Source organism: Camarhynchus parvulus, chromosome Z (genome assembly GCF_901933205.1).
Source record: "Camarhynchus parvulus chromosome Z, STF_HiC, whole genome shotgun sequence".
In the NCBI taxonomy this organism is placed as follows: Eukaryota; Metazoa; Chordata; class Aves; order Passeriformes; family Thraupidae; genus Camarhynchus; species Camarhynchus parvulus.
In genome coordinates, this window is record NC_044601.1 from 35,814,037 (window position 1) to 35,958,215 (window position 144,179).

The 144,179-nt window shown below is 38.8% G+C and overlaps 6 protein-coding genes and 1 long non-coding RNA gene across 9 annotated transcripts in view; 5 read left to right on the forward strand and 2 right to left on the reverse strand.

Moving 5' to 3' along the window:
• The first annotated feature begins 3,686 nt into the window (after positions 1–3,686).
• On the forward strand, positions 3,687–8,404 carry PRXL2C (peroxiredoxin like 2C). The gene is made up of 6 exons (XM_030968737.1): positions 3,687–4,092; positions 4,553–4,621; positions 6,186–6,239; positions 6,616–6,721; positions 6,958–7,089; positions 7,695–8,404. Exons 1-6 carry the CDS (start codon positions 3,910–3,912, stop codon positions 7,820–7,822), a joined length of 672 nt encoding a protein of 223 aa, XP_030824597.1. The 5' UTR covers positions 3,687–3,909; the 3' UTR covers positions 7,823–8,404.
• Positions 8,405–10,876: 2,472 nt separating this feature from the next.
• CDC14B (cell division cycle 14B) lies at positions 10,877–55,339 on the forward strand. Its single transcript, XM_030969227.1, is given in 15 exon segments — positions 10,877–11,062; positions 11,065–11,184; positions 19,012–19,105; positions 19,987–20,062; positions 21,982–22,074; positions 32,610–32,686; positions 34,230–34,296; positions 35,697–35,759; positions 36,637–36,724; positions 37,049–37,279; positions 39,062–39,200; positions 39,341–39,494; positions 40,263–40,363; positions 48,617–48,733; positions 51,999–55,339. Coding segments are annotated over 15 exon segments (1,494 nt in total). The 5' UTR covers positions 10,877–11,025; the 3' UTR covers positions 52,036–55,339.
• Positions 55,340–55,995: 656 nt separating this feature from the next.
• Positions 55,996–85,849, reverse strand: HABP4 (hyaluronan binding protein 4). Of its 3 annotated transcripts, XM_030969230.1 has the most exons (9): positions 85,802–85,849; positions 85,349–85,617; positions 74,894–75,041; positions 73,956–74,117; positions 73,694–73,765; positions 71,850–71,933; positions 64,925–65,093; positions 63,197–63,373; positions 55,996–62,162 (listed from the first exon to the last, which is right to left on the reverse strand). In XM_030969230.1, exons 2-9 carry the CDS (start codon positions 85,599–85,601, stop codon positions 62,106–62,108), a joined length of 1,122 nt encoding a protein of 373 aa, XP_030825090.1. In that variant the 5' UTR covers positions 85,602–85,617; positions 85,802–85,849; the 3' UTR covers positions 55,996–62,105. The 3 variants fall into 3 exon arrangements, with proteins under 3 accessions (XP_030825090.1, XP_030825089.1, XP_030825088.1); XM_030969229.1 differs by lacking the exon at positions 85,802–85,849 and having other exon boundaries at positions 63,203–63,373; positions 85,349–85,788; XM_030969228.1 differs by lacking the exon at positions 85,802–85,849 and having other exon boundaries at positions 85,349–85,786.
• Positions 85,850–94,456: 8,607 nt separating this feature from the next.
• Positions 94,457–102,152, forward strand: ZNF367 (zinc finger protein 367). Its single transcript, XM_030968560.1, has 5 exons — positions 94,457–95,300; positions 96,246–96,396; positions 98,341–98,460; positions 98,829–98,967; positions 99,540–102,152. The coding sequence occupies exons 1-5, from the start codon at positions 94,941–94,943 to the stop codon at positions 99,778–99,780; spliced, it is 1,011 nt and encodes a 336-aa protein (XP_030824420.1). The 5' UTR covers positions 94,457–94,940; the 3' UTR covers positions 99,781–102,152.
• LOC115915265 lies at positions 97,053–103,343 on the reverse strand. Its single transcript, XR_004061495.1, has 3 exons — positions 102,890–103,343; positions 101,139–101,217; positions 97,053–99,800 (listed from the first exon to the last, which is right to left on the reverse strand). It is a non-coding gene; the product is annotated as an uncharacterized LOC115915265 (long non-coding RNA).
• Positions 102,683–127,782, forward strand: SLC35D2 (solute carrier family 35 member D2). The gene is made up of 12 exons (XM_030968561.1): positions 102,683–102,925; positions 105,641–105,674; positions 107,287–107,373; positions 110,200–110,267; positions 112,970–113,041; positions 114,991–115,059; positions 116,117–116,219; positions 118,156–118,248; positions 120,613–120,680; positions 121,415–121,493; positions 123,235–123,317; positions 123,919–127,782. The coding sequence occupies exons 1-12, from the start codon at positions 102,783–102,785 to the stop codon at positions 124,019–124,021; spliced, it is 1,002 nt and encodes a 333-aa protein (XP_030824421.1). The 5' UTR covers positions 102,683–102,782; the 3' UTR covers positions 124,022–127,782.
• Positions 127,783–127,926: 144 nt separating this feature from the next.
• The window catches only part of HSD17B3 (hydroxysteroid 17-beta dehydrogenase 3), a 20,235-nt gene continuing 3,982 nt past the window's right edge, over positions 127,927–144,179 (forward strand). The window contains 7 exon segments of the mRNA XM_030969443.1: positions 127,927–128,112; positions 128,114–128,178; positions 130,251–130,295; positions 136,269–136,340; positions 141,864–141,977; positions 142,450–142,516; positions 143,272–143,310. Coding sequence (XP_030825303.1) covers positions 128,027–128,112; positions 128,114–128,178; positions 130,251–130,295; positions 136,269–136,340; positions 141,864–141,977; positions 142,450–142,516; positions 143,272–143,310 — 488 coding nt within the window. The 5' untranslated portion in view covers positions 127,927–128,026.

The window sequence follows — 144,179 nt, forward strand, 5'->3', positions numbered from 1 at the left end:
CTGTGCTTGACACATAGATGGTCATCTCTGTTTCTCATTTGCAGCACAGAGAGTAGGTAGCTGCAAAGCAGAAATAGATCCAATTCAGAGAGTTCTTATGAAATGCATTAAAAGTTCTCTTTGTGCCTTGAGGCTATATTAAATAAAATGTGCATGTTTCACTTAATACTGTTATTTTGTTGTGTAGTAAAGTTTCTACTACTGCTTTCTCTGTAGGGTTTGCTTTACAAAATTAAATATATCAGATTTAACAGGAAAAATATTTTCTCTCCATATGTCATTATAATCCCTGAACTATTTGAGTAGATTTTAAATTACATTTCTATTATCTGTGGTCTGAAACAACAGTTAGTCAGTATGAAATACACACTGATACTCTGATACTGCAGCCAGACTTATGAAGCCCTTTAATCTGGTAAATAATCTTGAACTTTTAAATAGAGCTAAAAAGCAAAACTTAGGCAAGCTTTGAAATGGTAATAACTCCCCCTTCAGGGAAAAAAAACAAACAGCCAATCTCCCCTCAATAAACAAAAATAGAGAAGCACAAACCAAACCAAACAAAAAACCATACACACAAAACCAACAAACAAACAAAAAAAACCCCACAGAACACAAAACAGGAAGTAAAACTAATGAGAAATAACATCAGGATGAGTACACACAGCAGGTAGTGAAACTGGAGATTACCTCACCTCTTGCAAAATTACTTCAAAGTGCAAATTATGGTCCTTGCTGGACAGTAATGGAATAAAAGTTTTTAAAATGCCTCTCAGTTGCCCCATCTCTGGGTCAGGAAAAGGGTATTGTCCTTGCTGGTTGGAAGAACCACTCCATGATGCTATTCAATCATACCTCCAGGATATTGTGAGACTAAGTGAATGAAAGGCAGACATAAAGGAAAAAGCCTCTTATCATAGAATCATAAAATAGTTTGAGTTCGAAGGGACTTTAAAAGATCATCCAATTCTGCCCACTGCCATGGGTAGGGAACCTTCATCTGCACAGGACTGCTCCAAGTTCTATTCAGCCTGGCTTTGAATACTATCAGGGACAGGGATTCCACAACTTCTCTGGAGTACTTCTCTCACCATCCTTATAGAGAAGAATCTGTCTTATCTACAGGACAGTACACACTTTTACTCCTTTTTAATTACAACAACAGTTTAAAAACAACTCATTCTTAGCTAGCGTTTAGCATTATGTTTTTCCCTGGAATTGTAAACACTAATTTATTTTTGCTGATAAGTAATAACCTTGTTATCTCTAGCTAAACAATATTAGATTAACAAGAACAAATATCCTTGTGTTAAATAAACAGTACATTGTGCAGTAAATTGATAATAACATGTTGCTTTACAAATAAACACCAAATACTTTAGGCAGTGCATTTATGGTATTGATACAGGCCACAACTCTCCTGTCAAATATTTTGTGTAGCTGCAGTATACAAAGGAATTAAGGTTGCATAATTACAACTGGTATTTTGTTTCACTAGTCAATACAGAACAAATAAATTAACCACCACCTTTGTGTAATTACTATCTTCCCTCTTGAAATGGTATTTGAATTTCTTATCCACAGTACAAAGTAACCCAACACTTGATTAATTAAATATTAGCTAAGTTTCTCTCTACAACTGTAAATTGCACTTCAATGAAGAGAGTGACTTGCAACCTGAATCAAAATTAATAATGTAAATGCACTGATTGATTCTCCTCAGGACAATGAAAAATACATCACTCTGACAAATGTGGTTTTTAAAGTTATCCACATTTCTGTATTTGTGAGCTATAAAGAAAAGAGGAGAAGGGAAAGAAAAGGAAAATTCCCTATTCATAGCACACATAGAAGAATTATATAGTTTAAATAGATTTAGGTAGCTAGTACTGTCCAGCAGATACGGATTCTTTCTTCCCATCTAAGAAAAACTTGTATCTGCATTTCTGTTAAGCATGTATTAATGAAACGCTTTAAGCTTCAGCTTTCAAAATATGACTGCTAATTTTGAGTGTTTCTTCTTTTACAGAACATGTTAGAGTACAACTGTCTTCACTGCTGCTCTTTCTCTATAAAAGTGGGGGTGACAGCAATTTGTATTTGTATTCCCACAACACTTAAGATTGTCTACCAAAAGTTAGAAACATGCTGCTTGAGGGGTTTTAGAGAATGCTTTGGCAAATACCTTCAGCAGAAAGTTGCTGTTCGTCACTTATATACTGCTGAAACCAGTTGTTAAGGATTTGCTTCTTCAGCTAGTTTAAGGAGGCCAAATTACATAAAGCAAAGTCTGCAGGCAGCCTTCACTGGCCTAGTAGGAATGATTACCACCTCTCCCAGACAGGCAGAGTGTCTCTCTTGGGCTCCTCAGGAGATTTCATTTCAAATCAAGAAAGAACACGCTCTCTTGGATGCACAAGGTCAGCTATGCGCAGACTGACCTGGGGCAGTGTCTTCTGAGCTTGTGACACCACAATGCCCAATTCTTTTCATCAGCAGATCCCCTACAGGGATATGACTGCTTCTTCTGATTTCCAGCTGCAGTGGCAAAGGCCCTGGTTTAAGCTCTCCTGATGATCGAGTCCTGAGCTGTGCCCGAGTCCTGCCCAATGCTTCCCGGTTTTACTGCAGGCATAACACAACAAGATTACCCATCCACTTCAGCTTCAAGATGAAGACCAAAGCTTGTAAAAAGCTGTCAGTTGTCTGCCTTGTTATATTCTCCAGCAGTCAAGGGTAGGCAGCACATTCCCATCAGTACTGCTGAGGGAGCTGCAGAGCTGCTGCACACAGCACACAGTTTGGTTTATGAACTGCCAGGGGAAGAAGTGTGCTGCATGCTTCTAACATACTGATAACTGAACAAGGAAGCCTGATAAAAACAACTGACCATATTCTTCCAGAATCATAGAATCACTTATGTTGGAAAAGACCTTTAAAACCATTGGGTCCAACTGCATTGAGGAGAATTATAAGTTTCACAGTTTTCTGAAGTTCTTTGCTAATCTTAACTAATTTGAATTCATCATCTTTTATATCAAAGCTCTCGTGAGGACATATTGAAATGCAAGACTTAACCTGTTCTGTGTGCTCAGTCCTGGTAACATAAAAGCAGTGGCTTAACCCAAAGAACAGCAGATGTAAGTTTGGATCACACTAACATATAGACCCCAGGACTGCCTGCCAAGAGAAACTTTGGAATTAATATAATCAGAGAGCAGAATAAATTCTGGACATTCCCTCCAGCCCTATTCTCTCTGATATTTCTTTTTCTTCTGCCCACTAAGAAAAGTACCCTCATTCTCATAAGCTTTCAGCTGACACAACAATCTAAAATACTACAATACTCTTCAATGACCTAGTGTTTTTCTTTTCATAAGAACTGCTCACTCTTTTCTGCGTGCACTTGAGCATCTGCTATTCAGCTGATGCTGACACTGTGAAGCTCTGCTTTTGCATGAACAGGGACACCGGGTTTGGTGCTGTTTCTGTCTGACACAAAAACCGAGCAGCTCGACAGCTCCTCGACAAGTTTTCCATCTCGCTTACGGCCCTCTGCAGGGCTGCGGCCTCCAGCAAAAAGAACGCCGACCTCGAGGGCCGCGCGGCCATGCCACTGCTCCTGCTTGCACACCGTTCCTGGGAAGCTCCGGGTGACTCTCCTGTGTTTCCCGGGCACAAACTGCGCCCCGTCTCTGGCTGACGGCCGCGCAGCGGGTTCGGCCGCAGGTTGCTCTCTCTCTCCATCCGAACCCCCCGGCTCCTCCTGGGCCACGGCGCGGCTGCCCGAGGTCGCTCCCCCGGCCGGGAGGGAACCGTTCCGCTCTATCCCGGGCCCGTCGCTTCCTCGCCGTCGCACTACGCTCCGCGCCCTTCCGCTCCAGCTCCGCCTTTCCCTTCCGCGCTCCCATGGCCGGGCCGGCGGCGCCCCCGGTCACACAGCAGGTCGAGCGGGCGCGGGGCTGCGAGCGGCGGCCGGAGCAGGAGCGACTGCGGGAGGCCGCCCGCTGCCCGGTGCTGGACGCGGACGGCAGGAGCGTCCCCTTCCAGGCCCTGTACGCGGAGCAGAAAGCGATCGTGCTGTTCGTGCGGGTGAGGAGGGGCCGTCGTGGGGCCCAGCCCGGGTCCCGGCGGGGCTGTGGGAGGGCGGCGGTGCGGGAGCTTAGGGCGGGCTGGGAAGGAACACAAAGGAGAGCCGTGTTGCTCCTGAGACCCCTGTTCTTTGGTAAAGTGAAACACTATTTACCAGAAAGGAAATAGTTCTTCAACCGTGTGTTTAGGGAAACAAGTATCGTGTTCCTTGATTTCCCGGCTGTCGACCCAGCTATCACATTGCTAAAAAAGCTACAGATAAAAATATTTGCAAGGCTGCAGGCCCAGCGTCCTTGTTCAGGCTTGGGTTAAACCAGTATCCGAATCCAAATTTTGTGGCTGGAATCTTTCCCATTCCTTGTTCCTCATCACCTCCAAAGTGGTTGTGTGTCCAAAGTCTGCTGCTTCCTGTCTATGCAGTTGTATCTGTTTCTGACTCATTCAATTGGGTATGTTGCAGAACTTTTTGTGTTACACCTGTAAAGAGTACGTAGAAGATCTGGCAAAAGTCCCCAAGGCATTTTTACAAGTAAGTACTCTGCTCTTAATGTGTTTGTGGCCACAGTCAAGCAGATCTGTTATGTCCAGCTACACACTTTCATAAAGCTTCAAGGAATAAAAAAAAAGGCCCAGAAGAAGCACTTTCATTGTTTGCTACAATAGCAATAATGAATCTGCTTAGGAGACACAGGAAAGGATTTATGGCACTGCACGCTCTGTTGGAACAGCATTATTTCTCCCTGCCCTGTTAGCTAGGTGCTCTTTTTACTGTTGTGCTCAGAACAGTTAGACAACATCTGACAGGCATTTCTTTCAGTATTAGTAGTGCCCTGGACAGCTGTCTTCTGACTGCTAACTACTGCCCTTTCCATTATGCTGGTAGGGCTGGCTGAAGTGCACAGAACAAGATCAGAAAATTGATCTGGATTAAAAATAGGATCTTTTTCTATGGTGATTTGTAAAGTGCATAAGTAGTGTGTCCTGCTCTCCAGGGCAGCTGCACAAACAGGATGACAGTGACAGAAAAGAGAAGTAGAGTGGGCAGGGGTTGCTATCGACACGTGTTTTTTGGGTGGTAGGAGATGCCAGAGAAGACAGTGATCTCCTGCTAAATGTGGAAGGTCAATCTGTCTCTTCTAGACTGCTGATTGAAATTCTGCCATACTTCTAGACTGCTGATTGAAGTTCTGCCATACTTTATTCTCAACAGCAGCATAGCCAATGACAGAGACTCAGGTCATTGCTGATGGCAACTCCATCTGAGTCCATCTGAGATGGATTAGGAATTATGAGGACAAAAAGGGGCAAATTCTTTGTCAGGTTCCCTTCTCAGGACAGATATTTCTAAACTGTTTGATCAGTGTTACTCAAAAGGACATTTTCTTAATTTGGCTCCTCAAATAAATGTATCTAGAGAATCAAAAATGTCGATTAAGAATGTGTTTTTCTTAATGCAAGTATTCTGGTTTTAGGAGGGCTTCTTTTCATAACAAGCAAAATTATTTTATATGGGAAATTATTCTATATGGGAAAGGCAAATATATAATAAAACAACCTTATATTTAGGAACTGGTTTTAGTGATATCTAAATCAACTTCAGTTTTGGGCTCTGTTTTACAGACTCAGGCCTAAGGCTGCATCTGCAAAAAAACAGGAGTGCATATAAATGGAAGTTATATCTATCAATGGGTCCATATATGTAAATCCCAAATGTTTGGGCACCATCATTTGTGTGCTTCTTCTTTACACGTAGGTGCAATTGAGTGGAAATTTTGAGTTTCCAAAATCATATCATGATGCAATTAATTGAAAAGACAATCCTATCAATGCTATAGGAAACTTAAAGATTACACAACTGTAATTTAAATGTTATATTTAAAAATAATTTTTCACTTAAAAAATTAATGTTGCTGCTAACTGTGGGTGATATACAAAAGTACAGTCTCCAAACATGGAAGTTATGTCAATGTCAAATAATTTTAAGTCAGTGCACTGCGATCACTAACTCAGCACACCAGATTCTGGCAATGTTTTGAAGTCATGTAGGACACCCACTTCCTCTTTACAGCTTTAATACCTATCTTCTGTTCTAGGAATCGAATGTGAGGCTTATAGTCATTGGACAGTCATCATATCATCACATCAAGGTAAATAATTGGTCATTAAATACAATGTCTTATTATGTCTTTTGCAACAGTAAAAAAGGATAGTGTTCATGAGCAAATTCTTATAGTAATAGATGACTAAAGCAAATAATTAAAACTTGCAGTTTAAAAGCCACCAGGGGTTGCTAAGGAAACATCCTTTCTTGATTTCACTGGAAGCTTTGTTTTAATAGAAGCTTTGAGGCTAAAAATTTTGTACTTTAACATTACTAACAAATACACAGTTTTCAAATAAGAGGGGGGAACATGAAGCTGGCAGGGTGTCAGTATTTTTGCTGTTGTCAGTAAACCCTAGCTAGTTACTGCCTTAACCTTACAAATATTACTTTATTTTTCTGTGTCTGCCTATATTTTGCAGTCCTTTTGCAGTTTAACTGGATATACACATGAAATGTATGTAGATCCACAAAGAGAAATTTATAAAATACTTGGGATGAAAAGAGGTGAAGGTAATAAAGCATCAGGTAAGAATGATTTTCTCACTGTATTTAGACTTTCACAAACAAAACAGAAATGCTCTGATAAAATAGTATGATGGCAATGTAAAATGAGTTGCCCACCAGACTGTGTCTCGTAGGCTATATTTTGTGAAAACACTGGTAATCAGGAATCTCTAACGTATTCATAGCAGCTGTTAACTGTTGTTGCTCTTATATACTTTCATATTTCCAGATAAAAAGTGTTGTGTGGTTTTGTTTAGTTTGGAGCCCTCATGTGAAATCAAACACTCTTCTGGGAAGTATTAGGAGTATATGGAGAGCAATGACTGGCCCAGCTTTTGATTTTCAAGGAGACCCTGCTCAGCAGGGAGGAGCTTTGATTTTAGGCCCAGGTGAGCTGCTGTGTTTGTGTGACAGTCACCACTATCTCCTTTAGCTGTTTGCTGCCATTTTGCCTTCTGTCCCTGTGGGTCCCAAGGAGACAGTATGGTGTTGAACTGTGTAATTTCTGTCGCATGAAGAAATCTGCAGAATGTCATTGCATAGTCCCATCTCCCACAGAGGTGGCATAAACCTGATCACAGTACTGCAGAAATTGGTTGGATCGCTGATGGAACAACTGCCTCAGAGTCTGGAGGGTTTTCTTGACATTGTGGTATTTACCTACATTCTGCTTTCACATGTGATTTGAGGCATTTAATGTGGTTTTATTAGAGGGGTAGAGCATGAAGGGGGAATTGCAACATGACAGTCATCACATTATTAGGAAAAATCTTGCTACAGCAGATTTAAAGTAAAGTGTGTCAATGTTCCTTGCTTCTTTAATATAATTAAAAAACATTGTGTCATTGTTTAAAATACTGAATATGTGCAGTCTACAGAACTAGTAAATATTTGTACAGTAACTGGTAGGTGGTCAGAATGCTGCTTCAATACTCTTACATCTTTGAATAAATAAATATGTTATTCAATAATTTACATGTTATTCTCATTCCAGGCAACGAAGTTCATTTTTTGCACCTTGATAAAAACAGGCTGGATCATGTTCCCATTAATACAATCTTGCAGCTGGCAGGAGTTAAAACAGTGAATTTCTCAAACCGACCCCAGATTATTGACATATGACACTGAAGCAATGTATACTTTTTTTGTAAATTTGTGCTCTACAAGAACAGCTGTCCGGTGAATTACAACAAGCATTGGTTCTGTTGCTTCTTTGTGGGACATCTGCAACCTTATGTAGAAAATCAGAGCATAGAATAAACTACCTGACACTAGAGATGGATACAAAAGTGCTATTTCCATTGAGTACAAGATAATAAAAACTAAAACACAACTGAGACTGATCGCAAAAAATCCTGGAGCTTATTATTGTCTCATCAGACAAACTTGCTAGTGTTTTTTTAAAGATCGTTGTTCAAGGTGCACTAAGGTAAAAAATCAGATTTTGCTCAGGAAGAACTTGGGATTCTTGCCTTCAGCAGATCAACACTGGCTTTCAATCCTAGACTTTTCAGCACTGTTTTAAAGCTTCCAGCGCTGTGTGACAATTTTGTATTGAAATACACCTTGAAAAGCCACAGTTTTGAACACCTGGACTTCATTTGCATCTCGCAGTGGCAGAAGTTACGAAACACATTTCACAAATTCAAATAAATATTTTCAATACATCATGCTGTATTGTCTGCAATTCTTTGTGTGATACAAAAACATGGGTCTGTAAGACCAGAGAGGGGTGGGTCTTAAATTTGTATCTGATGAGACTATCAGTTTTGGAGTAAGCCAAATTAGTTATGTTCCTATGAAGATTTGCAGCAGGATGTTCTTCCTTTGTAGGTACATATTTTCTCTCAGAGCAAGAGGTCTCAGAATAAATTGTTCTTAGTTATTTCTGTCTTAGACAACTGAAGTAATCATAACAGCATTCTTTCTGGTTTGCAGTTCTGGCATATTTCATATTATTCATTTATCTACAGATGTTTATGTTCAACATCTATTGGTTTCATTAAAGTAGACGGGCTCTCTTTCATCTAGGATACACTTTTTAGCAATTTGAAAAAAAAAGTCCAAGATTTATGGAGGAGTATATCCTTCTCTGCAGTGTTTGATCTTTGACCCTCACTGTAAAATGTTACCATACATACATGTCTCAACTGAAAATTTTCACCCCTTTTAAGCTTTAATGCAATTGTGAAATGGCATTTTATGAAGACGTTTGTTCCTGCATTCATTAAGGTCACTGGCAGGCCCAGAGCAAGGTCTGGACAGCTTTATACCATTAAGAGCATGTGAAATTAAGTGCACTGTTCCTTGGTAAAAAATAAAAGGCTTGTGTAAGAAACATAACAATACTGAACCATGTAATTCTATTAAAGATATTATGCCTCAGCAACTTATCCATTACACCCCTATTTTGATATTACATTTTTAGAAGAAGGATTTTATGAATGGAAAACCACAGTTGTCAGTTCCCTGCTTTGACTGAACAGCACTCGGCACAGGGCTAAAGGTAGTTACATGCAGACTCTGAACACCTATGATTTCAGGGCTGGCCAGAGGCTTCCTCAAACTCAGCGTAACAGACTGGGACAGGCAGCTCAGGCTCACAGGGGAGTGAAGTCTGCTTTTCATGAACCCCTGTTCCTACAGTCTCAAATAAGGAGCTGCCTCCTTCCTCCAGCAGTCCCCCAGCTCAACAATATTTTTCAGCATGCCAAGAACTCTGGAATGCATCTGCCTCTCTGCCTAATGTTACTTAAACAGCCAAAAGCAGGCTGGAAAACTGGTCATATGTTTGTAAAACAAAGACAATAAACAAATAAAAATTTATTTTCAAAGACAATGAATGATGAATAGTCAGTTGATTTGTAGTGCTTCCACTCTGCTTCATTAACCTGATAATCACAGTTAAGGGCACTGATTCTTGTTCCACTTTTTTTTTGCAGTTGTTCTTGGTGCTTTTGATTTTAAAGGAAATGTTCTAGCTGCCTTCCTGCTTTTTTTGCTTTTAGTAGAATTAAAAGAATATACAATGGTAATAGTTCTGTTGGTCCTAATAAGCACATTTTAAAAAATTAATTACAGCTAAAAGAATTATGAGCTATTAAAAGATATCGGAGTTAATTAAACTGTAGTTTTACAGCTCTTTAGGTAGAAGTAATCTACCCTTACTATTTCAATACTGACAGGAACCATACCACAACCTCTGTGTTATCCCAGCAAAATCACTTCTTCAGAAAGACTCATAAACTACAGATGAACAAAAGGAGAGAGGAAGAGAGAGGAGGATTCAGCAGAAGAGCTGAGGCATCCTAATCAGGGCATTGGCCCTGCCTTTTGCATCTGGCCACAGCTTGAGTTTGCTTGACCACTGCAAGACAATGACTCCCACATTCATAATGAATTGGAACAACGATGGCCACAGTCACCCTTGGGAGAATTTGTTTCCAAAGCGTCAGAAGAATTTTAGGTGACTGGTGTTATTTAGAAAGGCTATTTTTTAAAAAGTCATGCAGTGAATAGTGGCAACTAGAATGTTTCCAGCAGGTTTTCCTCCATAAATACGCACACTCAGCAGAAGGTAGAATACTCCCTCCAGGGCTTTCATCATGGCCATTAGACCGAGGTGGGAAGGGAGCGGTTCTCAGAAGCTGTTTTACCTACCGGCTTGGTTCAGTGCTACGGCCATTTAAAATAACTGTGTATTTAAAAGTATCGCTGTATCTAAGAGGCAGATTCAAACACAGTTGCTTAAACTTTCCGGATCAGCCCATTTTACGTTCAGACCAGATGCCTGCATGCACTGGACTGTTTTGAGCTGGCTTTACAAAGAACCAAGTCCCCGGGCTCCTCTCTTGGTACGTGTCAGGAGGGGCACCTGGAGGGCTGCGAGGCCCCGGAGAAGGCAGGGCAGGGGCGGAGCGCCCGGAGCGGAGTCCCCGGCCGGGCCGGGCCGGGCCGCGCTCCCCACCGGGGGCAGCCGGCGCCACGTCAGCAGCGCGGGCCGGCCGCGCGCCCAGACAGGCGGCGCCGCGGCAGTGGGGGCGGGGGGGCGCGTGCCCCGGCCCACCTGTTACCGCGGCCGCCATGACGTCACCCCCACCGCCGCTCCGCGCCGGTGACGCCACACCGCGCGCCCCAATCAGGGGCGGCCGTTGGGGTGCGGCGGGCGCTCCGCCGGGCTGCGGGGCGAAGGTGCGGCGGGAGGGGGCGGTGTCCGCCGGGACGCGTCAGCCGCCGCCGCCCTCGCCGCCGCGGGGTCCCTCCCTCCCTCCGGCCGCAGAGTCCCCGCGGCATGAGGGGATCGTAGCGCCGCGGCCGCCTCCGCCATGAAGCGGAAGAGCTGGGCCGAGGCGCGGCGCCGCGCAGCCCGCCGCCGCCCGCGCTGAAGAGGACGCGGGGCGCGGCGTCGCGGGCGGCGGGGGGCGAGGCGGAGCGGCGGCGGCAGCCGCCCCCCGCCGGTCTGGAGACCTGCCTGAGGATCGCGGGTGAGGGGGGTGTGCCGGGGGCGCGGGGGGCGGGGGTGTCCCGGTGTCCCTGCGCGGTGTCCCGTCCCGCCGGCGGTGGGCGCCGCGCCGGCTCCGGGTGTGCAGGAAAACTTGCCGTCGCTGCGATTCCCGGCGGGAGCCCGGGGCGCTCGGCAGCCGCTGCTGTCCGGGCGGTCGGCTGGTCAGTCCCCGAGCCCGGAGCTCTGGCGTGTCACTCAGCCAAGTGTTGTTGGGAACTGCGCCGCTCGTCCAGCGGGATAACTCGTCCTGCCGTGTCCCGGTAGCCCGAGCCGTACCCAGCCCCGCTTGCCTCTCGCTGGCATTTTCTGCCTGCCAGAGAGAGTGAACGGAAAACAACGTTAAACGCGTTTCTATCCGTTCAACACGTTGTGGGGTAGAAAAAAGTAGCATATTTCTCCATGTATTGGGGGAATGTGTATATACGCGCGCCCGCACAAATATATCTATATCTAATCTATCTGCATCTATATATAGATACATGTTAGATGGATACAGATACTTGTTTCTCCTGGTGCCGTAATATCGGGCTTGCTGGCTAATGAGTAAAATAGTGGGCAAACGTCGCACCTTCCCTTGACATGCGAGTGCCAACAGCTTGTGCAGGCAGGATTGCTCAGTGTCGTTCGTCCCTCCTTTCCGTGACTCCAGGCTCCGAGCCGCGCTTTGTTTTGGCACATGAGTCTGCCTCTTTCAAGAAGCCTGTTGGATCACAGCCAGAAAATTCTGTGTTTAGGTTTGAGTTCCCCATCTGAAAGATGGGCTTGAGTTTAGTTTGCCTAAAGGCAAAAACAAAAACAAAAATTACTTTTTAAGTCATGTGTCATAATCTCAGAATTTTAGTGTATTTACAACTTCTCATAAAAAGCAAGAACTATACCTCCCGGCACATCTCTGTGAAGGGCGTGGGAAATATCTGTGGACAGAGGAAGCAAAAATATAAAGAGCAAACATACAGAAAAGGCACCAATGTACCTTTTATTTCTTTGGCAAAGCATGATTCCTTATATTAACTAGTGTGTCTTCTACGTAACAGTATGCATAGAAAGCCGTAAGATTTTGTTTTGAAAATCTGTCATAGCAGCGTAGAAAGAATGTAAACTGCCAAAGCTTACCAGATTCTTCTTTTTAAAAAGCTTTAATACTGTCAGTGAGTAAAATCCTAAATATTCCAGCCAAAAATTCAGCATTTTAGGCCTAATCTATGCTGAGAAACATAATGGTGTATTTATCTACAGAACTCTAAAGCTCCAACAACTCCATATGTGTTTTGTTTCTATAGCAGCAACTGTTCATATAGGACATGATGATATTATGATTTTAAGGTCAGCTGTGTTAACCCCTCTTGTAACAGATAATGACTTTTTACTATCAAAGTGATTTTACTGCCAATATTACCATGCAGCCCTGTCCAGCTCACATCTCCAGCAAACAGATCTGTCTAACCATTCTCATGAAGCAGTTGCTTTGACCTGGTAACATGTGTCTGGCGTCAACAAGCCCATTAAATTACTGTTTTTTCTCCTTCAAGAAAGTGTTCACCCATTTAAATTCAGTAGAGCACCTAGGCTTTGACCTGTGTTTTTTCAGTGGGATTTCACCACGTGCAGCAGTACCTAGTATAGTAAATTTGATTAAAGTGCACTTTAATTAACTTTACTTTGATGAAAGTAAATTTGATTATTATATTTAAGAATACTTCATTTTGTCTTGATCTTGCTGTGCACAGTGGCTGCTGTTTATTGTCCAATTTTTAGTTCTGATTCAAATTATAGTCTAATGTTTAGTTTGCTGCTATGTCATACTTGTTTATTTAAAGAGAAAGCTTAAAAAATAAGCTAACAGGCCTACCTTTTTGTTCAGCTGTTTTAAAGTTCTGTCTAGGTTTGAAATGTCAATTTTGCCCTCTCATAATGCAGTTTTGAGAAGTTAATTAATAGCTGTGTACTGGAGACAAAGCATAAGGTCTTATTCTTAAAAATGGACATACTGGTAAATATTTGAACCATTTTAAAGGCTGAGAGGTCTGTGTTAGCTTATCTGCTTAGAGAAACAGTGCCAAATGTATTAAAAACACCTCAGGCTACCCTTATTTTCATCTTTGCAAAAGACAGAAGCAGAACATAAACCGAAATTGCTGTAAAGATTTATGGATCTTTTGTTGTGTGATGTTACATTCACAGACAGCAAAGTTTCAAATCCATTCTAGGAATTTTATGCCCACAATACTTATGGTAATCATTGCATTTCCTTATTTTGTAATTAATTGTATGCATCAGCCATATGTCAGAATAACTATTAATTAGAACTGTCTAAATATTCTTGGTTACTAGTAAGACTAGTTCAGGAAAGCTGTCCTTTTAAAAAGTTGTTCATTTTAGTCTGTTAAGCTGCATGGTAAGCTTTATCATTTTCTCTTTGTCAACTAGTGCATGAGGCTTGCTGGTATGAATCCAATTTGCTGGAACTAAATGCATTTAGTCTGTTTATTAGAAGCATATTCCCATATCCTTCTGATCTCTGAGAGAAGTAATTTATATGATCTAAATAAAATGTAGCAATGCTCTGTGAGAGGCTTGGAAGCTGTTCATTTCCTTTCCTCAGCTCCTTTTCTTTTTCATGCTCTTATTTTATAAAGAACATTTTAAAGAAGAGGTGAAATTATAATGCATAAACTTCAGGCAAAAGGTGTGGGTTTCTCTCTCACCTTTTTGTGTAGTAAATTCTAAAATGAAATAACTACAATAACTAAATATGGAATTAAATTTTAAGTGATATAGTGTCATGGATAATTTTTTGATGTTTGTTCTTCCTGTTGAATGTATACCCAGTTTGTTTACAGAATTGAACATCTTAAAGGATGCTCTAAGCTACAGTGTACATACCTATTTTGTTTTTCTTCATTGAGAATAATTTTGCTTATATTGTCATTAGGAGTTGATAATTAAATATTCATTTTAATGTATTCATTGATATGTGGGTTGTTTTATTTGGTTTTGTATTGCAGTTTGTTATTTTTTTCAAACCATTAAGTTGTCTTTTCCCAGGAGTGCTGGTTTGTCATTATAAACTTTGTGTACCCAATAGAAAACTATTTTTCTAGAATGCTAAGGACACTTCTAATAAGTATCATTAGGCTTCCAATATTTTGACTCTCAACATTTTCAATTAGTTTTTATTATGCAGCTGTCTCAGTACAAAAACTGTGTTTACGTTTTTATCAATATGACCTCACTCACTTGTGAGTTTTCTCCAAAGCTAAGATTTTAAATACATGTTTAAGGCTTTTAGTGTCTAATCCAGCACTGAAAGTGCATGAACATATGCAGTCTTATGTGTCAGTCAAGAGCAGAGTGGAAGCACTCTATGTAAGTGAAATAATAGTATTGATCAGTCATGACATGACACTGAAAACAAGGCTTTCATAGTTTTTTGATTAAAAAAAGTCCTTCTATCTTTTTAGTATACTTTTATTTTCCTTTTCAGAATCCAGGCTGTTGTTCCAATTGGCAAGTCTATCATTAGCTGAATTTGAAATACCATAGTGATGATGCCTGAATGAAATTTTTCAAGGATAGGAAGACTAAAAATCTTCAAGAAATATGTTGAAGTTCTTTAAGTCAAACACAACAAAATTCTATATACCAACTCTGAATTGAGAAATACACTCCTCTTTGGTTACATTCCTGGTGATTCAAAACAGACTAACACTGGGTTTTGTTGTACTGTCAGTCACTGAGTTTCTCGTCTAGGGCATCTATTTTACAATAGAACTGTAGAATTTCTGTTTGTATTAAATAATGTTTGCTGATCATATGCAAACTAGTCCTGCCACTAATGCCTATTTAATGTTTAGTTGTCACTTAAAGTCATACAATCACTTAGGTTGGAAGAAGTCTCTAAGATGATCAAGTCCAACTGTAATTCTTGAATTAATGAAGTTTCTTTCTTGAAGGCCTGTGCAGAACAAACTGAGAAGCATCAGGCTTGTTGAGAGTAAAGGAAGGAGATTATTTTTCTCATCTCTAAATTCACATTAATGTGATTTTGAAGTGGTAGCTCTCAATTTTCTACACATCTATTTCCACAGAACACTGTGGCTCTGATAAACAAGCAGAGTGCTTTTCATTCTGTAACACTCTGCAATCAGCTTGGACAGTCATGTTTGTGCTAGCTTTAGTCTCACTAGCTGAGTTACTAGCAGTAACTCAGCTGTGGTAACCTATGCCTCAGTGAGGGATATGTAGGCTCATTTTGGTTACATTGGATGCTTACTCAAATTAAATGGCTGCAGTAACATCCATGCTTGTGTATTTTAACTGTTCTGTTATATAAGGCTGACAAAATTAAGTGTATTTGAAGTATATCTAAAATGCTGCAGCCATATCTCTTAATTGCAGAGCAGATGCAGTCTGTAAGGCAGTGAGCCCTACTCTGTCGTTCTTCTGAGAGATGATTAGAAAGGTCTGCTCTAGTTTGATAGTTTTAGGATGATTTTTTTATCAGAAATTTGCAGGAATTAGGAAGTGCTCAAGTGCACTATATGTAAATTAAATACTAAAGAGCTAAAATTAGCAAAGGAAATACAAAGATAATGAGAGGGAAGCCTTGCTCCTGGCAGTCCAAACCTTTGTGAAATCCTAGTGAAATCAAATCATCAGTGCTTGAGTGTATTTTATATATAAACTTTCAATCCTGCAATCAGATTCTTAATGAAGGAATTCTCCTTTCTCTTAATTTCTGTTAAAAAAACCACAACACACTAATCCTTGGTTAAATAGAACTTGGAATATGTTTGGAAAAAGAGCAGGTGAAAACAGACGTGGTGAGTAATACAGCATTTGTCAGATGCTGGACTGGTGGTAAATACACTTACAGGAAATTTCTTCATTCCAAAATCTCCCCATAGGAAACATGCTAAAAAGATGGAGCCTGCTGTTTACCTAATAGGGAGTAATTGTTAGCAGTGCTCAGGAATGGACAGCTTGTCAGGATATTGGCATTTGACACACACTGCTCTTATTGTGAGGTACTTCTGTAAACTCATTAAACTCAAGTTTCTTTCAGGTGTTTTAAGAATAGCAACAATGAACACAGTTCAGAGATATCAGAGCAGAAGCATTGCCAATAGCAATCCTGAAGGCCACATACACACTGCTTGCTCAAGATAGGAATTCTTATTTTTGCTGGACATTTTTGCAAGCTGCAGAAGCATTTCAGTAACAGTACGAGCACTGAGGATGCATGCAATTCTTTTATTCCAAATCTGGTTTTGGAGCAAAATGCTAAATTATTTTAGGTCTTTGACCTGTGCAAGTTATATATATTTTCATTTTTGTCCTCCTTTTGTATTTGAAGATTTTGGATTTCTCTTTGCTAAGGGCTTTTATATTTTCAAAAGTGATGTAAAGTTTCTTTGAAGAAGCTGGAGTGCAAAAAGGTAAAAAGGTAGTGTTTGAGTACCCAAGGAACTCAGTTTGAGTACTATGGCCATTCTTCCCAGACTTTGATGTGGTTATTGTTTGTGTACAATGAAAAGGGAGAGCTCATTCTAGTCAATAATTAGACTGGCACTTAAGGACAGATGCCATGGAGGGAAAAATTTTGGCTGTGTATTCCTGCTCTTAACCCCCAGCAGGTTGGTTCAGTGGGCTAACTCAGTAGATATTTCCTTCTAAGGAACCTGGTGGCAGCTAGCCATTAAATCAGTTTAGAAGTGGTGTAAAATTATAGTTTGGGATTGCAGTGACATGTCTTTAATCTAGCAATGCCAGTTTAAATACAATCCCTAGATATCATGTCCTCTCAGTTCTCCTTTCTGCTTCCTCCCTTGCCCTCGGTTCTTCTGCATACATTAGCTCTCATTCTCAGAGCAGAGGGAGGGAAGTCACCAAAGCAGCCTTTTACCTTGTTTTCCACTTTTCTTTTGTTTTCCTTTCCTTTTTTTTTCTTGCATTTTTTTTCCTTTTTTTTTTTTTTTTTTCACTTTTTTTTCCTTTTTTTTCCCTGTTATTTTCTTTTTTTTTCTTCTTTTTTTTTAGTATTGCCCAGGGATACCTGTTACAGTTTCTAATTCATTCAAATCCACCTTGACAGAGCTCAATGATTAACATCGTGATGGTGAACTACCCCCAAAAGTCCACCTGAGAACTGCCTCTCTATGAAGCAGTTTTTGCCATAGCATATTTTGCACTCAGCTGAAGTATCAGTGCACTTGCTTCTACACACATAATTCACTTTTTGGGCCAGTTTAGTCACTTCTTAAAAATGCACACATTTATCCTTTGTCTTGTTTTCAGGGAATTATTTGGTAAGTGCTGGGAAGTACAGAAGCAGCACGTTTAGTACTAAGTATTTACTTAGCATTAAATATGCTCTGCTTACTGAATGGGGCTATTAGAAATTAAATAAGAAAGTTGGGTGCCTTGCTTCTGCTAGAAAGTAAAGAGGTAGGTGCCTGAGTTGTTAAGAGGTACTATACATCCCCCTGTTGCTCCTGACCTGTACATGTTTAAGCCAAACCACTCACATCGGGCTGCTGTTCTACTGAAAAAAGCATTAAGAAATTGTACTCTTTTTGGTGGACTTTTCTGCCTTCATCTTTGAGATACTAGTGTATGTAGGTGAGCACTGAGCATGTGACTGTTGAAGTATAGACATGGTAAGTCCTTTCAGGGTATACCTGGATATGTATTTTCAAGACACAGGTGATGATTTCTAAGTGGTGGTCATGGATGGTGTTTTTTTTGAAGCTTGAAGTGATTTTTTTCCCCCCTCTGCTGTATAAAAACTGACAGTTTTTCCTCACCACAGATCATGTTTTGAAATAATACACATGATCTGTTTTGATACTTACATAATATCTGTTCTAGGGAATTAATTTGAAAAAAAAAAAAGCTTTCCTTTTAGGTCTGAATTTTAATTCAAATACTTTATGATGATATTTTCTCAGCAGGAGGAAGACAAGTATTGCGGTGGTGCTGCAAGCCTCAATTTTTATTGACCAATTACCCCAAGCACAGCAATTTATAGCAGGAGCACAGTCAGTGTTTAAAGTTCACTGGGGCTTCAGCTTCCCTGGCCATAAAAGTAATTTATATCTATGTGAATACCACTGGTATTTTTTTCCCCTCAGCTTAACAAAGGAAGCCAGAGCAAGTACAAGATATCTCCTGCCTGCAGACACACAGGCTTTGAAGGGGCAGCTGGGATGGGGATGAGAACTCAGTTGGAGGTGTCCAGGTGGGACTTAGTTGGTGCTCCCATGGTCAGCATGGGCTGCCTGGTTGGATACCTCCCGAGTCTGTTACCTGCAGGCTTTAATTTGTATGGCACTGCTGTCAAAATCATGGCTTTACAGAAAGGCGTGCCTGTGTTTGATGTGAGTGTGCTTCATCGTTTAGTTTAATGTGGGGAATCAGAGGTGCAGAGGGATTTGTGCTTTAGTTTGGGGGGTGGTGTGTGTGCATTGGTATTTGGAGTGGAACCAAACCTGATAAAGGAGGTGTCTGCTGTGTGTGTGGGTGCAAGTCAGGCTCCTGCTATTTTGCAAAATCATCAAACAAGGAACACTTTAGGAAAGAACACTAAAGAGCTGTGGATTATGGGAATGCTGCTGAGCAAAAAGCCTCAGTCTTTGTGTGCCTTGTTTGTTTAACACTGGAGAAATAATAATGCCTAATTTAATACTTAAAAGGAGATTTTCTTCATTCTAAACCATTTAATGTTGTCCCATTGACAAGTAATACTTCAGAGTTTCAGCAGAAAATCATTATGTTTATAAAAGCTTCCAATTTTCTTGCATTTCAGATCGCCTATATTTTGCAATTCTGTACCAAAAACCAAAGAGTGGAGCTGCAAATACCCATTATTTCTGCATAGATGATGAACTTGTGTATGAGAAGTAAGTACCAAGTTAGTTTTTTTTCCTTTTTTGACAGAAATAAATTAGCCAGAACAACAGCAGTGAGGAGTTAGTCTCATTGGAGAATTAATTCCATGAGTTTGGTCTTCTAAGACTTCATACCATGATGATTTATAGGCTTTTGAAGGGTTTCTTGCTTTCCCATCAGGATTTCTTAAAAACATCTTCAAAGCAGAAGATGTTTCATTGTACCCATTCATGTTCGAAGACACAGAAACATGATACAGCCTTATAAATTTAGAAGTGCACATTATACTGCCAGACTAAAAGGGGTGTCTTTTGTTCCTCATGTATTAAGTGGAATGTCTGTACTTCCTAGAATCAGAGAAGAAAATGGCAAAGTCAATTCAAGCCTTTATGAGCTGACAATGGATATATTATTTCCCCTGTAGTGAACAGAGTTCGTCTTTTACGTGATGTGGAATGTTGCTAATTCTTCAAATAGTTTTGATCAAGGGCATGCTTGCTGGTTTTTAATACACTAATAAATCTTTATTCTCTGTGTTTGCTTTTCTCTAGCACAAGTTGCCTTCTTTTAAAGTAAAGTTTATGAGGTCCTCTTTAAATAGAGTTTAAAAACTTTTGTCACAGAGCGATACAGTAGTGAGAAATAATTCTTAAAGTCTGGAGTGTTGGTTTCAAATGATGCTGTGTGTAAAATAAAAAAAAATGTAGTCCATGTTTAAGACGACAAAACATTTCCTCCAGCAAAACAGTATGTATTTATGTAAGAGAGCATGCTTGTTTTTAGAATGATGTATGTATATCACATGTATGTTATTACTCCTTGCTTTGTGCATCTTGTTTAAAAAAAGGCATTTACAGGGGTCATGTACAATTTTTCTCCTTTCTTCTAACAGTTTCTATGCAGACTTTGGACCACTCAATCTGGCAATGGTCTACAGATACTGCTGCAAGCTAAATAGGAAATTAAAGGTAATACTTGGGTTTTTGATTCAAAAGCCAATTATTACTGGCTTTTTAAAAAGCAAAAACATTTGGCCAACATTTCTTTTGTTGCTATTGTTCAGGTGCTTTCCTGTTTTCCTAATTCAGCTGAATTCTGAATATGAATGCTATATTTTAGTGAGGTGAATTTAGGGAGGAGGAGGATAAGGGTGGAAAACTCACTTATTCACTCACTCACTTACAGAAGATACACAATTGTGGCAGTAACTATCATGAAGCTTCCAGAAGATCAGGTGCTGAATTAATACAGCCTCTTATGTAGGAAAAGCTTTTTTTCCTCGAATTCTGTCGTATTGGCAATCTGCCAGTATTGAGTGAGCTTGAAGGTGTAGTGCTATGTTTTTATTTGAAATTATTTTTGTTTGACTTGGTCTTCTCTTGTGATGCTGACATTCTTCAATAATGAACAACGTTTGATATTTAGTAGCATTGATAGCATTGGCCTGAAGGAGGCTGCTCTGCTTGTACTGCAGATTATTTTCTCTTACAGGAGTTGAGTAATTTTTGGGATTGGGCTCTTTATAAAGCATAATGTGTTTAAAATTGATTTCTTAAATTAATTAACACAACTTACTACAAGTTAGTGGACCTTTTGTAGATGTTGGAGTATAAAACCTGTTTGGCAGATAAAAAAGTTTATTTTTGTTAATGTCAATCATGGTTTGCCTCTTCAAAACTACTTAGATCTTTAAACTGCCACTGAACTGTGAAAAGTAGGAAATATACAGCACATAATAGAATAAGAGGGTATTTTTTTCATTCCTTGATGTCTGTTACAGATAATAGTTTGCAGAATTCAGACTTGCTTTATAATTCTTCAGGTTGTAGAAGCAATTGACACCCATGGGTGTGATGTTGCTGCTTGATTCTTACTGGGGCACTAGCAGAATTGTCTCTGGCTAAGCCTGAGATAAACCTGTTAAGTGGTCCAGGCTGGGAAGTGGTAAACTCCCATGTGGGTAACTATGTTCATTAGAGATGAGATTCTCTGATTTTTGTATACTGGACGCTCTGAAGCAACAAAATAATTGTTTCTATGTTATAGTCCCTTTCCATGTCTTGTGTCTGACATGTTAGGCTTTCTGAGAACATATTTCTGCTACTGATCTGAGGTTTTGTCTTGAATAAATTGAATCTGGTATCTTGAAGAGGTAACATTGCTATTTAAATGCATAAAACGACATTTTATGATAGCTTAGCAGTTGATCAAAGTGTGCAGTTTCAAGCACATCAGAATTTTTTTCAAGGGCCAGTTAGGGGATAACATCCACCACACATGTGTGTCCTTTCTATTGAAAATACCATTGCACCCACATTCTAAGACATGGAGAAACTGTATGCCAAGCCAAGAAGACACATAAAAAAAGTATTTATGATAAAGTTTAGAAATAATTTCAAAATATTTTAATCTAAGCATGGTTCTGATCCTTAGAAACAAATACTAGTGGATTTTTCTACATCTGAGTTTGAAAAATGAACAAAAAGGTCTAAACTCTGATTTTAAAATTTTTGCAGCTTTAATATACTTCTGTTGCTTTTGAGAATGCCTCTTTCTGTTCTCATAAATGGCTATCTGTTACATAAGGCTTGAAGTAAAAAACACTAACCAAAAACACAAATGCATTTAAGAAGAAAAAGAAAGTATTTCAGTAATTTCTATCAAAAACTATTTCGGCTGGATACTGGGAAAAATACTGGAAAAACTTAGGTAGGGATGCAATACAGTTTTCCAAAGCTTCTGGGGGACTACTCCTCAGTATTTTTGGTACTCTGACTACAGCTGGATGAAAGGAGGTAAACAAACTCTTGCATTTCTCTGATTTTATAAAAGAAGGTATAAAAGGTCAAAAATACAAAATCATAATCTTGTTCATTTCTTGATGCAGTCATTTTCATTGATAAGGAAGAAAATAATTCATTATACTGGCTTTGATCAGAAAAAGCAAGCAAACGCTGCATTCCTCATAGGCTCCTACGCAGTAAGTATTTAAATTTTTACATCAGCTGCTGATTGTGTTCATTTTTTATACTCAATTTTTAGAACAGCAAGATAAAAACAATTCTTTTCTCTTGAATAATAATCCTACTAATGTAATTATAGTAATGAAGCGCATAATAAGAGAGTTTCTAAGGTCCAGAATATATGTTAGTGAAGTTGTATGATTTCAGTTTTTTTCCTTCCTACTGCCATTTTTGTTCTTAAGAAATAAGAGCACTGCTGAAAAAAACCCCAGTTTTAATAGTTTCATTTAGAAAGAGTCATTGCTTCTTGAAGCTTTGCCTTTCCCCAACCACACAACCGCTTTTCCTTTTTTATAATAGAAACATAGTATCTTGCATGAAGTATAATGTATCATTTGCCCTGTACATGTTTAAATGAACCTCTCCTTCCCCAGCTGCTTCCTCTCTAGTACAAAGTAATCTCTTCCATTAATCTGGGAGAAGCAGTGAGAACGTGTGATGGGTTTAGCGCCTGTCTAAAACCTGGGAAGATACAATGTGGCTGAGAAGGTACTAAGCCAAGTCTGTGGCCACGGAGTAAAGGACTGGCTTTATATCATAACTGCATGTATTTGGTACACGGAAATGTAGTCAAGAAATAAAATGTTGAATTCTTCAGGCTGTAAGCTGTGATGCACCGTATTCGGGTTCTGTTTTGACTTTTAACACATCTTGGTTGTAACCATTTCTCGTTTACTGAGTAATAAAATGAAGAAAGAAGCTATGTGCTTTTTGATGTTGGAGATTTGAGAGATTGGTTCATGTAGCCTTAGGTTATTCCTTTTTATTGGCTGCAAAGGCTACACAGTACTTTCTGTGATGCAGGCAGTCTCCTTGCTGCCTCTGTGCATCATGCAGGGTGTCCATTCTCTGTTCCCTGGGGTTTCTCTGTCGTCTATATTCTATAGCACTTTTTACAAATTGAGAACTAAATTTCAAAACATGTCACTCTTGGTATTTGAATTGGGAACGTTTTTGTAGTCCTGTGAAATCTTAAACTGCATGGAGACTGGAAATATGAGTAATTAAGCTTGTTTGCTGTTAAGGAATTATGTTGACAAAACAGCTGCAGCTTTTAGGAAAACTACTTCTTCCTAATTACTTGATCATAATTGAGGTCCAGAGAGTGAGAGGGGCCTGGCTTCAGTTATCAGCCATTACTCGGAAAAAAGTGGGTTTTGTTTTTTCCAACTCTTCTAAATATGTGTAGTAGTAGCATTGTGTGGTACAGCAGCTGACATTCTGAGCAGAATTTTGGTACAGAAGGTTAACTAATGGCAAAACAATCTAATAGGAAAAAACTGTGGTTCACTATGCAAAAGTATACAGAAAACCTGAAATAAATCTTAGTTTTGATCACCTGGTAGCCCTACCATGTCACAATAATAACACGCTAGTGAAAGTAAGTGCTTCAACAGTCTTGAATAAAAGATTAATATGTATGGTTTATGACAATCCAAAGCACAGTAATTAGAAATGGAAGTTGTTGTACAGATGAATAGCTTTAGAGAGATGCAGTGACGGAAGTGGGAGTTGAGAGTAAAGAAAGGATGCTTGCTCACAGAGAGATGATGACTGCCTAGTCAAGGCATGTGGTAGGGCTAGTTGCAGACGCATGGCATATGGCAAAAAAATATGGCAAAACCACCATTGTTCAGAGTCTGAAGAGGTGCTTAAGTTACTGTATTGTACACATTGTGTATTTTGGCAGTTTCCCTGCTAGGCCTATGGGAAAGTGAAGCACAGTACGAGTATCAGTCACCTCCTTGTATGTAGGCATGCCTATCTTGCAAATTTGCAAGTCTAAGATAGTGAACTAGCTCTAGCTGGATGCTGATTTTCTTTCCAGAGCAATACATTTTGGCTTTGATACTGCTTTTTCTTTACAGTAGGGTAGAATTTCTTCCCAGTTTCATGTAGGAGGGATTCCACTGAAGAAAGATCACAGAAGAAAAACTATGCCCCTGAGGCTTTTTTTTTCCCCTTTGATGATGTTTCATGAAGAGGCAAGCTTAATTACAGAGCTCATTGCTCAAGTGTTCACACATATATGTCCCATATTTTTGCTTTCTGTAGAGAGAATTGGATTGTTGTCTGTGGAGCAAGCAATGATATGGGATCTGTTCAGAATGCCTGATAAACATGTCTATGTCTATATTTTATGACTGAAAGGAAATATTGATGACTTCTTTATTTAAAATATATGTAGGCTTAAGTGTCTACCTTCTTTAGTTTCCGAATGCTTTGCTTTTTGTTGAGGATCCATCCAGATGCATCCAGGTCAAATCTTTTAAGGAGTTTTTCTATAATTTTAGTTAATCAGACTGTGTCATGTTGGTAATACTCTTTGTCACTTGAGCTGATTGTCATAATTTATTTTCTGATCTTACAGTGTAAGTTGTAGGTTGATACTGTATTTTGTTTTCTGTGGATTGAATGTGTTTTCTTACTTGATTCTACTTATTTAACTTCATGGTAGATTCCCTCCCATTTCAACAGGGTTGAGGAGCTCTGTGGGTAAGCAATGCCTTACTTTGGGGGAGTTCTGGTTCATTCAAGGAAGAGCAAGGAAGTAGAAAGGGAATGTGGTCTTTGCAGATTTGTGCAGACAAGCACAAAAATAGTGCTTGTCTACTTTGGTTGAAAGTTGTTTGATAAGCACAGTTTTGGGGTGCTCTGTAGGTGCAGGTGCCACAAGTTACTTGCTAGGAATAACAAGGAATAACAGCAAGGTTTTCAAGAATAGCAAGGCACAGTGAGTCTGTGTAATTTCTGGTTTTGTTATCTTTTGGGTTTATTTGAAATACAGTTACAGTTAAGCTATAATACTGTAATGAACTGTATATGACTAGCACTCCTCTGGGACTTCTATGTCCTCATAAGTGTTCGACTTCTGAACATGTCTTTTCAAAGGCTTGTTGACCTCAAACTTGTATTCTTAAACAGAATATTATAACTTCTGCTTAAAGGAATTGCAATATATTAGCATGATTTATCATTTGTCATCTTTTGTTCAAATGTATATGTGTGTGTATATATCATGTGTGGATATGCTCCTACTATTAAGGCAATTATGGAAGTCTTCATTAACAGTGGTGTGGTAAGGGCAGCTGTTAGTGTTCTTGTTTTCAAGCAAAGTCTGTTCTCAGTCTTTTCTTCACAGTTGATGTGTTTTAATGTTTCCCCCATTCGCGTTCACCTAACTTGTCTTTCTTTCCTCTTCAGTGGAGATAGTTTATGAATTCTTCAGACTACATACTTCTTTCTCCCCCCTCCTGCATCTCCTGCTTCCTTCCAGGTGTACTTTGATGTGACAGCACAGCCTAACTCAAGCTCTTCAGTATAACATGGATATAAATTCTTCACTCTTAAGGCCACTATAACATGGCCTTAAGAGTGAAGAATTAAGTTTACAAATACATTATTGTACATGTAGTTTTAGAATAAAATACTAATTTTTTAGAGTAAATCTTAACAATTTAGATCTTAATCCCTTTATTGTTCATCTTTCATCGATTTTAATTCTGTATTTCGTTTCTAAATTTTTGCAGACATCATGGGAATAATATTCTTCTATGCAGGTTAGCAAAAATTTGGCACATTCAGCCACACAAAGGGTAGCCAGAATTGAGTGTGTTGGGGTTGAATGTTTACACTTCATTTGGGTGGAGGGGGAAAAGGGAAAGAAGGGGGGGTGGGGGGGGAGCTTTGTTCTTCACCTTTTAAAGAAAAATCTTTTCCTTGAAAGCTATCTGCACTGTTCAGGCCTTACCACACTACCAAAGCAGCAGTGGTCTTCTGAGTTGATATCTACAGTGGCTTCTCTTGATTTTCACCAGGACTTGGCTGTGGGTGAGGAAAGTCTGCTTCTTCCATCATTGCTCCTTCTATATTACGAAAGAAAATGTACCCTCTGTGCCCTGTCCACCCAATTCCCAAGCTCCCCCCTCTCCCCTTGGCTACATTAACTTAGTAACAGTGTTTTTTTCCTCAGGCCTGGCACTAATTATGTACTTGGAGGGTGACCCTTCCAGGGTACCGCCCCATGAACTGCTGTAATTCAGGTCACCTTCTCCAGGACTCATCTCTGTACTTTGTCTATTTTCTCATCTTCTTTCTTCAGGGTAAGCAGCGTTTCCTTCATCTGTTCTAATCCATAGTATTGGTTTTTTGCCTTTTCAATTTGTTAGTATCCTTCCTAGTTGTGGGCCTAATGCTGGGTAGAAGCTGGAGGTTGGAGAACCAATTGGCACCCACTGCTGTGATGTTGAACTGTTCTGTTCTTAGTGTGACAGTTGCAGAATTATCTCTGGCTAAGCCTGAGATAAACCGTCTAGTGATCTGGATGGTGGTGAATGGATAACTGTGGCAGTGCTCAAATTTAGAGTGGGTAAACCATGTTTACCCTCAGCTATGTTTTGTGAGAGGAGCTTGATGAGCAAGTGGCAGAGACAAGATGGGCAAAGTACCGACCTTTCATTTAAGCAGAAGTTACCTGGAATCTTTGCTATCTCTGAGTTTGTGTCCCCTACAATGCTACCTTCTCTAAGTCGTATTTGGGAAATCGTGATTAATCTTCACAGCAGCAGCTTTTCCTGCTGTTGGTACTAGGTTCTATTCCAGTATGCTCCTACAAAACTGCTTGTCTCCATAGGAGAAGAAAGTTTGTTCTTTTGGAGGTGCCTCACTCTATAGCCTTAGGTTGCTTTCTTACCTGGCATAAATAGTGATGCACCCAATCCAATCAGTTCAAGGTTATTTATACTTTCTCTCTGCTGTTTAAAAGGTAATTGGAGGTTTCTTGCTTTTGTTTATGATGAACAAAGAGAGTTGCCAGAGACAGGCAGTGATTCACTCTCTGTCTCTTTTATCCACTTAATGACTGTGTTTCTGCTAGTGACGAAACTGTTGGCCACATACATTTCTTCACTACAACACAAATCCATACAGGAAGCTTTTTGTTCTAATAAACTTCTATTTTAATTTTGCAACATCTAACATTTTGTTCTAAGGGAATTGCTAGGAATTTAATCTACTAACTGAGTAGTATATCCAATTGAGGTTTTAATGAAATAAAATATTTAACACTTTAAAGTTATAAAAACTGTATGAGCTTGTGTTTGAGTCTGGTCACACACAGCAGTTACTTGCATTTGTTCAGAATGGGTTTAATTGTTTGCTGTTTACAGTAGTTCAGGCTGTCTTGGAAGAGTGACATTTTTGCAACAAAGTTGTATCACATAAAATTCAGTTGTAAGCAGTTTAAAATTAATTATCTCATTATTTTCTGGCTTCTAAGTGAGCACGGTTGGTAAAATGTATGATTTAGGTAGCAGCCTTAAGCAGATTTTTCAGTTGAGTGTGAACAGGTGGATAAACATAATTGTATTGAGCACATCATAGATATGAATTTAAAGTGCTGTTTACAGACTTGAGTTGATATAGTTTCTAACAGTAAAGCTTATTTCAATAGCCTATTTAATTTTCCTGAAAAAGCAACAAGTTATGTCATAGATTATTATTACTAAACATACTTTGTCTTATATGCAGTATTATTATTTTACTTGGCAGTGCCATGTATTGAAGGTTAAGATGCCTTTTTTAACCAGAGACTCATTTCCCTTTCTACCAGGAATACTTTGCATCCTATTGTGAATATCATTCCAATGATTATAACTCCAATCTATGAAATGGTTGCTTGAAAAATAAGGCTGGGATGAAAACACTAATGAATCAGATGAAAACATGGCTTGCCAAAAGCTCTCATTCTCTGGTTGATATTAAATGCTCCTTAATAAAGACTGGGTCACCTAAAACTACAAACCCTTGTATTTCATTGAGTGAACTTGGAGGCAGCTCTTTGACCACACAGCGCTGTTAGCAGGAGGAGCGCTTGAGTGCACCTTTCACAGTGTTCGGTGCTTGGATGGTTCTTGACCATTCAAAGAGGTGCCTGTAGTTCCTTAATTAGAAACAGATGTCCTAAATGGAAAGGATTATTAGAGCATTGTTAGTAGTTCAACTGCTAATAGCAAATTCCTGGCTATATGTTGAAGTTCAGTAGGATAGTTTTTTGTATGCATAAAAAACCAAATTTCTAAATTGTCTGTATACAAATGATTGCAGATTGTGATGAAATTATATGTTTGACTTGAAAGATATCAATTCCTTGTAGTAACAATTTCCCTGAAAGGTACTTAAGTAGAAGATTTCTAAAATATTTTAAGGGTTTTTCTGTTTGTATTTGTGTGTGTATAGATATGTATGTATACTTCTATCTGCACTTGAATATGACTGTAGGAAAATTCTAAAGGCTGAACTTGTAGATGCATGCTGCATTGACTATGCTTTTTTGAAAGAAAGCCTTTTTTTTTTCTAATATTTCCCTAACTGCAGGAAAGAATCCTCTTGGGAAACAATTTTAAAATTCTAATAGTCTTTTCTTCATTTGTATATACACAGAAGGATAAAAATTATCCCAGAGAGTGAATGCTTCTGCTAAATAACCACTAATATCATTGCTTTAAATTTAGTTTAATATTTTTATCTTTTTAGTAGTCATTTTTGTTGGTTGCTTTATTTGCATTAACCTAAGAAAACAACTTTATTTGTGAAGGTTTTCATCATCTTAGAAAGCACAGCAGAAACATAAATTGTAATCAGCATCTGGACAAATTAGTTTCAGCTGTTGTATATTTTGATTTCTGGAGTTTGTCTTCTCTCATTTCCTCTCCTTCCCCCAGTACATACCTCATTAAGTTACAAATATATCTTTGTTTTGTTATTCATCAGATCAGCATTTCCATTCTCTTCTTTTCTAAAACTTCAGTTTTCAGTTTTTCGAAAACTTTCAGTTTTCTAAAACTTCAGTTCTGCTTGATGCCTTAGAACATCCTTCTCTCTTTCAACACTTCTGTCTGCTACAGGTATTTGATCACTACTACTTTCTCTTTCCTGTTTATTTGCTTTCTTCAGTACTTTGTTCACTCGCATCATTCCAATGAAATTGTTCATCTTTAAGGCTTCCCTGGCCTCCTCCAGGTCAGAAACAGTATTATATTCAGTTTTATATAGATATAGATGTGTCAGAAATATTTTTTTAACTGAATCTTTCCTTAAATGCTAACTACTGCATTTTGGTTCACTTCATGGAGCAGAGTAGGAGCAATCCCAACAGATAATAGGCATTCAGTCTGCAGGAACAGACTAAACCCAGCTGTTAAGCTTAAAAGCTGCTGGAAGTATATAGTAAAGATGTCAGATCTGCAATGCTGGCTCTCTGTCTACTGATGGAATTCTTTTGGTGCAGACCATTTCCTAATGCAGATGTGTGGCCTCTGCTGCCTTGACATCTGTTGCTTCTCTGAGCTTTGCTACTTCAGTCTTACCTGTTACAATACATGCAATTTGGTTCACCCCAACCTAAAAGCAGGCCCCACCCATATTTAGCCTTCATCCAGCCTTGGTAACATCCAGGATTTCTAGCTGTGACAGAAACTGATTATGTGTCTACTTTGACTATCACAGCTTCTTGTGTTGTGTTACTGCCAAGATACTTTCCTTGTGAAGTAATTATCTGTTTACGGTCTTTCCCATTATGTGTGAGTGTCATTCTTCCCTTTTGAAGCACTTTATACCATTGCACTCATCCAGCTATTCTCATACTAACCTAATTTTTTTGCAAGCACTTTCAACTGAGTACACTATCTGACCATTTCATCAACTGCGGTCTCTGCAGCTGTTCATTTGTGTCTTTTGTGTATGTGGTAGTGTCATAGCTGCGTGTAGCAGGATTTCTCTTTGTTTCAGAATAAGTTTTCTTCTTCGGTAAATATGTTGTATTTTGCTTCAGTTGAACAATACAAGTTGTATTTTTGCTTTGCAAAATCAGATTGGGTTTTTTAAATGTCCTTGTATGGAGGAAGTGTTCTTATGTAGCTGTGTTAAGAAAAGTCCATACACATATGGATGGATGGATGTTGTTGTTATGCATGTATGTTATGTATGTTAAAAAGGTGTTTCCAGCAGTTTCACTGGTAATGTAATTTCAGAAGCAGGATCTGTGCTTGAGAACTAACATAATAGAACTAACTAACTTATTTTAATAGAACACAGTGAAATGAGAAAAAAATTCTCTCTTGCAGCTGTTACACTTGTAAACAAATGCTTCTGCATTATGTCTTGTTTCCTTTAAGAAGCTGGTAGCTCAGAAAGGCCAAGGATTTCTCTCATACCTCAGCTGAGCTTTTATACAAGCTTACAAAATCACATAGTATTAGTTGCATTTCTATTTGCCTGTGGTATGATTAGTACTCTGTATACTACACAGTAATAGCACTTAAGTCCAGTTGGACATTAGGAGGAATTTCTTCACAGGAAGAGTGAAAGATTGATTAAACATTGTAATAGGCTGCCCAGGGAGATGGTGGATGAGATGTTTAAGGGAAGACTGGATGTGGCACACAGTGGCACACAGTTAACATGGTTATGTTTGGGCAAAGGTTGGACTAGAATGATCTCAGAGATCTTTTCCAGCCTAATTGATTCTGTGATTCTTTAATCTGGTTTTTTCCAGGTGACTCATTTCTGGCTACAAACCCTGTCTAATTACTATCTGTTTTTTAATTCCATTTCATGTCTTGGGTTTGTAAGTTTTTCAGGAACAGGACTCTCTTCCTGATAAACAAGTGCTTGATGGGTATGGTTGCTAACAATATGTGTTCGCTGTCCTGCAAGATGCAAATTAGGACTTTAGCAATGCACACAATTTGAAATTTCTTGGAAGATAACCTTTACATCCAAATCAGGCAATGAATGCCTGTAGAATAAAAAGTGAATTTTGCTGTCAGAGGCTAAGCTATTCCATGATACTTGGGGAGGCTTTTGAAGTATCTTTTCTATTTTGAGTGTATACTTGCAAATATAAATGCACAAGTCGCTTATCTCTCCCCGGTGAAAGCACACACACACAAAACATGCAGTTCTCATTACTTAGCTATGTCTCAAGAAAGATTTATTTTTTTGTTTTCTTCTGCCAGTTTCAAGGGAAGAATGCTCTGAAAATACTTAACACACTAATTGAATCAGGAAAATCAAAGGGGTCACCTGTTGGCCATGTCTGCTTTAGCTGTCTCTTTAGGTTATGTTTCAAGCTGGGTTTGTTTGTTGGGTTTTTTAGCAACATCTGTTCTAACTCTTGTTTTCTGTGTGTATGTGTGTGTGTGTGTGTGTGTGTGTGTGTGGAGAGAGGATGTTCAAGGTATGTTAAGCCATTTGTTCAAACTGGCTTTGTGGCAGCATCAAAGTAATTTGAAAGGCAATGCCAACATTTTAAAGAAAAAATATCCAGAGCAGCAGCAAGTAAAGACACCATGCCTTGATTTTTGGAAGATACTTAATTAATACTCATGAGGATTTTTACTTTCAAATATCTCTAAGGGAAAATGTCATCAGTATAAAAGAAATAAATAATTTTACTGAAAGTTAGTGGAAAAAACCACAATTTTCTGTAGAGTATTAAAGCAATTTCAAAGAAAAAGTATGAACTTGAAATTACTCAATATTGACCTGTTAATGACAGCTTGTTATTAACAGTTGTTACCTCCTGGCCATGCTGGGGATGGTGTTTAATGGTATTTAAAGAAGAGATATGCAAAAAAGAGGAGTTTTAGGTATTCTTTAAGGAGACCTTAGTGTTAAAGGCTATCCAAGAGGGATCAGACATGTTGTGATGGAAGACCATACGGATATTTCTCGTAAGTTGGTCCTTTGTGAATTCTTTTCTGAGTGTTTTTGACAGTAGAAAGTTCGATTCATTCTGTTCATAGTATTTTGCTTCTGAAGCTAGATTTCTCCTTTTTTTGTTGCTTTTTTTGTGTGTTTGGGGTTTTTTTTGTTTGTTTGTTGTTGGTTTTTTTTTTTTTTTTGTTTTTGTTTTTTGTTTTCTCTTAGTTTATGACATCTGGATTTAGTTACTGGATATTGCCCCAGCAGTGCAAAAGAGGAAGTACAGAATTTGGATTAATGCAAATGTTCTGTAGGAAGATCAAACATAAATAACTATTTTAGTCTTGTCTGCTGTGTGTATCCACAATTTGTGTACCAGATGATTCATAGCTTTACTGATATCTCTGCAGGTTTCTATGTTTTGATTTACATCTTAAAAGCTTAATTTAAACAAATTTTCACACTGGTGAAGCTGAGTCATAGTAGAAATGTAAGAATTCAGATGAACAGGAGCCTTTTCACTGTAGTCTATAGCTGAACAACTCCTGCACAAATCTACAAAGATTGTTTTGAAATATATATTTCTTTAGATTGACAAGATTTTTTATTGTTTATGTTAGTTTTATTGTTGCACACTTGCAAACATTTGTTCTTGATTCCACTCTTTTCCAGCACTTCTGCACTCTCTGATAATTAATTATGCCTTCTGTAGTAAACAAATTACTTGAAATTATTGAAGTCTGTCTTAAAATAATCTTTTTCCTTTTCTGTCTTTTTCCAAAAATAGATAATATACCTGAGAGAATCCCCAGAAGATGTGTACAGGCTTATATTGTCAGGAAGTGTTTCATATCTTCCTTTCAGGTAAATAACAAGTTGGTAGAACTTTCTGTACCTTGAAATTTTGGAGAAGAATGTAACATTTTTCAGTACTAATTTCTGCTGTGTTGGTTTTCTGGGGTTTTGTTTTGTTTTGTGTTTTGGGGTGGGGTTTTGTTTGTTTGAGGGGTTTTTTTGTTTGTTTTTTTGTGGATTGTTTTTGTGTGGTTGGTTTTTGGGTTGGATTTTTTTTTGGTGTTGAAGTTTTTACTTGGGACATACTTACTGTCCTAACTTTAGGTACTCAGTGAATCAGAGGTGTTACCAGCTGGTTCTGAAGTGTCCCAGCAGAAGGTGAAGGAGCCCCACTGTTTGTATCCACTCGTTGAGCTTTTTAATCTTCTTTATTGCTTCTCACTTGGCAGTCTGATTTTGTGCCAGTAGCTGATAGTTAAACATATCAAAATATCTGTCATTCACCACAGAGGGCTTGCAATACTTAATAGCATTCTTTATGCACAAGGCAGCGTTTTCATATTGCTGCACATATTTGGCAAGTGGGAAGTTGTCATCAGTGTGTTCCAGGAGCCTTGTCTGTTGCCTGTGCCCTACTGTGCTACGCCTCCAAAACCTATCAGAGTGGTTGCAATTCCCTGTGAGGACTATGGCCCAAGAATGTGAGGCTGCTTCTTTCTGACTCTAGAAGGCTTTATCCATTTGTTCCTTCTCATCAGGTGGTCTAAGAGACGTGCTACTACAATGTCACATTTATGTGTCCATTCTTTGACTTGAGTAGCATTCTATTATTTCTGTCTCCTCCTAATTTCTGCCCTTTTTCACACTGATTCATAAGGAAGGAAAGGATAGAAAAAATTGCTAGAGACAGCTATCCAGGTTCTTCAAAATTCTTCTTCCTCTCAGCTGAAATTTGACATGAAATGTTTTCTACTTATTAGAAACATTAGCTGATAAGGACTGCATGGTCTCAAGGTGCTCTGCCAAGGCATAATGGTTCTCTGGTGTAGATTCAGTTTAATTTATTTATTTACTTCACTGTAGTATTCCTGTAGAATTCGTAATCTGTGGTGCTTATGGAATTTTAAAATGGTCACATACTAAGAGCATGCAATTCCTGGATCAACAGAATTAAAAAACTTGTCATTGAAAGGAGCTGTTTCAATGAAACTAGTTTCTCCTCTTGTATAAGCATTAACTATTTATGCTTCTTAAGGAAAATATTTTATTATATTTACTATAATTTATTGTATAATTACTATTACATTTATATATTTACCATATTTACTAAATATTTTATTATATTTACTAACAGTCCATGTCAGAAATTGAACATTTCAGCTTTACAAAAACTGTAGCTGGAGTAATCTTACTGTTGTATCAGTTAATATAACTTATTTTATGTTGTTATTCTTGTAAGATTCAATGGTAAATGAAGTAATCATTTGATATACTTATTTCAGTTTAATAATCATTACCTTGAAGTAATTTTAAAAGGTGTTTTAGAGAAGTATCTTCAATTGCTTTCACTTGGATTAAAGTACAATAATGTTTTGGTCATCATATCTTATAGGGATGCTTCCTTTGGTACTTGCAGTTTTCATCTAACGTTACTGGACTGTTTTCATGCAATAAACAAGGTCAGTAAATGAATATTTTTCACATTTCAAAAAAGTAGCTAAATGTTGCCCATCAGAAGAAGAAGGCTTAGGAAACTAGGATCCCGTTAAAGCTGTGAACTAGCAGATCTGCTGATTGTTGCCTAGTTTACTATGCATTATGCATTGTTACAAAATAGATTCAGCATTCTTAGAAGTCTACCAGTACTTTATATAATCAACAAGTGAAGATATTATAGAGGGTATTCTGAGTTTTACTTGTGTAATCTATTGGGACAGTAATTCACCTCTAATCCTAAGAGCTATGTGTAAGGTTTATTGTATGCCCCCTGGTGTTATGTATTAGGCTGAACATAGCCTTTGAAAGGGTTTTGAATGGGTTTGCTATATACTTCTGGCATTTGCAGCACATGCTAATGATTTCAGATTTTGCTTTAGTAATAGAAATAGAACAAATGTTAGGATGTAGGTGCTTCTTTTTTTAATTATAAAATTATGAAATCTACATTTTATAGCAATATAGCAGTGAAGTAATGCAGCATTAAAGGATAAGGGAATCAAAATGTATTCTTTTTAGTCTGTATGAATAGTGACATGGAATTCTGCAGCTCTCCACTGTACTATTGTCTTTTGTGTTATGCATATCTCTACCAAATAGTGATATTTTTACTGGTTAAGTCATCTTCTTGAAGATTGGTGATTTTTCAGCTTTTCTGGGTATTGTGAAATTGGTTATTTGTATGCCAAGACTGGTGCATTGATGTTCTTGCAGGTGAACAACAAGGAAAGCTGCAGAAGATTAGGCAGTAAAAAAGGAAATTGGAATGTAGTATTTTTAACATCTGGAGATATGAGATTTATCTATGTTTGTCTTCCTGTTTTAACAAGTGGATAAACTATTAGTTACCCAAATGTTTACATTTTTTATACAATGTTAAGTATTATGGTTGTGGCTAACTATGAGACATCATGGACTCACAGTAATATCTACTTAGGACTTTGTGACTGCAAGCAATTTGAAATCAGTGAAGATATTAGCAAATAGAATTTGTGCACAAAAAATATCTCCAGCCCTTGAATGCGGTCTTTAGAACCTACTCATAGCTTCAATAGATATTTTTTGCTGGTTATTTTTCTTTTTATTTTGTGCAGCTAGCAATAATGAAAAGACTAAATGCTTCAGTAATCTGGTGTTTTTGTATTGATTTCGTGAAAACAAAAAAAGTTGATTTACTCATCTAACTTCACTTATATTGAAATTTACAAACCTAGTTTGAAGCAAGACTGAGTTTTTCTGTATTCTTAAGTTTTGTGAAGAAAGAAGGAGAGTGTGTATTAAAGGACTTTATGTAACCAAAAAGAGTAATAAATTGTCCTCACTGAAGAAGCATCTTTGTTAAGAGCTGTGTTCTGAATTTTAGGCTTTGCAGTATGGTTTCCTGGATTTTAGTACGTTTGATGTAGATGAATATGAGCATTATGAAGTAAGTGTTCAGTATCAATATTTTGATTTGTTTGCTGTTACTAATGCTAAAGCAATTGCTTATAATTTCTGCTATTCTTTTGTAGTATTAAGTTCCATTTTTGTTTTGTTTCTTTAAGTTATGATAGTTAAATAAAGGTTCAGGTCAGAGAGAGAATAGTAAAATCCAGATTTAAGCATAATTATGTTCAAATATGGGGAAAAGCAGAAACCAAAATGGAAATAAATGGGAATCTCCATTATTAGTAAAACCCTGGATATTCTTGAGCAGTCTTGATGAAAAACTAGAGGGCATACAAGCCCAAGTCTAACTGAATGCTAGAGAACAATCAAAGTATGTATTTGAGGACGCATGGCAAAAATGTAATAACACTCTTTGAGGTAAAGAAGGAAACAGGGCTGGGAAACACCAAGTGCATAAAATTCACTTTGGATCATAGGAAATTATTGTCACAATGAAGGACTGCAACTCCTGATTGTGTCAGTCTCAGAAATGCAAAGCTGCCAGATATCTGTAAAGAGAAAATTAAATGGTCCTAGAGCTGAAAAAATCATTATATAATTTGTGAACGGTGGTAAGACCAATTGGTAAGACCAATTTAGAATCCTATAGAAAACAAAAATTTGAAAGTTGCTCTTCATCTGAAGGGCATCAGTTGCATTGTTCTAAAACTCTGATTTAGAAAGACAGGGACACAGGGGAGAAATGTGAGGTTGAGAGCATCTGTCATCCTCATGATGCAAAAGAAAGCAGCCAACTAACACACTTTCCCTTGACAAAAATTATACATCAATTCTATCTAACATGTATTTTGAAACAATAAGGAAAAGCCTGAAAATACAGGGATAATGATAAACCAAGCATTTTCTCTTGACAGAGAGCAGAAAATGGAGATTTTAACTGGATAATACCAAACAAATTCATTGCCTTCAGTGGACCTCATTCAAGAAGTAAAATTGAAAATGGTATGCTTAAAAAAGGAGGTGGGGAACACAAGCCCACTACTTTCTAAGTTGATTGTTATCAGTAAGAACAAGCTTTAAAAATTGTTCCTCAAACAGTGTGTTTTTTCCTTGGCTCTTTTCCTTTTATAAGAACTCTGGCAGTAAAATTTTAATGCTTGGTTTAATTGTATCTACCTAGGTGATTGTATTAAAATCCCATTTACACTTAGTCTATTTCTTTATCTTGTCTCTGTTTTGGGAGTGTTTTCATATCTTTTTTTTTAATATTTTTTAATTTCTTCACTTTAAGCCTTACTCTTTTTTTTATCTTCTGTTCTCAAATAGGCTATCCCCACCATGCTCCAGAGGCTTATTTCCCATACTTCAAGCAAAAGAAGGTCACCACTATAATACGCCTCAACAAAAAACTGTATGATGCCAAACGATTTACAGATGCTGGATTTGAGCATTTTGATCTCTTCTTTGCTGATGGAAGCACACCTAGTGATACTATAGTTAAAACATTTCTAAATATTTGTGAAAATGCTGAAGGTGTAATAGCTGTTCATTGCAAAGGTATGATGCAAAAAACAGTTTATATCACTAGTGATGTTTATAATTACAGTTTCTGAGCTAGTTTGCAGTATAATTTTACTATATCTAGTTATTAACATCTGTGCCAAACTGCAGCTGTTCCATTAAAATTATTTCTATGATTGTGTTCAGCACTTCATCTAATTTTGTGAAGTACCAGAAAAATCTTCCAAGTCATTCCTAAAATGAGACTGGGGAAAGTGAGATTTCCGATATTAATAGCTGTTTCTGCTAGAAAGTGTTAGTACTTTCAAAGGATGCTTTGGGCAGGCATTTGAAGTCCTGTCAAGTTCTCTCTGAAAATACATGTTTAAATATACCAAGTGGTAAACTTTTGGAAACAGTGCTGTATTTTGGGGAGATTTCTCAAAGTGTATGAGTGTTCTTCTATAGCTACCAAAATCTTCATCCCTCAGAAACTATACTAGTTTGGGCATGCTCTGAATATCCATTCCTCCAGAGTTAGACTGCGAAGATTTTAAGAGACTGGCCAATGGAGCTAGTATAGTTATTGTTTTCGGTTGTTCTAGAGGCAGTATGTTTCTCTTCCCACACCATCCTTAATAGTCTATCAGATATTTCTTCTCCACAACTTTGCATCACTAGTGTATCTGATAATGCTGAGATTGAAGGAGAAGGGCCTTTTCTTAACCTGCTTCTTTGGACCTGCAAAGACTGCAGTTTTGTTCCAGTATCTGCCATCTGTTTGCTGCATTTAACAGAATTATACTGGAAAGCGAAGGAATTGTTGAAACCAGCATCTTGACTCTGGGAAAACAAGTCCATACTCTTATTCTTCACTGAGGTGATAAATTCAGGCATATCACTTAATTGGTTATGCCAGAATATTGAGTATCAGTGATACAAGTGCTTTGTTTTCATTCAAATTAAGGTGTTCTTTGGTAGATGTCAGACTAATGGTGTCTAGACTGCGCTTACTTTTGAGGAAGTGTAGAATGCTGTAGCCTGTTCCTAAAGCTGTCATGGAAGTCATGGAAAGCTAAAGCAAGTTCCTGAAGCAAGTCATGGAAGCTACTGTGTGGTTGTCTTGGCTGTTGTGTTATACAGAAGATTTTACAGTGGTGTTGATCAGTCAATTGTTAAGTGAGAGAAGGTGGTGTGTGGTTTGCATGTGCAGCAAGTGATTAAGGAGAGATACCACTTAGCTGGAGCAGTCCTCTCTTGCTTCTCATGTTTTCCCAAGGTAAATAGAACTGTTTTGAGGGCCATTTTAAATAATGTTTCTCACTCTGGAGTATTTCTTTCCTGTGCTAGCTAGTGCCCTGACTTGCTTATTGCAAAATTTGTTTTTTTCTTGGGAGTTAAAGAGATTAATTAGAGGGGGGGCTGGGAGAACATCTGATTTCAGTGCAATGTATGATTAGTTTGCAGGAAGGTGCTGGGAGAATTCTGAAAAGAAAAAAAAAGGCTAACTGTTTTATCCAATGCTTATAAATATTCTCATACCTTCATACATATTCACAGATAGATAGGTAAATAAAGGTAGTTAAACTTACAGATGTTTATAAAGTTGCTGACTTTGGAAGGTTACCTCACTCAAAGAAAATATGGACAGTGTGTTAGTAACCTTGTATATGATGAAACAGATTAAAGAGTAAGTTTCCCTTACCACATTTGATAAGTAGAGGTTTGTTTTGATAAATTAGGCAGGTAACTACTTGTCCAAGTAACAGTGTCTGTAGTTACAACAGATTCCAGATGAAGATGGATATATAAAAGAAGCCATTCTTTTATATTACACAGCTGGTCTTGGACGAACTGGCACACTTATTGCCTGTTACATCATGAAGCATTATCGGATGACAGCTGCTGAGTCTATTGCCTGGATCAGAATAAATAGACCTGGTTCTGTGATTGGACCACAGCAGCATTTCCTGATGGAGTAAGTAGATTGAGTGCAAATTATTGCCAAAAATAAATCTAGATATCTTTTTCTTCTTCTTCTTCTTCTTCTATTGTACACTTAACAATCTTCAGTGTTAATTTGTTGTGTTTTGGGCCTTTTTTTCCATGTTATGATAGCAAACAGGCAGAACTTTGGACAGAAGGGGATATTTTCCGTGCAAAGTTGAAACGAAACCATAAAATTGCTGTAACAAGAATTCTGTCAGGAGTAGATGATATTTCAATTAATAACACAAGAAACAGGAGAAGCATCCAAAAGGACATTGAACTGGTAACCATCCAAATATTGTGCTCTTGTAAAAGTTGAAACTGTTGAGAATCTCTCAGGTTTTGAAAAAACCTATGGGTGCACTAAAACTTTGTTAATCAATTTTTTTTTCTGTTCACCCTTTTTGTATAAAAGGATATGGGGGAGGGGGAGGAAACTAGGGATGGCAATTATGAAAAATAGAGTTTAGAACAAGGTGAAGTAGGAGCATCATCATGTTTTAGTCTTCTGTAATTAGGTCAACAATAGAAAAAAATACATTCTGCAATCAAAAACACTGATTTCATTTTGGATTGTCTGTTGCTTCACTGTGTGTATTTAAAGGGAAGGGATGAAAGGGTGGGTTATGCTTATCATTTTTACTCATTCTAGTTTCTAAGTAATTGCAACTTCTGTAATACCTTTTGATGGTGCTTTTTGAAAAAGACAGTACTGCTGTTTTAAAAAGGCAAATGAAGAAGGGAAATGCTATATTTAGTGAAGATCATACTGTACCTAAGCAAAGATTTTATAATATACTGCTTCCAATGCTTTAAAAGGAGACAATATTCCAACGCATGTAAGTCATGACACCACCTAATGGTTTACAGCTTCTAAAGCAGCAAACAGGAAACTGGAAGAAACAGAACTATATTTATGCAAGTGAATTTCCTTTGACTTATTCCTGTTGAGATAATTCTAATTTTGAGCTTTAAGATAAAGTTAATTCTTATATATCAAAGTGCCTATATTTAATCTTTATTTATCCCTTTGCCCCCTCCACTTATCCAGTACAGTGATGATGATGAAACAAACTGTTTAACACAAGGCGATAAGCTTCGTGCTCTGAAAAGCAAAAGGCAAGCAAAAGCTCCAACTGCATCTCCACTAGCGTAAGTCAGTTTCTGAATATATAAAATGCCAGAAACACTTTTATCCTTTTCTTCATGCATACTTCCCATTGCCCACAAATTTTTGTTATCAATGCTGTTTTTATTCCCTTAAAACAAACATGAGGTTCACCATTTCTCTGAAGGCTTGGTGAATGCTGAGGAGGCAGGACAATTTGGTTAAAGAACTGCATGACTGAATTTCTAGTTTTCTGCGTAGTTTTTGATGCTGATATTCTGCACTTTACAAGCTTCTACAGCACTTCTGAATGCTTTACTTTTAGTTTAATCACAAACATTCCCTTGTCTGTCCTGTGGTAGCATGAAAACGAAAGAGTATGACTGTGGTTTTGTTTGATTGGCTCAAATAAGATACATCCTGGTGTTTGAAGTAAAGTCGGTAAAGTCAGAGTTGAAAGAAGGATTTTTAGCTTCCTTTCATTTTCTCTTTCTTGGAAGAGAACTTTCCCTAAATCCTGTTGGCTTTGTGATAATATCTGGTGGATCTGGAAGGCAGAGTAGCCGCTGTTTCAGTAAACAAATTCAAAGAACTGCATTTCTTTCAGTGAAGCTGGTAGTCTCTTTATTTTAGACAAGTCCTGAAACATCACCTGTAAAAGAGAGTTTGCATCTTTTGTCGCTTCTAAGAACTGTAGGTACAAAATATATCTGTCTGCCCTTAAACAAACTGCAAGTGCGTGCAACACTTGGAAAACTTTGCAGGATCATGTTTGATTGCTAAGAAAGCAATGGTGACCCCTGGCTGTCAGACTTTTGTGAATCACACGTGACCAAAGTCACAGGCCACAGTCAATATGACTTTTATTGTGTTGTCCTTCTGTAGGACATGATGCTGCTATCTTGCTGGAATTTTTATTTTCTTTTTCTTCTTTTTCAAGATCACCACTGTCAGCAGACTTTTAGAAAAAGTGAGAAGTATGTAGTAAAAATGTGCTAAAAGTAAAGGAATATATCTCTGGAAACCTTCACACATTGCTATGTCTGATTTCTGCTTTTGTTTTAAATTTCTGTCTTCTGTTCATGCTTATCATTTACACAGGCAGCCATATAAGAAAAAACATACTCAGAACAAAGACTGTGCCCAGCTGACTTAAAAAATACCAGAATGCATCACCTCAGTTACTTCAAATAGCCCAGTAAAAAACAACTACCTTGCAGATTAGTTTCCAAGGCACAGAAGTGCCTTAATTCTCAAGTACTTAATTGCCATACACTCACTGTGTGTTCCATATGATTGAATGTAGACTGTGTGATAACCTATTCAGAGCCATTGTCCTAATACCTTCTTAATACAAAACCTATCTACTATTAAAATATTATTTGGCTCATGAAACGTTCTGCAAATGTTCTGCTCTAATTAGCTTGTACTTGTGTAGAATTAAACTAATTGACCTGGAGCTTATAGCTCATTTTTACATTGTGCATTGTTGCTCAAGGAGCTTCAATTTACCACTTTCTGTTCCCCTGAGTTATTTTTATGGTTTGCAACTTGTACTGAAATAATTCAGTGAAAAATGAATGTGTAAACTCATACATTCCTTTGTGTTACTATTGTTTTATTGCAAGGAATATTTAGCTGCCTTACATGAGTCAGAAGTTTTTTCTACTACAAGAGACGACTGTCTCTTTCCTTCTTAGTTTAGTCTGTTAGAATAATTATTCTTGCAGTGAAATTGATTACTTTTATCTGAACAAACAAACAAACAAACAGAAGCTTCTAAATCTTCCAAGTAGAAGATTTAGAGGAAAAAATAAGGGGGGTGGGGGGGGCAAAGTAAGAGCACCAGAAGCTTGGACAGTTAGTCTTTGAAAAATAGAGGCATTATTTACTTTTAAGTCACAAGGGACTTCTATAGAGTGTTTATTGAGGTTGGCTGTATAAATTCTTTATGTGTTGATGACTGGATATTTTATGTATGTTCTAATAAGCAATATTCTGCACCTGTGGCAAAGGATTATGAATTGGCTTTTGCTTCTTACATGGAAAGGTAATAGACCCCATCATCTCGTTGTTTATATAAGTTGTTTGTTTCTGCAAACATACCTGTCTGTGATGTAATGTTTTAGTATCAGGATGTATGATTGTGAAGTAAAATATGTGAATACAGGCTGATCCAACTGCATAAGAGATGGCAGCAAGTGTAAGCAAGTGGTCAGAGATCTATTGCTCCTGCACACAATTCTTTCCAAGAGTGATACAGACTGTGTGAAAAGGTGACTTTGGTGTGGGTTTCAGAAGATTTGCTTTGATTCCAGCAGCACATGGGTACCACATTGGCAATTTATGGCTGTATGGATTGTTAGTCATAGAACGTAAGAAATGCTTGGCAAAGTTTATAAAGCAGTATCCTTTCGAAGAACTTCAAACAAGCTAAAATGCACCAATAGCTTTTGCTTTTGAAATTTTTTTTCATCTCTACCTCCCCCTCCGATCCCTTTTTAGATGGCTCCTAGCTATGCTGGTGTCTACACTGTGTAGCATTGTCATCTGGTGGATTGTATGTGGCTCCCTTCTGCCCAGCCTGCTATTCTGTCTAGATGGTTTAAGAACATAGTAACCATCAGGACCCCCTGAGAGAGAGCCACTGTGTAAGTGTCCCATTCCATTTCTCTACAATAGCTCACACTTTCTGTCTAGTATGTCTCTTAAATGCATGTTTTCATGTCATTTTTCTTACTGGCTTTGTTGCAAGAGTGAATTTCACTGCTCTGGCTTTGTTATATTCTTGTGTATATTATTTGGAATAATTGAGTGATTTTTATGGCTGGCTTACAATATACAAAGGCAAAGAGGTCTTATTATTAGAGTAATTTTTAATTTTGAAATATTTCTTCTCTGCAGATAAGCAAAACTACATAAGCAAAATTATGTGTAAGAAACAAAAAAGTGCTGCTTTAAAATATGATCCTATCCTTTGCATATTGCAGATGCAAATGTAAGCTTCAGTTTTACTTTGAAGGTCATGAACTTGCAAAGTAGGCTAGTTTCCCAACACATGATTTTATTCCCATGAAATGCCAAGAATTAGAGTTTGTTAGAAATGTCAGTAGGTCTTTGTTTCTACAAAGAGATCAAATATTATATGCCATGTCATAAAACATTACTTCTTTTACCTTTTTGACATTAAAGAAGATGGGGCAAATTGCAGTGTTAGGTCCAGGCTCACTTGTTTACCCAGCCAGTCTGGTTTCATCATCTTTTATTCACAGTTATGTTTTCTAGAGCTTTAGGAGACTACTTACATTGCTTTCTTCTGTTACTTGGATTCAGCTGCTGAGAAAACATTAATAGCAGATCAGTTCCTTGAGTACAGTTTTCACTCTTTCTTCACTTTCATCAGAGTAGCTGCAGTGATTTCTGTGCCTTGCTTCTACTTAAAAGGTGCAATGTTTTCATTGAATGACAACTTACATATTTTGGTCAAATAAAATTCCAACAGCACACAGAACTGTGAGGAAGTGCAAATGAACTTTTTGCTTGTTTCTGAGCCTCCCTGGAGCTCCTCTGTCATCACCACCCTCAAAGCAGAATGATTACTTTGGGTGAATACTTGAAATCTTGGTGCTGTCAGATTAAAAAAATGGTCAGAAAATCTTTTACTAATTAAGAATAGGCATTCTCTCCTGACAGGCATGAAGGTTGAGATTTTCTGTCATCCGTACCTTTGGCCTTGCAACTTTTTGTCTGAACTTTTTAAAAAGCATGAAACTCTTTCTGCTGACCTAAGTGACTGGATAACTACAGAATGTGAACTGGGAGACTTTGGACTGGTTAGTTATTCAGTTAGCCTTCACTGAAGTCATCTTAATCTGTTCTTTTTGAGAAAGAAATTATAAAGAAATAAAGATCATTTCAACTTAATTTTCCCCCTAACCTTGTCAAATTACTTACTTGAGAGGCATTATTCCAAATAACATGAGAGGTGTGTTTTCAAAGTTTTACAGTGAATGGAGCACTCTTTCTTTTCTCAGTGGTCTCTGGAAGTCAGAGCTCAGATTTCTGAACACATACTAAAAAGCTAAACTTAAAACACAGGTTAAAGAGGTGAAACAATCTGTGCTTTGTTTTGCTGTACTGTGCTATAAGATCAATTTCAGTCAACTATCATCCTTTCTTTCTCTTACTGTGTCTGTGTTCTGTCTAAAAACTAGAAACACTTATTCCTTGCTAGAAAAAAGACTGTTTGATGTTGGTAGATGTGATGCAAGCAATTTTGTTATTCCCATTTGCTGTGAATTTCCAATTACTGGTGCTGCTGTAAGATAAACAATGTGGGCTTAAGTATAGGGAGAGAAAACACTTAGGCTTTTCTTAAAAGCTTGCCTAACTTTCTCTTCTTTCTGCAGCTAATATCTCATGTTTTAAGACATCAAATTGTCAGTAAGGATCATGGATCAATCTGGGCTATCCTGGCAGTTGTGTTGGCTGGAGCCCTGTATGCTGAGAAGTTATTGGTCACTTGTTGCCTGTCGATGACTTGGAAGAGTAGCAGAGGTCTCAGGTCTATTTTCCTAAAAATCATGAGGTGATGAAGAAGAAAGCGTATTGCACTTGACAGACCTTGTAAGACAGGTTGCCCAGATTGGTTGGCAAGACTAAAATGCCTTTTGCAGACAGAGAAGACATGCACCTGTGTAATCTCTTTTTTCTTCATTCCTGCTTAGGATTCTGCAATCACATATTTTAAAAAGGCTTGTTGTGTGGACTGATTTCTGTCCGATGTGTATTACACTGCTTGCAATTCAAGTTTTGTGGATTTTGTCTTGGGTTGTGGAGTTTGGGTTTTTGTGTGCTGGTGGTGTGCCTGTGTTCTGCCCTTGCACTGAGTTAAATGGTGAATAAGAGCTGTGAGTTATTTAAAAGTTGCTGCTCCTTGCACAAGCGCTGTTCCATTCAAACAGGTCTCTATTTGTTTAAAGGCCAAGGTATTAGCTTGAATAAGAAAGTAGTGTATAAACTAGTCTGCTATTTGTGATGTGTATTTAGGATCAGAACTACCAAGTGATGTTTCCATTACAGATGAATTGGAGATGAAAAATTCTTACAATGTAAATGTATGTTTAATAGTGTGACTATTACAACATCCTACAGCCTGCAGGGTTTTCAGGTTTTTTTTGGTTGTTTTTTTGTTAGTTTATTTTTTGTGGGGTTTTGGTGGTGGTGGTGGTGGTTGGTTGGTTTTTTTTTTTTTTTAATCATATCCCATTGAGTTAGAAAACCTTTGTGTACATCAGATGGGTTTGCTGGTGTTTCTGGAAGTTGTGTGACATACTATTTTATGTGAGCAGCTCCAAAGGAGTAAGGTAGGTGTCCTGAGATCTTCCACTTCTCTAATATAGTTTGGGATATGTTTTTCATGCTGACATTTTGGCGCAATTTTTCTGTACCTCTACCTCTTCATCTCACATCCATTATAAAACCTATCTATTGAACCTGCTATCAAGTGAGGCTGTTAGTCTAATTGTGCTAAACCAAAATTCCATGCATTAGTTTCTTCTCTCACCTTTAACATATATGCAGTAGCATTCTAATAAAAGCTGTGATAGCTTTTGCTGCTCCTCAGCTGACAGCTGTGAGGCTCAAAGACAGCTCTGGGTGTTTAATTCCAACAACCTGTCAGACAGTGGTGTACATGAAACTTTGTCTCTTTTCCTTGAGGTGCTATCAGCCTTGGAAGTCTAGAATTCTAGTCTGATTTTAAAATGTCTGTGTGATAATTTAGCAAATGTTTTGTTCACAGTGATTTCAATTATTCTTTACTGTAGAGTAGCCCAGTGAAGTTGCATATATCTCAGATGTAAAAATGACATATCAACTGAAGACCAGATGATGTTAAAGATTCTACTTTGCTCACAGCTGGCTCTGAGCTGATCCCATAAGGCATCTTGTTACCTGCCTTTGGCAAATGCAACAAACTTACAAGGATGTTTTTGTGGTTGTTTTGGTTTCCTAGTGGCTATTTTTATTATAAGTCACATTTCCACTTAGAGCTTCTATTATTTTGTTTCTTTGTTTTGAACAAATGAGATGAAATTTTTTGGGAAGTAAGGGCTACCTTATGATATGTTGAAAAGATGAATATTTAAATATTTGTTCAAAATGCTATCTTGAGAATTCATAATGCTTCACAGAATCACAGAATGGATAAATGTTGAAATAGACCACAGTGGGTCATCTGGTCCAACCTCCCAGCTTGTGCAGAGTCATCCCAGACTACATGGCACAGGTTTGCATCCAAATGGTTCTTAAATCTCCAGTGCAGGAGACTTGACAACCAGTCACCTTCACAGTAAAGAAGTTCGGGTGTTAGGTTCAAAAATTCAGAAGTTCTTCATATTGAGGTGGAACTTCCTGTGCACCAGTTGGTGCCCAATGCCTCCTATTGCTCGGCACCACCAAGCAGAGCCTGGCTCTTGATACCCTGCCTTCAGATACTGACTGACAGACATTGATGAAGTCCCCTCTGTCATTTCTTCTGGAGGCTAAACAGACCCAGCTTTCTCAGCCTTTCCTCATAAGAGAGATGTCCAGTCCCTTCATCATCTTCATATCCTTCCACTGGACTCTCCCCAGGACCTCCATGTCTCTCTTGCGCTGAGGAGCTCAGAACTAGACACAGCACTCCAGATATGCCTCACCTGGGCTGAGTAAAGGGGCAGGATCACATCTTCTGACCTGCTGGCAGTGCTCTTCCTGATGGTCCCTAGAACACTAGCGGCCTTCTTGGTGACAAGGGCACACTGCTGGCTCATATTTCAGTTCACATTAGATACATACATGGGTATAAGTCATGTACATTGACCAGTTTTCTGAACTTCTGGCATCTAGAAAAAAATGGGTGTTTTTGAGAGAAAGATTACAAAAATTGTATTCCAATAACTTCTGCTTTCTTTTATATGTACGTTGCATGCATTTTATGCAGAGAGACACCAAATGTGTATATTTAAGGAGAAAACATTTTTCCATATTTCTGGCTGCATGAGCACTGGTAAAACAGAATGTGCCATGATCTGTTCATGTTTATATTTCAGTGACCGAATGTTACGAGGTTAAGCATAACCTCATGCTTTTCTGTTCATTCCTAGAAGTTTCTATCAGCACAGATGAATGGTATAATGCAAGTCTTATCTCACCACTGCTGTAATTTTTAGTCCTTGGTTAAAAGTGTGGTAGGACTGAATTTGTTCATTCTGTGTGACAACTGTGGCACTGAAAAAAGAATTTTAATATTAGAACTTGCTAAAACTGTTTTACAATCGCAGTAGAAACTAAAACATAAGCTTTCAGGTTTTAAATATTTTCACCTTGGGCAAGGAAAACATTTTTATTAGAAAAATTTGTTTTGTCTAAAGAAGTGTGATATGAAGTTGAAGGCATCTGGGGGTGGTTTTTTCTGCTTCCTGTAAAAGCAATTCCTTCAACTTTCAATGTCCTGTGTTTACAGGAGAATTTGCATTGCATTTTCATAGTACTTGTCATTGAAACCTTGTATCTTACCTGAGCAACTGGCTGTTTTGTTTGAACATTTGCAAATCAAGTAATAATATTTTGCAAGGCTGAACTATTAAGAGAGATTTTTTTCAAGTAGAAGTTTAAAGTACATGAAATTTGTGGTTATGTAGGCATTTGTTTGCTAATCAAGAAGTGTATAGTAAAAATAATGTTGCTGATCAGTTTTACTGCATAAAGAATATATTTTAGATGAAATTGTGTTATCTCGAATACATGTTCTAATTCTGAAGCCCATATAGAACAATGAAAACATTGGACGTTTTTTCCATTTCTGTTTTTGGTGAGTATGTTACATGAATATAGAAATGTATATTCTCCCATATATTCCTGTTCACTTTTGTTCCAAAAGTTAGCATTCAGTATTCATATCTAGGATTCTGTGAAAGTAGTTTCTTCAGAGTATTAACCAACCAGACTGTAACTTGCACTATTTAATGAAGGTTTTGATTTCCAGTCTAATATAATCTGCTCATACGACTGGACTCGGTGAAGCCACTGAAAATTAGAGTCTAATAATAGCAGGAGAATAAAGAGTAATAGCTAAGTTACTCCTAGGTCAGGATCTCTAAAACGGTGCATACTTTCACAGCTGGAACCTTGCACAGATGGAATAGAAAACAGATATAAAGCTGATACTTGTTAGCTCTATTGTAACACCCTCTTTTCAGTGTTTTGAGGAACTTTCCAATTATATAATCTTTCTTTTTTCCTACTCTTTACAGAGTAACTCTGCAGTCCAGTGTTCAGAAAAATAAAATCTCTGAACCTAGCATTTCTGACAGTACAGACATTACTAAAAGAACTACCAGGTCTGCTGCAAGAAAAAAAAGTTTAAAAAGGTGAGAGTTACCCTCTTTACAGATCCTGTAACCGTTTTCTAGGCAAATACTTTGAGCTGTTCTATCCAATGCTGGCGGGAGCTTTGCCATAGTTCAGCTCCTTCTCCTAGCAAAGGAAAGTGAGAAACAATTAAATGGTTTGTGTCATGTACTGAGAATATCCGGAACCTTACATCTTAAGTAATTTATTTATCTTGCTAAGTCTTCCAAGTTCAAGAATTTTAAATAGTAATTCTTAGTGTGAGTGAGAATTACTGAAGACAAGGGATTTTGGTAACATGAAAACCCCTTTGCCTGGAGTAAGAGACGGAAAAATTCCTCACAGCATTAAGTCATATACTAGTCAGTGCATGAAGTCAAAGCTAGGAAGAATTCAATAGACAACTGAAATGCAGTGGTTATGGAAAGGTGAAGTGTGTAAAATGCATGTGTATACTGGTATGAGATTTTTTTTACTGATAGCATGGCTGATAATCTGAAGTAAACCTGTTTGGTAAAGCTCAATGAAATTCTAAATTGTAATGGACTTATGGAAGACTGAAAGTGCCTTTTGGCCCAGAACCATATGGCCAGACTACTTCTATTTATCTTTGTGTATGCCTGTCATCACACCCCTCAGTGGCAACTCTCCAGGTCATTATAAAAGACGACTCTGAGAGCATAGTTTAAAACAATATCCATTGCTTACAATTTACAGGAATTTGTTTTAAACTCTTAGTGAAAAATGGGTCTGTCAGGTGCTGAAGAGATTTTGACTGGAAAGAGTAAAAGAAGGCACATAACTACATTGTATGTTATGTGGCTTGATTTATAAATATCTCTGAAAATTTAAGTTGTTTTGCACCTTTTTCCTCACAGAGTTCTTTCTCTTTTTTCATCCTGCTCCCTTGAAGGTAATGAAGTTAGGAAAAATTTGCTCTGTTAGTCAGTGGAAATAGTCAGTAGAGTGCAGTAAATCCTATTCAGAGACATTTTAGTTGTGACTTCATTTTGATTTATTGAACAACATATTAAAAAATAAGAACTATTTTAGGAAACAGGTATTTTACTAAAAATCAGTGGTATTTTTCCAGGTTTTCCTTTTGGTTGGTTGGATTTTTTCTCCATTTTACCCAATTTTTACCGTGTCAGTTTTGGTCCAAATAGAATTGATGGGATTCTGCCTGCTGTTTTTATTCTTCATGCCTCTCCCAATTTAACCTAACCTGCTTGCAACATTTTGTATCTACATTCATGCATGTGTGTAATTTGAAGAGAGATTTTCAGTTCCTGGAAAGCACTTCTCCAAGCTGACATTTGTATTGTGTGAGATGTGAATACCTATCCTTAGGAAAAAACAGCATCCCTAAAATAGAGCTCACAGAAGATTTCATAAGAAGTCCTTTAAGTGTATTGCCCGATGTATGACTCTGAAGGCCAAGGACCAGGTCAATCTCAAACTTCATAAATTACTTCCTTCATCTTTTAATGGACATTCTAAAACTTCTACCCCAAATACCTCACCATATACTGTTCCTTTTCTTCTAACTTTGGAGGTCAAATAAGTTTCAGTTAGTTTCATATTTCCATCCAATAATCAAATTTGTCCTTATTCTAGACATCTTAATTGTTTTATAATCTGAGAGGGCTAATTGGGTGCTGGTCCCTCTGAAGGGTCTTGTGGTATGGCTATATAATTTAATGGATTTAGAATGCAGCACCTTGTTGTTAGTCTTGCAAGCATCCTTTTATTTTCCTGTAGCATTTGAAAAAGTATCAGCCCTTTTTTAAGCACGCCTTTTCAATTAAGTTTAATTTCTTGAAGTATGAGCAGTTTGCATTACCTCACAGTACTCAGATTCATTGAACTTAATCCAGATCAAGTGGATTGCAGAGTAGAGAATAATTATTTCTACAATATTGACGTTCTGCCCTAACCAGCATCTGTCTTTGTCAAGACTTTGTTTATTTCACTGAACTTCACTGACATTACTGTATATCCTTATTCTTTTTCTTTCCGATACATTCCAGTGGAAACATCTTGCACCATTTTTATATCAATCTCATTTACTGCATTATGTCACTTTAGTCAATTCTTTTTGTATGTGAATCACACTTGTGACCCATCTTAATGCAGTATAATCTGCACAGCTAGGGAATTCATTTGTCATTTCATCCTTCAGACCGTTGGAAACACTACCATGGATTGTCTCCAGAATGATTTTTCAGCAGTAAGAGCTATTTACATCTAAAACATTATTCTGGCTTTTTTAAGAGAACATAGGGAATTTCAATCCTATCTATAACACTCACTGCTTTTCCTTTGTGGAGCATCTTTAGATGTCAGCTGCCTTCTATGAAAGAAAGTATTGATGGACATAACACATATCTTGTGATTGAAATAATACTGGGTTTGAGCTGCAGAAAATCACATTTCTAGCCCATAACCCAGTATTTCTCTGTGGATGCCCTTATTTCTCCAGTTAAGACATCTTCCTTGTAAATTTGCCAGTTACTGAGAAGTTCATGTCTGTATTTTAACAAGGTGCATACTGCACATCCAAACCAACTGAGTCATAAGACACAAGTTAAATGGTCTTTTCCATGTCACCACACAGAACAGAATTAGAACTTAATTTGTAGTAAGTAGTTGATAAGAAATTAAATCCTAAGTGGTAAAGGCATTTTGATAGGTAAAGGTATTTAAGGGAATGCAGGTAAAATTATTACAAAAAATTATAATGGGGAAAAGGTGTGAAAGCTGTATAGAGGAATATCACAAAAGCTAATGAAGAGGAATACACTTTAAAAATCTCATATGCCTTTTCTTTGCCAGGTATTACAAAGTAGTCTTCTATAGCCTTGTTAAAATACTGAAAACCACCTGCAGCATTTCAGAACTTGTCTATCTGTAATCTAAACCTAGCTTTAAAAAAATATAAATGTTTCTGTCCTGTTCTTCCTACTTTTCCTGCAGTCTGATACTTCAGAGGGAGAAAAAGAAAAGGAATGCTTTACACAAATGTGCTTAATTAAATTATGGTACTCTGAATCCCCTTTTGCATTTCTGTATGGAACAGAATTTTCTTCATATTGTCTGTAATCAGACCAGTCTGTGCATTCTTGACAATCAGTATTGCTGTGTTACTAAATGGGAGCAATTTTTACTTTTTGTTTCTTTCTTTGAAGTACCATTTGCTCATTTTACCTTGCCAGAAATGTTTGCTTGAAATACACACTGAGTAATGTTTAACTTTTTTCCCTCAAATATGTTTTATTTCAACAGCCAATCCGTCACAAGGAATAGAACAGTATTGCGCTGAATTTTGAATAAGCCACCAGTGTTGAAGAGGATATTCAGGAGTGAAGGGGATATAGAGGGGACTTGATGCAATTCAAGGAAGTTCACTTTGGCTCTATTTTTCAGTAAAAAATGACACAGAACAATCTCTTTTTTATTTGTAGAATAAAATGAACTGTCAACATGTTTGGCAGACTTTTTCTACCATGCTAATACTTTCTCAAAACCAACATAATCTACGTACATTCAGACTCAGGTGTAAATATTTAAGCTCTCTATTATAAAGAGGGCTTGCTAGTATGTATGATGCATGTGTATGAATTGTGATCGCAATCACTTAGCTGCTGATCACCAGAGGGTGGGAGCTTTTAAGTATATAAATCTGTGTTGTGCATTCAGACTGTGCTGAAGTCTTCACTTGAGTCTGAAATCAACCACAAAAGCTTTTACTTCTAATAGTATTGGTACTCTCCTGTGTTGATTGGCTGTTCTTTCTTACTTTGTATAAAGTTTTTTATGAAGATGCAGTATTGAGTACACAATGTAACTGTTGTCCACCAAAGAGTGCTTTATTGTCAAAAGTTGTGTGGTTTATTTAGGAAAAACTAATTGCAAGTGATTAACTTGTTTTTAGTAGTGACAGCTTTTTAGTTCTTCACAACCAATTGTTCTTTGAACTACTTAGAACTGCTTTAAATCTGGTATGATTTTAAAGGGGAGGAAAAACACTACCATTTAAAGCAGTGCTGTCTTATTAAAATGTCATTAATGTTTCATCACTGAAACATTACTGTTTCTTTTCCTATCAAGTCCTTTACATGAAACTTTAAATTACCATATACAAAAGGAAGGAATTCCCCCCTCAGATTTCATCCGTACGCTTGATAACACGTGGACAGTGCTTTGGGACTTAATGAGTGCAGCACACAAAAAAGGGAAAATAAGGGTGCCATACGGCTGAGGTAGTGGAATTCAGGAGCAGGTAAAAATTTTGACACATAACACTTTAAGAACTACAATTTACCTCTGGTAAAAAGCAGTGTAATTTTTAGAGGAATGTACTTGAGACTGAAATTTTTATCCCCCACAGGACTACAGTGGTTTTTTTTCCCTACTTTTCACATTATGACATTTCAAAGCTGATGTACTCTTGTGCACCAGCTAGCTGATGGTTATAGCTGCATATCCCTCAGATGAGGGCTGTTACCACATAGCCTTAATTATGAATCAGTTATCTGTTGATTTAATGACTCTTACAGTACAAAGTGTAAGAAATGGAGAAATCTGCAATGTTAGTAATGGAATAACTGAAGTTTTTAAAGATGCAGATTACCTCGGTGAGAGGGGGAAATTTCAATGAATGTAAATGTTCGGTGACTAGTTTCAATCTACATCCTTTTGAATGAAAACTAAGCCTTCTGTTAGGCTGATGATTTTTGAATGCCAATATGAATATCACACAGTGGTTTGAAAACATTTTCTAGCAAAAGAATCGTGAATTGGAGAGGAAACAGGATGTGAAGTAAGTAAGCTTGCAAATGTTATTTGTAAGTAAGCTTACAAATAACAACCATGTGCTTAGTCAAAATTTGCAAACATGAATATAAATTAAAAAGAACAGGTTTAATGCAAAATAAAGGACCACTGAAGGCTCAGATTGAAAGTATTTCGTTTTCTTCTTGAACTTCCCTTTTCACACCCTTTTCTTCTAGATAAAAAGCATCTGAAAGGGAGGAACTGATCTCATCCCGATAAGGCAATTAAAATTTCTTGGGCTTTCAATGGGGTTGTTTTTTTTTTGTTTTGGCAGAGGTTATTTGGTTTTTCTGGGGTTATTTCAGTTTAGGGGGTTTTGGGCTTGGTTTGTTTGGTTAAGATTTTTTAGTGGAGGTTGTGTGGTTTGGTTTTTTTTTTGGTTGGGTGGGTTTTTTAGTAAGCCATTTTGTGCAAAAGCTTACATATAGGTAACCACAATAGTAGGTCTGTTGCGCAAATATGAGCCTATGCTTCTTTTTGAACAAAATTCTTATCTTGGAAGGCAAAAGGAATGCAAATAGTGAAGTGAAAACCAGAATAAAGATTTAGTAATATTTACTATGTTTGGCTGTGGCCTTCTCTCAGCTGAGCTGCTTAACATCTTTTATTTAACCTAAAAACAATTGGTCTCTTTCTCACCCCTTCCAAATTCCAAATCAGAATTTGCCTCATTTAAAGTAACAAGCAGAGAAATTAGCACTTCTAGGTTCATCAGAAGTAAATTTGCCTAATGCAAGTGCACAAACAATAGCAACTCTAGCTAAACCAAAACTGCATGTTTAGGATCAATGTCTTTCAGGATACCCCATCCACCATCCACTATCTTAGTGAAAAGCACATAAATGTCAAAGGGATTTTACATCTGAGCTTTCCAAATAGCCTTATATGGAAAATTAACTCATTACCTCATTGTGCCACATATAGTTGTATTGCTTAGTTTGTAACGAATTTTTATTACTTTGTCTAACAGTTCTAATATACCAAATGTGTCTTAGGTACAAGAATGAAGAGTGGACATGGGTGAGGAAGTTCTTGGTTTCTAAATTTTTTCTGAATGGTGAAGTATTATGTGCCAAAATAGAATGTGTTATGGCAGCTGCATCACCTTTGCATATCTGTACAACAGAGCAGCTGAATGAAGTTACTTCTGCTATCATCAATTAGGAGATTCTTAGAAATTCTTTCCTCTTTCAAATATGTTACATATGGATTCTTCCTCAAATTCTTAACTCAAAAGATACTACATGCTCAAAAGTTGTAATATCTTGGGTAAAATTGCTGGTTTCCATTACAGCATCAAAAAAACTCAAACACTAACCTGGACCTTGTCTTTTTGCCCCAGTATGACAGTAGAGGAAGCACTGCTAATTTAAAATAGTAAGAGATTATAGGAAAAAACCAAAACATAAATGTGATGTTCACCAGTTTGTTGCACTGCATTTATTATATTAATCGTTTGCAGACTGTCATATGTAAACTCATAGACAGGCTATCAAGGTCTAAAATTTCTTGACTAATCAGTACTGTTCATCCTGATTATTTTTAAACTGTATATTTCTAATCATATTTTTTTAACTTGGATTGACAGAATGAAAGTTTATTTTGCTGAAGGTATTTTTAAGATAAAGCTTCATATTATCTTGTAATATGAATTAGTTCAATATGCATTTGTGTGTCATTTGAAAATACTGCAAATTGCATTTAATTTTATACAAATCACTGAATAGTGAGAAGTGTAAACGTGAACTGTGTAAAATTAAAAATAATCAGAAGGGTTTTTTTCTGTTTTATTTCCAGTATGATTACAAAGCCATCATTTCTGTACCAGACTGACTCATGTGCACTGAAAAAACACAACACACTCAGCTGCCTGAAAATCTTTAATTAAAGCACAGATTCTTAAAACACATTTTTAAGCACATATTTAAAAAATAGAGATATTCTGGCTCTACATTTCCAGGAACTCACATTGGAAAATAGTACCTGCATTTGAATTGCTGGGATACAGTTACACAGTGAAAAAAGCACAGTAAGACAGATCAATGAGATTTCAGTTGTCATTTCTCCTTCCTCTATGAGTATATAGTATTAATTTTTAGAAACAGGCATTATCTTAAATACTCTATACTTTTAGACTTACCACAACAGTGAAGGCTTCCCAAAATAATTAAATTTTTAGGTATACTGATTTTTGCTCAAGCGTGGGTGATAGCCTAGCTTAGTCTTTTTAAAGAATATCCAACAGCAAAAAATAGCTACCAACCGGAATACTTCTTGATCACCCTTCACCTTACCTACATTAGAAAATGCAGAATTTGCACACACCAACCAGAGCCTATTTGACAAGCAAGTAAACTTCTGCTTGCCTCAAAGGTAGAGTTTTATAGTTGGAAAATCTGTGTTCTTTTGTTGTAAGGTGATCCTTTCCAAATTTACATGAATTTAAAGCACCTTTTCCTGATGAACAAGCTGCCTGATGAAGAGTGAATGGTGGAGAACACCAATTTATGCATGTGATGCCCACAGGAAAACACAGTTAAGCCCTATCACATCATTAGCAATTTAAGGAGTACTGGCACAGGGCAGGGGAGGGCAGAGGACAGAAAGAATCCCACAGAGAAAAACTGAACAGTGGCCCAAGACAATTCCATTGAGAAGTCAATGCAAGAATAATCTGTTCACAGTAGTTCTGAGTAACTTCAATTTGGATCTATTTAGCCTCCTTTGCATTGCAATTTCTACATTGCTTATGTAGGAGTAGACAAAAACATGATATAGCAAAAAGGATGCCTTGTTATACATGAAATCTGAGCCTAGTTTCAGAGAGAAGCTGTGCATTAAACCTACCTCACCAAGGGTTTGTTGAGGAAGAAATGTATTTTTCTTGCACTTCTGGTTCTGGGATTGGTTTCATATGGATGTGGCTAATAAGTCCTAAATATGGAATAAGGTCAAGAGAAGAGACAAAAAGGTGATGTGCTTTTGAAGCTCAGGAAAAGATGGACCAGAGCAGTTACAAAGATGAATTTATCTCAACTCAGAAGGAACATGGGGTGGCCTTTGTTTTGGATAAGTGGCTATCAAAGTTTGGGTGGATCAACCAGTACTTCTTTAGCAAGAATGAAGACTAGGACAGCATGGGGAGAATGAACACAAATAAAAGCCAGACAACTGCCATAAGAATTTCAAAGAGAACAATGGGCTTTAAATGATCAACCCTCCCCATTCCTTCTTGACACCTGAGGACACCTCGCATGATGACAGTGAGGATGTATTTCATAAGGACCAATAAAGGGAGTCATACTGGTATTGTGAAGGATCTGTGTTCTTCAATTGCTACATTAATTATAATATTATGTTTGTGTTTTCAGTATACTTTGTATCACTCCAAACTAGAAATGCCATGTGACATGAACCATCTTCAAGTAAGTAAATCTGGTATTAAACATGACACCCTCCATTCATGGGATATTTCCAAGAGCCTTGTCAAGTGCCGGACTGTCACAAAGGGGGTGGAAGAAGGCACCTAGAAAGTCTGTCCTTTAAACAACTCCATTCCTGGTCCATGTCCTCTCTATCAAGGTCTGTCCTAGTACTAAAGGCTGATAAATATACCAGAGAGGCCAAGCAGCCACTGGTGTTTTGGATCCCTCAACCCAGCATGTGGTGGCCCTGCTGCATAAGAGCATAGCAGCAGATGAAAAGCTCTTCTGTGCCACTAGCACCTCCAACCATGCCAGCTGCTGCAGCTCAGTTACAGCACTAACAGGATAAAGTGGCAAACGCCAAAGTCTTTGTATCCTGACAGCATGATGGGAACAGACCCTGGCATCAGCTGTTACTAATGCAAGAAAATCCAAAGCGAGAGTAATGCCAATAGCAGGAGGGTAAATAATGAAACATCACTTCTTACCCTTGTGAGCTTGCTTTTGCCTCTGTCAGTGCTTTGATGCCATTCTTTTAAGATAGCAGAATAATCCATTGTTTTCTGCTCAGTGGAAGGGCTCAATCTCTTCATTATCACTCCTTTGAACACAGCTTTTCTCTAGACATCCTTGTATTTCTTCCTGAGTTCATGTTTACTACTACTAGGTTGATCTTTCACCATTCTTCCCAAAATGACATGCTCACTGGACTGAATCTCTAGTCAGTACTTAAAACATATTATATTTGTCCTGCTTTCATGCTTCTAGGTGTTTTTTGTCCATCTCTTTACATCAGCATCATACCTATTTTAAAGTGAACTACTATTTAACATTGATTTTTTGGAGTTCCATCTCTTCTTCCCACTGATCAGACCTTTCTAGCCTCTGGTCTTCGTTCACTCTGGTGGCATTTTCATTGGGTTTTTCTTTTCCTACAACAGCCTCTAAGGTTCCAAGTCTTTGCTAGAGCTAGCAAAAACTCCGAAAAGAAGCACTCAATCCATAAGCAACAGAAATATAATCAAACAACTAAAATATACAGAATTCCTGGATCAGAATGTGTCAGTTTATTATTCTCTTCTGGCACGAGAAAAAAATTTTGTACCTTGCTGTTATTTTTACGTTTTAGCAGAATTATCCCACTGATTTAATTCCAGTACACAAAATTCAGTATCTTTCATTCAAACAGTAACTACTGTACAAATCTCAACAGAAGAACAACTATTGCTAAAAGCAAGTAACAGCTTATTGAGTCCTGTTAACTAGCTGTAAAACATTGCAGAGACAAGAGAACACAGAATATGAACAGTCACACTTGTTAGTTTTACTTGTAACTAGTTTAGTTACCTAAACAGGGAGAGCAGAAACTTTATTCAATTTACTTAGCATTGGTTCATCTCCAACAGCCATTAAATCTGATGCAGTATCTGAGGCTGCACTGAAGATACTGCTATCTGCAACACTTGTATCACAAATTCAAAAAGGCATTTGCTGAGAAATAAAAAAGAGAAATAAAAAACTGAAGATGAAATGTATTTCAAGTTAAATTCTAAGCAACACAGCCGACGTGTAACAGTTGTTGCTTCCTCCAAAGACTGAAGGCTACCTCCCTCCAAGCACAAACTGTTCAGTACTTGCTCAGCATATGCTACTCAAAGAGAAAAAGCTCTGATTTCATGCCCAATATTCAGTGATTGAAATGTCTTTTTTATGCAAAGAATAATTTTTCACATTCAACTATTGATCCACTGATAATGAGTCAGCATTGCATTACTTCCAACACTGCATGTACATATATATATATATCTGTGTGTGTGCGTGTATGCACACATATATTCAGTTTTTCCTATCAATATGTGTGTATGTGTCTGTGACAGCTCTGGAAAGAAAAACAGAAAAATTATGTGAAAATTGTATAATATAAGATTAAGGATAATCTTAATGGCATAAGTGTACTAGAGGTACAGATTCTGAATTTGGGCCCAATACACACTTTTACTCCAAGGCCAGTTTTCATACCAAAAAAATGTGTAACCAGCTGAAAGCTCATTTCTTATGGGCTCAAATGCCCAATATTCCTATTCATCAACTCAGGGTTTTTACTTCTTAGTCTCTTAATTCATTCTTTGGTATTCTCATCTTAAGCACAGACATTTCTCTCCCCTTCTTCTAAAGGCACTTTTATATTAATATACACTTGCCAATCCTAAACTGTACTACTGCATATGATTCAACTGAACAACAACATATCAACATTATAATATGTAAATGGCAGTCATGAAGAGAGGTGAATTCCTTTCTTTGCAAACTTACTGCAACTTAACATGAATCTAAAACTTAAACCTGAAATGCAGCAGTTTTTCCTAGGCCACTCACTACATTAATCCAAAGAGTAACTGGCAGCAGTGCATTAAAGAATAACATGACTAAGACCTGCAACACAATTTAATCCCTTCTTAATATGCATGCCATATTCTACTAGTGTTTGTATATATATTTACACCTGCTGCCAACTGCTTTACATGAAGGAGTAAAGCTACACCAGGAGTGACAGCAGCAAATCTGTGCTTAGCAGATACAGCTATTTTGGTACCTTAAATATGACAGATGACTGAGATTTACAGTTCTGTTATCACAGCTAGGCAAAGAAATTGCATTCACTGTCATCACTTGCAATTAATAATTTCTATACTTGGATATACCATCAACTAGAGAAACTCTGAAGCCATGTTCAAGTCTGACAAGCTGAAAAATAAAATCGTCACACATACATGCTCTAACTGGTTGAAGCAGTAATCAATTACACTAAATCTCATTCTCACAAAGCTTTGGATGGGTTGTATTTTTTAGTTTTGGGTGGTTGGTTTGTTCTGTTTTTAATTAAACAGTCTTGTAACCAGCCTTTTCTCCTTTTAACCAGGAGTTTACGATCTGCTAACCAAAAGTGGATTATAAAGACACATTTTCACAAATCCTTTAAAGCATTCCCCAAAGAACCTATTTGTCATTTTGTTTGGAAAGGCAGATCAAAGTTAGAAGAATAAACAGTAACTTTGCAACAGCAGGAAGGAGATTGAAAAATAAACAATTCTCTCAGTTTTCTCAGAGAACAGTCAGAACTAAACTGAATGCATCACAGCAGATTGAGCCCAGTAGCACAGCATAGCAAAGATTTGATTTTTAGTAGAAAAAGGGAGGGTTACTTTTAAGCATATGAACACTTTCCTTAGCAAAAACAGGTCAGTGGAAGAGAAGGCTATATTCAAAACATGACAGGAAATAGAAGGAAGCCCTGCCAAGAAGCTCTCCTCATCTCTATGAATTCACTCACTCCAGCAAGTAAAAATACAAATAAAAATTCAGACACATTCTTCCTTGTCCAATGGGAAAATGGGAACAAGAAGGGAAGAACAAGCAAAATATTCCAACAACCCCACAAACAAAATCACTTCTATTCCACATTGATTAAATTTCCATTTTTGGCAGAAACAAACAACACCTGTAAAAAGGGCAGCATCAGGTAAATCTTAAACTGCAGTGATTTCAAGTAACACTTCATGACTACAAAGTGAAGGAGGTATGCATTATTTCATCCCATTCAGTTACTCAAATAGCAGCAGCATGGGTTCCTCTCACACCAAAACTTTGCTTTTGAACATTCTTCCTACTGCAAGTCAGAGCATCTCTATGCCACTACAATGAACTTCTTGCAAAGTAAAAAAATCTCACGTTACAGCACATTGTCATATAAATAATTTAACAATGCAAAAACAAATCCTTTGGGCTTACCTACTCTGCAGACCATCTGTTTGGAGCTTACAGAAAAGAGTCTTTGTAGGATGACTTACATCCTATTTGAGTAAAGCCTTATCAGTGAGCAAAGACTTCTAAGATTGTGAGTACTCTTAGAGCTTACTCCAAAGAAAAGCTTTTCTTCTAAGTTTCATCCACTATCTACTCTCAAAGGAGACTGCTTAGAGTTGCTTAGAAGTGAGGCACAGAACTGGGAAAACACAGATTTATAGTCATCTGCTTTCCCAGTAAATTTAAAGAATGTGTTCAAGTTGAGCAGGCATTTGAAGACTCCTGTGAGGCTGACAGCTACTTCCAAAATGCCCAGTGTGCTTTTCCGCTTCTTTCTTTCTGTCATCACCTCTGGCACCATTTTCTTGTTTCTCTCATATCCCCCAGAATGGCTCTCAATGTCCCCTTGGACAGGGAACAGAAAATCTGGCTCAAGTATGGTAAAGCTGCAATGAAAGAACATTGCACCTCATCCCCAACATCACAAATTTCTTGGTAAGGCATTTAACATTTTAGTTTGTAGTTGCTCCTGCTAAAATTAAAAACTTACTTAATAATTTAGTTCTGTCTTAAGATTAAAATTCTTATTTTACTTAATCTTCAAAGTAACTGCAGACTATATCTTGTTGCTTAAGTAGGAATTAGGGTTAGGTGTCAATTCAAAGCACCTATGCTGCCTTGATTTTAAAGATCACTTCCATTTAGAGAGATGTTCACTTTTTTTTTGGTGAGTACAGATTGCTGTTTAGGGTTTGGGTTTTTCCCCCCAGTTTTTTTCTCCAGACTATATCCAAATAGCAAAAGCTTCCACCTACCACTCTGACTTCTTAAAATAATACCTCAAACCCAAACCAATGTGCACTTTTCTTTATTTGTAAAACACTGAAGAACTGCAACTTGTGACTGTCTGAAATATACACTTCACCCGAAGGAAACAACTTTCAAATATACAGTGAAATTGAGTCCCAGTTGTGGATTGTGTTGTACAGTTTACATTTCACCATGGTGTCATGGAGAACTTGATATAATCTCTATATACATTTTTAAACACTCTTCCCTTTAACTTCACTTGAAGCCTAGTAGGGAAGTACTCTAAGCCTTCCCATAGGTTTCATAAATGGAGGCAGACATTGGAGCCTGTGACAGGATCCCAGTCTACCCATATCTGCAGAACCCAAATCTATTAGCAGACAGCTGCAATCATTCCATACCAAACACCCAAACAACTTTCCAGAAGGAAACTGGCTTCCTTAATCCACACCAGCATAGAACTGGTCTCTTCACAGTTACAAAGCAACTTTGAGATACCACCATTCACAATGGGTCCTCAAGCTAACGCTGGAAAATCCTCAGGATCATCAGGATTTGGAGCAACAAGCTGCACCTAGAATGGAAGAAAATAAGTCTTATAAAAATGAATGCATTTCAAAAGTATCTGACAGCTATGTATATGCATTTTACCCTCAAAAGGGTTCATTCTTCTACTCAAATGCTACTACTACTAAAGGCCTCTTCTACTCAAATTGTATCCATCACTATCACAAGGCTTTTAGCTCAGAACTTGTGACTACTATAGTTTCTTTTCAGTGTGAATGTTTTTATAATGCTCCCTGGAGAGGACCAGAAGGTCACAAGTTCTGCAGCACTGAATGAAGAAAAATTAAAGCAGTCTCAAGCAGAATACAGCATATTTTTAGAAGCAGCATTACTATATTTTTACATTCTAGAACTACTTGAACATATTAGGCTGTCGTTTAATCTCTCTGATCTGTTACCATAAAGAACCTTTTTCTTCCAGATGAAACAAAAGCATCAATACTTCCATATTATTCTAAAAGTTCCTGGTCTGAAAGCATTTTAGTCACAGTAAAGTTTCTGTTAGTATGAAGAATAAAGATGCCATTTTCCAGTGTACAAATGCTTTTTTTATTCCAAAGGAAAAGGTAAGTGATTTTTTTTATAATGGTTATATTGAACACATGAATCGAACTGTAGGATCACAGATTTACAGATCTCACTGTTAGTAAAAAAAGTATCACTGTACCACAAAATATTTTGGAAGAGATACAAGCCTTTAGTTATTTTAATTACTTCCCAATTTATATCAAAACTAATTGCATCCTTTCCTCTAGTTACCATTAGAGCACCCAGTAATCAGACCTTTTGAAATGTATATGTTAAAAGTTGGGAGCCTGAATCAGTATTTAATTTCAAGTAACATAATATGGGCCAGGAACTCAATATGCAGGACAACATACTATGAGACAGGAATTAAAAACAAGTCTATCACTACAGAAATCAAAATTCCACACAAAAAGGGGCAGGACACACAAACACCATCAACAACAGGAAAAAACCCAACCAAACAAACAAAAAACCCCAAATGAACAACACCACCACCACCACAAAATCCATTACCATTACTTCTGGTCGAGGTCCTGTCTCTTCAGGTGTTCTGCCACGACCACCTCGTGCTCCTCTTGAACCACGGCCAGGGCGAGGAAGACTCCCAAAATTAATATCCAGCTGAGAAGTTATATCATTCACTGGTTTTCGAAAGACGTGAGAATTATCTTCAAAGTCGTCTTTTTGCAACTAAAGAGAAGATCTGGTTAAAGTCTACAGTTTTCCATGTATGAGCTCCTCCCCTCCCAGGTACACATTCACACTTATATTATAGACTAAGCAGCAGATGAACCAAGATAGCATCTGGAGTAGAAGACAGGCTTAACTTGTACAGGATTTTAACACAGATGAGGTAATTGCAGCTTCCCAGATGCCTGGGAAATGCATTTGTTGTTGGTTCAGAGATTCCTGGTAACAAAAGCTTCCGTACCAACTCCATAATACTAAAGAAGTTTGTCAGAAATACAAATCTAGGAGGTTTTCAAAGAGACTAGAGCATCAGACCTAAGCTACTTACTCCTACAGTTATGTTCAAGTAATGGATAAAAGGCCATATCAAAGCTACTTAATCAATGTATTCCTCTACGTGCCTGCAGCTATGAGATCACTGTGGTTTTAACTGGGTGTTCCTAGTAGCTAGTGCATGTCAGACTATTGCCCAGCATAACTAATGGGGACTGTAGTAATGATCAAGTGTATGTCAACTGATCCCTTACAATGATGAATCACTTATTCAGTGTCTAATTCAGGGATTTCCCCTGCCTATGTTACACAGTTCCTGTACCTCCTGTTCTGTGTTCACTTTAACAAGGTCTCTTGATACTACCAGAAGAGAAACTTTACAGGCAAAAGGAACAGAAACTTGTATGTACTCTTCACATATCTGCTCTCTTCAGAGTTTCTGGAATGTATCTCCCCACCCCTACCACTACCTCTCAGAAAAGAAAGAGGGGATAATGACAACTCTAACCTAAAAAGTCTCACTAAAAAGAAGGCAGACTCAACAATCTAAAGTGATTAGGCAAGTTTTGATGCTATTATTATAACTAGAGAAAAGGTACATATTCATAAATGCATGTAGACTTCAAGGATCAAAATTCTATCACACCAGACTGTATGCACATGCTTCTGTGACCCTCAAAATCTGAAATCTAAGTAAGCTAGACTCTAAAAGAAGCTTCCCCTCTCTCTCCTTAGAACTAGTACTTCTCCATGGAATTTCAATCTAAATAACATTATGGAGTAAAATTTAGAGGAAATTGGGAGGGGTGAACACTACAGCACCACAAGCTCTCCAAGGTTAGTTCTAAGAAGCAGGACCTAAAAAAACCACACCCTAAAAATCCAAAATTTGTATTTTCAAGTGCACAATGAGATACATGCAAGTGCAAGTAAGCTAAGCGGGATTCAAACTGAGGAAAGAAGTGTATATTAAACTCATAAGCCGAGTTTTTCTAGCAGCATTACTAGAGACCTATACAGGTGGCAGCAGCAGAGCCATAAGGTAAAACAACTTGATATATTACATGTTTGCACAGAAAAAAGGGGAGATGATGTCAGACAAAAACACTGAACACAATTTAAAGCCAGTTTTGGGGCACATGTCATTGCAGTGATAAAGCTTAGATACTGTTTTCTTGCCTATTCAGATTTTACTAAAGCTAGTAGAAAAAAAATAGAGACAGTTTCCTATCCCTGGGCATAAAGGAAGGTTTACAGAATTCCTGAGGCAGTGCTTACATCGTCACTATATTTTGACTTGTGAATCACCACTGCTTTGGAAGGAACAGCGGATTCTGGCTTCCGGATGTTGAATTCAGGCTTTGGTCTATTCCGTTGCTGAAGATTTTTCCACTCATCTAATGTCATTTCTTGAACCACTTCTTCCATTGGCTCTCCTTCAGCAGCCCTAGAAGTTTACAGTTTTAGAGTAAAAAACTTTTTTTTTTTAAATAAAAACAAGATAAACAAGAGCACTTATCTTATTTAACTCCAAACTAAGGATATAAAACAAAACATTTAGAATGTTTCTCACCAAATTATTGTCAATTTCACTTACTCCTCACAGTAACTTCATGTGATAGTTTCACATTAATGTAACTTAGAGTATATATTTGTGTACTCTGAAATTAATCACATGAACAAATGCTGTCTGCAGCTTCCTGTATTAGTACTCATCCAGTCTCATCCTGAATTCAAGTACTTAGATTCTGGACAAAATCATTCTGCCTTTTGATCTGGCATATTCTTAACCCTACAGTTTAATAGTGGATCTACCCATAGTAAATACAGCCACAGTAAAAAAAAAAAAAAAAAAAAAAAAAAAGCATAGTACAGAGCAGTTTTAAAACATACCAATTGCATGGTTTCATTGCCTTGTACTGCACAATGACAGTATGAGGTGAATTCATTTTTTAGCATAGCTTTCAGTCATCAAAAATGTTCACCATATGATGATCACACCATGGGATCTTACAGGTAATTATTAACATTTCCTTTGTTAATTTCACAAGATGCTTCCTTGAATTTTTTGTCAGATGTAGCAACAGACAAGCAGACAGTATTTATCACTTGGCAAAATCAGATTAATCCTAGTCAAATTATCATTTGTCACTAAGTACAATAATTATATATCCTAGAAAAATATATGGAATACATCAGAGGCTGCCTTGCATATTTTTGAACTGTAAAGACAGAAGGTTTTATGTCTGTAATACACAGAGATAAGACAAGTTACATAAGCAAAATACTTCCCTTCCACTGATCATGCTTAAGTACTCTTCTGCCACTTTTCTGCTGCTGATCAAGACATGCCTGGCCAGGACACCAGCTTTTAGAATACTACAGGTTACATTTAATGATACCTACAGAAAGCTATTACCTACTAATCAGCATCACATACAGGGAGAGCACAACTTCCTACACCACCGTAACTCTCTGCTGCATAAACAAGTCAAATACCATGACTTGTACAGGAAAGCCCACACTGATTACTCCAAGATGCTTGAGAAACCATTTCTCCTTATATAGAAAACTGTTATGAGTTACAACAGCAGTTGGAGTTGATTAAGTGGTTCCCTAACAATGACTTTTCTAGAAAGCCCCTTCATTAGAACCTGTCTTGTGGGCAAATGATGGATTTGGTTTTCTGCATTCAGTCATAATTCCACAGTCCTACCAAAAAATTGTAATTTCCCCAATGTAAATATACAGTTTATCAGGTGCAAGTTGGAACTTTTTTATCATGGAAAGATGCAGAGTCAAATGACAATCAGTGACTGCATGTATTTTGTTTTTGAAGTCGTACAAGCAACCCATTGGAATACACACATTTTTTGGAACTGCACTTTATAGAACTAGCCTATATGGGAACAGGCCTAGTCCTTCTTACCTGATTCTGCGCCAAAGCATTCATATTTCTTGCCAAAATTAGACAGTATTTTTGTAAACACCCAGCATATGAAAGGGAGAAGCAGAACTGAACACTAAAGCAGCCCTTAATTTTAGTTCTAGGATTAACGGAAGTTAATTCTAAATTCACTTCAAAGAAGAATAACAAATACATAAGTCCTGCACTACGTGCCTGCCCCTCTGACATGCCTTTATGCCCTGTTGTTTTGAAAATTCCAGCTTTATCAACCAGAAATTCAAGGTTAAAAGACTGGTAAGCAGTCTGTAGCTCCCCTCTCATTACGATCTGAAACTGTATTAGAAGGACTATTAGGGGAAAAAATAGTTTACTGAGTTACATAAAAAGGATACTGGTGAAAGAAACAGCTACTTCTGGAAAAACACCAACAGATATTGTTGCATCTGTAAGAGCATTAAGAACACATAGCCCCAAAACCATTTCAATTTGCTGTCCTCAAGAATAAGAGGCCAAACAACTTTCGATCAATTATTTGAGCTTCAGTTTTGGGAATAAGTGTTAGAAAAACAAGACTTCAGGTAAACACTCAGAGGAACTAAAGAGAAACATGATTAATAAAAGTGTCTCTATTAGACTGATTTAATTTTTCCTAAGCCGTATCTCAGTAAATTGCATATCTGAACTTTGGAAGTCTTTTTTTCCTCCTCTCCCATGAACCTTTCACCACATTACAGAGACAAGGTTCCAGTCCTTGGCAAGAGATGCAGAAAGATGCAGAACTGACAGCAGTACTTGAGAACTAGCTATCAATATTTCCATTTGCAAAAGCAAGCCAAGAACATGAATGGGAGTTTAACAGCATAAAATAGTATTTACTACATTTTCTGTGGCACAAAGATTGCCCAAAAGAAGGGCAATAGTACAAGTATTCAAGAATACTGAATGGCTTCTGATTCAGTGGTAGGAGATGCTAAAGTGACCCAGTGATTTGAAAACAAGCAAACAAACCAACAATCACCAGAAAGTCCCAAGAACTAGAAATACGAACACTCAGGCAAAAGTATCAGCCACCCAAATATAGAAAGAGCCACTAACAAGGCAGCAGCTCTGAAGGAGGGACCTCAACTCCCTGGATTGTGCAGGAGCACTGCACTCAAGTATCTGTTCCTTCTTCAACAATACAGTATGTATGATAAGGAGCCATATCAACAGTTTTGTTTGGAACAGCTGTTATTGCTGGTAGGGTGGAACAATATCTCAACTGAATAACGTCTTTTACATGGGAATGGGTGAGAAGTCCACAGTAGCACTGCAAGACACAAGTCTAAAACACATCATGTACAATGGGGAAGCCTTTAAAGATGTGCAAAGGAAATATACATAATGCTAAAAAAATTTGCATATCCATTACAATAAGGCAAGACCTCCAGGAGAAAAAAAAACAACTAACATAGCAGCTTCTATTTTTCTAAGTATTAGAAAGACCATCAGAGGACATTGAAATCTCCAGTAGCAGAGTACATTAAAATCAACTGGACAGGTAACAGAAGCAACAATTAAAATTGGTCATGGCTTGGGCCCAAAAGACCCCTTTCAGGTCTAAATTGCTATGCTCATAAGAAAACACGAAGACATTTGACCACACAGCAACTTGATCTCACAAAAAGCAAAATAGCAAAAAGAGCTATTTCTTTCAAAATTACACATACAACAAAAACATCCACTTGCCAGTTCCAAAGGAAATACTTGCAGATTTACACTGCAAATATTTGAGTTTTTCAACTGCAAAGTATGGTTTTGGCTTTTACTCCAAAGGATGGTTTTAATTGCTAGGTTATTAGCAGTACAAATTTGTTTTAGGATGTCAAGACTCTCAAGGGGAAACACCTATGAGTGAAGCACACCAACAAAAACCTCCATATCACATTTTGGACAGACACTTGATTGCAGCAAGTTATTTTGGACACCAAGCCAGAATGGAAGTGCATTCTGTATATTACTTTCTACCTTCTAACGTTATACATTTTTAGTAACTGCTTGGTGTGCATTTTCATTAATCAAATTAATAAGCTCCTTGGCACACCAGCAGTCATGCTTACAAAACACTGCCAGACAACTAAGCACAACCTCTGGACATGAACAAACTGAATTTACAATCAAAGTCCTACCAAACCACTAAATTAGAGCCTTCGGTAATAGTTCCTACTGCTTCAGTGTCTCCAGTGGATGACAATAACCCTTTAACTATGCCTTGATTGCTGTGTATACAGTAAAACAAAATACCTTTGCTTTTTACTAGAAGGAAGGTAAATGGAAAGGAATGCCATTTAGCTCAGCTATTCACCTATTATTTTCATATTAAAAATGATGACAGCAGGTCTCTCCCAGATCAGTTTTTGTATTATACAGCTGCACAAAGCAAATGCTTAGCCAGCTTCTATCAAGAAGTCAATGACAAGAAGCTTTCCCACTAAACATTATTTACAAGCGAATTATCACCAGCTATAGAAAAGTTTACAGTTATATAAGGTAAGACCAAACAGCAATTGTACAAGCTTACTATGGAAGAAAAACACTGAATCAAATACTTACAAAGCTCTGGCCTGATCTATGAACAGCTTTATGCCACCATTAAACAATAAAAAACAAACAACAACAAAACAAATAAACAAATGAGATAAATAGCTAAAACATCTTGAAGATAAATTGTTAAAGCTTCCTTTTACATAAACAACGTGATACATAGCTGCGCCAGAAGGAAAACTATCATGTGAGAAAAAAAAGTAAGAAAACCCCACAAGATTAAATAAAAGCTCTGCAAATACCTTTAGGAACAGGAATTGATTAGCCCATGTGTTGTACTGAATAAAACCAAAAAAATCTAATTTGAATTGGTCAACACAAGTGTGTTACATTGTTTGAACCGTGAAGAAAAGTTCAACCAAAAGCAGTTGTCAGGCAAGTTTATATTTCTGCACTACCTATGTATTTTATACAGGGTCAAGGTTAGGTTTTGCTTTTGCAGCAAAAAAAACCCCTATATTAGCATGCGGTTTGGGATGACATAACTAAAGATAAAAACTGTTGATACACTCAAGAAGATTTGAGGATATGGGAAGAAACACCTTGACTTATATCATACCATACAAGTATTAAAGAAACTCTTATCCAGCAATACTCTGCAAATAGAAGCTCAGGAATGAGAAAACAGAGTCTTAAAGGCAAGACCCCGTAAGTCACAGAAGCCCACAGAACCTCTTTTCCAGAGTTGCATGGAAATAAGCAGTACCTCATCAGAAAGCTCCACACCATCTTCATGCAGACAGGTTATTCCCAACTTCAAAGAATACATTTTTTTTACTTGTAATTTTAAATGGAAACACTTCAGACTAGAAAGAGAATGAGAGATGAAACAACACCAAGTCTTCAATCTCTTTCTCAATGCAAGCACACAACTGCAATAAAGCAGTAGAAAATAAATGGTTACCTTGCAGTCACTGCATTTTAGCATCAAAATGAGAATGACCCTAGCAGCAGCCAAAGCAAACACACAACCCTGTATAATACTGAGGCTGTAGCAAAAGCAGAAGGTAGCCTAATTTGTGTTATCTGGACAGCAGAGGCAACCTAAGCATATAAGACCTTTAAATACATCCTGAAGCCTGAACACCATATCCTACCAGCTTTTGCTTTTAAACACTAAAACAACAACAATTCTATCTTGTTAAGGGGTATGCCATACAACCATCCCTAATGACCTAGGCACTAACCACACAGGTATCTCCTGTTAGTGCCTAAATACATAGGGTCACCAAGCTGACACCCCCCAAAAAGAAAGTGCAGGGAGATTTATGTAACTCATGTTTTGTATACAGATTTGTAAGCCTTTGGGACAGCATTTATTGCCCTGAAAGGAGTACACAGTGCAGAATTTTGTGCTTGTAGGTTACTTGCTTTTTTGAATAATTTGAATTTCAGTGGACTATGCCTAAATTAATCTTAAAAAAAATACAAACAGGAGTAAAATCTCCAGAAAGGCTCCCAGTCTGACTAAATATCTAGTGATCTCTAAGAAAGATGAAAGAGTTAAAGATAACTGGCAAATTCTGCCAGAGGCCTTTTCCACTGTATACACTTCTCATGCCTTAAGCTCTACCATGAACAGATATTGGGACATATCTACAAAGAGCTTGAATTGAAGTAGAAACAAGTACAAGCATGAAACAAAGGTACCAGAAACTGACAAAATCAAAATTTTTAAAAAGCTGAATAACTGTTTTCATATTTAGCTAATACAGTGTATTTTTGTCACTGTACCTACACTGCCCATCCAATTTAAGTTAGCCTAGAAACATTTTTTCAGTTACAAGTCATTCAAAGACAGATTTCCCCATGTGTATACACCTTTACCTATATATTAAAACCTACTCTAAAATTAAAAGAATCAAAGTCATATCAACTGAACCTCTAACAGGGTTAAACAATCTGAAGATATAAAACAGGTTTTGTTGTCTAGTTAGCTTTATAATTAATAAATGAACCCATATCACTAATATCTGGAGCTGCTCCATGAAGTAAAAAAGGCTTCACAGCAACAGAAGAAGCTGACATACTGCACTGACCATCTTTCACTCATTAGGAGATATGCACCACATGCTCTTTATTCTTTCAATCTTTTACTTAGATAAGACTGTCCAGTTATTTTTCTTATGCCAGTGCTCATTTATTTGCCATGACACTGATTATAATGAAAGCCACAAGACAACGGGCACATTTCTCCCTCAGTTTCCTTATTCTAAGGCTCATAGCATTTCCAGAAATTTTCTCCAAGTTCTATTATGGCCTCTCAAGAACAGATGATATCTGCATGATATTAGTGATTGGTGAATAGGAACTTAGAGTAGCTCAGTGTATTTTAAATGTGTTTGTACAATTGCATGGGCACCTCAAATATCTGTTGATAGGGAAGAAAATGCATGGTAGTTTCTACAAATAGACGAGTGAAAAAGGTAAAACAGAGTATGTAGCTCCTCCTTAAATTATCACCAAATCTTAGGAAGTTAAGCATCACTGTGCAATTAAATGCAATCTCCAACTGTATAAATCAAGCTTCAGTCAGAATTAGGGACGTATTTTCCATACTCACAAATACAAAACAAAGATTTTCTACTTTTAAATACGTGCACTAGCAAAACTCCACAGCTCACATTTCAAGTGTGCCCCTCAATACAAGTACATCAGTAAGAGTTAATCGTTTCCTTTGCATTTAGACAGAAAATATTTGTCTGACTGTACTTGCTCAGAGGCTCTCCTTCAGATGTCCCTGGCTGTTCAGGAGTTTCCACAGTCTCCTCCATAGATGCAGTCTGTTCCTTCCCACTAAAACAGTAAACAAACAAACCAAAACAAAACACATACAAAAAAAACAAAACAAAACCATAGTCTTCATGAGTCACACTGGAAAAAAACCAAATCAGTACATTATTTCTTTTACCAGAATTTCTCGGTGTGGAGAAAAAAAAAAAAAAAGGGAAAACTCTTTGAGCATAAGCAGAAAAAAAAGATATACCAAGTGACTAGTTGAGCAATTAACAAGCATATTTTGGGAATATTGGGAAAAAAACCCTATTTCATTAAAAAAATAAAAGCATGTATGAAGATGAAATAATTCAATCATGAATACTAATCATGATTAGTATTAGTTGTCAGCATAACACTGACATTTGGGGCTGCCTTTTTTGCTTCTTTTAAAGAATTAAAGTTTGTATTTTCTGTAAAATGGACTTTAATTCACTGTCAAATGACAGCAGGAACTTATTTTCATTTCAGTAGCAGGCATACATATTTAAAATTAACACCTTTTAGCTTCAATGCATGATTAGCACAATTAGGACACAGACATGCTTTTAGAATTGTTCAGAGAGCTTTAATTTTATGTCACCTCTACCACACCACAGGAAAACATTGGTATAAGTTCTGATGCTATTGAACTGAAAAAAACCCAAAAAACCAAACCTCAACTAGGAAGAAAATACGTAAGGGCCAATAAATACCTTGTAAGCTTATGAAGCCTTCCCTGATATCATACAGAAGATAGCTTTCTGCAAGCTTGTTTTGCACTATCAGTTCAGAACAATGTTAACCTAGCTAATCCTTTGAAAAGCCAGGGTACCTAAACCATCTACTCTTAATATGAAATTCTGTAGGATGGAGAGAAGTTAATACAACCTTTCAGAAGAATTTGGAATATCAAGACCCAAAAATTATTACACATCAAGGCTATATTTTTTCAAAATTTCAGCATGATTTAATCCATTAAGTTTTAAAACTAGATTTTATTTTAAAATAAAATTTTATTTTTAAAACAATTTTGTTAATGGATGTGTATGTGGCCAAATATACTTGCTATAAGGCACTATTTTTTTCCATCCTTTATCAGCCTTCAATTAAAGAGTTCTAGATGTATATGAGAACAAAAGCTACTAGAAAGAGCAATGTATTGCTAGGTACAAAGAATGGATAAAAGCCAACATAATCAGTGAGGTTTTGCCAATCTGAACAGAAATTAGTACCCCTAAGAGATATACAGAACTGAATGGAAAAGTCCTGATTTTTTTTACCTCAAAGCGGCCATTAATCACATTATGCTACTGATTTTTCTAGCACCTTAAAATGCACTTCTGTGGTACAGTTAACTCAATATTACCTTCAGAACCACACTGAAATGTACTACAGTTTTGCAATTTAGAAATTATCCATAAAACTCCAGAAAAGAGACTGGACTTTACACCCAGTAACAGAGTTTGAATCTTAAAATTAGCATTTTGGAGCAATTCCATTAAATACCATTTACTTGACTAGTAAGAAAAGTAATAACTTATTTCCATTAAAAGACAACTCAGCTCCAGTCAAAAGATTCTGGCTGTCTTAAGTGAACAAACATCATCATGCCTTTGCTTCAATTTAATCTTACCATCATGAAGGAGCCAAGTTAAAAAAATGTAAGATTACGTCAATTACAACAATAATAGAAAGCGATGCTTATGAAGCTCAAAATGGACATGAAACTGATGAAAATGATGAACTAACATAGGCCACAGAAAATTATGATCTATGATGGGCACAAGTACATTACATACCTCGTATCATCTTTTATTGTTCTGCAGTTGCGAGCTCCACCTCCACCCTTTTTGTCATCTGCTTTCACACCTCTAGAGAGGAAAACAATTCTATGAGTTTAGGAGGTTTTTGCCTTCTTTTATGACCTCAAACTAAAACCAGTATTGACTTTTTGCCAGCCAACCTGGATATGGAAGGGAACAGAATACCTAAAAGATAGTACACAGTGCTGACTATTATTTACTTGTATACCAAGTAAGAAACAGCACACGGAACACTTACGTTTTATCATTCCCACTTTGTCTTTCAGGTTCACGTTTTCTTCTTTGGTCAAACCCATCAAAACTTCCAATTAATCCACCACCTCTTCCTCTACCTCTCATTCTGCCTCTTCCCCCACCACGGCCTCTTATTGGTCTTTCATAGTCTAATCTTTCCATTGGTCTAAGAAGAAGGTAATTAGTCAGACTTTTGTTTTTATAGAACAATTAACAAGAAGAAAAAAAAAATCATATGGTAATGTTTGGGCAGCTATCGGACACATCAGTATATAACAGCTACAGAACAATTTATAGAGTGCATCTTTATACAGTACACACTACAGCTGTTTTGGTTTTTTCATTGAAAATGGACATAAACTGAACTCTAGAGGGATTATTACAGCACACAAACAGAAAGATCAGCAGTTATTAACACTGAAAACATTACAGAAACTAAAGAAAACATTATGAAATGGTCAAGTCTTCACAACTTTATACACAATAGCTCCACCATCTAAACCCATATTTATGTGCAACTGCTAAAATTTCAGACAACTTGTTAAATATCAACTATTGTGATATAAAGAAAGAACAGCCACATTCTGAAGCATTAAGGGTTTAGGTGGAATCTTCTAGTATTTATGAAGAAAGTAAAATCAATATGCATTCACTGTCCAAGCAGTAAATTCCAGTTTGCAACCTCCTACATGTTCTGCAAGGCTTGGTATGTGAGCTCAGAAACTAACATTACAAATATGCTGCTGACTAGGGGGTACATTTTCAGATCTTACATTTTTCAGCTTTGCCTTGTATTTCTAACATTCAACAAAAATGTACCAATTCAACCCCCAGGGAAGCTAAAACTACAGCTCTTACAGGCATGAAGTAAGTAGTCTTGCAAAAAACTTGCACACTAATATCCTCTGTGAGGGACCTTAGTTCTCTCTACAGGATACATACCGTTCCACTGAGAATTCCACTCGTCTTTGTGCTCCATAGGGACGGTATTCCCTGAAAGATGGTCTCCATTCAGTTTTGTCCTGTTTCCCCTCTGTGCCTCTGTTACTGAACCCTTGTTGTTCTCCCTGCCTGGGTACTCGCTTTGGGCCTACACAAACACACGCAGGGATTACTGACAGCTCAATAGTAACACAATTGCAGTTACCAAACTACTGACTGAAGTGAGCTGGCTACACATCCAAACCCAAGTCCACCAGAATATTAGAAGTCCTTATAGCTAATGTTGCCAGACACTGTTTGCTTGAAAGATACGTACTTATTTTACCTTCTGTATTCTTGAACTTGCCAAATATTACGGGTTTTGATACAGTCAGTGATTTCCAGAAAAGACAGTCTAAAGGAAAATCTCATTTTGTTCACAAGTCACAGAGAAGGAGAACAAAAACTGTTTCTCTCATGTTTTCAAGGATCATGAAAGTGTAGTACAGATGAGGTAGAGAAGCTTCAATAGAAAAGACTAATTGAAAGACAGCAGCAGAAGCAACGAAGGTGAGGGAAAGAGAATGACCCCTTACAGACAGGTGTTGATTGTGAAACAATACACCTCCTGCCAGATGAGCTCAGTTTAGAAGTTTAAGCTTCTGGGTCCTCTAAGCTCATGGCCACAGTATCAAACAACCACCACAGGGTCACCTCCTCACACTGCTGTTCTGTGGAGGAAAGCACCATTCAAGGACACTAAAAGTAACTGAGTTCAGCTGGCAGAGACCCAAACAGTAAGTAGAAAGACTTCAACACCACTGATTCTAGAACATAAACATATTCCACGCTAAAATATACTTAAGCTTTTTAGAGTTTTGTTCAGCCATTGTTGGGGTTGACGAGGATCAGGTTGGGCAGAATGAAAAGAAATTGTGAATTATAATAGAAAAAAAACTGAAGTTTTACACTCAACCTGTATATATCTAGCAGAAGATTAAGGTTCTTTATGTGCCTCCTTTCCCATTTTTGCAAATTCTGTTCCCTATCTGGGACCAAGTTATCCAGAAGCAAGCCATTTTGTCTGCTAGGCCTCTATATTTAAACCAACACCTTTTTCAGCCAACAGTGTAAGTCAATCAAGTAAGGAACAGGAAGATTGTTCTCAAACAAATCTAAACTACTGTTTCCACAAGAAGTACTGAACTCCTGTGGAATGCTGAGCAGATTACTGAACTCAGGTTAGTGGACAAGTGACAGTCCTGGCTACCTCTGTTGCTAAAACACAGAGAAAAAAGGCTATTTTATGGCACAATATTAATATGCAAATTAATTCATAGCCCCAGAGAAATGCCCACATCAGAAGATTTTTAATCAAAGCTTAGGTGGTGAGGATGAAATCTAATACCATTTGTAAAGAGAAAGCTTCAAAGAACTATCCACTTGGTGAATGTAGTAAATAAAGCTTTTTGTTATGCAGTAAGAACAGCCATATTTGTACAGAGAAGACCATCCTATATGTGATGCAGAAGCAACTCCAGCTTTCCTTTTCTTTAAACTACAAACCACCTGACATAATACATTCCAGTAATTCTCTCTTCTCAGGTCTGGAGTTATTTGACCCTTAGAGCTGTGAGCATATTTGCATTACCCAAATTACGATGTAATCTCTGCATGAAGAGCAACTTTTGAAATCAGTTTCTGAGTAAGCTTTTCAAATCAGGACAGTTTAACAAAAAGCAAAATTACAGATGATACAGAACAGTACATGCTGTTGGGAAACATTTGCTCTATACACATCTCAACTACACTACCAGCTATGTAAGTGTTAGTTCTAAATTGGATTCTTGCTTGGAAAAAATTATTACTAATTTCTGGCCTCATTTTAGTTATTTTGTTTGGATCTGAATGCACAAAAATGCATAGAAGACTATGGTGTTATTTATTTTTGATCCTCTCTCATTGGCTGTCTGAAGCATCAGTTATTCTAAAAAGGTTCCTTTGGCAAGAATGCAGTAGTCAGAGACACCAATCCCTACATATTTAGTATTAACCTCAATTTCACCTTGAGATTCAAAGAGCTCCTTCAAACTAGCAAAACAATGCCAAAAAAAGAAGACGTAGAAGTCATTTTAAAAAGATAGTATCTCATTTTATTACCCAGTACTTCTTAGAAGTACTTCAAAACAACTTCAAAACAAGTCTCCTTGCCAGACATGTCAGTATATTACATGTCAGCAGCACTGAGCGTACTGGATGGAGCTGTCTCTGTTCTCCTCCAATTTGAGTGCCAGGCTATTTCACTTTGATTCTAACAGGTGGCTTCATTTACTGCAGATGGGTTTTAAACACTAGGAAGTCTTTTATACAGGCAGTAAGTGCCACAAAAACATCTTTAATTGGTTTGACAGATATGAAGTAGTGGATTAAGGCAGTATGCAACACCTGTATCTCGCTAGTAGGACAAGTCACCCTTGGGGCAAAAGTTCATGCGACCTGCCTGTGAATCAGTTCAAAAACACAGCCCAACTTTCAGCTCTGCATATAAATACAAACCAGACTGGAGCTTGGCAGCAGCAATAGCATAAACTCTACCATTTTAATCCTCTGCTATGCGTATGTCCTAACACAGACTCAGTTTAATTCACAGAGCTCAAGGGCCATCTATCCTTCGGGGGACAATAAAGCAAGGCAACAAAATCAAGACAAAGCATGAGCCATCTTGTATATCACTGACATAAAGAACTGGGACACATTTTGAAGGCTTGCTTAATAACTACCTCTCCAAATAGACCCCAGTTTTGTCTGTTTGCTTGTCTATATACTCTGGTATGCAGGTTTTCTTCAAAACCACACAAAAAAAAGCTTTGGAGTTCTGTGGATCATCTACTTGAGGCCTTACAAACACAATTCTGAAAACTGAAGATCACTCCTTCCTAGTTACCTAGTTAGCCTCTCTTTAGAGTGGTTTTTCTGCGTCTTAAAATCACATTTGTAATCTGTATTCACCTGAATATGTGTCCCACCATTCCCCACTTTACCACAGCTTTCCTGCATTGTTACTGCATCAGCCCTGTCTGTTGGCTAAGCTGCCTGTCACTTTACTTTCTAAACTGAGGAATCAGAACAGAGATCTGTGTTTCAGACCTAGCTTTTTTTTCTTCCCCAGAAGAAGCAGCTGAGCTATTATTAGCAGGAAAGAATCTGTAAATACTAAAAGTAACCAGGTACTAGAACTAGACAGGGCTAAAGAAAAAAAAGCTCAGATGTATGAGAGATGTTGTTAAAACTCTAAATCATACAGAGCAAACATACTTAAGTAGTTTTTACTTTCCCCACAGTAATACTTCACTATTAGCATTACTTTTGCTAATACTGCAGCACTTAGATGACTTTCTAGAGAAATGTTTTTCATAAATATGTATACAGAACTTGCTACTGGAAAAGCAGAACTTGTACTTTTATAACCTGCATTGTTTGGTTTCCCAGACACTGGATATCTATGTATTAACAGATGGATATAAAATAATGCAGCAAAATCCAGCTGCCTTTCCAATGTTGCTGTCTAGCTCTCAGCAAGTTCCTCCATCTATATAATCCATCCTCAAACAAATGAGACTTTTGCTTGGAAAGAGGTATCTCTCTAGGTTTTGTGGTTTTTCACCGGCCTGTACTGAGACAGTGTGCTCTCACCTTTTTTAAATTTTTCATTTTAAACTTTTTTTTTTGTAAAAAGCCTTGACTTCAGACAAACACTACAAGGGGCCCAGCTTGCAACTGTTATCAGAGACTATAAACTAAAGCAGAAACCCGGCTGTTTCTCCCACTTCCTAATGTAAGGATATGACAGTGGTAGCTGGCATGCAATTCACAAGCTGAGAGAGATAACTGCTTACAAAGAGCAAATTGGAAAAAGAGTGTTTGTGGAAGGGTCACACTGACAGAAAACTCCCCAGTATAAAAAGAGACCTCTTACAGACCTGAGATACAGAATTACATTTGTTACCTGAATGGATAGATCTAATCATTATGGGAAGGAGTGTCATCACCAAAAACATACAAAAGGAGCTAAAAATACCAGAATTGTTGAAAGCCACAGCCACAAAGCTGTGGAGAAAAATCAGCATTAATGCAGAACTGGTGCTTGGGCTTAATCTATAAATAAAACAAAAAACAAATAAACAAATAGCAAAACCCATCCAAACAAAAAAAACCACCAAAAACCCCAAAAAACAAACAAAAACAAACAAACAAAAAAACAAACAAAAAAAGAGAACAACACGAAAAACCAACTACCACCACCCCCCCCCCCAAAAAAAAAAAGGAGGAAACTCCTTCCAGCCTTGAAAGAAGACTATCCTTCTTCCCAGTATACTTCAAAAGGACAAAGTAGACCCAAAATAGGTCCAAGGCTATGGCAGAGATATCTTGACCACACAAAGTAACGAAGGAAACAATTGTGAGGAAATTTTTAGGCACAGTAGGGTACTGAAGACCCTAACTACCAGGGCTAGGGCAGTTAAGTAAACTGCCCTGAAAGAAGTTATCAAGGCAAAGAACGTGGAATTGGAGTCTCGAGAAAGAAAGGATATTCCAAGCTGTAAAATGAATATTAGTTATATATCACATAACTGTGTAACACAAAGTAGAACTGATTCTTAAACAATATGATAGACCAACACTGTCCCCTCAAAACATGAACTGTTATGAATTTTAAATCATTAATTTAATTATTACTACTTTAAAAGGATGCTGAATTCAGCAGCTCTACTAGTTGTTCTTTCCAACAGTGAGCTGTATCATGATTGCCATGAAGTGTTTCACTCCAGCCACTTATGGACAGATCTGTAAAATCAGCCTCTACAGACCTTAAATCTGATACTGTTGACCAATGGATCTCCATACTATGTAAATGGAAAACAACACAGAGGCTATGCATTAGTGAGAAACTTTGAGGCGCTTGAAACTGAACCTCTACAACCCTTGCTGATGACCCAAGAGGCCAGACTAATTGCATTAGCAAAGGCAGCCTTGTGGTGACATGATCAGCAAGTGCCACTATTTATATTGAGTCTAAGTAAGCTTTTGGAGTGTGTCATGCAATGGGTATGCTATGGAAAAAATGAGAATCCCTTGCTTCAGCAGAAAATAATATTTCTGCAGATAATATTCCTGTAGTACACTCTTGAGCTCATACAAAAGGCTCCAACAAAATGAAAAAAATAAAATAACTCAAACTTGTAGTCAGATAGGTTTATAATGGCCTGAAGCTTAGGAGCAGTATACTTTTTTACACTATTCCCAACATCTAAGGTTGGGAAACAGCCCTTCCCAACATCTCAGGTTGACATCAACAGGATTAGTGTTTGGCAAACAATTACACCTAGGATCAACCTCTTGGAGATCAGTGGTTGACTCAGTATGCTAAATAAATGCAAAAAAGCTTTGAGAAAAAAAAAGTATGCTCAATGGTATTACTGAAGTATTAATTAAGGTATTTTCATAGAAATCCAAATAAGAACCTAAATGGAAGTGGTCACATACCACTATGTACTGACTTTGCTGTTAAAGCTTTAGGATATTATGCCAGTTACTTGTAATAACACCATATGTAACATTATGGATAGCAGTTAAATGCTTTGAAAAACTTCATGAGTTCTTTCTGATAATAGTGGGAAAGCTTCATAAAAACAAAGGGAAGACTGTTGTATACTGAGCTTAGTTAGCTGAATTCTTTTATCTAAGTAGTTTTGCTTAGCACAAGCAAAGTGCTGAAGTTTTAGGCCACAAGCTGCAAACTTTTATCTTGAAATGCTGAATGAGTCTTGTACTATTGTTCCGCTACAATGAAAGGAGGCTCTGAGACCAGTGCAAGCTAAAAGATTAAGAAGTCATGGCTACCATCAGAAGCCACAAGCCATCTAGATAAAGGCAGCTACAGAAAAAAAATGTGATATGAACACGAAGACTTCAAAACAAAAATCAAAACTGGAGTAAGATGTGCATGCAAGGTGTGCGAAGTGTGCAAAGAACAGGAGCATTGGTTGTAAGAACAAAGAAATACCTGGGATTTTGTACCCTACATCCCTCTGGTGAGGGGACCCATCTTGAGCTGTACCTGTTGCAGTACCACAAAATTATTAATGTTTTTTCTCCCGAAACTGGATGCCAGCTGTGGGAAGCCTAGGGTGAATAAACTTCTTTAACAACTTACACATAGGCAACTAATCTTTCTTTACAGCAAAACTTCATAACTGGTAATAGTAAAAGGAAATTTAGTCTCACTCAAACACTTATTTTGCTATATTTTAGAGAGTAAAAGAATTAAGACTCCAAAAACAATTTCACTTTCTCCCCTTTAAATGTGTGTGATTCTAATACCAAACTTCAAACAATAGCTTCAGCTATTGCAAGCAACACACCAAAGAGACACATAAAGTTAGACTCTATCGTGTGCCATTTTCTTTTCATGTGTGCCAGTACTTGCTGAATTACAGAATTGCCTACCACAGCTTTCCTCTAGACAATCCTTATGGCACTGTAGTTGAAAGAATGCTATCAGGATAAACTATTAAAAAATAAGAAAATCACAGTCAGTCTAAGATAAAACTCCATAGAAAATTCCACACCATTTTAAAACCACAGCTAAAAACTCAAAAGCACAGTATTTAGGAACTATGTATAAATGTTAACAGAGTCATCATATGTATAGGAAAGAAGAAAACCTTTCAGAAGTATTAGCAACCAAGGTTTAGAGATTTCAAAAGAACAGAGAGTATTACTGCATGATCAACAAATTTAATTTTCCTAGACTGGTAATGAATGCAACCTCTGCAACTTGGCCTTTTGCATAACGAGCTGGCAAATGCAGTTTGGTCACTGTGGTAAGAATGAACTGAGTTAACATCAAGTGGTGCAATTACAAGAGCTGCAATACCTACAACCAGCCTTCACCCAAATCCTCAGCTAATACAGTCTAAAAATCACAAAACAACAGTCAGGAGAAGAGAAAAAATACACCTTTAAGGTCAAAAGTATAGGTTTTGGTAGACAGTGAAATAGAAGCCCATTTTCTCTATAAAAAATAAAGCTTAAAAAGTTGTCTCCTTAGAGTTGTACCATTTCATAATAAATAGTTTGGATTCTAGAGGTCAAAGTATTGCATTCTCTGGCAAAGTCCTCTCAGGAGGTTTGTTTCAAATTGAAAATATCTCCAGAAATTTAGTAAAACCTGCTTTGAAAAACTCAGTGAAGAATTACATTAAAAAAAAACCACAAACCTACCTTACAGAACTTTGTGACTAAACCTTCCACTCAAACACTAAAACATAATACCACAAAAAATCTCCAACTACTGTAAAACTTCTTATATTGCAAGACAGAAGACTAGATGTGCTTTGAGTCTTTAGAAAGACCCTTTTTCACAGACTCAATATGCTTAAGAAATAATACTAGAATAAAACAAAAATCATGAAACTTAACGAGACTTTTTGTAGTTCAAACAAGCCAATACCCTAGCAATTAGATAAAACAGTCTGGAGGGGTCCAAAGTAGGGTTATGAAAATGATCAGGCTGCAGAATATCCAAAAGAAGGCTGTGAAGGCTATGAAAAGGTTGGTGAGTCTGCCTTATGAGAAAAGACTGTCTTCTTCCCAGGACAAGGCTTCATATAAGCCACATCACAGTACCCAGGTATTAGAAAGGCTACAATGATGAATGCTCTTTTCACAAGGAGCCCCATGAAAGTGAGTGGCTACAGTGGGGACAAGCTGCACAAGAAGAGATTTCATCTGTGTTAAGAATTTCTTTCTGGTGCTACCTTACGTTGAAACAACCTTCTCAGAGTTAAACCTCCATCAAAGAAGGCTTTCAAAATGCAACCTGACAAGGTAGCAGGTGATGTCTTCAAGGCTGCCTTTCCTACGAAAGGTTGGACCAGATCATCCTTCCAACATAGCCTCTCAACCCTATTCTGCGATGATTCCAAGAACACTAGTACGAGACAGTGAATTCCATCATTTCAACTGTAATACCACCAGACTCTGATTCTGTTGTTCAGATGGGTCTAGATGCTATTTTTTGGTGTTTTAATTACTAATAAGTAGAATGAAATTAGAGGTAGTTATGCCCAAAATCAGGGGGGAAAAATCACTAAGAAAGTCTAGAAACAAAGTCTTAAGTTTGGTATTTTTTTTTAATTAAAAGTTTAGCAATTAGTTTAACAATTTAGTAATTTTAATCAATATTATTTATTTCCCCAAACAGAAGTGCACTCTTCTAACAATCCATCCATTATTAGAAGCTTTATGCCAAGCTTCTGTGGGAGTACAAGGAGGCTGGTCATTCTCAACTGTCAAGTTGATAGCCCCCTGAATCTTATATAAAATATATAAGTTTTGAACCGTACATAACAAAGAACAACTTTGTATGGCACCAGTAAAGAGCTGAACCACTACTTTCCAAAAAACCTGAAGATTTTTCTCTCAACATGACACTTACTTAACATTTGTCAGCTACATCATCATTTGTGTATTTACCCTAACTCAGAGGGTTCTCTGACATTCAGAGCAGACTCACCAACACCACATTCAAAGGAGGAACACAGTCAAGACCAAGTCTTGACTATCCACGCTGGTTTAGCATCTTAAGCACTGTACTTTTATAGTCCTTACTTCCGAACAAGCCCAAGACAAACACACAAAATCCCAAACAGATGCTATGTTTAAAGAAGAAAGTGTGTTTTTAACTACAGAAGAGAAATAACTCTTCCTAAAATATATCTTAATGCCCTTTTGCTAAGGCTACTATAGTCAGCAGTCTTTTCTCCATTTTAAATCAGCAGGAAATTGAAACAAAGTGCACATGCCTGTTGTCTCTGTATGAGAAAATAGATTTCTTAACAAGAAATCTCTGCACTAACAAGAAATTTCTGCAACCAAGGTTGCAGAGAATAGTCAAAGACAAGCCACAGAGCCACTGTGTATTGCTAAGAATGGTGACACCTATGGGCAAGCAGGAGGTAAAGGATGGTCTTCACATACTACTATGGTAAGTTACTGACAACCACCAGTTCTTGTTCAAGAACTTTTTCATCACAACTTGAGACTCTGCTATTCACTGAGCAGACTCCTTCAACTTCTGTTGACAACCACAGTAAAGTAACCTTTAAATAAAATAAGCTGTTATAGTCTGAGTATTGGTCTTAGGAGACTAAGTCACATAATAGCAGAGAAATCTCAAAAAGACTAGTTTCATATAAGTGCCCATAAAGACAGCAAAAACTTATCTTCCTCTACAAAGGTGCTTATTACCCAGAACATATTTAGCACTGAAGATTCTCTGCTCCACAAACTGCTAAAAATGCATCTAATTGGTAGCACTGGCAACAACTTGATGGAGCAACAACCTATATTCAAAAACCTTTTCCTAGGCCATTAAAACACACAGTACCATAACTGTGAGTTTAACAGGAGCTTTTACTACAGGAAGAAAATATTTATGTGTTAGGCTTCATTGCTTCCTGCAGGAGAATGGGAACTTACAACTCGAGAGTGTGAAACCAGAATCTTCTATGCAACGACTCTCAGCATTTGGAAACAATCCACCAGTTCTCAAGATACTTTAGATACTGAATCCAGCAACGTGAAGCTCAACAACGGGTAAGTAGTAACAATCAGACTCACTAAGACTAGCAATCAGCTCCAAATGCAAGAAGCTATAGCCCACAAAGCCTCCAGCTGCAAAGAGGACTGTGGCGAACATTTTAGTACAAAAGCCAACTGACTCCTTCTTTCCCCAAGCAGTACTACGCACCAAAACCTAGCAGCTGACCACTCCTGAACACCGGCTGAAGAGTTAGCCCAGGAAATAAGGTTTTATTCAAAGGCTGGCTCACCAATGCAAGCTCAAGGCAAAATAAGCACAGATCCCTGGAGACGACAGAACGCTGAAGACACCGAAAGGCCAGAAAAACTCACAGGTACCGAGAAATCACGCCTGGAAACTTCAGACACTGAAGGATCCTGTCCAGGGTGACAAGTAATGAAACCCAGCAACACGGCTGCTAAACCACCATGAAAGCTGTAGATGCTGCAGCGTAGGAGTTTATTCTCTTGCACTTGTCTCTTGGGGATATTGCTGAAGTTTTCATTTACATATTCCAAGGCCTTCTCGGCTGAGAGTTCTCGGCAACATCGCGTCGGGACCGTGCCCAAGCGCCACTGCTTTCTCTGAGGGGACTTTCAGGTGCGTTCACCACGACGACCCCACCGGGAACCAGGATTTTTCAGGCCCGCTATGACAGCGCTACGCCCGCCACGCCACGGCTGCCCAGAGGTCGGCGGAGCCCGCAGCCACTCACGCCGCGCCGCGGGGCCCGCACCGGGCACCGCAGCGCCGGGAGCCGCCTTCCCTCCTTCCCAAAGCCAGCCGCCAGTCCCGCCCGCCCTCGCCCCGCCGGGGCGCTGCCCGCGTACCTGGCTGCGGCGGCGCCGCACGGGAGGGTGCGGGGGAGCTCTCCGGCTGCCTGCGCTCCTTCTGGGTCTCCCTCTTGCGGCCGCTCGCCCGGCCGCCAGGCACGGCTCTCCTGGCGACGGCCGCCGCCTCATCGCGCTTTTTCTTCTGCTGCTGGCGGCGCTCGGCCTCGCGCAGGACATCGAACGGGTCCGACTCGTCGTCCAGGAGCTGGCAGAAGCGATTGGCGACGGAGCACCCGAAGTTCTCCTGCATGACGGCACCCACCGGGCTGCCCACCAGCCCCGTCATCATCCGCGCGGCCGCCTCGCCTCCCCGACCGCCCCCTGCCCGCGCCCTGGCGACCGCCGGGCCCTCCAGCAGGCTGCCGCTGCTGCGCGGGGCCGAAGCAAGGAACACGCCGCGCGAGAGGAGCCCGGCCCACGCACCGCCCCAGCGCCCGCGGCCCGCCGCACCTTCCGCAGCCCCGCCCCGGCCGGGCCGCAGCAGCCAATGGAGCCCTACAGCGCACCCGCCGCCGCCGCCGCCGCCGCCGTCTATAAACGCGGCCGAGCCCACCCACCGCCTGCACGAGCGGCCGGCGAGTAACAGAGCAGCCAATCCCGGCGCCAGGCTTCGCCCCGCCCCCGATGCCTAGCTGCGGCCAATTACCGTGCAGGACCAGAGCTTTCAATCACGACCGCTAACCAATGCGATGCGCCGCTCTATTATTCATCTGGTGCGGGCCCCACCAGCCCGGCAGCGCTACAGCCCCGCCCCGTCTGGGGACGGTCTCTGGCGGCCGCGCTTCGGAGGTGGCGCCGCTACACAACGGTGTCGCCGTGGGTCTTTGGGTACAACCTACATCCTGCAACAAGTGACACTGTGAAAAACGCCAATCACTTGTTTTTTAAAACTTTTAAAGTTTAATAGTAATAAAATGGTTATAAAAATAGTAATACAATTAGAGTAATAATAACTTGGACAATTCGAATTAGGACAATATGAGACAATAGAAACAAGGAGTTACGGACGTGCGGGTACCTTTTTCTGGGCAGCATAAGCCCGGAAAAGGACACTCGTTAACAGAGGATTAACCTTTAAAAACAATAGTTTGTTGCATATTCATACACTTCTTACGCGATGCATAAACTCCATTCAAACACAGGATTCTGTCTCGTCATAGTCAGCTTCTTCCTCTGAATCCTAACGGCGCCTTCAGGCCTGAGCAAGGCGGGAAGAAGTTCGTTTCTTCTAATAAGAGGGCAATAAATTCTTTTTCTCTGAAAGATTTAGGTGTTCTGTGGCTGCTATCTCGCTGCGAGTCCTTTCTTTTTAAAAAAAGTATCTTACTCAGCAAAGTTTCTATTTTAACATTTTTTATAACCTAAAACTATATTTAGCACACTACTTAAGAGAATTAATAAAGCGTAACTTTCTAACACAACACATATAATATCCATTTCGATATTTGCGAAAAGCCAGTCATGAAACACGTGTTTTCCACACCACCGAGGAAAGAGGCGCCCCCTTGCACTGGGCGTGCCCCAGGGCAGCTCCGCTGTAGGCACGCCGGGGTAAGGCAGCGTGCTGTTGGCGCGGGCTGTCCGAGCGGAGCGGCAGGGCCCGTGCCGGCCGCGAGCTCCGCCGCCCCGCCGCGGCACCGCCGCCCGCTCCCAGGGCGGCACTCACAGCTCGGCTCGGAGAGCTGCTCCGGGCGGCTAAAGCCAGGACGGGGCCCCCCGGCCGCCACCGAGCCCCCACGGTGACAGATTCTGGTGCAGCACGCTTGTAGAGGCCTTAGCTGCTCCCAGTTCTGGAGCCAGCTGCGAGTACTTTTGCTGTCTCAATATAAAAATGTCTCAATAAATATGACCAACAGTGACATGCCAGGAAACTCATGAAGGCTTTTTTCTGCAGGGGATGGGCACCTGGGCAGGCGAAATATTAGTGCCTCTTTTATCAGCCACAGTAAAAAAATCTTAGCCCTTCAGCCACAATTGCCCAAAGAATGGAGATTGCAGTCTTGGTTTTTGTGATGAGGCTGTCTTTCTTCCGTGAAACTAACGCCTCCTCTGTCATGATAACTTCACTGCATATACCACCTGCTTTTGCAATTAATTTTATCCTTATTACAGTAACTTGAAACAGTATCAGAAATCATGCTATGTTTCAAAAGGCAGGATTAAAGACAGCCCTGTTCTCTCTTCATTTTGGGATGCTGATAAGTCTGTGGACACCACTGTAAAGCAAAATAAGGTGTATCCTCTATAGATTATTGCAAGCCTTGAACACAGTCATTGCATCTCTCCTGGCTCTCATGTAGACCGACTTTAGCATGCTTAGGGCATGCAGAATTAGAAAACTAATTTAATTTGATTTAGTGCCCTTTCAAGTTTCAATTTCATTCAAGAGAACACAAACTGTTTTGCATGGAATTAATGACAGAAACTTCAGGAATTATCTGCTTGCAAAAGAGCTTTACAAAATCCTGGTAGTTGAGTCCAATCTCTCAGGCTCTGAAATACTTCAAATTAAAAGCAGAAAAATATAAGTCAACAAAAGAAAAATATCATTATTTCTGCACAGTTCTTACGTTGTAAAATGTAGTTAGCCATAATTAACAAAAATTCATGACGAAATTTTCAATAATATGAAAAGGGAATAAAATACTTTATAAGAAATGTTCGCTTAGATCAACTGTCCTTTCCTCTGAATTGTTGGTTTATTTTGTAGAAAGATGAAACCTCATGTGTTTTCAGTGCAAAGAAGGAACTGGGAAGGTACGTTGTTCTGTACTAATCTGGAGAAAGACATTAACAACATCACATTACTACAGCATATCAAAAATCTCACCAAATATTTGCAGATCTTTTTGGAGCCTTTTGGTATCAATTGCAGCATCTACACTAGATTTCCTCAGCACACATTGTATCCAGAAAATTTTTTAGAAATTTTAGAAATAATTTTATTTAAATATTCTACAAGTTTAAATCAAGGTTATGCTGTATATGAAAGATGACAGATGACTATCATTGGTCAGTGTCATCACTGACTGTAATGTCCTTACAGCTTTAATAGGTACTTTGAAGGTCATAGTATCTTTGGAGAGGTATGAATATGAGGAATTCAGATATATTTCAGCAATAAGATTAGAGATCTGGTGTTCTGTGGGATCTGCTTTTTTTTCGTGAAGCCTCAAAAGAGAAAAAAAAGTCTAGCTGCTCAGATTCCACAATGACAGCCAAAACCAGTGTTTGCTATAAATATATCTTGTCTTTATCTGTACAATTCTGTTTCCTAAAATTAATGCAAACATTTAGAAAAATCCTTAGTTTTCTCTGAGCTGTCAATCAAAACAAAATTTCTGTAAGAGATGCCAACCTCCAAACTGATTAAAAGTCTTGCATGACAAATGAAAGTAATTTGCAATTTCTTTTTTGCTTGCAGCTGTCAGGAAAATTAATCCAAAATGCCAGAGGTTTTTACGTCTGAAAAAGAGACAGAGTGGACTCTCATAAAAAGAGTGGAGTGGAGTCCCATAGCTTTATTCATGAATAAAAGGAGAGGTCATGGGGCAATTTCCCATGGGATCTCTCAAATTGCTGGGGGATGCATCCTCCTTTTTATCCTAATTTCTCAGCCCCATTTCCTTCTCTTTTTTTCCCATTGTTTTAGGTACTTGAGAGGTACAGACTTCCTAAATCGCCTAATACAGACCCTCTTCCAATGTGCATCCTCCCCCCCTTCCCTTTTCTTTGTGTCTCTTGTTATTTTTCTCTAACTCCAGGATTTTAGCGTGGCCTTGGGTGAGTAACAGTCGGTGTCAATTAGTGGAATTCCTCTGGAATTTATGGTTCCTACTATTGCTTCTTTTTCCTATCAGTATCTGGCTCTATCTACCAGCAGGCCCACAGTTTGTTTGTAAAAACACCTCCCTCTCATTCCTTTCACAGCTTTTCACTATGTGCAATCAGTGTGTGATTGTCAGGTTACATACTTACACAAACAATGGAGACAGACAAGGAAAACTTGAATTTTACATTTTAACCAAATGCTCTGTCTGGAATTTTATACCAAACAGTAATAGTGATGGCTTTGGCATGATTACATATTTGCATGCAAAGCCTGAATCTCCTAGTTTTAAGACAAGGCACAGGTGCCTAACCCTTCTGACAACAGGTGACTCATGTTAAGTGAAGATGAGGGCTGCCTGCCTAAATGGCTGTCCCATCCACATTCTCTCCACAAGTGGCTTTTTCACACGCACAGAACAGCACCCTATGCAAGGTTGCCTAGCAGGTGTAGATGTGGAATATGGCATCTTTACCAAAACAGCCTTTGCTTATTTTTTCTTTTTTTTTCTTTTTTTAAAGGTGCAAAAGTGCCTAATTACAAAAGACAGAATTGAGAATGGTGACTGGTGTTTCTCTGATGTTTGCAGCTAAGTACCTAATCAGCAGCAAGGGTCATCCTGTCCTTGACCTTTCGTACAGACACTTTCTCATCCCTGGACATTTCATTTTCTATGCCCACATCTCTCCTGCCTGAGGGAGACACATCCTGAACACATCACATGGCTCAAGGTGCCCTTCTGGGGCAGGGTGCCAGAACAGGTAGAGAGGGTAACACTGTGCCACTTAGAGGATCTAGCTATCTCATACATTTTCCAGCAACATAATTCTACTAAGCAAAATCGACTACATGAAGTCTTAAGCCAAAAAGAGAGCTGCATCACCGAAGATGGACATGCCTATAGAGAAATACATCTAATACTGAGAGCTTTGTGTGTGAGCTGGACATTGTGCCCTGGCTGGCAGCAAATGGTTGGAGCCCCATCAAATGGGCCAGGAACAGGCACTGACCTTCTGCTAACAAAGGGCACAGGGACCTTGGTGCTAGCTGGTAGGGGTGGGGATGGCCAGTCACCTAGAGACTCTGCAGAACCCAGTGAACAAGGAGAGGACCTCAGCCAAAATATCACCATTGGACCAAGAGGCAAGTGCAAGGGGCATGAAGGGTGGGCACATGGATTGCAAGGGTGTAAAAGCCCAGAAATTCCTTAGAAACAGCACGTGCTGCTACTGAGTCGCTGTATCAGTATCAGAATACTTCCAGGAACCCAGGAATCTGGGACACTGCTATGGGAAACATGGGGTCAAGATGGCAAAGGAAGCTTGTCTGGCAGTGTGAGTATGGTGTGTGTAGGGATTCAAACGGGGCACCTGTCAGGTGACTGGAGCCACCCACTGCAAAGGGGTCTCAGTCCCAGCAGTGAAAGTCTCACAGGTTGTGAATGTGATTCCTAGAGTGGAATCTGAATGCTCAGACAGGAAATCTGGAAACTTTAAAAATATAATAATAAAGACTTGGATAAAAGATATTATTACCATTGCTAAAGTTTTACATAAATCCATATTACAACATAATAACAATAAAGTTACATGCAGTGTGATCATTTGCTATTATCTGCCTAAAGGCCATAATATAAAGTACACACTTTAAAGAGGTAGAATACATCTTTTCATCTTTATTTGTCATGTTTTGTTCTGTTTCAGAGTTAGTTGTTTTTATCTCTGAAAGTTTACTATCCTCAAACTCCGTAATTGTAATTTCCAACTTGAGTCTAACAAGCTAGATTTTCCTGCTTTCTCTTGAATCCTTGCTCCCTATCCTTTTACAATTCCAGTCTTATGTCATGTGTGATAAAAGGTGTGCTTTGTTGTAATACAAAGGATTTGATCTGACTGTATCATGTTTCATTATTTTGGTCCTTTAACTTGCATAGAGAAAATTTTCTTGTTTCTACACTAAAATATTAATTCTTTAATGCATTGAATTGGGTTTGCAAGGGCAAGCTTTGGAGGGAGGGGGGCTACAGAGACGGCTTCTGTGAGAAGCTGCTGGAAGTTTCCTCCATGTCCAGCAGAGCCAATCCCTGGTGGCTCCAATACAAATGTGCTGCTGGCCAAGGCTAGGCCAGTCAGAAACGGTGATAACGCTGCTGTGATAACAGATTTAAGATGAAAGGAAAAAAGATATTGCACACATGTAGTTGCTGTCAGAGAAGAGTAGGGTGAGAACATGTGACAGGAATGACTTGGCAGACGCCAGGGTCAGTGGAGAAGGAGGAAGAGGAGGAGGAGGAGGAGGTGCTCCAGGCACCAGAGCTGTGGTTCTGCTGCAGCCCCTGGTGCAAACCATGGTGAGGCAAATGTGCCCTGCAGCCCATGGAGGTCCATGGGGATGCAGAGATCCACCTGCAGCTGGTGGAGGAGACCCACACTGGAGCAGGTGGATGCACAAAGGACTCTGTGAACCCAAGGGAGGCCCCATGCTGGAGCAGCTTGTCCTTGAAGGACTTGTACCCTGTAGAAGAGTGACCCAGGCTGCAGCAGTTTTGGGAGGACTGGGTGTCCATGGGAGGGACTCACATTGCAGCAGGTCACCAAGAGCTGCTGCTCATGAGATGGACCCATGTTGGAGAAGTTCATGAAGAGCTGTCTCCTGTGGGAGGGACCCCGTGGTGCAGCAGGGGAATGACTCCTCTTCCTGAGCAGTGGGAGAAACCTTGGGTGATGAACTGGCCATAACCCCCATTCCCTGTCTCCCTGTGCTGCTGGGGTAGGAGCAGAGCTGGAAGGAAGGAGAGGTGGCAGGAAGATGTTTTTAAGGGGTTATTTTACTTCTCATTACCCTGCTCTCATTTTGTCAACAATAAATTCACTTCATATCTCTAAGTTGAGCCTGTTTTGCCCATGATGGTATTTGGTGAGTGATCTCTCCCAGTTCTTATCTCAACCCATTAACCTTTTGTTAAAATTTCTTTCCTCTGTCCAGCTGCAGAGAGAAGTTATAGAGGCTTTGGAATCTAGCCACAATCAAACCACAACACACATTAAGCTAGTAGCATAGCATCAAAATACTATGAAAAGGAAACATATTTAATACTGCTAAGACACTTCAGTTCAGATGATTACTTTAGAACAGGTTTTACATGTAACATGAACTATTTTAACAATACATCACAATACCTATGACTGTGTACTGAAAAGCAGTGTGTTTGAAGCCCACTAGGCCAGGTACATTCTATATGCCCATTTTCTCTTCCAGTGGCAGGATCTGGAGAAAAAGTTCACTTCTCTTTGGTTATGGCTATTACAACACAATACACTATTGTTCAGAACAGTTAAAATATCAGATGCGGCATCAACTAACTTCTCCCTTCTCTTGTGTTGCCTCTATTAACAAAATTCTATTAGTTAGCATTAGAAAAATTTACAAGACCCAAATAAAAAAGTTAATCTGCTGCCAGGCCCTTGAAAGCTATCACAAAACATAATGTGTACATTGGGGCAACATAGGTTAAATATGGAGATATTCTGTTGCTCACAATGCACCGCACCATTCTCAGTATCTACAGTTCTGTATACCAGCTCACAATGTTAATTCCATCCATCACTGGAGTTCTTTAGCAGCTACATGTACTACCTGAAACATTAGGCATATAGTTTTGGAAAGTTATGAAGAATATTTGCAGCTTGGTTTTGGGGTGCAATTAATTTAAGATGAATAATTTTTTCCCTTTTTTTTTTAAAGTAGATTTTAACATATTTTTTGTATTGCTATTCCTCTACAACATCATTATATCACGAGAAGTATTTACCATGGGCTATTTTCAGGGCCAAAGGTTTTAAGGGGGTCAGATCCAAGCATGTAGAAACCTATTTGCTCATTTTGGAAACAAATATTACAAGCTGCAGCATTTTCTTTCTGATCTGGTAAGGCAGGCCTGACCTGGCATAGTAATGGTAGGACTTTGACATGTTACACTGACTTTGAGAAGCTGGGATAGCATAACAATGGACAAGAATTTGCCTAAGCAAACATCTGAGGATTTTTAGTTAGTTTCAAAGAGCAGTTGAAGCAAACTCAACTATAATTCAGAATGAAAGGGCTGCTGATCTCAGGATGGATAAGGAATGCTGAAGTCCCGTATTACAGCCTCTGTGTTGGAAGAATTGGTAGGCTTTCCCCATTATCCAAAAGGGCGTTACTTAGTAGTCATACATGCAAACCCGCTCTTCCCTGCGCTTTCCTGTTCCCGTCAGTCATGAAGTTTGCCAACACTCTTAAAAGGCAGCAGCCAGCAGCATACGAACTGCGAACAGAATAGATCTGGGGAAAAAAACCTCACCATTTTTAGAGCTCCGTGGCGTCTCTGTGCTCCTGATACTGGCCTCAAAATTTAGCTACTAATGTAATAAATGTAAGCTATGTTCTCAGACTGGAGCAGCCCCGTGCTGAAGGGAAACTTCTTATGTTTTAGTTCTCTACCACACTCAACGTAAAGAAGCTGTCACTCATGTTGAAGTGAAGCTTCTTATGTCTCAGTTTAGAGCCACGGCTCCTCGTCCTGTCGCTGGGAACCACTGAATAAAGCCTGGCACCATCCTCTTAAAATAACACCTGCCTTAAGAACCTCCTAAAATTCCCGAGTCGACCGCCGTGACAACGTCTTCTGCACACTTCTCACAGCCCCGGGACCGGTGCACGTAGCTGTACAGCTACGAGTGCCCTATTGCCACGGGCACCGCGGCTAGACGGGGCGTCTCCCTGGCCGGCCCCGCCAGCGCCATAACGGCCGCGCCGGCCCGACCCCGCCCGCCCTGCGGTGCCCACGGAGGCAGCGGCAGCTCACTGGGGTACCCTCCCAGCCCGTAAGATCGCTCCCAGCTCTGTCCGCCGCTGAGGGCAGGGCTCCAGCAGTGGAAAGGAAAGAGTGTCCCCTGCCCCAGGGAAGGGAAGCCCCAGCCCGCTGTCCCACCTCCCGGCGACCCCTTTAAGCCGCCGGGCGCGCCAACTCCGCTGCGCCGCAACGGGATTGGCCCGCGCAGCCCGCCCACAGCCGCTGCGCGCCAAACCTGCCCGGGCGCACCGCCCCTGCCTCCCCCCGCCCCCGCCCCGGCGGGCCAATCAGCGCCTCCGGCGGGGCAGTGAGCCCGGGTTCTGCCCAATAGAATGGCAGGAGCCGCGCGGCCTCGTCCTCAGGCCCCGCCCCTAAAGGCGCGGCCGCCGACTTTCCCGCCCAGCGGTTGGCCGGCGGGAACAGACTCCCCGTGACACCCGCGCCGGGTTGGGTGATTGGCTGCGCTCGGGCGCGAAACGTAACGCGGGAAAACCTGGGGCTCGGCCCGGGCTGCGGGCGCGGAGGTATCGCGGCGGCGGCGGCGGCTCCTCCTCGGGCATCGCCGGGACCGGGGCTGCCAGCGGGGCCGGCTTCGCTTCGGAAAGGTGCGGGGACGCTGTGACTGCTTCGCTCCGGCTGCTGCCATGGCCGGGGGCCGCCGCTGACTTGGCGGACCTGCTCGGGGGTGGCCGCGGAGGCGGAGGGTTGCGGAGGGCAAGCCGCCGAGACCACAGGGAGCCGCCGTCCTCAGTGATGAGCGGCTGAGGCGAGCCCGGGCGGCGACAGGTGGCGACGGCCGCGGGACCTACGTGCAGCTGCCCGGCCCATTCCGGGACACGGGCGCGGACTGCGGGGCCGTGCCGCCGCGGAGCGCCCTCCTTTCGCTCTCTTTCTCTCCCTTCGCCGCTGCCCGCGAGGGTTCGGCGATGGCGGAGCGGCTCCCGCCCGCCCCCCCCTCGGTGATTTTTTGCCAGGACTCCCCGAAGCGCGTCCTGGTTTCCGTTATCAAAACCACCCCGATCAAGCCCTCCTCGGCGGGGAGCGGGGCCGAGGAGCCGATGCCCGTCCCGCCCGTCCCCACCAGCCCTGGCTTCAGCGACTTCATGGTCTACCCGTGGCGCTGGGGCGAGAACGCGCACAACGTGACCCTCAGCCCCGGCGGCGGCGACAGCACCGCCGGCCCGTCAGCCCTGCCGCCGCCCCGCGGGGGAGCGAGCAGAGTCCCCGGCGGGGACGAGGAGAAGGCGGGGAGCCCGGGGAGCGGCGGGCGGCACCGGCACCTGAAGGTGAGTGCGCGCCGGGCGGGGGCGGGCGGGCCGCGCGCTTGCAGAGTGACTCCGCGGCGCGCGCCCCTCCCGCGCTTCCGCCCGGGCATTTAAAGTGAAGTCACTTCCGGCAACTGCGCGCGCGCTGCGGGGAAGAGCGGGGGACGGGGCGGCTGCCTGTCCTCCTTCTTTTAAAAAGTAAAAAATAAACATAAAAAACCCACCCTCGCCGCCGAAAAAAAATCTTGTCTTCTCTCTCCTCGCGTCTGGAGCGGTTTGTCCCGTTCTGGGCTCCTCAGTACAAGAGAGGCATGGAGCTCCTGGAGTGGGTTCAATGTAGGACAACAAAGATTATTCAGGAACCGGATCATTTATTTTATGAGGAAGGGCTGAAAGAGCTGTACCTGTTCAGCCTCAAGAAGAGACGACTGAGATGACTTTAATAATGGATATGAGTATCTTACAAGGGTGCCAAGAGGATGGAGCTAGGATTTGCTTGTAACAAGCTGGAGGAAAAAAAGGCAGTAGGCAAAAACTGATACACAGGAAGTTCCACCTCAATATGAAGAGGAATTTCTTTGTGTGTTGGCGACCGAGCATGGCACAGGTTGCCCAGAGAGGTTTTGGAGTCTCTGACCCTGGAGATACTCAAGAGCTGCCTAGAGACAATCCTGTGCCATGTGCCCTAGAATGACTGTTTGAGCAGGGAGGTTGGAGCAGATGACCCGCTGTGGTCCCTTTCAGCCTGACCCATTCTGTGATCCTGTTGTCAGTTTCCCCCGGTGCTTGTCATCTCCCCTCCTGCACCAGGCCCTTAGGAATGGGCTGGACACAGTCTGGTGTGGCTCTGTGCTGTCACAGCACCATCCTTGGTGATGCCTTCACTCCAGGGGATGCTGTGCCAGTTGGTCAAACTGCAGGGGGGAGGAAATGCCTGAGTTTAGTTGCCTCATTATTTACACCCAGGATGGAATCAGACGTGGCCGTCCAAGAGCAGACACTGTCCGAGACCTGATCAGTGAAGGAGAGCACTCTTCCAGCAGGATACGCTGCAATATTTGCAACAGGGTCTTTCCACGAGAGAAGTCACTGCAAGCCCATAAACGAACTCACACTGGTGAGTAAAAGGAAGGTGTGAATAGCTGGGAGAGCCACTTAGGAAGCACAAACGAAGGAATTAAATCCCCCCAAACCAACATAAAGGAACCCCAAAAAACTTGACCTGTTACGATTTTATTGTAACTGCTAAATTAACCATAGTTTGCTCCCAGTGCTTTTTAGTCAATCAAAGTCTTTGTAACCATAGTGGGGAAGTGTAGCAGCAATTTGGGCTATAATAGTATAGCCAAATTGGGTAAACATTTTATCTGTCACAGACTCACTTTTTAAGAAAGACTGTAGTCTTGGGCTTGGTACTCTGTACTTGAGTGGTAGCATTTTGTATCCTGATTGCCTCTTTGTGATTTGTTTCTTCCTTGCTGATGTATTTTTCACATCACAATCGAAGTTTTGCTGTAAGAGGTTAGAGTAACTTAAAAAGTGGCAACTTCAGGATTGTCACATCCTAGGAAGTGTGCTTAAATATTGAGAGAAGAGTCCACATGCTTAAAATCACCAGCCAGTTGTTTTTTCCCACCACCTAAAATTAATTTTCTGGAGTGGAGGAGATCATGCTAATTTACTGAACTGTATTTAGAAGGTGATTTGCAGTTGAGTTTAAATGTACGATGAGCTCACTCAATACTCAGCTGAACTGAAACTGAAGGTGCTGTTTGGGTTTTTTTTAAACCAAGCAAATACATTTTATTTCTTCAACAGAACACTGTTTGCCATAAAACATGAAAAAATGTAGCTCACAATACAGACACAACCACCAGCACTCCTCTCAAACCAACCAAACAAAATCCCACAAAAGCCTTGGCTATCACCATCTCCTTCTGACTTAGGTCACTATGACTAATCTAAATAATGATATTAAACAGCAGCATTCCTCATTTTTTGGTCAAAATAAGTTACTTCACTTGGTCCTACAATGTGTTGAACTTGTAAAAACTACTTAACTGAGTGGAGCTGACCCTGTCATTCCTCTGAATTAGTGAGCCAGACTCACCCTCATTTTGTTGCCTTCCTGAGGGCGGTGGCATGGGATACCTTTGTGTAGTGTGTGCAGTCAGGTCCACTTGAGGAAGAAGACAACTGCTACCTTTGTTCTCCTGGCTGCAGTTTGCATGGGGAACTCTTCCTTGATGACTGATTTAAGAAAACCTAAATCTGGAATAAGTTTCTCATGCAGCCTTCATCATTATAGCTTTTCTTAAACATTAGCTATTTCTCCTAATGAGATATTTCTATAACCTTGTAGTGATGTTGACCTCAGGTTATTTTACCCTAGTTCAGGCTATGGTAAGGATAAGATGCTTCTGGTTACAACCTGAATTACATTACTTGTCCAATTACTTGTCCATATTTCTTTGCTGTGTTCTGTGGGTTTCTGGGCTTATATGAATCCAATCCGGCCAGCACGAATCCAAGCCCAGCACGGAACCAGCATAGACGAAGGACAAAAGACAAGGAGCGCTCTTTCTCCACGTGGGTGTAGGTATCCGTTTATTAGCTTGAGACAGGACATCAGGTGGTGCAGCCACCCAGGTAAAGAAAGAGGGCGCATTCAGCCCGCTGCAGGGTTTTGTCCAGGGGAGAGGGGGCGGGGAAAGAGGACCGTAGCCAATGGGATGCCAATGGGGGGGGGACCACCCGTGGGACAGCCACCGAACCAGGTATGGGAGGGAACACCAGATGCAATACAACATTGCTTTATATCTGGACAGTTTCACAAAACCTATGTAGTGCTATCTAGGAGTCTTAAATCAGGAAATATGACAAGGAAAAGTACAATTTTTTTTCTCTTCGGAAATAAGTGTATTGTCAGTAGCATAGAGCATGCACTTCTAAGTACACCAGGATTTTTTAAGTAGATGCAAGTTTCTGAAGCCAGGGACCACTACTGACTACTATGACACTTCTAGTCATCTTTCATAAATCTCTTCTGTTACTACTTTAGGTGAAAGGCCTTATTTATGTGATTACCCAGATTGTGGGAAAGCCTTTGTACAGAGTGGGCAGCTCAAAACTCACCAGCGTCTCCACACAGGAGAGAAGCCTTTTGTCTGCTCAGAGAATGGTAAGTCATCAGAGAACGATTTGCAGTTTTCTGGGGTCAGACTAGTATTGGAAATGTATGCATGTTCACATAGCAAAAGCTTTGGAGTTTAAATTTGGTGGAACTTTTAGGGAAGGGAAGAGCCCTGCAGAATCTGCCTAATTCTGCATGTATCTAAGGATTGCATACCTTCTCTGTCAGTGGATACTAATATATAAAATAATGGGGCATGTTACGAACCTAGAGCCTTTGGTTTTCAACAAAACCTAGGGTTTTTGTGAATGGGGAAGGGTGGATTCAGTGGCATTTCCATCCCACAGATGCTACACTTTCTTTGGTTGGCTGCTTTCTGTAACACGTTCTTTATTGTCACTCTGTGTTTTTTTAAGGCTGTTTAAGCAGATTCACACATGCAAACCGTCATTGTCCCAAACATCCCTATGCCCGACTGAAGAGGGAAGAGCTCACAGACAGGCTGAGTAAGAAGGAGACAGCTGACAATAAAGCTGTGGCCGAGTGGCTAGCGAAGTAAGTTTCCTCATCTTTCTCAAAATACTTAAAAGAGTGGTCTGACATAGCATTCATTCTTTGGGATAGTTAAACCCCAAGAAAGCAAGACTAGATGTTCTTCCAGTACACATCAGCACAGCCTTGCCTCTCCTTAAAGAATTATGAACTCCTGGTCAAGACAAAGTTCTTGAGACTTTTTTCTTACAGTTTGGTTTTGGTTTGTGTTTGCTCTCTGCTTAAATACTTTTTTTTGCTTGATCAACACCTGCTAATACTTTATTAGCTAGTGCTGCAGTTTTGCTGAATTTGCATTTGTATGAGGGGTACTGTATGTCTAGGAAGAAATGCCTGCTGAGAACACCATGGAGACAAGAAATCTGTCACAATGTTCACTTGGGCACTTCACATATGAAATACTGAGTAAAGAAGTTTTCTGACAGCTTAAATACTGCCATATAAGGGCTGAAAGGTAAAGCCAAGTGCAATACCCAGTTGGATGCAAGCTTGGGAAGTTTTTGCCCATTTTGAATTGTTGGTGTGCGAGTCGTTTGTATGTATTTCACAAGAATTCCTCACGTTTGATGTTATAGGTACTGGGAGACTAGAGAGCAGCGTGCTCCTGCTTTGAAGACCAAAGCAATCCAGAAAACAGATCAGGAACAGCAGGACCCAATGGAGTATCTTCAGTCTGATGAAGAGGACGATGAAGAGAAAAACAGCGCTCATTCAGCTGCCTGCCACCGTCGCCTCCAGGAGCAGCGTGAACGCATGCATGGCGCGCTGGCGCTCATTGAGCTGGCAAACTTAGCTGTGGCACCCCTGCGACAGTAGATAGGAGGAGCAGTCTCTGCCTATAAAAAAATGTACTTTCTGGTGTTACTTAACCAGTTAGATCCCAAGCATAAGCTAAGCACCTTATTTGCTTGTAATAGGCTGCTATTCTGTAGAAATTATGAAGAATGTTGTTGCCCCATAACATGGGGTGAGAGAATTGCACTTTTGATAGGGTAGAAGACGGATGTAAAATTTTAAGTATTTTGTAAATATGGGACTGCATAAGGCAGGGTTGATAAATTTATGTGTCATGGGAAGCTAGATTTTGCAAGGTTAACTCATTTATCTGAAGCAGATTTCACAGGAAACACTTTCTGAACAAAGTGTTCACGATTAGCAGGATGGTACATGTGGCCAAAGAAGGCTGACAAAAAAGTATTTATCTGACTATCTAGCAAAGTGATGAGTCTGGGGATATTGTTAAACAGCAATGAAACCATGTTTTTCTAATGTCAGTATATCTATACCTAGCATCTCCAAGGCAAAGGGCAGAGGTTAGTTATCTCAACTTGTACAGGGAAAGAAAATTCTTCATGCAGGGAATACCTTCACTGTGACTGCCCAAGGTATGAGGCTTGACTTTGCTGCTTCATATTTTTTTGATTTGATTTCAGCAGAATCTCTTGGTAGCACTTGTTATTCCTAACATGTGTAGTTGGGAAGTTTTGCACATTGTTTTATCTGAAAATGATTAGTCTTGCAAAGTCTAGAAAAAGGTAAAGAACTGGTAATATTTTTTCAGGTTTTTGGGCCCTGTAGTGATTTGGCACTTGATTTTGTTAATAAAGGGGTTATTTACAGGGTGGTATGAATTTGTAGTAAACTATTCTAGGTCTTCTATTAGCAAACACTAAGTTTTAAAGCATTGCTTTTATAATGATTAGCAAATAGAAGCCTCCATACTTACTGTGCATAAAGCCACCTTACTGCTTTACTCCAGCATAACATGCCAATTTTTTGTTCACTAACCATAGCACAGCTATAAAGTAAACACTGCAGAAAAGTATTCACTATACAAATAGAAAATAGGCTTCCAGAGGTAGTTACAAGTGTGTTAACAGTTTGATTTCATATATTTCCCAAATAAATGAAGTTGCAGAATGCTGCCTAGTACTCAGATGCTGATATAAAATGTTTAACAGGGTATCTTGTCACTTTGTGAATGTTATGTACTTTCAGTAGCATTGTGTCATGGTGATCTTTTACCATATTTTGCTTTGAAGGCAGCCAGAGATTCCTAATATGCTAACAAAACTTTGTTTTCAGAATGGACTTTTTGTGTGTGGTTTTGTTGTTGGTTGTTGTTGTTGTTAAGCTACTGCTAAAGGGGATATTAATAATGTGTATTCACTGACCTGCTTGCTTTAACTTCTTCCTCTCGTTGGAGTCAGGAAATTCAGATGAGAAGGGAAGTCTCTTTCCCTCTCACTTGAACTGAAAAGGAAGAAAACATTTTGTCAATCACTTGTTGTAGGCTGACCAGATGCATACAGCTGTACCAGAAAAGTAGAGTGGTTTTACATCAGAAACTGCAGCTGTTGAAGTATGTTCTCTGATAACCTTTTGTGGTTGAAAATCTCATTAACCCAGTTTGTTTAAATCCTGTGTTGATGCACTTAACTAAAAAGTAATTGAATAATTTAAAAAAAAAAAGTGTCTTTCATTGATTGTAAATAATTTTGCACCAGTGACACGGTTTAACTTCTGCTTCATTGTCTGAAAAAAATAGGAAACACTAGTCATACAAGGCTTCTTTGCCTAGGTAAAACTGGTAATTCATTCATGTATGTAGGTTTTGGGTTTCTAAAAAATATTAAGTGCTTCTGACTGTTCATCTGGCTTCATGTGAATAGTCTGATCCCAAAATGAGCCCTGAACATACATCTGTTGTAATTCTGAATCTTAACTCATAATTGCTCCCGAGTAGTGTTTCACAGGGCAGAAGACTGTAATTACCAGCCACTTACAGACTGGAATATTACTTCATCACGATTGGTTGTGGATTGTTTGGTGGGTTTTTTTGTTGTTGTTGTTGGGTTTGATGTTTTTAATTTTCTTTTTTCAGTCAGCCAGCATATTTCCTCAGGTCTTTGAAGTATGACAAGTACACTGGATTGTACTTCACCATAGAGAAAATTCAGACAGCTGAAGCAGTTTTTAATCATGACAAGTTTAGGGTAAAATACCAAGTTAAAAAAGCAAAGATGGGATGTGGAAGACTGCTTTTTGTTTTATTAGATGATTACATACAAGAAATTGTTTGGCTCTTTGAAAGATTTAAGTTGTAGTTTGGCATGAATTAAAAGCAGAAGAGTTGATGTGCTGTCATTCTAATAGATGCTTTGAATAAAAACTTGATTTAATTTTCAGGTTTAATGTGTGCTGTTTGGTAATTATTAAATACTCAGCCTCTTCCTCGTTTCTGACAGCCCGACTTGTTGCAGAGAAGGTTTAAGGTGTTTATTTTCCCTGTCCCTTGAAATTTGACACAAATTAAACCACCCGAGGCAAATTGTTTTTTTAGTTTCAGGAACTTGTGAGAATCCGTCCCTTCGTGCGAAGCCCAAGCCGAGCTCTGGGGATGCTGAGGGCTGGCTGCAGCAGTGTCCCCGCGGGGTTCGGCCCTCTCCCTTCCGCGGGCCGGCCCCAGAGGCCCCGCTTTGCCGCCGGCCTGGTTTAACAGCACGGCCGGCCGCTCTGGGGACCGGGCTGCCGCGGCCCCGGCCCGCCCGAGGCCCCGCGCAGTGCCCGCCCCGCCGCCGCCCAGCCCCGCGGGCCGCTCTGGCGGGGCGCCCCCGGCCCTGGCGGCGGCAGCGCCCCGGCAGGCGAGGTGAGGCGCGGCGCCGCTCCAGACCCGCCCGCGGGGCCGCCGCGCCCGGACCGGGGGCCGCCGCCGCCGTCTGGGGACGGGCCGGGGAGCAGGAGGAGGAGCGGCGGCCCCACGGCCACCCTGGTGCAAGCCCGCGGTGCGGCCCTTCTCGCCGCCGCCCGTCGCCGCCATGAGCGCCGGGCAGGCCGCGGGGGAGGAGACGGACGCCGCCGCCGCTTCCCCGACAGTTCCCAGGGTGCTCTCGGCGCTCTTCTACGGGACGTGCTCTTTCCTCACCGTGCTGGTCAACAAGGCGCTCCTCAGCGCCTACAGGTGAGCGCCGGGGCGGAGCGCGCGGCCCCCACCCGCGGGTCCTGGTACGGCCGGTGCCGGGCGATGTCGGGCTCTGTCCCTGCCCGGCGGAGAAGCCTTCCGACTCCTATTCCCTTTCCCGGTGGCGTGACCCTCGGGCGTCCGTGCAGCTCGGGATCCCGAGCAGCCAGCTGGTGGGTAATGTGCTGGAAGCAGGGCCGGTTTCTCCAATCTGAGGCCCCACCCGTGCCCACTATGTACCGGTTCTGCAGCACCGCCCGACGGCAGGCACAGTTCCGGCTACACCCGTCTTTTCGTGCGGGTCTTTTCGCTATTCCCAGAGGATCGCACTACCTGAGACACCCGTGAGGGAAACAGCCTATCCTCTAACTGTTCCTGCCGAACAGTATCTTCCTTCCAGCATCTTTCTTTTCTGAGGTGGCCAAAAACGAAAAGTGAACCTCGTAAAATGGCTTGATCATAAAAACACTGAGAGATTCTGTCCTTGACTTGATGGCGCTAATTCCCATATGGAATCCTGGTGATAATTAGCATCTTCTACCACTGTGTAAAGCAAGAGCATTAACTGCACACCTCTTACACTGCATTTTACTCTTAGTCTTGCAGCTGAGGGAAATTGGAACTTGGGCATTCATCTCCAAGTCATACTTTTCCCATCTAGATGTGTATACTTGTTGGACTTCGATCATCCTTGTTAGTCTCTTCTGACTCAGGATATTCTATGATTCTGTATTGTCCTGTGACTGCTGTTTTTGTCACCATTAACATGTTTTACTTAAAATCTTTGCTTTGTTTTTGCTATGGTTTAGCTCATCTCGAATCAAAATAAGAAAAAGAAAAACCAAAATGAGAAGAAAGTTAAAAAGCCAAATGTAATTTTCTAACATTCAGTTAGAAACATATAGCAGCTGTATTTAATATGTCTCATAAATTCTACATGGTGCAAGTTGAGATTTTATTTTATAGTGGTTTTTATCCTACGGACTGCAGCTCCCTGAAAGTCCCTGGCATACATCTAGCACATCTGTGTGAGATAATCGAGTACAGTATGTCCATCAGTAAGCCTAAGTTTTGTATTAAGACCTTACAGCTGGAAATATTTAGGCCTCTGCAAATCACAAATGTCTGGAGAAATCTGTGTCCTACAGCTGGACAAACTCTCCATCTTTATATGGGGGAGCTGTAAATACTAAACAAAAGGCAGTTTAAGTGTCACATGATTATAAATGGAAGTTCTGCTATTTTTTATGTTTTTCCTGCCCCCAGTACTTCTGTTTTCCTGATCTCTTTTGCTATCAATTGCTCCTAACTCTGTGTTAGGACTGTAATGCTCTTATGGCCTTTTTGCTGTGAGTCAGCGTGTTTGTTTCTTGTGTCAATGCTTTGTTCCCATCTCAGTTATGTTAATATTAGACGTACATTTCTCACCACAGTAAGTAGGAGAACTGCAGCTTCTGCAAACGTCATGAAGTTCAACAAGGTCAAGTACAAGGTCCTGCACCTGGACTGAGGCAATCCTAGGCACAAACGTAGTCTGCATGGAGAAGGGTCAAGACTAGCCCTGGGGAGAAGGACTTGGGGGTGTTTGTGGTAAGAAACTGAATATGAACCAGCACCTCAGAAACCCAACCACCTGGGCTGCATCAGAAGAGGTGAGGACAGCAGGGGAAGGAAGGGGATTCTGTGCCCCTGCTCTGGTGAGACCCCACCTGTAATAATGCATCCAGGTCTTGGACCCCGCAGAAGAAGACATGGACCTGTTGGAGCTAGTCCAGAGCAGGCCACTAATCACAGTGGCTCTGGTCACCCGATGGCAGCACCTCTCCTGTGAAGACAGGCTGAGAGAGACAGGGTTGTTCAGCCTGGAGAAGATTCCAGGAAGACCTTATTTTGGCTTTCCAGTACCTAAAGGAAAGAGCTCAAGGACTTTTGAGAAGGCCATGTAGTGATAGGACAAAGGGAAGTGGACTTAAGCTGAAAGAGGGGAGGTCTAGATTTATATTAGGAAGAAATTGCTTACTGTGGGAGTGGTGAGGCACTGGAGTAAGTTGTCCAGAGAGGCTGTGGGCTCCCCATCCCTAGAGATGACCAGTCATCAAGACAAGTTTGAGCAACATGGAGTAGTGGAAGGTGTCCCTGCTAATGGCAGACCGTTTGGAGCCAGATGATCTTTAAGGTCCCTTGCAACCTAAACCTTTCTGTGACTCTATCCATGCTTTCAGCTAAAGCCAACTGAAGGGTTATAGTAGGAATGTAGCTGGTTTTGTAGACAATAGATGTTTCTACAACATTTACCTAAGAACTTGATTTTGACAAAAACATATTGCTAGTATGTTTGAATTGTAGAGATAAGCTTCCATGTTAGAGTAAGTGCAAGATGTTTTAGTTACTATCCCATCTCAGGATTTAAAATGTGTATGTGAAGCTACTCAAGAAATGATGCATTAAGAGTTCTCAAAGTGTGTTACCTTCACTTATGAGTATTCCCCAAACAACTAGCAGTTCAGAATTGATCAACTGTACATGGGCTGTATCATTTGGGCTTCAGAAATAAAATATTTCTACTACATTAAGTGTAGTCCTGAACTCTTCTTAAACACAGGCCTGTCATCCTCATGTTTAATTGTTGAATTTGGTTTTAAAATTTAACTTTTTTATTTTTCCTAATTATTTATTTCCGTTCCTCAGTACTAAATATCTGTTCATGCTTTTCAGCTTCCCATCACCAATGTTTCTTGGAATTGGACAGGTATGTTCACAAGTAATGCATACTAAAAGTATTCCTTATTTTTTAATTTAAACTAATGATAATAGAGGTAGATTTTAGGGGGCAAAATCACAGTTACAATGAACTGCTTGTCTTTTGGATTAGATACACTTTAAGGAACAGTAATTTTTTCATTGAAAACAGGCAACTTTGAGCTTGAGTCAAAATTACTGCCTGGAGAGAGTCATGTAAAAGACTGGAATGCTCTTTATTTCTCCTTGTAAAGTTCAGTAATTAAGGAATCTGGCCTTCAAAACTATCCAGCTTTGTTCTAGCAAATGCATACATTCTGTATGCATATGTTCTGTGAGGGTCCTTGCGCCTTTGTGGACTACCTGCAGAGGTATTGCCCCTGTTTGTAGCCAAACCATCAATTTCCTCACAAATTTCTCCCCATTTCCCAGCAGTTTTCCAGTAGGACCAGTGCAAAATTTTGATTCTTTCTTGCTTTATTTGCCCATAAGTTGGAGTATGGCAGCAGAAATGTTTGTTGTTAGGAGACATTGTGATAAAACCAAAGTTCAAATGCTTGTGGACTGGGTCCATAAAGAAGAATGTATCACTGCAGAGGGATCACTGATAAAGATTGAGCCTTGAAGCAAGTGTTATTTAGGCAAATACATTTTATAGGGAATTTGCTTTCTGCCAAGGCTGCACAGCAGGGGGTAGCGAGGAAGTATTGAAAACAGGATACCGCAAGTCTGACATCTCTGCTGTTAGGTGCTAGAGAGAGTAAAATGTCTTGTGAAGACTTTGTGATGTGATAGTGAGTTTTACATACCCAGACTGCGCAAGGAATCATAGACCATATTTCAGTGAAAGGTTTGAAAATGTGGCAATAATTCATGTCTTAATGTGGCTTTTTTCTTTGTAGAAAAAGGAAAAAGAGTCTTTGCAGAATCAAAGACTTAATGGCGTTTCCATTTTTTTGTTGACAGATCCTTCCAAGATTTTTCTGAACACTATATAAAGTACATATGATGCGGTATAATGCTTTAGTCTGCAGAACCTCACTCCACCTCATCCTCTAGATAGTTGATTGCTGTGTTTTCGTATTAGGAAAATTTGACCCTTTGTTTTGAATCCTTGGGGCAGCATTAACACCTGTGATGTATGATTGCTCAGATATTCTTCTTCATTCTGTCTGCATCTTTATTATTTCTTCCTCATGTTGTCGACAGATTGATCAATGCCCAACCTCCATCTTGCCTTACCAAAAAAAAGTTTTGGGAGTGGTTCTGCAGACTAAACAATTCTCTGAGTAAGAATTTCATGGTTTATCTGGGATTGTGTCCTATTTTATTTTCTCAACTCCTTCTCAGCATGCATTGTTTCACAGAATGCCACTAATTTTCTTCAGGATAATAAAGTATATTTGTGTATTTTACTTTTAAGTAAATAGATGGCAAAATTGTTTCAATAAGAGCAAAATTATTTCAATTTGTTAATTTCATTCTGTGCTGTTCTTTTAAAGAAATACATAAAACCTAGCATTTGTCAAATTCTTATAAATACTTTGTCTTTGAAGCAGTTTTTTCATTCATACATTACAATTTTGCTCTTGCATGACTTCTCATTTTTTCTTTTTGTTTAGATGACAGCCACTATACTTATCTTGTATGTGTCAAAACTAAATAAGATTGTTCATTTCCCTGATTTTGACAAAAGTATACCTGTGAAGGTAAGGATCACATATGTCATGGTATTAATAGGAAAGAGTTATTTCTTATAGTAGCATTCTTTCTTATGGAGACAAGAAAAACATTTGCATTTCTTTTTCAAATGGGATTCTTTGTATCGTTGTTTCATTTAAAAATTGATTTGATAATTTTAATTTTTCTGTAATATTCTAGTTTGGGCAATAGATAAAAACTCTTTGCAGAGAAATCTGGTGCCATTTAGTTATTCAGCACATGGGAAGGGTGCTTTACCTTTATACAGCAGGATGAAATCTTCCACATTCCTGAAAGGTTTTTCTGGATATAGCTCTCTGTGGGATCAGTGGGAGATAGGTGTTTGTGAAAGACTTTTGAACACCGCATAAAGAGAGAAAGGCTGCTTGGAAATATGAATGAAGCATGTGATAGTAGAAAAAATAGTAGAAAAGTAATGTGGTAGATAAGAAACCAGAACAACAGCTGACTCCCAGTATAACATTTATGTTCCATAGGAGGGGCTGAAATAATGCCCACTGAAAATACTGTTGGTGGCGACTAGCTGCATTATACAGACCTTAAATGTATATGGTCTAAAGAGGCAGGATAGAACAAATGTGAAAGGACCTCCTCTTACCTGAATTTGGGAACTAGGATGTAAAATGTCTACAGCAACAGTCCTCAAAGATTTTTGCATCTATGCAATGTTGCTGGAATGTTTCTTTGATGCATTAGCCTGTATGTTTATGTCTTGTTGCAGATTATCAGTTGTGTTTGCTCCAGGACACAAGGAATGTTTCCAGTCCTGCTGCAGGGATCAGATAGCATAGCTTTTCAAGCCCACATCTTTACTGCAGAATGTCTTGTCTTCCTGTCAGTGTGAGGTTTACGATGGATGTCTCACAATGTTCATTCTTAATGCATGTTGAAATCATTGGCATTTCTACATGTACAAGTCTTGAAGAAGAATCTGTGGTGTCATTCATAAAATGGACAATCCTTTATTATTCCAGAATAAGAAAGAAGGTTTCCCAGTGGGTAGCTTTGAGTTCCATGTATAAATAACTTACTGAGACCTTAAGAAGTTTCTTCCCTCCATCCCAAGTCCTGCTGTGCTCCCTCTCTGCTGTTGTCTTCGCTTTAACTTATATACAAAGGCATTAAAAAATAGAGCATGTATTTTCTTTATCCTAACAATATCTGTTGTTTGGAAGACTTTGCTGGATTGGCTGGGAGCAGTCAGCATTTTAGCTTCCAGGACCTATATAGTGTTTGTGGTGTTGGATTTGACTAGTCATAGTGAATCAGCTGGATTGCTCATTGTTGATTTCTCTACTTTTTAAGGAATCCTTAGTCCAACTCCTTATCCTTTTGTCAACTTTTGCTTTGACACTAAGATAATCATTACTTTTCACTCCTCAACTGGTTTATGTCTTCAGTGCACTCAGCTAGAGTTTTAAAGTAGTGAAATGCTTATTTTAGTGACGAAACTTTGAAGTTCCTGACCCTTTTAAGTAAATGATTCACTGATCTCTGCTGTTATGCTGGATGTTGTAATTTTCTCTTTACAATGGAATGAATTTCAGAGGAAAGATTATATAATGTCTGCTCTGTTTCCAGCCTATAAATTAAATGAACTAAAATGTTCTAAATAAAAGTCTGCAGATGAGACTGTGCTTTACAAAATTTTTGCAAACTTATGCCAGCAGGCTGAATATCTATTGTTACTCATACTTCTGCTTTCTTTATACTCCTGTTTACTTTTACTGTGACTTTCACTTAAAAGTTAACTTCAGTTGACTATCAGTTAACTTTTGCTTTACTTTTTTCTTTCTTGCTGTGAAAGAAACACAGCATTTTTAACATAGATTAAATACACCCTACTCCTCTATATGCTTTCCCAGCAGAAAAAGTTTAAAAATGAATAGCCTTTGACTTTAGTGTCCTCCAAAGTGTCCCCGTTTAGAAACAAGAGCAACTATTACACATTAGGATAGAGGATCTGTTATGTCGTTCTGCCATTTCAGCCCCTCTTGACTGATAGCGAATGGGACCAAATGTACACCCTGCCTTTGTCCCCATTGATTACTTTGATTAGTTTAAATCTTCTGCAAATTCCAACCTTATCCATTCTGTGATGCTGTAATTTTTTTCTGTAAAAGGAAAATTAATGGCTTTGAATTGCAGCTGATAATTGTAGGGATTAATGTATTCTTGTACATTTTCTTAAGGCTCATAAGTTCCATTATTGTTTCTCTATATTGTGTTATGGACTATAGATCTCTGTGCAAGTCAGTCTCTTTGCTGGAAGCAAAGTTTAATTTACTCATAATTACTTAACTTTCCTTTCTAGTATCTTACAAAGCAAATTTTTTTGGGTTAATCTAAAATGCTGCAACTTCCAGCTGTATTAATATATGTGGAATATGTAGAAGAGCACAGCATACTTATTGTTTATTAACTTTTTTATACCACCTCTTCACTTGATTATTTAGATGCTGTTGTCATTATTACTTTTATATCTAAAATTAAATGTTGAAATTGATATTAATCTGAAGATTGTAGTAATTAGAATAAAAGTGATTAACATTTACGCTAAATGGATTCTAAGTCTCATTAGTGGTAAATTGCAGCTCTTCTAATGACATCAGTGAAGCTGTGGTCATGACCAGTCACATAAATAGGAGCTGCAGATGATCTTACAGCATAGTTGCCTTTTTTTCCTGTTAAAAAACGCCTCTTTCTTCATAAAAGTACATCTGATATGACAGGTATCAAATTCTATCAAGTAAAGTTCCTCAATAGTACTTCTAAACAAAATAATCTGAGTTATGCTTTTAATTTTATCACAGTTATTTCCTCTGCCTCTGATTTATGTTGGAAACCACTTAAGTGGATTATCAAGTACCAGCAAGCTCAGGTACAGTAAGTAGAAGTTATAAGTAGACTGTTTGGATTTTACCCTTTTCTCTTGTGGGGTAAAAAAGAAACCCTAAAGAAGAGCATTGTCTGGAGTCTTAAATCCATGTGGTGTCTGTCTGTCTGCCTGTCTGTAAACCCCTGGTACTATTATGAAATTTTTACACAAACATTTGATCAGTTTGCAAGTTGTCTGCTTCCTTTAAGGGGAGCTTAGCCAGTCCTGTACTGACATAAAATCACAGTGCTCCTATGTGACCATGAAAGTGCTTACACTTTTGCCACACACCCAAGCATCCTGCTTTTCCTGGGTGTCAACCACAGAGTTGGAAAACTGTGTTTCTGAAGGAAGAAGCATAAGGAAAATGTTTGTACCATGATGTCATGGCAGATATTTAGGAATCACCAAGAGATGAAAAACTGTTGTGTAGTGGGTTGGTGGTGGTGCTTGGGGGGGTGGTGGTTGTCAGGGAGCACTGCTGAAGAGTGCCTTGACTGCCATGAGCCTGTAAGCTTAGACCCATGAGAGTTGCTTCCATGCTAGTGCTAAAAAGGTGTAAGCAATGCAGATAGAATGAATGACTCTATTTTCTGTGGAAGACAAGCACAGAAGCATGATGGCTGCACCAGGACTGGAGGATACAGCTAGAGGATACAGCAGGATACACTGGTTTGTGTGCAATTCATAACTATGAGACAGATGCTAGGAAAGAAAGTAGAACCACAGAATCACAGAATCATCAAGGTTGGAAAAGACCTGTAAGATCATCCAGTGCAACTGTAAACAGCACTACCACTGTAACCCTGGACTAGTAATCTTATCACCCAGTGCCAGATCCAAGCACCCTCAGGGATGGTGACTCCACCACCTCCTGGGCAACCCACTCTAATGCCTGATCACCCTAGCAGTGACAATTTTTTTCTAATATCTAGTCTGAATCTCCCCTGCCTCATCTGAAGGCCATATGTTCTGGTGCTCTCACTGTAGGCACAGTAGAAGAGAACTGCCCTCACTTCACTGCACCCTTCTTGCAGGGAGTTGTAGAGAGTGATGAGGTCCCCCAGTGTATTACTTTTAATTTGTTTGCATTTCTGTGGTGGTGTTCGCAGGGGTCTCAGGACGAGGGAAGAAATAAGAATTTTGAGTCTATGTTTCAGAAGGCTGATTTATTATTTTATGATATATATTATATTTAAAGAAAATTATATATTAAAACTATACTAAAATAATAGAAGAAAGGATTTCATCAGAAGGCTAGCGAGGAAAGGAATGATAACAAAATCTCGTGACTGATCAGAGAGTCTGAGACATCTGGACTGTGATTGGCCATTAATTAAAAACAACCACATGAGACCAATCAAAGATGCACCTGTTGCATTCCACAGCAGCAAATAATTATGGTTCACATTTTGTTTCTGAGGCCTCTCAGCTTCTCAGGAGAAAAAATCCTAGCAAAAGGATTTTTCATAAAATATGTCCATGACACATTTCTTTTTATTTATAGAATTAATGTTCTCCAGATATGAACACTAGATGCCTGGTTCTGCAACTCCTTGTTGAATGTGTTCACGAGCTGTTCCACTGAAACAGACATTAAGACTTAGGCAGTACTGTGCCTGGTAGCACTTCTGCCATTTTGAATATGAAAGAAATTTCGAAACTGTAAAAGTTGGGTTTTTCTTTCCCTTTTCTCTGATTGTAAATTTAAATGCTTAGTAGGGTATGTAAGTGCACCTTCTCCCTCTGCTATGGCTGGTATACCTATTTTAGATTTACTAGTTTTAACTAATTTTTATAACGGAAACTTTAAAATGCCTGCAGTGTTCCTACCATTAATATTTTGTTACATTGCATTTTGGTACAATATATAATACTTGTTTTACATCATTGAATTCTCCACCTTGTTTAGGTTGTCTGGAAGGGGCAGATGATCCCATGTATAAATTCAAAATATCTGTTGTAAAGTTTTTAAACATTGTGTTAGGAATTGTATCATTTACTAATGCAATTGTTAATAATTATCTTTAGCAGGGGATTAATTGGTCCATATGGCCATGGTGTCACATTTACAGTGTCAGATGCAAGTGTTTTCTCACCCAGAAAGGTTTCCAACTGCATTACTTCATGCAGATCAACAATATCTTGCTAAAAATAGAAGTTTGTTTGTAGTTGCAGCTGTGGCCCCACCTTTCATGTTTCTTGTATTTCCTCTAATTTTTTGGTCATGGATTTATTTTACTTTTTCAAAGTACAGCTTGTTTACTAAGCATGTTTTCTTTGTATTTTATTTCTGTTACATGTTTTCAGAGAAAAGTTTAGTGTCTCTCCTTTTAAGTTTCAATAGAAATAGTTTTTATTTAACTATGTCTATGAATTTTGCAGAAAGAATTATTTCATAAGGGTTATGCTAGGTAAAAAATATCTACTGTATTCCATTTCAGTAATGCAGAGTGACCCTCAAACATAGCCAGTTGCACTGATTTACTAACTGGCAGAGCTTGCTATCTTTCGATGATTTGGTTGTCTAATGTGCATGTCAGACTGACATTCATATATATGTACTAAATGATTTGCTATTTGTTTTGGTTTCTTATTCCTGGACTAATTGTTCCATCCCCTGGGTTAGTAAAATAAGAGTTAGAATATAAGAATGCTATTTATCTGACACTATGCTTGGATTTTTATTTTGTTTTTTTTGACAGTTTGCCGATGTTTACAGTGCTCAGGAAGTTTACCATTCCACTTACTTTACTGCTGGAAATCATCATACTTGGGTGATCCTTTTTGTTTGTTTTTGGGGTTGTGTTTTTTTTTTTCCATTTAAGATTCCTTTACTTTAGATCACATCAAATTGATTACTTGTGTCATCTCATCAGAAAATTGAATAAGTGATTTTTACTTACAAATAGAGAAAAGCAAAGAAAGTGATTTATGTAGCTTTTTTGAAGGCATAGATATATACATTTTAGTGAGGGAAAAAATCAACTTGCCTCCATTTTCATATCTCATTCTCTAGACTGTTACATGCGTTTCAGGTCAGCAGACACAACTCAGTCACTTTCGGTTGTTATGTTTGTGTCTTGTCTTGGAGGCTCCTAAACTGCTTCACACAGACAGATCCTGATGTCTCCAAAGAATGCTGATAGCATGACAGTCTGCTTATGTGGAGTAACTGTCTGGGTCAAGTCTGAAAATATACCAGGTTAATGAAGCAAAATGGTATTTACCAGTTCTTAGATCAGAGAAATCCTTACTTACAGACTCCTATGTTATTTTTCATGAGAAATTAAGAAGGTTGTGCTAGCTGCTCAGGATCGCTAATTTCAGTAGTACTGAGCTGGAGGAACAGGAGTATAAATTCATCGTACTTTGTCCAGAACTTCACAGTTCTATCCACATGACTGATGCTGGACTCACAAAATGAGCTCACAAGGAGAAAACCAGCTTGCTGAATCTGAACCCAGGCAGCATGAGAGTGATGATCAGGGGAAAGCTAAAACTGCAAAAAGCGCCCAACTAAACTGTCATCTGCATTTGGCTGAAGCAGCAGTTAATTGATTAATGTGATTCATATTTGGAAGTGCTCTGGAATTCTTTTGTAGTTTTAACTTCTCCCAGGGAAAGCAAAACTTACTGTCTTCTGTTGGCCTGAAGACTCCCACAAGCAAGTGAAAAAAAATGTGAGTCAGTGAGATGTACATAAATGCTCAGCTGGAGAACATCAATGTGGCCTGTGAGTGCAAGCAACATCCTAACCAGTGGAAAGCTTGGGAGGAGAATGCTGTGTTGGTGCAGACTGACACAGTGGATTTCCTCAGGACTGAAAATGAAAGGACTCTAGAGAGTCTGTGCAGGCTTATATCAGGATTTTTGAAACAAGATTTGGATTGTTATTCTTGAGAGTCATTATGATCAAAGCCTAATTTATCTAGAGCCTGCTCAGCACTTTATTCTTGGGACAGTGGTCCACAGGTGTAGTCCTTTACACTCAGGATTTCTCCAAGAGTGTTTCTTCAAGAGAATTGTACATTTTGTTTTGAGGATCTTCTCTCTCAGTCTTACCCTGACAGAATAAGGACTAGGGGAATATCTGTGAGGCATGTTGCAGTACGATGCAAAAATGAATGCTTAAGGTATTTCCAAATAAAGTGGTGTAGATATACCTTTTAATAGATAAACCTTTTAATAGATTTACAGTATCCTTTTTACTACTCTGTGGCAGCACTGATGTGGTAGTGAAGAATGCCATAAGCTCCATGTTTTCCCTTTCAAGTAAAAAGTTTCAGTTTGAGTTCAAAATAAGTATCTATTTGAAAATAATCCAGATGGTGTGCTGTATAGCATATTCCTCAACAGAGGTGGTGTGAAAAACTGCATGAGAGATGTACTGGACTGCTGGACAACACTGAAATATGTCTATTATGAATATCAATGCACATTAAATTTGTTTGGTTCAGTGCTGTTACTTTGAACCTTTAATCTTTACTTTTATAATTGCCTAGTAAGAGGGTGCTCAGAGTGCTTTTTCAATCTCCGTTCTCAGGGCCAAGGTCTGACAGCATGGCACATGGGCAATCACATTAGTTCTGTAAGGTTGTCAAGACTTTGCCCTCCTATTAAATGTTTTGTGATTGTTAATTGCTTTGAAACTTTTCAGGCAGACAGCCATTTAATCTCTGCTTCAAATAATGAAAATGTGAACTGTTTCAATTTTTGCCTGCAGGAAACGGTACCCACTGAATATTATAGTCAGCGTATTTGCCATCATTCTTGGGGCTTTCATAGCCGCTGGGTAAGGTTTTAATTTCTCATACAAAGCCATATTTTGAGGGGAGAGACAGCAGGAGGACTTTTTCCTTGTTTAATTCCGAGTAAACCTAAGTGGAGATAAGTTTCTCTGGATAAAGTTTTGATTTGGAAAATCTCTCTAGTGACATCACTGGGAGGTGCAGTTATACAAAGGAAAAAATCTAATTCCTGCTGACAGTCTTTCGGTGTGTCTTTTTCCACCTCTAGGTTTTCCATGTTTGCAGGATCATAAGTGAAGCAAGTTAAAACTGTGTGAGGAATCTTGTTTTTATTTCATGATATCAGTGTATTTTAATAATCTTGGAAAAGTATATTCTTGTTCTGGATAAAAAGAATGATATTTTGGATGTTAAATATGGAGTTACACATTGTATATTTTTTAATCATAACACCCCCTTTTTTTTTTTTGTTTTTTTTTTTAAGTTCCATTGTGAGATAATGGTTACAAAGCACCTGTATGCTGTTGTCCTCTGTTTTCTGTTTGAACATTCCTTTACCTACCTGGAAAGTTAATGTTTTGTTTGTTTGTTTCCTGGCTTTGCTATGGACAAGGGTAAATAATTTCCATGTGATGTGACAGAGATAGAGCCATGTCCTATCAAATTAATTACCCTGTATTGATGAGGTAACTGGTCAAAACAAAAAGGATGACAATATGTCTGAAAAACATACAAACCAGTTGGATTTTATTCCCTAGTCACTTCCTGTAGTAAAAGAAATAGTTAAGTAAATTCAGTTATAATTGGACTGGTTATCAGGATTGAGATGGGTGGAATTTTTCTCTGGATGAAAACGGAACATTTCCTGCCACTTTCACACTGAGCATTAGAAACTCTGATGTTTCATTTGTGATGGTCCTGTGACTGGAGAAATGTAAAGTACTTTGACTTACAAAAAAGGCTTGAAGGAAAACCTGTGACTGGCTGGAGTTCATGGGATTTGCATATCCTCATTCACAATATTTGTCTTGGTAGACAAGGTAATGCAATGCATTGCATATTTTTTGCTTATTTACAATATAGTATTTCTTTCTTTCCCAGGTCTGATCTGTCTTTCAGTCTGGAGGGCTATATCTTTGTGTTGCTAAATGATATCTTCACAGCAGCAAATGGAGTTTATACAAAGCAGAAAATTGATCCAAAGGTAACTTGGGGTGATTGGTTTGAATTTAGCAGTGAGCTACTGTCTTGGTTTAGGGCAAATTTAGGGAGAGGTCCCTCTAGAAAGCAAATTCAAGTGGCCCTTCTCCCTACCTGGTCCAGAGATAAACTTCCTTGGAGAAAAGTGGAAAAAACTATTCAACAGCCAAGGTACTCACAAACATGAAAGAAAAAAAAATAATATTAAGCTTTGGAACTGAAGAGATGGCAAATTCAGAGAGAGAGAGTCCTTGTCATGGAGTGTAGCTTGGCTTGCTCAGTCTCTTATCAATCCCTTTGGTGCTAGAAAAGGCCGTGTCCTGGGCCCTGGTGCAGCACAGGCATGAGCTCCTGATGTTTTCCTGGGTTTTCAGTCCAGAGCAGGTTTGAATAGTTCCAAGAAAAAGAAAAACTACAGTCTAGGGAACTTCTCTGCCTCAGCTAGCTAAAAAAAATAACTAAAAGCAAAGGAGAACTCTCTCCCACTGTCGGTGCTGCAGACAACACACACCGAGAATGAGAGCTGAAGCTCTTACCTCTGTGTTCTTAAATACAGCTGCCTCAGACACACCTCTTCTCCTTTTCCCCCTCTTCACTCTTGGATCTTGTTTTAAAGGCACAAAACTTATTTCTAGGCTAAACAGACAAATGGGGATAAAATTCAGTATCATAAAGTCACCACATTAGTGACCCTAGGACACCTACTTATTATATGACTTTTATGTACTTACCATTATGAACTCATAAATAACTTAATTTACTTTCACATTCCAGTTGATATATGAATTCTTAATAGAGAACAGCCTAGAAAAAGTTGTTATTTCTATCTCTGGCTAGGCTTGAGTAAGCGAACTGTATTTTCTTTTCTCCCAAGGCTTTTAAGCAGAGTTTGTAGTTATTAAAAAAAAAAAAAAGCAAACCATAAGCAAACAGTTTACCTCTAAATTTGATACATATATATATAAGGATGATGACTTTTTGACTAGAAACATGTTATGTGAGGTTTATGTAAAATAAACAGAGAACTGTCCAGCCTAAGTCATAACCACAGTAACTGTAGTCTTTTTCAGTTATCTAAAAGCAAGTCTTCAGCAAGAGCAGGTGTGACAAGGTATTAGGTGATATCTTGATATACATTACTCACGTAAGTGTTGGGCAGGCTGCTCTTCAAATGCAGTGCCATGTAACATACTAAGCCATAGCAAAGAGCAGTCTTGGATAGAGGTTTGGTTTCTGACTTGGGTGGTTCACTCTGTACAGCAGAAATATATGTCTTTTAATAATCTTAGACATCTTTGTCGATTCTAGATTGCATTTTTATTTTTAAGCAGCACTTAACAGCCTCACAATGTTCTGCAAAATACAGGAGAAGAGATAGGCTGCAGAGATTTTCTAAGCAGCATGGCTGAATCTGGAGGAAGGGAAGGTTATTTTTTCATTCTCCTATTTTCCTGCCTTTGTGCCAAGCAAGTTAACCCACAGGTTATATGGCAACTCCTAAGTTGCATAAAGTTACATCAATTACCAGTGATTACAGAGCTCTATCTATGAGTCAAACTTCATTAATTTTCCTGTTACATGTTTTTGTGGTTGATTTGTAGTAGAATGACTAGGTGATTCCTTGGCCAGGCAGAGACTTATGTGAAGTCAACACAAGCACTTCTGGACCAGTGCTTTTGAAAGCTCCTAGAGTTGTATAGAAAGTGTCCAAGGTATAACAGAGCAGTAACACTCTGCTGAGGCACAGACACAGTGAGTGGAGTGGAATTTCAGCTTAGTATGAAACACTGAATAAAAGGATTGCAAGTTTGTATTTTAAATTGAGATGTATTCTATCTCTTTACTCACTGACAATAATGTCAGAACAATTACTAGAGAAATAGGTAGTATTTTGCTCCCAAGTGGCCTTTAATACCAAATGCCATATTTGTTTTTCACAGGAGTTGGGAAAATATGGTGTCCTGTTTTATAATGCTTGTTTCATGGTGATTCCAACAGTTATTATTAGCTTTTCTACTGGAGACTTTCAGCAGGTAAGTGGCAATATTGCGTATCTCAGACTGATAATGTTATTTTGTTCAGATTTCATTTGGGGAGTGAGAGGGGCTTTTTGTTTGTTTCTGAAGAGGTAATTCTCCCTCAAAAACTCTCCCTAGTTTGATTAGTTTGAAAAGTGTGAGTTACACTTGTCCTTCACAGGTAAGAACTTGTGAGTATTCACTTAAGGAGAAGCTAAATTTGTGTGATAGTCCTTATTTGAGTCTTTGTCTAGGAACTAAGGTATCTTCAGGTACACCCAGTTTGAACAAAAGGTCGAGAATCCAGCTGCACTGTGATTTGCCACATGCTCTAAAACAAGATTGCAACTATACAGACAATTTTCAGTCTTTCTCTTTGAGTCTTCCTGTCATTCTGATGTCCAGGGCATATTTCTGTTTAGTCTCAGTCTAGTTTAGTAAGCTACATTGTGCATTCTCATAGAATGCACAATGCAAGACTCTCCCCAGGTAATCCTAATACATTATCTGTAGGCAGTATGTGTTGATACATAAAGTATCAGACCAGAAGGTTTTCCTGGCTCCCTCAGACTTGCCGAGTTGCCTTTTTAGGAATAGTTAAATGGGTCTAGTCACTCCTATTCCTTTCTAGAAATGTTTTACATTTGCCACAGAAAATTCTTTAGAGGGCGTAATAAATCATTGTAATGTTCTTTGTTGTATGTTGTTGTGCCCTGAACTCACAAAATCTTGTCACTGTGTGCTTAGAATTCCGCTTTAAGCAGAAAAATTATGATTCCCTGAAAGTGATAGAATTAGGTCTGCAGTGAATGTGAAATTTCTTTGTGTCATCAGTCCAGCATGACCTTGTGCCAGTTTAGGAAAATGCAGCCGCTGCCTATCTTGGAAAAAGAGCCCAAGTTTTTATAGCTGTAAGATTTCAACTGCTTTTCCAGAACACAGGGTTCGAGATATTTTGGTAGACCTGGTCAGAGAACTTTACCTTGTTGCTAGGTTTACTTCAGGGGAAAATACGGAGTGTGTTGTGCCCACTGGCTGATTTGCTGTAAACATCTTAATGCTCAGTTACCTGAAGAGAATAAATATCTATTAAGGAAATACATTTTGCTTGCTGTGCATCACAATGGTTTGGTCACTTAAAAATAGAAGTACTATTAAATGTTGCAGATAACTAGTGTCAGTGTGACACACAGAAATCAAATTACAGAGAAAACAGAGAAAATGGAAAAATACTGATCATAAGTCAGCAAATGATTGTAGATAACCATTTTATTTAGCAGATTTTCAGACCAGTTTTTCACCTGGCAGAACTTCTTGCCTTGACCCGTCACAGCATACATCTTCTGCTGTGAAGTCAAAGCAACCGTACCATGTCTGTCCCTACCCCCATGTGGTAGGGACATGCTTCTACTCCTCTAGCTAGTTCTGTAATCTTGGAGAGATTACAGTTTGTGAATGAATGTCCAAGTTAGTAATTTCTCCTCCACCAGCTGGCTCACTGTGGGGACAGGAAAGCATGATGCAATATAAGAGGAAGGAAGCCCCAGAATGGCTCTCTGTTATACTTGGCAGCTTGTTGTTGCACACCAGCAAAATTCTAGTAGGGCAGAGCTGCTCAAGATCCTTTTTACCTATTACCTCACACGGTGGAGGCTCAGCTGGCTGTTAGCATGGACTAACAGCCTTTATTCTGTTTCTCAGGGATGTGTTCAGCCTTAGCTGAATTTGTTGTTTATGTAGCAAGTGTAAACTAACTAGATTAAAATGAGGCATATCCAGGAGTTGCTAGAGACGGAAAAGAATCTGTGACATTTTCTTAGTGGCTGTGTGGGACTGTGTGTTTGTTTGCTGCACTTCACTAGGGAGGTTACTTCAAAGCGATTGAGGCTTTTCATTGATATTTGTTATTGAGAGACCTTAGTAATGCTCAAAACACAGACTTGGGCCATGAAAATTGTTCATGAATGAATCTGTGCTGTGGAAGAGATTTAGAGGGAATTATTTATGTATTTGCTGTTTCTGTCCATCTCACATCAACACTATTTATTATGTGTTATTATTCACAGTGTTAGTATCTGTCAGTAAATAGAAAAACACAATTTTTTGTATTGTGTTCGTGTTCACTGCTTACAGTGTGCACTTGTGTATCTGCTCTGCTCTACATGTTACAAGTACTTGTCTAGGTATCAGGGATGCTGTCATCCTGCTATTTGTCAAGTTAGGTGCATTAAACTGTTCCCAGAAGTAATATAAGTGGTTCATAATTTTGGTATGAATAAAATGTATTTTGTGAATTTACATATTTTCATATTAAGTACATTTTATATGTGTTTACAGTTGATTATATAACACATAATTCTCTCTCTCTCTTTTTAATAGGCAACACATTTCCAGCACTGGACAAATTTTTTATTTGTCTTTCAATTTATTCTTTCCTGCTTGTTGGGGTAAGGATATGGGGAGAATAAAGCAGGTTGTTTCCATGTCAGTGTTTCAAATTGCAAATCTCAAATGCAAGACTCACTAATAAGGTACATTAAAGTTCAGAGAAAAAGGGTTTTCCCCCAGGGTTATGTCTTGACTTTTAATTATTTCTGATGGTGTAAATAACTGTTCAGTGCTATCTGGATTTTTGACCTCATGGTACAGTGCTGAGCAACATGACATTTAGCTTTGTATTTTCTGTACTGTCTCTTCTGTCTGTCTTTTCCAATAATCTAACTTTGCAGTTAATAGCATGTAAGTCCTTGAGTATAAGAACTGTTTCAGTGTGTTTGTTCTTCAAAGTAGCTGGAAAAGTGTGGGAGACTTAAAAGTAATGAAACAATGCTTTGTTCCTGTTAAAACTGCAGAGTCAAAGGAAGAAGGAATTGCATCCTGTTCTCCTCTTCCATGTCATAACCAAGGGGTCAAACTAACTTCAAACACTGACATGTAAACAACACAGAGAAAAGGGTTGACTCTGCTAGAGCTCAAGTAGCATATTTTAACATATGTTTTGAATATTCTGTATGTGCACATCATTATTAGAGATTCACAGAAATTCTTTTACAAGTGTTTGAAACAGGTGGGATTATAGATTCCGGAAAAATACTGATCTAGATAATGTTGAATATCTTGAAGTAATGTTAAACTTCTTAGCTCCCTGGGAGGAATTTATAAAATTTTCTCCTTTGTTTAGGTTTCTCTTGATGTATTCTACTGTCCTGTGCAGTCATTACAATTCTGCACTCACAACAACAGTAGTTGGTGCCATCAAGGTGAGTTATGGACCAGAAGAGGGAAATAAAAATGCTCAAATAGACAGGAAAGAGCATTGGCTCAGCAGTGATCTTGATTCTGCTTTGAGATGGAAACTCAAAAGAGACACTGCTTGTGCCAAGCAAGGTCACACCACAAAGTGACCCTGTTCTCTTGCCTTCAAAGTCAGGTATGCTCCAGAAAACATTGTTAGTATTGATCTATTTTTATTTCTTCTAGAAGAGAAACTGGAACAATTTTAATTAAAAGGTGTACATTTAGCCACATTTCATCAGGGAGTATCCTGTGCCTCTCTTGTTTATTAGGTTATTGTATGTTAGTCAAGATGCCCTGATGCAAATCCAGGCGAACTTTTACTTTGGGCTAAACTAATTTCCTTTGTAGCTGATATGTAGGGCTTTTATAGATACAGAATAATGACTAAGCTGAAGAACGGAGTGTGCTTTATGGTTAAGTGCCTCAGCCTTGGTGTGAGAACCTGTGTTCTAGCTGAACGGATTAATTTTGGTTTGTACAAATTCTGGTCAATTCGACCAACACCAAAATATGCATATCTTAAAAATTGAACCTGGTGTCCTTAGAGTCTGTTTTCTTTAACTCAGTTTAACTTAAAACTGTGCATCTTGCTTTGTATTGATGAGGACAGCATGTCTAGGAACATCCCTGACTACCCATGTGCTTTTTTGTAGGCCAGTTTGGAGAGAAACATAGAATTATAAAGCTGAAAGAGAAAAGACAAAACTTACGCAGCTGTGGGCAAAAGATTTTCAGAATTCAGCCTAGCTTAACAAGAATAACAGTACTGAAAGTGCTCCCTTCCATGACTAAGGAGAACAATAAATTCACCGTAACAAAATCTGCAAAAGGAGGGCAGTACTTCTCTTTCTACATCCTTTTTCTTTTTTGAAAGCTGCAAGATTAATCTAGTAGTTTTCATCCTGTGGCCCTGGAAACATTCTTTTAAATTTTATATGTCTGCATCAAACCATTAAGCCAGGGCAAGACCATTTCTATTTTCTTAGCTGTAATAGTCTTTTTCACTCTTTGAACAGCTTTAAAGTTGAGAAGCAGGTTATGATGCATCTGTCTCCATTAGAGACTTGTGGAAACAGATGTCATTATGCAGACTAGCTAAAACAATTGAAAGCAACGAACTGTTGGTAAAATGATCACGCACTTCTACATTTTTCCTTCTGTCTTTAGGGGTCTATTTTTCCAAAACTTGATGCAGGTGGGTGAGAGGTAGAATTTTTAACTTTAAGCTGTGCCTGTCTTGAACCTGTACCAAGTGATTTCAGAGCACATTTAGTTGGAAAAGTAAGTGGATAACCCTCTTAAGGTAATAATGAAGAACTTTTACTGTGACTTTAAGGTATCCTTTTTATGCTGGAGAACCCAAAACCCACTTTTAAGAAAAGAGATTTGAATTCCAAAGATAATAAAAAATAAATATCAAAAGGTGACCTTAGGTCCGTTTTGCCTAATATCAAATTGCTTTTTTTTCCCCTAGAAAGTTACTGTGCATTGTATACATTTAGAAAACATACTGATTTTATTATTCTTTTCATTGCTACATTATCCACAAGGCTGACATCCATAAAATTAGTTTAAAGGCTGATTTGAGAGTGGTCAGCAACACAGTATAACTATTTCCTTAGAAAAGTGAATTAGTTGATGTTGTTTGTATTCATGGAGATGAAATCTGATTTAAATAAATGCATGATTTTTGTTTCCTTTCAGAATATATCCATTGCTTACATCGGAATGTTGATTGGTGGAGATTACATATTCTCCATGTTAAACTTTGTAGGGCTAAATATTTGGTAAGTGAAACTTGAGTAGCCTTTATTTATTAAAGCTGAAAATTTCTCAGTGAGTTCTAGTTTTATATTTTGTTTGATTGGACTCATTCGGTGACGCAGTTTTGAAACTACTGGCCTGACAAAGCACTGCCTCAGGATGTAAAGGTCATTACAGTTAGTTATGTCTTTTCATGTCTGTTTTCAGACATTAAATATTGTTGTGGTAAGGCCTAATTGTGGAAATACACCTGCAGTTTTACTGTGTGGAATTTTTTATGAGCAGCAGTTCTGAGCTGTGAGGCTTCCAAGTAAAAGTCAGGTGTGGTGTGGGAAGTGAGAACACTGACTAAATGAATTGTGCCCATTGAATATAAGCTCTGACTTGTGAGTGGTTACTTTCTGTGCTTAGATGGTGCCCTGTGTGTGTGAATCTGTGAGCAACTGATAATTGATCTTTGTCTGCTTGGGGCTGCTTTCTCAGATGGGTTACATAATTCCTAGGTACTCCTAGTTTATGATAGCTGGTGTTCTTTAGCTCTTCAGAAGGAAAGGTATGTACGTATGAAATTACATCTGTAACATCAGACATCTTTGACACCACTGTTCATTCTTTTTTGTTTAGCATGGCAGGAGGACTGAGATACTCATTTTTAACATTAAGAGGAAACAGCAAGCCTGCACAACCTGGGGATGAAGAGAATGCACTTACAGTGTCAAAGACTTAGACAAAATGCCTGCCTTGAAAGAGACTGAAGATACAAGTTTGTTTAGCATTGCCAAGACCATAAGTATATGCTGAAACATACTTGGAACAACAACAAAAAAAATCTACCTCAGTTGTCACAGATGCACACAATTCACTGGCTCAGAAATATTCTTGCACACCATTTTTTTTGCATGCAAACTAGTTTGATTTTAGCTTTTTCTTCTTAATCTGAAAGCCATTTTGTAGGAAGGAGTGCTATGAGCCAGTCTTAAGTTGTAAATTTCTGCATTTACCTGTACTTGGGTGCTATTTCAACAAGATCTTTGAGCTTTGTTTCAGTGACTGCATGTAGTCTCTTGAGGCAAAATTCACTGTAAAGATCATGAGGCTTGATTCACCATTGCCTTATGCCATATGTAAACCTAGATATCACTGGGGAGATGAAAGATCCTAGTGGTTCAGATTGATTTCACGCAACAACACATGGGTAAGTGATACAGAAAGTATGGAGCAAAGGGGGTATTTGCCCCCAGATTGTTCCCTGTGTAAGTGTCAACTAAAAAATTCAGGCTATGTCCATGTATGTATATTGTGTAGGCATTCTCTCTGTGTTTTTCTCATCCTCAATCACACTATGGTGTTTTGCAGAAATTGTCACTGTTGTTATAAATGACCCCTCATAACTTTGCAGCAGATCAAGGAGAGTAGGGAAATGACAGGGGATATTTTCATATTTGAAGATTTTTGTGTGTGTGTGTGTCTGTGAGCCAGTACTGACAAATCTATTTTTGTTAAGTTACATTTTTCTTTTTATATCACATTCCCTTCCTCTCACCTTTTATCTGCAACCACCTTGCTGCAGAGAAGTGGTGCTACTATGTACAAACATAGTAGGAGAGAGAAACATAGATACGTGGAGGACTGACTTGTGTTTAAATAAGGAGAAATGGCTAGTGTCCTGTTGTGTCTTCTTTATACAGTAAAAGCTTATCTGGTACTCATTTATGCTTGCAGTTCTAAGCAAGGAATCATAATGAGCCTGGGGATGACTACAGTAGGCTCAGCTGGTACAATGGTTAAGAGGTCCAGACTGATGGTCTGAGTGATCATCTGGGACAATAACATCCATATCTATATTTCAATAACACCTGTATCTGTATTTCCTTCTTTGAAAAGATTTGACAATGCTTACCTGTTTCTCTGAGGATAAACTGTTAACCTTTGAAAATGTGATAGGCACATTGAAGTGCTGGAAGATAGCAGAGAAATTAATCTTGTTGAAGTGAAGTTCTCAATTCCCTGTGGGCATGAGCCAAAATTTTTGAAAATAATCAAATCAAAAGAAGATTTGGAAAGACTTTGACATGGAACAAGGGTGGTCTAATGACTTGTTTGATCACTTCAATTGAAATACAGGTAATCTGAAAATACAGAAAATCAGAAAACATTACTCTGTGTGTAGCACATCAATGACCAGTCTGAATTAGATCTAAGAAACATGTGGGAAACTCACACCAGAAGATTCAGGGAGTGACTGCCTGCATGGATTTGAATGGCAAGAGGAGCAGTGACTGCAGATACTAGAAGTGGCATTTAAAGACATGGTCAAAGTGGAAAGAGAAATCTGAGCTATCAATTTTCTCACAGCTGGCGAAGAATGTGACTTTCATTTTCTATCTGCTGAAGACCTGTGGAGGGAAAGCATTGCTGCAAATATTTTTTCATGATCATCTGTTTTTAAAAATTTCCTTTATGCTTAAAAACCTTCAATATTTTTGAGTGTATTCTTTTATAAGACTCCTCTTTCTTCAGAACATCTCTACCTCCACAATTTCAATTACTGAACCTTAACTCTCTTCTATGAGACAAGGTATTGGAAAGTTTTCATTTATTGTGAAATTAGTATGAGTGCCATTTGATTGCAATACTGAAGAACACACAAAGGCAACTGCTAAATAAGATGTAGTTCCCACAAAGGAACACTGAACATTTGCATATAATTAATTAATATTTTGCTCTACCTTTTATAAATAAAATTATACAGATTGCACTTTTAACAAATGTTTTGTTTGGGTTACTTTTTTTTCTGTTGTGGATGGACACATTCAATTGTCCCAAGCACATGAACAACACTGCTATTTGCTTTTTATATGATTAACTCTTCTAGTGTACTTCAAGTAGTTTCTTTAGCTCATTCTGTACCATAGTGAAGTGATTTTATTTAATTTCTTATTCATAGAATGTTTTTGAAGTGCTTCAGACTTAGATTTTTCACCTGAAACACAGACCTGATAATTACAGTCTTTATGACAGTGTTACTCAGAATCATTTAAAAAATAAATCTAGCAATAACAAGAAATAGGTACTATTTAGAAGTACTTGCAATTGCTTGCATACTTTCACAAAGAAATTCAGCTTCAGTCACTTTCTGTTTTCCTCTATGTCTGAGATACTGTTGATTTCAGTAAATTTGCTGCTTAAAATTCTGGCAGTATGGGCTCCACCGGGCACAACTATCATGTTAGAATTTAGGAAATTGTATGGCTGTTTCACCCAGAACATCAATAATTGTGTCTTTCAGTTACTAAGATAGAAACTTAGAACTGATTTTTTTAGGATACAGCTGCTTACTTTTCTACAGATTTCGTATTAATGAACTTAAGGTTTTAAATATGACATTCATACCATTACAGGTGTCAGGGTTACAAGGAAACATACAAACAAAAATCATTACTTGACCAGAAAAACAATATTGTCCTGTGCATTGATCTGTTCATGCTCTAAATTTTGTGGGGCTTTTTTAGCAGTGACCTCACTGTAGTGAAGTGAGATTAAGTGAAAAAATGTGATCATCCAAGCGACTTCCTACCCATTCACTGTGTAAATTTTTTGCAGTGATTCGTGTGGAAGTCAGAGAGGCAAAAAAGAACTTACCTCAGAAAAAAACCACTTAGACTGAAGAATTCTTCTCATACTTAAGAATTTATTAATTTTCTTCTCATTATCTTGGCCTAATTTACTTGTATTGGACCCATGACTTTGTAGACCTATCTGAGACTCATTACCAGCCGCAGGAAAAGAAAATGGAAACAGAACATGGAAGTCCAGAATAGAAGACTGGCAGCTGTGGAAGATTGTGTTTTGATTCCATCATTAAATAAAAAGAATTATTTTGAATTTTGAGAGCATTAATTTAAAAGAGGTATTCAGCATTAATTTTACATGTAGAAAATAAAGATACCTCTTCAAATTTAAAGTATTAATTGAACAGTGAGTAATTTTTTGGGCTATTCGTGATTGATTGTAAATACTTTTGTAAATGTAATATTCAAACCTTTTTTATTTGTTTGGTCTGGCTTACTTATGAGGTGAGCCCTGAGAGGAAAATTAAGGCAGGTTTAGTGTGAGGAAACTGGGTTGTTGTTAAGCTAAGACAGTAATGATTTTTTATCTTCTTGTTGCAGATAAGCTAGTGTTACCTTCCTTGTGATTCACACATTGTCTTGTAAAGCATCTGCACAATTATGGGTTTCTATCTGAAGGTGTCAGTAATGTAACATGATAAATCTTTATTTCTGGTTCCAATATGAATTTGTCCTGGAAGTGTCTGGGCCACAATGTAACTCTTCACTGTACGAAGTAGTGTTGATCTCTGTTTGGGGTATTCTTTTTTAAGGGTTTGGTTTAGATACATCTCTGGTCTCTATGAATGGTTAACAATGACAATAAAATTAGTTTTTTAGGTTTGTGCAGTTTCCAGAAAAGAAGTGAAACCCTTCCCCCGAGGGCAACATTAGAAATCATTGTTTAGTTTGGATTTTCTCAATAGTTTACAAATGTGGGTTTAATGTAGTGGTGTTATGCTAATCTAAATCCCGGACATTTCCTGGAAAATGAAATCTTGTGACTGGATTCATCCTCTCACATCTCTTCCAAGGCTCAGAGACTAACAGTGGGCTGGAAAGAGGCATTTTCCATGCAGAGTGTCTGATTCATACAAGCTCACTACCTTCTCTCCAACACCATGGAAGTGTTCCAGCATCAGCTATTCAGTCTTGTTGGGGCTCTGATCTGTTTCTGTGCTCTGATAAAATGCATCAGATTCATGAGACCTTTTTCCATATGTCTGAAGTTCTTTACCTTAAATTTTCTTTCAGTCAATGGGAGAATGGGCAGGTAAAGGAAATTGCTTCATTTTCTGCTTGTAATTGGGTTGTGGATTGTTACATAACTAATCAGGAATGGTTTTCCTTGCATTTCTTTACCCCATTCCTTCAGAATGAAACACAGTTTCTGATATGTGTGGTTTGCTTGGTTCCTTTTTCTTTTCTCCTAAAGCTTTGAGTTTATGAACTTGAAGGTTTTGTGTACTTGGGGGAGAATAGAAAATTGGTCAGACTGGTAACAGCTCGCACCCTGGTGTGTAGATGTGAATTCTTTCCCCTGTTGCTACTTCTGCTGTTTTCTCTCTGCTGCAAATGCTTTTATTTTAGTGGCAATGCACAGATGCTCAGTTTTCTGGTATGTGAAGCTGCTAGTTTATGTCTAGCATATATGCTCCAGTTTTCAAAGCAACTTTTCTTGTTCCTGCTGATGTTGTTCCGGTGTATTCTTTTCCAAATTGCTGACCTATCCTTAATGATACCATTAATGAACTAAATTTACTTTAGTCTAAAATCTTCAAAAGCTGCAGGTTGGCAGTGTTTTCTAAGATCATATGCATTCTCGTAGAATAACACAGAGTTTAACAAGCGTCTGCTTGTTCCTGTTGATTATTCATGTGTTTCTTAAGCTTGTTAGACAGTCAGTATAAAGCAGGGATGAGCAGGTGCTGCTGCTCCTGAGTTCCTTGGCTGCCAATGTTGCTGATGGCAGCTTGTTGTTAAGAAATTACCTGAACAGTAGACTTGTGTTTGATTCCTTTTTCCTGCATTAGAATTGATGGGACAAAATATACAAAATTATTAAATATATCAAATGCATCAATTAAACATATAATTAACTATTAAATATATGTTTAACTACCACATCTTCTAGTGGATGATTAAAATAAATCCGTTCCTGTAGAAGACCTGCCTGAATACTACACACTTCTAAGGCAGTACATAGGTCTCATTTTGACTTAAGTGAGGCAAAGACCTCCCTTCTGTGTATGAGATGAGGAACAGCAAGTGGAACTTTTCTGTGTAGAATCTTTCTTTTCACTTAAGATTGGAAGACTTGTTTCTTTCAATGAACCTTTATGCTGTGTTTCTATAAACAAAGTCTTCTGGCCCCAGTAAAATTCATAAGGCTCAGATAATTTGTGTTGTCATGTGGCACATGAGATTCTGAAAATCATGAAACTTGGCATGTGGAAGCTTGTTTCTCAACAGACTCTTCACTTTTCGTCTACAGGTCTGTTAGGAAACTTAATACCCACCACTTCTTTACTGGGATCTCATTTCCCTGTGAAATCAGAGAGTAATTGTTCTTCTGTTGGCAACACCTAGCCATTCAAAACCACTTTGCTTTCTGTGTCTCTGTCAACACAAAGGTCCTTAATCCACATTTTTCTTATATTGACTAGTTTGTCATTTGCTCTAAAACTTACCAGGTTTACCTTGGAACTGCTTTGGTTATTTCTTCTCTATTTCTAAGGTGTTAAGAATTTTTATTTTTATAGTTCCTCTTTTTATTTATATGCATAGTGTTTAAAGTTCAGGGTACTTTACAAATACCAGGATTTGTTTATTTTCACAGTAAGACTAAATCCAGAAGTAAACTGAGTAGTACAGATCTGAAGGAAGAGCATTTTATAGGTGGTGGCAAGTTTGATGTGATCTTTCCTTACAGACAGAAATCTTGTATGAGAAATTGTTGTATCAGTTTCAGGTGGTCTTTATCTCCTACCATTCTGCCACCAGCATGTAAATTCAAAGCTTGCAAAACAGAACTTGTGAGAATACGTGCATGGAAGAAAATTCTGCCAGCTCTTCAGCAATTGACTTGTTGCTTATGGACATCACTGAAAATGAGAGTAATAGCTACCTCCTGTACCACATGGACTACCTTGGGGAGAGATTTACTTTAATGACAGAAAGTGCTGAATGAACTAAGAGATGCATTGGTCACAAGGAAAAAAATTAGAAGACTGGTTCTATTCTTCAGTTGAGACATTTAGCTTGTATCATTCAGGAAATGCAAATGATAAAGATTGAACAATTCAGAGATCCAAATGTAATCTGTATCCTTTTTGCTTTCTCCAGTGGTCACAGGAGCAGGAGATGGGATTGGAAAAGCATATTCCTTCGGGTAAAATAGATTACCTACCTTTCATTTTACCTTAACAAAATGACAATTGCTATCCCTCCATCAGTGTCTTCAAATTAGTAAAATTATTCTAGAATTCAAAGCTACTGTGACAAACATGGTCCTAATCTTTCTCTGATATATAACCAGAATAGCTTTAATCAGATTCTGAAAGGAAACCAGTGGTGCATTTCAGAGGAAAGTCATTTGGTCCTCAGTGGCCTCATCAAACCAGGGAGCTAAAATGAGTGATTCAAAAGAGGGCCTATTGTCTTTCCAGGGAAGGAAGTCTCCTAAATTATCCCTTTTCTCCCAGTTTCACAGCTGATCTGCAATGGGCTCGTCCAGTATTAACACATAAAATCTAATTTTGTAGCCTTTACACTTGCAAACACATACTGAAAGTTTTATCTGAAATCACCAATACGGGAGAAACTTGTATAAATTAATATAAACTACAAGTTATGGAAAGTATAAGGAATCCTAATGGTTTAATTCAGAATCAGGAGCTCTAGGAGGCTGCAGGAGGAAGAGGATCTCTGTGCTGTCCCTGTAGCTGCTGCTGTGCAGAGTCAGTGCAGCAGTACCTTCCATTAACCCATGGCAGTCAGCACTGAGAGCAGGCTGGCCTTGTATTGTGTTGTACCAGCCTTGCTATTATTGATTGTGACTGAGCAGTACATTTTCTCCTTGGTCTCTTCTTTCTAAACTGCCTCCCTTTCTAGAAGCTAAACAGCAATGAATCAAGAGTTGCTGTCTTCAGGGCCGAGGTGACTGGGTGGAAAAGAACATCCGGTAACATGCAAGAGCTTAGATGTGATGCCTTCTGTTCATAGATTATAAAATGTATTTCACAGGAAAAGAAAAGAAATTGAATTGATTTAGAAGATTTTTGCACTAGTGTTTTCATTATGCATTGTTTAAACTCCTAGATTCCTTTTTACTGCCATTGCTGGGAATGGCAATACAATAACTACTTGTGAAAGAGCATTGAATGTAGAACACTCAAAGACAAATACTAGGTGTTAGAGACAAATACGAGGTATTAGAGTTTAACATTTGGCATAGTTTTGAAAAAAACCTATGGGAGAGAAGGGAAAATGCTATTTCCTGTCTACTCACTAATTTGCAGTATTAATTAGTAAATGGGAAGGGTCTGATGAATACATAGGTCAGGGGCAATGGGATGGGATCAATACAGGGAGAGTAGGTATCAAAAATGCCTGAACATTTTTATTGCGTCTCTGGGTGAAGTCCTCTGTTTGTGTAGCTGAACTAATTTACTGTGTGATATTTTATCCATGTGAAGGCTGCAAGAACCTGTGACTGTCTAAATAGGAGCCTCTGTCGTTGTTCTGCTTTGTTTGGGCTGTATGGGTTATGCAAGAATAAATCCGATTAAATGGCCAGCTATAACATGAATGGCTGCTTTATGCCATAAGAAAAAGTAAACCCACTGCTGTCCTTTTTTTAAACTTGGCTAGAACTGGACAGATTCTGTGGAACCTTTGTTCATTATTTTTGGCATTTGTAGGATGACTGAAAGTCATCTTACTCCATGCTGAGATGTACCATCCTCTCCAGGTGGTCCTTTTGACTGAAGCTGTGCTCAGCTACTGCTCTGTGGGATAGATCCCAAGCCCACACCATATGAACTCATAGTTTGGCACATCATCTTGCTGGCTGAAATAGAAGCACACACTTGTGTGTGGCTTGTAGATAAATAAATCTGATCCTGCTGTTTTAGTATTTGTGTGTCTTCAGAGGCTCTGGCTTAGCACTGCTGTCTTGCTGCTCTGATGTCAGGATACAAAATTCTCTGATATTCTTCTGCTGTAGGTTCCTCTGGCATTATGTGCTGATGTGAAGGCAAGCCTTGTTTGATGGGCACAGTCTTACAGAGTTTGAGTTCTGATGTCAAGTGATGAATTTCTTTCTGATGTCCTGAGCTCAGGCATGGGTCGCAACTAATTTAAGGACTCCACACTTGGAAGCATATGCTACCGGATTCTTAGGAGAGCTGGTTTTGTGTTTTGGAAGGCTAGTGGAATGTGGTTTCCTGTGTTTAGTTTTATGTAGAGATCCCAGTGGGTGGTTCATTGGATAAAACTCAGCAGGCAGAGGTCCAGAGAGAGATTACAGTATCTACAGGTTCCATACTCCTGTTTCCAGGGTTTATGCCTAGATACAGGACTCTGCAAAGTCTCTTAAACTCAAAAGCTGCCTGGGGCTGTAGGAAGAACCTGGCAGCCATGAGGTCTCAGAACACTATATTGTTCATGTCAGGACATAGACCTTTTGTTTCACAAGCTTGTTTGAGAGGCAGGCAGATGTGGAACTCAAGTTTATCCTCTTCTGACTTAATATCTAGGCTTCCCTGAAGGCTCTACATGTATTTTGAGTAGGTGAGTTGTTTTGAATGACTGACCTTCTTGAAGATGAAGACCCTGACCTTTTAACAGACTGCTGTGATGTCATAATACTGGAATTTTGGATCTAGTTTGCTGTATGTACTTGAAAAACCAGGCTTCTGTTACACTTGGCCCATAAGTTCTTGGGCTGGTAGGGTTTAAACTCACCAGACTTCCAAGAAGAAGCAAAAGTAAGTAATCTGTGAGTCTGCTGCTAGTCTGTCACATCTCTACTTGAGGATTAGCATTTCAGGTACTGAGGTGGTATTGTTTGTTCTGCTTTTGTGGTATAGTAACTACAGATGCGCTTTATCATCTGTTACTGACATAGTACCTCAGACATACTGGGTTTATGGACAAGGCCATGGTGTATTCTGAGATTTATGGTTTGGCCTCTTCACACTTCTCATGTGATGTCAGGGTATAAGCAGGGTGTGTTTTGGCTCATGTGGTCACCATTCTTGCTGCTGTTAATAGTTCATCACTCTCTTATAAGTTAGGCCAGTGCTTGTATTTAATCAGTGTTTCAGCAGCCCATTTTGAGACAGACCGCATTTATTTAAGATTCATTCATTTCTTAATTTAACAGGTCCTTAAATCTTAAATATTTGTTTCTGTCCTGAAATTCTGTGTAGTATTACCAGCAGTATAATACCTGTTAAATATGATCTGAGTTTTCCTGCCCTGGTTGCAAAGTATTCTATTTTCTCCACTTGATCTTGGATTTATTCCTGGAAATACCACTATTGTCCTTGCATTGCACAGATCATGCAGAGCTAGCAGAAAAATTGGTAGATCATCCTGCTGTGTCATCTCAGTTCTGGTCTGGTGGACCAAAATGAGGGTTGAAATATTTGAATCAGAATGAATGACTCTTTGATTCGTAGGGACCCTACAGTTCTGAATCCCAGTTAAAGAAAGACAAAAGGTGAAACATGGATCATATCAGTACAGTCCTAGAGAAGAGTCTCTTCTACAGATTCCACAAAGCATTAATAAGGATTTTAAATTATTACATCTAATAACCCATGTAGAATATAAGGAATTGGTCAAGGTCAATGTAGCAGTCACATGCAGAAGCAGTCATGGCTTGAATTTAAAACCTATCTTGCCTTTCAAGGAGCTTTATTGTTTAAAAAATCAATTCAGACTGAGCTGTAAACACATGCTAGCAAATGCAGAGGGTTGTAATACTTGTTTAATGTAGGTTTGAACTTTTAATCATGCATTTTTGAGATCCCAGTGTACTTGAATTTTCTTTATCATTAGCCCTATTTCTAAATGCTTAGTTGTCATGATTCTTTATGGCTGGTGTTGTTAATAATGTTCTTACATTTAGGCAGACTGAGTCTCAGAAGCATTTTAGTCCTTTGCCACTGGGAGTCAGGATTTCCTAACATTTGCATCTTCCCATTACACACTGGCTTATTCTTTACTGTGAAGGGAAACACCATTCTTTAACGTTAAAGCCTTTGTATATTAGGAAAATTCTTTGTGCTAAAGACATCAACACTAAAAGTTACCATAATTTGAAATGCTAAGCCAGGTTTAACCTTTCCTGCAGGTGGCTAGGGAATTCTAAGCACAATTACTTTTGTTTGCTCGAGGATCTGTTTGTATCATGGTAATTACAATGTCCTACAAAACCTGTTTCTGGAAAGGATACACATTTTGTATGTGGATGAGGAAGCAAAAGAGACTAGTCAAAAGAGACTAGAGACTTCCTTTGCCTTGACTACTGGTTAGTCTGGAGGACAGCAACAAGAGATGTTCCTCTCACCTGATAGGTAACACTTTCATAAGGTTGCTGTAAATATGTGCTTTTAGGTGAAATACAATGCAACCTTAGCAGTAAGAATCATTTTATAGTTAGGTTTAAGGAGGGGGTTTTCTATCAAATGACATACAGAGACAAACTTACGATACTGAGAAGCCCAGTGAAGCAGAACTTTTTTTTATTTTGTGCATTACATGGCTGGTAGTTTGTCTTGGGTTGGAAGATGCAAAAGTCTAAACAATCCCTGTGCAAACACCCCCAAATGACAGAAAGGAGCAACTGGAAGGACCCTGGAAACAGAGACCATATCTCTGACTGAAAATGCCTTGAGTCAAATTCCTTACAGACAATGGAAAATCTACCAGTGTGTAGGCAATTATAGTTCTTTACTTGAGAGCTTCAAGTGGAGTACTCAAAGCAGATTTCTGAAAACCCAAAGCACCTAAGTCTATGCAGGTGCCTTTGGAGCCCTGATCAATTATGTTAGAGAATCTACACAACACAGAATTGTGAGAAAGGCTGAAAATGCAAATGGTTGTGGCCGATGCCTTTAGCAGGGCAAGATCCCCTTGTACTCTTGATGAAGAAAATTTTTGAGCAAAGGTCCTTATTTCTTAACATTCTCTGCATTGTCTCATGAGAACCCAACAGGACAAACTGTTTCCTCAAATAGTTTAAGAAGAAAGCATTGCAGTGAGTCAGCTATAGAAATGAATGGATCTTCAGTGGATGGTCTTTGGCAGTCATTTCTTCTTCTGGGCAAATCAGAAGGTTCTTTCAGATGATACAAGCTTTATGTTTTATGATGGCTAATTTAGCTCTCTTTCTCCGTTCTCTCACAGGCATTTTTCTAGTTTTCGTTTGATCTTTCTTTATACACTGAGCTCAGCTGACAGTTGTTAATAACTTAATTTCAAAAAATGGGGCCATGGTCCTTTCTCTGACTTTGCTTAAAATTCTGATGGGAATGGGGGGCCTCAGAAAATCAGGAGAAAACCATTCTATGTTTGTTCTGCACATGGTTACGTGAAACTCACCATAAATGGATCGTTACATTAAATAGTGTTTGCAGCTATAGAATTCCAGCTATTGCAAATGTCTTTGTGGATGTACATTTTTGTGACTCTATTTTGAGTATTTATGTCTATAATTCACCTTTTTTCCTTTGATTTTTTAATATTTATTTCTTTTAAATTTGCATCTAATTAAAAAATAAAAAAAAAAAACCAGTTAAAATTTATCCATCAAACCTGGATCAGATCTAATTTATATTCAGTGAAAATTATTAAAGTCCAAGTCTTTTCTAGCTGCTGGGCCTTCAATTCAATAGGCTTAATGTACTTCCTCAGGAAAAAAAATAAGATGATGGAAGGTGATGCTGTGAAATGGCTGGAAAGCCAGCAACATGACTAGGCTTCCAACCCCAAATAAAAATAAAAATGTGTTTCCGAGAAATTCCATGTGATTTTCACTCCCTGAAGACTTTCATTCATTTGAAGTTGGCTCAAATTATTTTTATTTTTTCATATTATTGGGATTTGATTGTTGTCCAGTATATTTTTCTTGTAAACGTCCAAAGTTATGCAGTGAAGGAAATATTCTGGAAGTCTCTAGAAGACTGATTATTTTTTGGCCTGGTTTTAACTTCTCTTGTTTATCCATTAGGCAAGTGACAGGTGAATGAAAACAATTTCAAAATTCATTATTACTGTTTTTGCAAAACTGTAAAAAATGGAAAGACTCTTGTCGCCTTACTATTTTTTAACAATTTTATATTCCTCTCTTGTACCTGGCAAGAAGTGGATTAACTATAGTGATGATAAGGAGAACTTTAGAAAAACTGAATTTGGTAAGCATTTGTCTCAAAATTATCCTTACATTTACCAGGCTGGCTTTACAGGGATCTGCAAGTCTTTTCCCTTGTTATCTAGCACAGCAGGGTGCTAGGTATTGCTACAGCTGTACCTCCAAGTATTTCTCCAATACTGAGAACTTTTTTATATTACTCTGTCCCTTGAGCTCTTCTAGACATGGATCACTCTAAAAATATATGCTTACTTTCAAGGAGTGTAATGGGCTAAAAAAAAAGTGAATGTGTGCTCTTTACTGCCTTTATCTGCCCTCAAAAATCTGTAAATACAGATAAATAGGTCACCTTTAAAGTAGTTCTTGGAGCAGAGCAGAGGAGGACTAAAAACAAAATCAAAGTACCAGGTTTATTTTTTGGTTGGTTGGTGTATTGGTTGGCTGGTTTCTAAAGGTTTTCAAATTACATTTGGCTCTTGATGAAACAGTTAAATAGAGTGCCTTTAGAATTAATGTTCCCTTTCTTTTCTTCAAAGGAAATTAACCATTAATCTGCTGAACGTCTGGTATAAATACTTTAAGATTGACAGTTAGAATTTATTTAGGAGTCAAATGAGTTTTTATCCTCCATTAACTTTACAGATTGCTAGAATGAAAATCATTCTTTCCACTGTCTCTTCTTCTATACATGGCTTCTATCCAGCAGATTCCTTGATTTACATGTTTAAAAGTATCTGTCAACCCAAGACTGTATCTATACAAGTTGGAAAGACTTTTCTTTAAGAAGGCTTAGCAGCTGAGTCCAGCAGAGTATCATCAGGTCCAGGGTACTTACCTAAGAGAGCAGAACGTCTGTTGGGGATGTGGCAGACTTGGGTGAAAAAGTCTGCAAATTTTCAACCTGCAGCTACCAAAATCAAGGAATGGACCCAGAAATTTTCTATCCAACATGCCTCTCTTTTTTTTACTTGTGGGGCTGGATAGGCTTGCTTTCCCTTGGAAAGCAAGGGATATCTGACAAGGAAAGCTGTAAATTCCTCCACACTTTGACTGAGTACAAGGCCACCCACTGGACACCTTTCTGACTGAGGCCATAGCAGCATGCAATGAAGGACTTGCCTGTCCTGCAAACACTCCTACACCTTCTGCACACATCCATGGCTTTTCAATTGTTCAGTGACAGCTCCAAGCTTCACTGACAGCAGCAGTGTTATCCATATAATCCAAGGTGTGGGGAGGTGTGTTGTGTGACCCCAGAAGTCAGGCTACACTGATGAGGTTTAAACACTGTTCCACCTGGTTGTGGTCATAGCCTTTCCCACAACTTGCTGAAATAGGTGACAAATCCCAGTGAGGTATTTCAATTATTTTCAGCAGGTTTTAGCAGAAGTCCAGAGTGAGTAATCTGTTATTTATTGTGTCAGGTTGGAAATTAGTATCTTAACAGATAGATGGCATGAACAAAAGGAAAGAGAGAAAAATACAGCAATGAAAAGTATAGAATATCTGATGTGGAGGCACTAAAACCAGCAGGGACCTCTGGACACATTACTCTTGTTTCCTTTTTTTTAAATATCTACACAATACCTTTTTACAGTCCATTGGACATTGTATTGAAGACTTGCTTCATTTTCAAACTGATTGTATTATTTGCCTAATTATACTGTCACATCTGTTTGGATACTGAGTGCTATAAATTAAGAGTCTAAACTGTGGGGAATTACAGACATCTCAATGTTTGGCTTTCCAAGTTCTGTGGGCCACAGGTGTGCCTGAGAGCAGCACTCAGAGCTGGAGCCAGAAGAAATCCACAGTAAGAAAAACATTTATCCAAAGACACACTGGAATTGAAAACCAGATTTCCATTCATTCAGACTGTAAAGCTCTTTTAAAATGAGATAAAAAATACCAAAGTAAGTGTTACAGAGGGCAGACAGAATCACTAGCACAGGTATACTGCTCATTTAACACATTCAGTGCTGTTGCTGTGAAACATTGATCAAGCCACAATACCAGGGGATTAGAAATTATGGAATGCTACTAACTGCAGTCCTGTTTCATTTCGTCTGCTTATATTTCCTGAGCAAGCTGTACAGGCAGAGCTAGGTCCTGTTTGCAAAATACTCCCTTAGGATCCATTTATATGTTCAGGATCTGTACCATACTGTTGTTAAAGCCAAATAAACAAACAAATAAAAAAATCCACTTCTGCAAAATACAAAATTCCTCAGCACAAGTGTGGCTGGGGTTTGTAGGGTTTGGTAGGGATTTTATTTTTTTATTTGTTCTGATTGGTTGTTTTGGGGTTGGTCTGCGTGTGTTTTGTTTGTTTGTTTGTTTGTTTTTTTTTGTTGTTGTTGGTTTTTGTTTGTTTGCTTTTGTGGTTTTTTAGTAGAAACAAGTATTTTTTAAATGAAAAATAAGGTATGTCATTCTCAGATACAATAAAAATACAGGTGTAGCACTTTAGATTAGCAGAGAACACAGTTAATGAATTTGGATTTGGTGATGCAGGAAACTATACAGAAAATACGTCTGCTAATATAGAATTAAGTAGTGAATAAAAAAGGAACCCACACAGCCCAGGACAAAATATACCTTACTACCACAAAGACCTGTGAAGATGCTAATTCATTCAGTTGTCCTCCCTCCCATAGGCTGAGTTTCCAATCTGCTCTGCTGTGTCCTCTGCCTCTTGTCCTGCCTGCTCCAAGAATTAAGCAGGTAACATAGTGAGTTCACTGACTAGCATAAAACAACTCATCTTGCAAGCCTTTCTGCATCCTAAAAGGACATTTAAAACTGTCTGTTGTGTCTTGCTGGTCTCTTAAGGTAAACTCCTCAATTTACTCTCCTATCTCTAAATTTCCACTGAATAGGAATACCACCTAAGATTTAGTGCTTCTCTCTTTATAATCAAATGTTGCTGTAGTACTTCAAGAAGGCCTTTCAAGATCAGTTCTTGTGCCACTTGGGCATTCATTTTGCTACATTGATTTTCAGAACATTTTTGTAACTCTCTAAAATCTTAATAGGAGGGGAATGATTCTGGAATGCTGTATATCCTAAACAACTTCATACTTCATTCTGATTTATTATCTTTTCAGTAAATGTCAAAAAGCAGCACATTGTCCTATCTGACAGCAGATTCCCAAGTGGTCTAAGGTCAGAAGAAGTTAGATATAAAACATCTAACTTCTAAAATCTTATAACACATTGAATTAACCAACTTGGTTCCACTTTTAATTTTCCGTAAATTAGTTTTTATTCTATTATTTAAAATAAAATAAAATAAAAAATTTTAAAGAAGAAAAAAGACATTAACCTGTCCTGGTGTTTGAAAAGCTAGGCTTTTTACTCTAGGACACTTAAGACTTTTAAACAGAGATATAATGGCTTGAATCTTCAAAGACTATCATAAATCTGTCATAGGGAGCGAGAGACATAAGAAATATTGGAAATTGTTTTTTGGCTCTCTCCTTTGTAGAATTGCTATAATTTTCTGAAGAGCTGTCCCTGGGTAATTCATTTGTCAGCATGAGAGTTTTATTGTTTTTTAATATATTGGTTTATTCTTATAAGAGATGGAGGAAAGCCATCTGGAGTACTTGTTTGTTGGCTGACAGTGCTGGTTGCAGCCATACAGTTCTGTACAGACAAGGAGTTGCAGAGAAAGTCCAAATGGCTTTTTTGATCCTCATTTTTATGTTGCTCTAGTTTTGGCTGCCCTTCTGATTGTCCACAAGAAGGATGGCCACATCATCCCTATACTTTTTAAGACCATCTCATTTTGTTTATAGAGCTCTTCAAACAGAAGGTCACTGTAGGTGTCTGCTCCAGCTGTTGCTCTGTTCTTTCCCACTCACTGCATTTACACTCACAATGTCCTTTTATTTATAGTTTCACCATTCGCCCAGCCTGGGACCATGACGGGGTCATTTGCCACTAGAGTTGCTTTTATAGGTTGAAGGTTCAAAGGATGTTTTGTCCCTTTCATACACAGAACTGCAACTTAGAAAGAGGGCAAGAAAAAGGGCAGTCCTTCCTCCTTTCTTCTGTCATGGAGACAGATGTCCTCTAAAACTGCACACAAGATGCAGCGCACATTTCAGATCTGCAGTCAGTGTGCTTGCTGTTTCCTCAGACTTCATTACTTGAGTAGTGTAAGGTGGTCAAAACTTGCAGTTTGCAAAGAGCTTTGAGGGGCAAAGAGGAACAACTGGAAGGGAGCAAGTTTATCTCATCCTCCACTCAAACAGAGGTTCTGATTTGTTGCAAATTGATGTGCTGGACCCAAAGCCAGCTTTCTGCATCCTTGCTGTCCCACGGGAGCTGGCACAAGGCCTCTTCTTAGTGAATGAGCACCAATGGATGAGACAAAATTTCTGAGTGATAATTCAGTAAGTCTGATTCCTATTCAAGGCAATGCTCTCTGTCTTCTGTATGATAACATCAGAATACAGGCCAGCAAGAGACATTTTGCCAAAAGCCATGCACAATTTTTGCCATGAGTGTGCACCTGAATTCCTGCCACTTGCGGAGAGCCTGCAATCTGATATTCTATTGACATTTCCAAGCTTTGCCTGTCACTTTTTCAGCAAACTTCATCTGGATTTCAGGTTGCCCATAAAACTTGAAAGTGGGTTTAGTAGCAAAAATTTACAATGTGAACATCTAGTTAGAGGAGACCTTATTGAGCCCTTTTAAAGGAGAGCCTTGCCTTTAAAAATGAGTAAATAAGAGTTTCTACTTCTTTTCCTCATGAAACTACATTGAAAATATGAACAGCAATAAATCAAATGCTGAAAAAAATGGCAATGTACAACTGGGCTCCACTCCTGCATAGAAATGACACTGGAAAAATCACACACATTTCCCTTTCCCTTCTAATTGACCATGTAAAATTTAAGCTATAGCCTCCCTAAAATGCCTTTCAGTGCTGCTAAAACCCCAAGAAAGGTTCAGACTATGAGAAGGCAAATGTTAAAATAGGCAAGGAATTAAAAAAAAATAATACAGAAAATGCTGCATCCCATCCATCCTTGTTTACCCCTCCTCTTGTGTAAAAGGATAAGTTCCACTTGTTAAAATGCTTATCTTATCCATCAAAATTATTTCAAACTGTTCTGCAAAGCTGTGCTTGTGAAGGGGATCTGGCATCCACATTAATTTGTTTAACGTATGCTGACAGTGTTCATCTATAAATATTATGATAACAAGGGGAAGAAGTCCTGTGTGTCTTATTTCTGAATTTGTTTTGTTTTACCTTACTGAAGGACTAAAGGTCTTCTTACAAGACCTAATGTTGTTTAGGTCATGTAAGAAAAATTCCATTGATTGAATCCTTCCTATATTTGCCAGGCCATTTTCCTGAAAACAGCTGGGTAGAGTGAGAGTGTTATGCTTGTTGTATTATTTCTTAGAGTAAGAATGTTGAAACAATTGCTTGATGTATGATGGACATTACTTAGCAAGACATCTGGTTGTTTCTCTCATTACAGCTCCCCCTCATTCTCCATACATGCAAACTGAGGTTTTCTTGGCTGGTTGGTCTTTGGTTTTGGGCTTTTCTTTAGTTACAGAGCTGGCCACAGATCAAAAGGTGAAGGTTATACAAGCTGTTTTCACTAAAAATTCAGTGTACGAGAACATTGAAAAAGATCTGAAGGACTTGAGTACTGCTGTTCTGGGTCAGTCATTAAGGTCTGTTAATTGACAAGTATTTTATGGCTGTAGTGTATTTAACAGACTATTGTATAAATGATATGTTGTAACAACTTGTTATCCAATGTTTAAAATCAAGTATACATAATGAGTCTGTGGCTCATTATCTGGTATGACTTATGAAGCAACAGTGAAAAGGTGGGGGTTTGGAAGGTTTTTTTATATTTTTAAAGAAAGTAATCCTTTTAATAGTGAAAGAAATTAAACAACAGCAACAATACACAAACAGCTTTAGCAACTGTCTGTTTTTCTGTTCCCCAGAGACAGCACTCCTCAGTATCAGTGACCTCAGTGAAAACAAGACTTAATGCTAAACAGTGTTTCTCTTCACATGCGGCTCACAATCTTATGGGTCTTGAAGAGAGGCACTATGTTTAATTAGATGAACTGTGCACTTTGTCTAGATTTGATTCTTAACACTGTACTTTCCCTGACTAGTTAGCAATGTTGGAATACTTCATAATCCTCTTCCAAGCCATTTCCTTAATGGGCCAAACATAGAAGAATTAGGATTATTCTGTAGATTTCATCTTCAAATATACAATGAGGAATGGTAATTCATTGAACAAGTCACAGATTTTGCCCCTGCTACAATCAAGTATTAACTGTTCAGTTGGGTTGGAAATGAGCTGGGCCTGAAGAAGCATATTTTGATTTGGGTTTAATGCTTGGAAGAGCTTGAAAGAGAAGAAGAATGGTAGTTTTCAGCTAAACTGCAGGAAGCATCCAGAGATAGAGGGAAGAGTGCAGCTGACCTGATTGGAACAGGGATTAGCAGACCCTCTGACTCCCTGCTGGCTTGTAGTGTAATGGGGTCCAGTCCATTCACAGTCACAGCTTAAAATATTGCGTTCTTATTAGCGTTATTAAAACTTAGTTTCTTTGAGACACTTTACTTAAGTATGTGGAAATAAACAAACAAACAAACAAAAACAAATTTTAAAAAAAGAAAATAAAAAAAAAAGAAAAAAGAAACCTCATTTAAATACTGTTTACTTTGTGGGGGAATTAATTTACAGTGGTTGAATTGAGTGACAGGATTAAGGATGTGATCAAGTACTCCATTGCCTTATTGTTATTTGCCTCTATATCACTTGCAATGAAAAGGCCAGAATTTTTAAGTGTGTATCTTTCTAGCACCTCTCTCAGGATTCATTCAGTTTTTCTGTCATCTTCTTTCCCATATCTGAGAATCTCAGGCAGGCTGCTTCCCTCAAACTCTCGCTTAAGGATGAGTTTCCTGTTTTGTTACTTCCTGCTGGACTGTGTCAACTGCAATATTATTTCTGTTCCAGGTAGGTATGTGACACCTTCCTATCTGTTCTGGGGCTGTAATGTATTTCATTAAAAAAAATCAGTCCCACTTGAGAGTGACTAACTAGCTTTTCTGTGTATCATAATTTAATTCATCAGCAGACAGTGATTTTCAGCAGGACTGTCAGTGTTAATTTAAGGAACCCACCTGTTTCTATTACCTGTGAAGTATTTTGATCAGAACTGGCTGGAAAATTCTTAACACAATTTCTCAGTTGAAACACATCCTTGCCCTGCAGCTGAAACAGCTAAAACATTTCACAAATCATTTTCATTTTGGTATGCAGGGACATTTGCTTCAGAATTAAAGTTTTCAAGACAGGTAAATCTGTAGTTTGAATTTCAGCGCTGTACTTTTTTTTGGTCACAATTCTTTTTGCCAACATGTTTTTGCATCAATGCAGGACAGAAACTCCAGGAACTGTCTCCTAATTCTGTATTGTTACCCCTTGGTGCTACTTTTGGTTGTCTCCTTCCCTTCCAAGAACATTTAGTATTTCATGTTTTTCAACTCTGATTAAGATTTGTATTGCTCTGGTGTTTGCAAGCAGCATGTTAACATGAACATGAGCAGAAGATCTCAACCTTGTCTTTCATGCCTTTCACGTCTTTCTAAAAATGACATGAAAATTAACAGCAGATGTTTGTCCCTCTCTGGCTTTCAAAATTCACATTTCAAATTTGTACTGCTGCTTAATGAATTAAGATAATAAATCATGTAATACCAGTGAATGGAAGAAAATTCTGTAAGTAGCTTTGTGACATTTCTTCTCCCAGGATATAGGATCTATTCTATTTCTGTGTCAAAAGAACAGAAATATCTGCAATATCTGAATGCTATATATATATATATA

Excerpts from the sequence above, each read along its gene's own strand:
- PRXL2C (XM_030968737.1), top strand. The coding sequence starts at position 3,910 with ATGGCCGGGCCGGCGGCGCCCCCGGTCACACAGCAGGTCGAGCGGGCG. Across the intron at positions 4,622-6,185 it reads TCCCCAAGGCATTTTTACAA|GAATCGAATGTGAGGCTTAT; the intron begins GTAAGTACTCTG and ends CTTCTGTTCTAG. Across the intron at positions 7,090-7,694 it reads AGCTTTGATTTTAGGCCCAG|GCAACGAAGTTCATTTTTTG; the intron begins GTGAGCTGCTGT and ends TTCTCATTCCAG.
- HABP4 (XM_030969228.1), bottom strand. The coding sequence starts at position 85,640 with ATGATGACGGGGCTGGTGGGCAGCCCGGTGGGTGCCGTCATGCAGGAG. Across the intron at positions 65,094-71,849 it reads GAAGGAGAGCCTCTGAGCAA|GGCTGCTGAAGGAGAGCCAA; the intron begins GTACAGTCAGAC and ends GTAAACTTCTAG. Across the intron at positions 62,163-63,196 it reads GACCTCGACCAGAAGTAATG|GTGCAGCTTGTTGCTCCAAA; the intron begins GTAATGGATTTT and ends CTTCCATTCTAG.
- ZNF367 (XM_030968560.1), top strand. The coding sequence starts at position 94,941 with ATGGCGGAGCGGCTCCCGCCCGCCCCCCCCTCGGTGATTTTTTGCCAG. Across the intron at positions 95,301-96,245 it reads GGCGGCACCGGCACCTGAAG|GATGGAATCAGACGTGGCCG; the intron begins GTGAGTGCGCGC and ends ATTTACACCCAG. Across the intron at positions 96,397-98,340 it reads CCATAAACGAACTCACACTG|GTGAAAGGCCTTATTTATGT; the intron begins GTGAGTAAAAGG and ends TTACTACTTTAG.
- SLC35D2 (XM_030968561.1), top strand. The coding sequence starts at position 102,783 with ATGAGCGCCGGGCAGGCCGCGGGGGAGGAGACGGACGCCGCCGCCGCT. Across the intron at positions 105,675-107,286 it reads TGTTTCTTGGAATTGGACAG|ATGACAGCCACTATACTTAT; the intron begins GTATGTTCACAA and ends CTTTTTGTTTAG. Across the intron at positions 107,374-110,199 it reads ACAAAAGTATACCTGTGAAG|TTATTTCCTCTGCCTCTGAT; the intron begins GTAAGGATCACA and ends ATTTTATCACAG.